General features: G+C 44.1%; 1 protein-coding gene across 1 annotated transcript; it reads left to right on the plus strand.

Annotated features, from left to right (window-relative positions):
- Positions 1 to 855: 855 nt before the first annotated feature.
- NKD1 (NKD inhibitor of WNT signaling pathway 1) lies at positions 856 to 80,556 on the plus strand. The gene is made up of 10 exons (XM_081963267.1): positions 856 to 1,890; positions 2,312 to 2,344; positions 2,665 to 2,819; positions 48,729 to 48,786; positions 67,616 to 67,722; positions 72,548 to 72,643; positions 75,510 to 75,657; positions 76,662 to 76,746; positions 77,134 to 77,264; positions 78,306 to 80,556. Exons 1-10 carry the CDS (start codon positions 1,866 to 1,868, stop codon positions 78,878 to 78,880), a joined length of 1,413 nt encoding a protein of 470 aa, XP_081819393.1. The 5' UTR covers positions 856 to 1,865; the 3' UTR covers positions 78,881 to 80,556.
- The last annotated feature ends 32,331 nt before the right edge of the window (positions 80,557 to 112,887 follow it).

A 112,887-nucleotide genomic window follows, 5' to 3' on the forward strand; every position in this document is an offset into this window, starting at 1 on the left:
AACTGGGCATGGCTAGCCTAGTGAAGAGAAGGACCAGGGGAGACAGGATAGCAGTATTCCAATATTTGAGGGGCTGCCACAGAGAGGAGGGGGTCAAGCTATTTTCCAAACCATCTGAAGGCCAAACAAGGAATAACGGATGGAAACTGACCAGAGAGAAATACAACCTGGAAAAAAGGAGAAATTTCCTGACAATCAGAGCAATCAACCAATGGAACAGAAGTTGCCTTCGGAAGTTGTGGGCGTTTCATTACTGGAGGCTTCCAAGAAGAGACTGGACTGCCATCTATCAGGGTCTCCTGCTTGGGCAGGAGGGTTGGACTAGATGACCTCCAAGGCCCTTTCCAACTCTCTTAATCTATTAAAGTCTGCCAGGGAGGCCCGAGGAGGCGGGCAAAGAGAGCGGAGAAGACGCATTCCCACGACCGCGGGCAGGACTCCTTTGCTTAGCCCTTGCCGGGTGCGCATGGCGAGGGGAATGCGGGCAAGTTTCCAAGCCAGCCCATCGGGCCAAAGAGCAACCTTCGCTCGATCCCCATTCGCAGATGGGGGGGGGGGGAGAAGAAGACGAAAAGGAGGAGAAAACCCCGCTGTCTCCAGCGCAGGCGGGCGGGCGGCGAGCTGGCGCGCCTGCTTCCCTGTCTCCCTCCCTCCTTTACTGCCCGTCTGCTGCCTTCCTCCCTTTCTTCCTCCGTGGCTCTGGGTTCTGCTGCCTGCGCCTGGCTGGAAATGAAATACCTCAAAGCCGCCGCCGCTCCTTTTATTTCAGCAGGGCTGGGTGGCTGCTTTTTTTTTTTTTTTTTGGAGACTCCAAAAGAGCCCTTTCATGTGCCGCCCGCCTCCAATCGGCATCCAGAGGTTGCCTGCAAGTGGTCTAATCTCCATGAGGTGTCAATCACGGCCCCTGGTGGATGCAGGAAAGTCTTTCGTAACCGCCTCTCTCTTTGGGAAGGGAAGGGGGGGGGAAGACCGGGGGGGGGCGAAGGGAGAGAGAGAGAGAGAGAAAGAGAGAGGAAGAAGATATTCGAATAGCAGGAGAGAGGAACAGAAATAAGAGAGAGACTGGAGTGGCGAGAGTAGGAGAAAGAGCAGAGAGGGATAGAAAGACGAGAGAAAGAGACTTGAGTGGTAGGAGAGAGAGAGAGTCGAATACTGTAGCAGGAGGGAGGAATAGAAAGGAGAGAGAGAAAGACGAGTGTTAGTAGAGAGGGGGGGACAAGGGGAAATAAAGAAGAGAGAGAGAGACTCGAGTGGAGGAGAGAGAGAGAGGAAGGAAGAGAGAGTGAGAGAGGAATAGAAAGAAAAGGGAGGGAGGGAGAGACGAGTGTTCGGAGAAAGGGAGGGACAGAAGGAAAGAAAGAAGAGAGAGAGAGACTGGAGTGGCAGAAGAGAGAGAGGGAAGGTACAGAGAGAGTCGAATAGCAGGAGAGAGAGGGAGAGAGGAATAGAAAGAAGAGAGAGAGAGAGATACAGACGCGCAGCTGCTGCTGCTGTGCCACCGCCTGAGCGCTCCGGTCTCCGTGCTGCTCCCGCCACCGCCGCCGGATGGAAGAAGCGGCCGCCGCTTGCCAGCCCTTCGCCTTCTTGCCCCCTCCTCGCGAGTAAGCCCCGGAAGGCGAGCAAGGCAGCACGTGGGTTGCTAAAACGGGGCAAGGAAAAGGAGAAGGAGAAGAAGAAGGAGCCGCCGGCTGCAAACCAGCTTCCCCGCTGCCTGACTTAGGGGGACCCCTCCCCCCTCTCTCTCCCAAATCGCCGGGGCGGAGGGAGCGAGAAGGCGGGACGCCCCCCCCTCCAACCACCACCACCCCCAGCGCCGGCCGTAAACGCTCTCCAATGCCATCGCGGGCGCAGAGCCGGGCAGAGCGATGGGCAAACTTCACTCCAAGCATGGTGAGTGAGAGTTACAAAGTTGAGGCGGGGCAGGGGGGACAGGGTGGGCTGCGTGGGGGGTGTATGTGGAAAAGCGGGGGAGGGGGTGTCCCACAGCCGGACTGGGGGGAGGCTGCCGGGGAAATATGGGGCGGCGGGTGTGTGTGTGTGTGTCTGAACCAGTCCTGGAGAAACTAAGCCGCGGTTGGGATCTAACCATCTTTTTTTTCTCTCCTCTTTTCCTTTTCCTCCTTTTCCTTCTCCTTCTCTCCTCTCCTCCTCCTCCTCTCCTACTTCTCCTCCTTTTATTTCTTCTCTTTCTTCTCCTCCTCCTTCTCTTCTTTTTCTCCTTCTCCTCCTCCTTCTCTTTCCTCTTCTCCTTCCTCTTCTCCTTCCTCTTCTCCTTCTAACCCGACTCTCCCTCTGCTGTTGCCCCCGCTAGCTGCTGCTTGCAAACCTCGAGAGAACCCCGAAGGTAAGAGGGGCGTCCTGGGGAGGGGGTTCCTCTCTCTCTCTTTCTCTCTCGGGTTTCGGACCCTCCCCAACTTTTCCCGGCCAGGGGCTGGGAGCGCGTCCGCCTCACCCCCCAAGCGGTTGCTGGGGAGGGGGATGGAAAAGTTTGCGCGCCGCTTTCCTGAGTGGGTGGCCGGTCCCGGGGCTTCTGCCCGCATTCCCCCCCCCCCGTGGAGGGAGGCTGGGGAGGGGCGGTGGGGAGGGCGCTTGAAGAGGAGGGGGGTCACGGAAGGAAGGGGGCTCCCCCACCCACTCCTCCCTCGCTTTGCTCTGCTCCTCCAGGTGATAGCTTCACCGTGAACGCCTCTCTGGCGCGGAAAGGGTTGGAGGAATGGCCGACGAACCCCAAAGGCTCCGGGGGTGACGGCGACGGCGGCTTGGGGATCCCGCAAGGCTGCCCTCACCGGGCGTTTGGCAAGTGCCCCTCCGGCCCCAGGGTGAGTCTTGCTTTCCCAGCTCCGTCCGGGCTCGGTGGGAGCGGAACGAACCGCGGGCGCCCGCTTGCCAATGGCTCGGCCGGGTGGTCTTTAGGGCGCGTTGGAGAGAAAAGAAGGGAGCGCTTTTTTCTCTTCCCCCTTCCTTCCTCCTCGTGTAGGGGGAGAGGTGTAGGACGCCTCGGGGGGCTTGGGCCAAAGTGCTTTGCCCTGCGGGGCTCTTGGCTCTTTGTGAATGTGGGAGGCAGAGGGAGGGTCCCTGAATTTGGGGAGGGGAGAACACGCCGGAATCCGCCTTACTTTTGCTGGGCTTCCAGACAGTGGGACTTATATATCTTAACTGGTGCCCACCCTGTTTGTACCCTCAACTGCCTCCAGTAATTCTTTCCCGCCTTTCCCCTACTCTGCCAGCCTCCCCTCATGGGAACTACACCTCCAATCATCCTAGACAGGGGAAGATGGTTTCCTATGAGCTGCTGCTCCTTCTTAAAGTTTGGTACCCTCTCATGATGGGAACTACAACTCCCATCATCCTAGAAAAGGGACACTGGTTTCCACTGAGCTGCTGCTCCTTGCTAAAATTCTCAACCCAGGGCTTGCCTAAAGGATGTCCTTCCTAAGCTGTTGAATTCAATCCCTCCAGTCCAGAGGTCAGCAACATGCAGCTCTGGAGCCGCTTGTGGCTCTTTCATCCCTCTGCTGTGGCTCCCTCTCACTGGTCAGATCCACAGTTGATAAGGCTTTCAGTTAGGATAGGTAGAGGAAAAGGGATGCTGTGCTAGGAGGAGACTCTATGGTGGTCGGCTCCAGAGTTGAAGGGGGGGGGGCTTCCGGTTAGGACCTTTGTGGCTCTTTGAGTGTTTAAGGTTGCCGACCCCTCTAGCCCCGGAGAATAAGGTCCCCAGTCCAGGAGATCGGGATAGAAGGCATCTGGAGGGCTTCCAGGTTGCTTTTCCCTGTAATGCCCCCTTGGGTCCCTCCCTTGTGGCTTGGCTGCCGAAAGGCTTTGGAATCTTCCCAGGGTGTTTGGAGGTGGCCAGTTCCGTTGTCTTCTTTGGCCGGGACTTCTGGATGGGCCCCTGCAAAGGGGAATGGAAAGGGAAAAGGTCTCTGATCTTCCAGATGTTGCCCTGAGCCGCGCCTGGATCTGCTTATTCATAATTTGCTGGCTTCGTCTCGGCCTGCATTGCGATTGAAACCATGCTGGCTAGTAAACCGTGTGGAAGGCTGAGTTCCCACGAACAAGGGAAGCCTGTGGTTGAACCCACGATGCTGAATTGAATGTGGCTTGTGAATGCAGCTCCCAGTTGAGGCTACCCTTTCTATTCCAGGAGTCTTTAGCCTCGCCTTTCTGGATTCTGTCCTCGGTTAGGTTCACAAATACAGGCCATCCTCCACTTACGACTGCAATTGAATCCTGCGGCTGAGTGAGGCAGACGTTAAGTGGGTTTTACCCCATTTTACGACTTTTCTTGCAAAAAAGTAGCTTAAGCGAATCCCTGCGGTTGTTAAGTTAGTCCCACCGTCGTTAAGTGAATCTGGCTTCCCCCTTGACTTTGCTGGTCAGAAGGTCGCAAGAAGGGATCATATATGTCTCCGGGATGCTGCGACCGTCATAAGTATGAATCGGTTACCAGGCTGTCTAATCTTTGATCACATGACTAAGGGGATGCTACAATGGTTGTAAGTGTTTAAAATGGTTGTGTCACTTCAATGTCGTAACTTTGAACGGTCACTAAATAAACTGTTGTAAGTTAAGGACTACTTGTATGTTGGATCCAGTTCCCATCATTTCCAGTTACATGCTGGCTGAGGATGAAGAGAGCTTAATCTTGCACAACAGTGGATATCACATTGGAGAAGGCTGGGGTAGAACTATAATCACAAAGTGCCAAAAATTGTTCTTTTATACAAACTCTTGTTAGGCTTGCAATGTTAAGTACCTTGCGTTGATCCTACTAGAAGTTTGCAAAGCGATTTTCAGCTGGGCTACTACATCATGAGTAAATATGCCAAAATGTGCTGTGAAAATGCGACCCCGCGTTTACCAGGCAGGCAGCGGTTTGAATCTCTCCCCAATTTGCAAAAAGGATCAAATGTGTTTTCCCGAACATCTGGAATTTACTTGGCTGCCCCCCCCCCCATGCTTCTAAGAAAGTTAGAAAAGGGGAAAGATTTTAAAAAAATAAAATTTGGAGGCACCCTTGGACTTATGTCAAGATGGGGAAGCGGTTGCCATCCAAATGTTGCCAAACTCGAGTTTCTGTCATCCTTTCTTTTCTTTTTTTTGATCGGCGGTTGCCTGGGACTGTTGGGAATTGAAGTTCATAAACATCTGGAGGGCTACATATTTCCCACCCTTGCTGTAATAAGGTTTTTTGTGCGTATGCTTTTAAGAAAGTCTGCTGGGTTTTGGCATAGTGAAGATAATGTTTTGTTTGTACCCTGATTAATTGAAGGGTTATAATTTGGTCTTCTCCTTTGACTGAGACATGAGGGCTTCATTCCCCGCCCTCCCTAAAATGTGTGCATACATGGCAAACTGGGGCTTTTAAAGCAACTTCAGAGATGTCCCTCAAAGTTTCTGGCTTTATGTCTGTTTTTTTTTAAGCTGGTATTTCTTATTTGCAGCTGATAACCATGCTTCCCCAAGCTTTCTGGTCATCTGGAGACCGCTGGTTCGAACTGAGCACACCCCTGTGGCCGTCCATAAGAGATTCCCCTGGCATTTGAAATTTAAATAAAGCATATGCATGCATGAGTCTCTTATTTTGGGAGGGGGGGAAGTAGTGACATTCCGTGCCTTGTGATGTCATCATGCAAATGAGATGAATTATGCAGCTGGCCTCATTTGCATGCTGCTGATGTCATCAGGCATACAATATGCAGTTGCTTAGCTTAAGTCCATTCCACCTTGTTAAGAGCATAAATACAGGCAGGTGGTTCTCGACTTACAACAGTTCATTTAGTGACTGTTCAGAGTTACAACGGCACTGATAAAGTAACTTAGGACCATTTTTTGCAGATATGGCCTATCTAGCATCCCTGTGATCATGTGATCAAAATCCAGATGCTTGGCAACGGGTTTGTACTTATGACCATTCCTGTGTGCCAAGGTCATATCATTCCCTTTTGCGACCTTTGCAAAATCAATGGGGAAGCCAGATCCACTTAACAGCCATGTGACTAATGTAACAGCTGCAGTGATTCGCTTAACAACTGGGACAAGAAAGATAGCAACTTGGGGGAAAGCTCATGTAACATATCTCACAACGATGGAAATTTGGGGCCCGGTCATGGTCGTAAGTCGAGGACTACTTGGAACTTTGGTGTGGTGGTGATGATGGATTTTGTGTGTGTGTATGTGTGTGTGTGTGTGTAAGTGTGTGTGTGTTGCATTTGTGCTGATAAATAAATAAAGGGAAACTAGTATAGATCTATTTCAAGCTATTTAGCTCTCATCAGCTAGCCATACCCTTACTGGGATTAGAACCTGGGCTGTTTTTACATATTAGGCAATTATATTAACCTCTAAGCCACAAGCTCTCCTCCCTTACCAGCTGAGCCAAGGAAATGATTAAGTGTTATGTCAAAGCACCTGGTGCTTTGAATTCTAGCAGTATGTTCCCTCCCATATTTGGACATACCAGGTGCTTTCACACACACACACACACACACACACACACACACACACACACACACACACTTTAGGGACACTAGGACCTATTCTGCAATATATGCAAAATTGCAGAGCTGTCACTTTCATTCAGACAATGTGGATATTTGGTTCTTTGCCAAACTATTCAGTTGCAGATTGTTTATGGAAGAGGTTTAGTAGTTTTAAGATGTTGCGTTGGATCTGGGGAGACCCAGATAGGGATATAAATGAATATCTGGAAGGATTGTTCTTTCCTAAGAGTCTATGAGCATATCCGAATAATAATCCTTGATTAGGATTTAGCTTTCATAACTTCCAAGGCTTCCTTTTGTTTCTCTTCTCAGGAGCTTCCTCTTGATGGTGGACCATATAGTTGATAGGAGGAGTCAATGACTGGGTTCCATAACTCCCTTAAAATGGTGACTAAATTAATTCAATGTCCCGAAGGTGCTTTTTTCAAGAGGCAACTGGACTTTCTTGGTTTTTCTTTGAAGGCATTTCGCTTCTCATCCAGAAGCTTCTTCAGTTCAGACCTTTCGCTTCGCATCCAAGAAGCTTCTTCAGTTCAGACCTTTCGCTTCGCATCCAAGAAGCTTCTTCAGTTCAGAATGGAAGAAAAAGCTTGGATGAGAAGTGAGACGTCTTCAAAGAGAAACAGGAAAGTCCAGTTGCCTTTTGAAAAAGTACCTTTGGGTCAACCATGACCTGGATGATGGAGAATCCCCTTAGACAATCCAATGATTTCTCTGCGTGTGTCTGTGTGTATTTGCGTATGTGTCAGCGGTGGGATTCAATGTGGCTTGGTGGTCATGGTGTGGCTTGGTGAGCTTGGCAGGGGAAGGATGCTGCAAAATCCCCATTCCCACCCCACCCCACTAACCTGCTTTCCAGCTCCATTCTCCTGTTCAGGGCTACAGAAGAAGATCAGCTGGGAGGCAGCAGGCGGAGCGCCAGCCTGTTTGCCAGTTCTCCCAACTACTCAAAATTTCCGCTACCAGTTCTCCAGAACCTGTCAGAACTGGCTGTTTGGTCACCTTTTTTGGCAAGGTTTTTTTCAGAAATGGTTTGCCATTATCTTAGCTACCTTGAGCTGACACAGAGCGATTGGCTCAAGGTCGCCCAACTGGCTTTGTGCATTAGGCAGGACTAGAATTCACTGTCTCCTGGTTTCTAACCTGGCTGCTTTAACGCTATATCAAACTTGCCCCCAAAGGTGCTTTTTCAAAAGGCAGCTGGCCTTTCTTGATATTTCTCCTTGAAAACATTTTGCCTCTCATCCAAGAACTGAAGAAGCTTCTTGGATGAGAAGCGAAACATTTTCAAGGGGGAAAAAAAAGGACAAAGAAAGGGCTGCATTTTCACGAAGCGATAAGCTTAAAAAGCAAACAAACCCAGAATTAGCCAAGGTTAATTTTAATCAAGCTTAACACAGATGTTAGGATTTTCTGGACTTGCTAAACTTGTTGAGAGAACCCAGCCTTCACGTTGGTAGACATTCCATGGTGGGGGATGTCTAATGTAATTCACTATCTTGAATGTCCCTAAGCAAACCCGGATGAGCAAATAAATCAAGCATTTGATTTTGCAACACGGTTCCTTTGTCATGCTGGGAAGCCAGGCCATTGTGGTGTAGCAGGATGACTGCAGCGATCTCGGGAAAAGGATTGTGGTCATCCCTAACTGAAGTGGTTGATAAATTAGGGATTTGCTGTATCTTGACGAAACAGCATCTCATTTTAAAAAATCCCCTAGTGTTTGAAGATTGCCTTCTCGGCTTTTGCAAAGTTTGTTGCCGTTCTGTGTACAACAGTATCAATCATTTACTAAGACTGCATTACGATTCTTCTTCTCTTCCTATCTAGTATCTATCTCTCCCCGCTTATAACTATAACCATGTTGCTTGTATCTTTCAATTTGTATAGTTTTTATTGGTTTCCTAGTACAATTTGATAGCTTATTAATAACCTTGACTATCGCTAAGTCTTGTATCTTTTTATTCTTGATGAATGTATTTTATTCTCCTTATGTACACTGAGAGCATCTGCACCAAAGACAAATTCTTTGTGTGTCCAATCTCACTTGGTCAATAAATAATTATGTTCTGTTCTGTCCTGTCCTGTCCTGTCCTGTCCTGTCCTGTCCTGTCCTGTCCTGTCTTATCCTATCCTATCCTGTCCTGTCCTGTCTTATCCTAGCCTATCCTATCCCTCATTGAGACAGAGAGAGAAATTTTCTGGTGTTTGAAGTTTCAGTCATACTGCAGGGATGGATTAATTGAATTGCCCAATAATCCAATAGAAAGCTGGATTCTGTGGCAATTATTCTCAGAGGGATAGTTCAGTGTGGCTCCAAACCACACCAGCGTAGAGAGCACTTAGCGTTTCTGTGCAATTTTGCACTGGAGCTTCAATTGTCGCCAGGGAGTGAGCTGTGTTGCAAAATTTGGCAGAGTTGAGTTTGAAGACTCACCTGATGCAGCTGCTTAAGAAGAGATGGGGATCTGCGTATATTTGGGCTGGGTTTTCTGGATGGCTCATATCTGATGGGGCTGCTTGCCTAATTTGGATCTTGGCAAGCCTACGAGAAGGGTTCTTGTGTTTGCTCTCCACTTCTAAAAGAGAATGAAATGCTTGGGAGAACAGACTGTTAAACAGCAATAATGGAGATTGATTATGGGTGAGTCAGAAAGGCAAAATAAAGGGAATGTTCCCTTGGAGTTGGACTGAATTCCTGGTGACTTCACAGTCACATTTATGTAACTTTCCTTGGCAAGTATGTGGAAGTAGGTTAATGCTCCTTTAATTTAGAACCCTATGTCTTAGAACCTTGGTAACTGCAAGATGAATAGTTTTTAACCAGAGGTAGTATTCTGTCGGTTTGAACCGATTCTTCCCAACTGGTAGCAGAAATCACAGGTGGTCCCACCCCAGCTGTACAACCATGATGGCAAAACTATGGCACATGTGCCACAGGTGGCACACGGAGCCATTTCTTAGGGCACATGAGGCGTTGCCCTGTCAGCTCCAGCGCACATGTGCCCGTTGGCCAGCTGACTTTGGTCTTCGTTTTCGGCCGTTTTCCGCCCTCCGGAGGCTTCTCTGAAGCCTCCTGAGGGCAAAAAATGGCCCAACAGGCAACCCAGAAGTTTGGGAATGGCTTGCCTACGGATTGCTTGTAGGGACATTTTTTGCTGGGGGCGGGGGGCAGAGGAGGCCATTTTCGCCCTCCTCAGGCTCCTAGAAAGCTTCTGGAGCCCAGGGATGGCGAAAAACAGGTTCGCAAATACACACAGACAGCTGAAGGCAGCTGATAACTGGCATATGGCTCTGGCCCCCTCTCTGCCTCCAACACAGAGCCCTCTTCTGAGCTTTCCTCAGCCTCCAGGACTGGCCCATGCTCCACTCCAACCTCCTCAATGTCCGAATCTACTGCCAGCTCTGCAGGCCGCTGGCAGGCCACAACAGAGATAGCTGGATGAGCCTCATGCCTACAATTGGGGTTATTTGTCATTTTGATTGTATTGGGTAAATTCTAGCAATAGCAATATAATCAGTAAACCATGGTTTATATAGCCGCGCTCACACATTTAGTTTCTCTTTCCCTCCTCTCCAATTTAAGAGAGTCACATCAAAGGGGGGAAAATAATGTTCCTAATAAACCAAGATAAAAATGATCTTGGACATAAGATCGATGGAGATCAAATATCATAACTCTTCCCCCTTCGAAATCCAAACAGCATCCCCCCCCTCTCTTTCTAAAACAAACAAACAAACAAGCCAACTTTTGGCCCGAGAAGTAAACTGGAATTCTGGAAATCAAAACTATTTTGTCAAGGAGCCCGTACTTAAAAGATCTAAGGCTCCATTTCATGTTTCGAATCTAATCTTCATGCCTGAGAGTATGTCTTGTCGAAAATGGGATTTTCCCATTTCAAGAGGGCCAACGGAGGGAACGGTGACGCTTGCGAGAGCGAAGCACCTCACCTCGGATGGACGGCTTAAAAAGCCTCATCCTAAAATTTGCTTCTTCAGCAACGGAGGGGATGAGAGAGAAAGTTGCTGCGCGGGCCTTTGCTCTCAAGTTGATTCGCGGAAAAGCTTCCTTTGTGTAGCTTCTGGAAAGCTCAGAGCTGCTTAAAGAGGTGGTGTTTTTATAGCCGCCTCCTTTGCCTTCCCAGGGATGTTAGGGTGGCTTTTTATGGCTTTCTTTGAACTTGGCTTCGGAAGGGAGGGGAGGAAGGGGAAGAGGGGGAGAAAGAGAGAAGCCGGGCCCCGCTGGAGTATTGAAACTTTGTAAAGGCTGATGATGGCTTTAGAAGAAGAGAGGTATCCATGCAGAGATGATCTTTTGAAACAAAACAGAGCATTCACCGGGGCCACCTCCTGCTAGTCTAGCCACCGGCCTTTATAGAAATGCTGGAAAAGGGCACGGCTTTAGGTTCCTGCAAGTGTGCTTCAAAACCAGGCTGAAAAGTAAACTGCAGATGTTCGGGGCGGGGAGTGGGGGCTGCTAGAGATTTTTTCTTTCTTTCTTTCTTTCTTTCTTTCTTTCTTTCTTTCTTTCTTTCTTTCTTTCTTTCTTTCTTTCGGTCTGGCTGGTTTATTTTCTTTCTTTCAATGCGCTGGCAACGAGACAGTTCCTGCAGTGGACGCCTGGAGCTCTGCTTTTTCCTGGTTCTCGGGAAGCAGAAGGCTCAAACCGAAGAGGGACTAAGAAGTGAGATCTGGATCGTTCCCTGGCAGGGGTGAGACTTTGTGGCTCAAGTTGCTAGTCCACTGGGTCGCTTTTACTAGTCAGAGTGGTTAAAAGACAGCAAGACTGGAAGACTGGAAAGGATGAGACCGTGACTTCCGGTCCTGCCATAGGCACGAAAACCAGCTCGGTGATTTTGGGCCAGCCACTAGGCAGTGGGGAGTTCTAGTCGCTTTTTGGGCACGAAAGACAGTTGGGTGACTTTGAGCCAGCCACTAGGAGATGGGGAGTTCTAGTCCCTTCTTAGGCATGAAAGCCAGCTGGGTGACTTTCAGCCAATCCCTCTCTCTCAGCCCAGCCTACTTGTTAGGGGCAAATACGAAGGAGTAGTATTGGATGTATTAATTGAATTAGTTCTACTTTTTAAAAATTATTACTCCCCCTCCCTTGCGCCCATTTCATCCCTGCCAGCTGATCAGGAAAAGGGCAGCCTAAACCGTTTTTTAAATAATTTATTTTTATTTTTTATTTCCAAAACAAACACAACACATAAAATCTTCCTTCTTTACATACTGTAGAAAGTGTATCAGTTGGTTACAAAAGTCTTTCGTGCATCTCTTCCACAGTCATCAGGCATAATTCATATGAACTCAAGTATTTTAACTCAGATATTTATACATGTTACCATCATCATACCTCCATTTTCAAAACATATTGAAGACATTGCATCGAGACCGCACGTCCGTATCGTCTTGACGTTGGCTCCTCCTCCCGGCAGCCTAAACTTTTGAGTTCATTCAAGCTGACTAAGTGGCTAGATACTGGTGCCAAAACCTCTGTAAGCTGCTTTCCCTACGATGGGGATGAACCATGCCCCGTGGGCTAAACCTACTGGAGCATGGATGTTCGCTTCCCCTGATCACACGACAGTCAATCCACCTTGACGTCCTGCAGATGTTTGGAATGCCAGTTCTCGCCAGTCCTGCAGCCAGCATTTCCAGGGGCAAAAGATGATGAAAGTTCTCATCCACGCCAGGCTGTCTGTCCCTGACTTAATAGACACTAGTGCTTGCAATTAAAGCGGGATTTAATTTCTCCCCTGCCTGATTACTTTGGCCCCGATTGCGCCAGTGGTGTGCTCTGCTTTTGCCATCACGTTAGGCAGGCCCTTATTTTGCTCAACCACGCTTGCAAAAGTCAAGTAGAAGCATCTGACATCACCCCTAGGAAAGCCTGCCAACTTCCTCCAACTCTGATTGGCCTAAATGTGCTAAAAAGTAGGAAAGCACACTCCAAGGTGTCCTTGGAGTTTTCACAGCCTTGTTCCTCGATGTGATTCCCCCCCCCCCCCCATGTTAAACTTGATGGATGTGCTGTCTTCCTAAAGCTTTCTTTATCCTGGTATGTTTATCACAATGGCTACCTGGAGTTTAAGGGATGCATCCGAGCAGCGTTTTCCACCATTGGCTTGAAGATGTGTGGACTTCAACTCCCAGAATTCCCCAGCGAGCATACAGGCTGAGGAATCCTGGGAATTGCTGTTCACACATATTTAAGCAGCCAAGCTGAAAGGAAACACTGCATTAGAAGAGCCATCGTCCTGTTTGCTCAGAATGAAGCACACGGGATGGGGTGGGGGGGAGCATAGTGTGTTGTGCAGCCACTGGGAAAAATTACTCCGGATTCTGTATACTTTACTTTTAAAACTGAAATAAGGTTCTAGTCCATAGAGTGGCAAATGAAAAAGAATAATCCTTTGGTTTTTGCTTTAATGTTAAGAGGCTAGAAAGCAGACCAGACAAGGTAAGTGGCATGCTAGGATTTAACACTGGCTAAGACGCTGAGCTTGTCGATCAGAAAAGGTCGGCAGTTCGGCGGTTTGAATCCCTATTGCCACGTAAGAAAGTGATTACTTGTCCCAGCTTCTGCCAATCTGGCAGTTCGAAAGCATGTAAAAAAGCAAGTGGAAAAATAGGAACCACTTTTGGTGGGAAGGTGACAGTGCTCTGTGCGCCTTCGGCATTGAGTCATGCTGTCCACATGATCACGGAGACGTCTTCAGACAGCGCTGGCTCTTCGGCTTTGAAACGGAGATGAGCACCGCCCCCTAGAGTTGGGAACGACTAGCACATATGTGCCAGGGGAACCTTTACCTTAAGAGGCTAGAAAGCAGAGCAGAAAAGGGCCTTTTGGTAAGTGGCATGCTCGGCTTTTATTTTGCTTCTGGCTCCATCTCATCCTTTTTAGGAGGTGTGTAGATTTCTCACTGGCTTCTGGGTGATACTAAGCAGGAGTCTTTCCGTGCATGTCTGGAATTTCACCGGGAAATGAAATGTCTGCATCCTTCAATGGTGCATGACCTGCAAAGGCGCCATCCTTAAAAAAGGGTGGGGGGGATGTCTGACCTTACCAATTCTAAGGAGACCCCCCCGTCTGTGGATGAAAACATTTACAGCAAGCCTGGAAAATGAATTCCGTTTGATGCCTTTCGACACCCTGAGATGGTTTAGAACCAATTTAAGAATCTGTTGAAAATCTGAAGTGGGAAACTTTGCGTTCCGCCTTCCTCAAAGTGTGTGTGTGTGGGGGGGAGAGAGTGAGTGAGTGAGTGAATATCTCTTTACTGACGTGCTGGACACTTGGAGTCTTCACACTTGACTGCTGCTCTCATCAGGGGTTGATCCTGGCTTGGAGAAATTAACTTAGATAGACTGTTGCCATCCCGAATAGGAAGCCCTAGAATCAGTGGTTTAAGGTAGTTTTGAAAACTCCTGTTATGTTTTGTTGTTGTTAGTTCATGACGTTATGTCTGACCCATTGCGACCCCATGGACAATGTTTCTCCAGGCCTTCCTGTCCTCTACCATCCTCTGGAGTCCATTTAAGCTCACGCCTACTGCTTTGGTGACTCCATCCAGCCCCCTCCTTCTCTGTCGTCCCCTTCTTCTTTTGCCCTCAGTCTTTCCCAGCATGAGGCTCTTCTCCAGGGAGTCCTTCCTTCTCATTAGGGGGCCAAAGTATTTGAGTTTCCTCTTCAGGATCTGGTCTTCTAAGGACCAGTCAGGGTTGATCGCCTCTAGGATTGACTGGTTTGATTGCCTTGCAGTCTAAGGGACTTGCAGGAGTTTTCTCCAGCACCAGAGTTCAAAGGCCTGTTATGTGTAGCTTCTAGCAATTTAACAGCCGTTTGTCTATCTGTGACAGACTACACTAAATGAACTTTTGTATGTCGAGGACTACCTATATCCCACATGGTTAGGTTTCCTGCCTTGGGCTACCCACATTTTTCCCACATCTGACTCCATATTAGCTCTGAGGATTTTGCCACCAGGCTCTCTCTCTCTCTCTCTCTTTCTGTTTCTCTGTCTCTGTCTCCCTCTCTTCCTCCCTTTCTCTCCCCGCCTCTCTCCATGCGCCTGTGTGTTATCGGTCCAAGAGAGTTTGGGTTTGAGATGCGGTGGCTTTGCCGGAGCATAACGTGTTTCTGAGCATCTCTGCACTGGCTTGGGAGGATTAGGGCGCACGGAGGTTCCATTAAAGCCTAGGATTTCAAGATCTGTGGAAGGAAAACTCATGCTCCAGTGTTTGATCTCTGGGTGACGCTGCACGTGCCGTGAGGTACGGATTGCCGCGATCAGCTCGGGAGGAAAGAGAGAGAACAAAGGACTATCTTGCAGAAGAAATGGGACCGGCAGAGACTCCATGGAGGTGCTTTCATCTGCTGGGTGAGGTGTGTTTGATGGAGGAAACTTGCACACCCTCTTCTGCTTTTCTTATCTGCCGGGTGGGAGGAGGAGGAGGAGGAGGACATAGATAAATGCAGTTTAACAGAGTTGGAAGGGACCTTGTAGGTCATCTAGTCCAACCCCCTCCCAAGGAGACCCTACACCATTTCTGACAGAGGGCAATCCAGTCTCTTCTTAAAAGCCTCCAGGGATGAAGCTCCCACAACTTCTGAAGGCAACTTCTGTTCCATTGGTTGATTGCTCTCACTCACTTCCAGGTTGAATCTCTCCATGATCAGTTTCCATCCATTATTCCTTGTCTGGCTTTCAGGTGCTTTGGAAAATAAGGTTGACCCACTCCACTATGTGGCAGCCTGTCAAATATTGGAAGACTGCTATCATGTCTCCCCTGGTTCTTCTTTCTCTTAAGCTAAACATACCCAGTTCCTGCAACCGTTCTTCATATGTTTTAGCCTCCAGTTCCCTAATCATCTTTGTTGCTCTTCTCTGCACTCTTTCTAGAGTCTCCACATCTTTTTTATAGTGTGGTGACCAACACTGGATGCAGTACTCTAGGTTTGGTCTTACTAAAGCTTTACGGAGTGCTATTAGTACTTAACTTGATCTTGATTGTATCCCTCTGTTAATGCAATTTAGGATTGCATTGGCTTTTTTGGCTGCCGTCGCATACTGCTGGCTCCTATTTAACTGGGTGTCCACTAAGACTCCAACCGTTGTTGAGCGAATCACTGCAGTTGTTAAATTAGTAACCCGGTCGTCTGGCTTCCCCACCGACTTTGCTTGTCAGAAGGTCGCAAAAGGGGATCATCTGATCTGCCCTTCCCCGGGACGTAGGTATGAACCAGTTGTCAAGAGGCTGAATTTGGATCACGTGACCACGGGGAAGCTGCAACGGTCGTAAGTGTGAAAAACGGTCAAAAGTCACGTGGTCCCATGTCATCGTAACTTCCAACGGTCAGTAAACGAATGGTTACCACTCCTTTTTTAAAAAAAAATGGCTTTATATACTGCATTGATTCATATTCCATCATGGTCTGGGTTATATTTTTTGCAAAGCTTTTAGGAAGATTTTTCCGAATGTCTTGTGTCGTTTCAAAATGTTTTACAGGGTCGCCTTTAGCCACAATTGCTGCAAACGAATCCCTTGCCATTTTGAGATCCAGCCTCATGAAAAGCATAGCGTAAACTCAAACATAGGCTTTCCTTAAGTCAGTGTGACTTCGCTATGTCTGGATTTAGGCTTTGATCTTATCTGTTGTCCCATGCATGTGGATTCAGCATGGAGCACTGAAAAACATCATTTTTGTTTTGAGGTGAAATGAGCACAGTGTATCTTTACCAAAGTTTATATCAGCTTGGTTTGTAGAAACAAACAATTCAAGGCTACTTTTAAAAGGCTAAAAGTCTGTAGAGATTCTCAGTCCTCCGTCAGGGTCATGGTTATCCCAAAAGTAGTTTATTTTTTTTTCAGGAGGCAACTGGGCTTTCTTGTTTTTCCTCTTTGAAGATGCTTCACTTCTCATCCAAGAAGGTTCTTCAGCTCTGACTGGATGTTGGGGAATGGAAGGATTTATATTCTTTGCAGACAGCTGGTCCTTTGCATCCTTTTAGAGCAGTGTTTCTCAAACTTGGCGACTTTAAGTCCTGTGGACTTCAACTCCCAGAATCCCCCAGCCAGCATAGCTGGCTGGGGGATTCTGGGAGTTGAAGTCCACAGGACTTAAAGTCGCCAAGTTTGAGAAACACTGTTTTAGAGGGTCGTTGAGGCCACTTGGAAGTTTATCTGGGCCCTCAGTGTCACCTGAGTGGTGCAAATGGTTCCTTTGGCTGCAATTTTCCTCTGGAAATCCATTCCTACTCCCACACCAGTCAAGGGGTCTTCACCCCAAATTGTATAGCTAAAAGTCTGTAGAGATTCTCAGTCATCCAGGTCATGGTTGTCCCAAAGGTGCTTTTTTTTTTCTCAGGAGGCAACTGGACTTTCCTGGTTTTTTTTCCTTTTGAAGACGTTTCACGTCTCATCCAAGAAGCTTCTTCAGCTCTGTCAGGATAGTGGGATAGCCTTTTAATAGGATAGCCTTTTAAAAGGCTACTTTTAAGCTCTTTTGAAGCCCATTCTTTTAATTTGCAAGGGATGGGGTTATTTTTTTTCCCTTTGTTTTGAATAGTCAGATTGCTAGATAGTTGTTTTCCCCCCCTCCTTCTTTGAAGTTGAAGCTGCAGGGCAAACGTCTGGGACTGAATTTGCTTGTCTGTTTTGTTTTAATCTTGCAATTTAGATTTGCAAATTTAAATTTAGATTTAGTCAATGCCTGGAATGCACTACCTGATCTGTTGTTACATCCTCAAACCCCCATAATGTTAATCTTGAACTGTCTACTGTTGACCTCACCCCATTCCTAAGAGGTCCGTAAAGGGGGCTTGCATAAACGCGCCAGCATGCCTAATGTCCCTGTCCTACTGTCCCCATTTATTTATGCCCATTTCCTCTGTTCTTATTCATGTTTATTCTTATTCCTGTTTATTCTTATTCCTGTTCTCTTGTGCATGAGTGACAAAGTGAGTAAATAAGTAAGCAAATAAATAAGCATCGGACTTCTCATCACATCATATGCACTTTGACTTTGCATATGGCTGAAGGGTAGGCAAGGACATTTTTGGGTGTTCATTTCCCTAAAAAATTCAATTTAAAAAGTGGGAGAAACCAAGTGAAAAACACGTCTTTGAATATTACAGCGATATGAGGAGAAGGTAAAATAGGGATAGAAAATAGTGGGGAATAATAGCAATTGCATATTAATATTTTAAGATATACAAAAGGACGGAAAGAAGATTTAGAAATGAAGAGTAATAACAAAAAGCATGTAGAAATAATATGATATAATGGAAATGCAATGTAATATTTAGGAGCAATAAGATTATGTTTATGTGCATTGAAATGTATAATACCCAGCTACCACACCATCCACGCATTGAAATGTATAAAGAATATAAAAAATAAAAATTTCATTGGGAAAAAAAAAGTAGATCACCTGAAAGAAATTCTCAAGCAGAAGAAGAATGAGGCACAAAAAGAAAACCACCCCAAGCCTCTTTTGTGGTGGAAGAAACTTTTTCAAAAACTGCAGGGCCAATTTGGAAGCGGCCTTCCCTCTTTCGTCTCTCTGCAATCTGATAGTGTGTGTGTGTGTGTGTGTGTGGGAGATCTGGGATGGGCGCCAGATCCTGAGCAGATTTATACTGTGGCTTATCCTTTGAACATACAGAAAGCTGGGAGCCTCTTCCCCCAAAATCATGCTGGAGTCCCAGCATGGACAGGTGGTCCATCATCTTTGCAAATGCTTCTTGCGTTCTGGCCCCCCGTTCATGGTGAAGCTTTATCGGTCAGCCGATAAATCTTAAATTAATCCCGCCAGTGTCTTCTGAGACCTGCTAAACAATGTGGCACTCTAAAGGCCACGCCCCCCATCTTCAAGGAAAAGATAATTATTAATGCCAGTAATCTGCTAACAAATGTGTTTAGGGAAAAGCCTTCATTAGATCTCGGACAGACTTTGAAAGGCTTAATAGCAATGGCACTTATACTTATATACCCCTTCACAGTCCTTTCACAGCCCTCTCTAAGCGGTTTACAGAATCAGCCACTTGCCACTCAACAATCTGGGTCCTCATTTTACCCACCTCGGAATGATGGAAGGCTGAGTCAACCTTGAGCTGGTCAGGATCAAACTGCTGGCAATGGGCAAAGCCTGCAATACTGCATTCTAACCATTGTACAAGGAAGGGAGGGAGGGAGGGAGGGAGGGAGGGAAGAAGGAAGGAAGGAATAGCAATAGCACTTAAACTTATAGACTGCTTTGCAGTGCTTTACAGCCCTCTCTAAGTGCTTTACAGAGTCGGCCTATTGCCCCCAACAATCTGGGCTGACCTCATTTTGTCTACCTCGGAAAGATGGAAGGCTGAGTCAACCATGAGCCGGTTAGGATCGACTTGCTGGCTGTGAGCAGTGAGTTAGCAGTACTGCAGTCTCATATCTTCTGACATTAGTGGTGTCATTCCTCTAATCATCTCCTTAATCCAATTTGTATGGACTCCTCTTTGCAACTCATTGCTTATTAAGTCTCTCATGTAATTTTAATGCCCTTCTTCTGTTTCCTTAATCAGTTTATCTTTAATTGTCAGTGGTGTTTTCTCTCTTTAAATCCATAAATTCTTTTATTTTTTCTTCTTCTGTATCTTGCCATCTGGGGTAGAGTTCCCCTCCATTTAATTCCTCTTTCCGTATTCCACTCTTTCCATTTCCAGACACAAACCAATCACCATAGATATCAGCGGATTTAATTTCTTTGTTGTCATTTTTCTCTTCAGTTTTTAGGACTCTAACCTCCACTTTTTCCACTTGATAAACATCTCTAACTTCTTCATCATATTTTACTGTTACATGCTCTAGATTTTCCAACTTCTTCTCCATCCTCTCAAATGTGTTTAATAATTTCTGAATTTCTAACAATATCTTTTGCAAACTTAAAGTTTCTTTCTGCTGTTGAGATTGTGCCATTATCTCCAGCTGACAAACACTGTTGCTCTGGCTTGGAAAGTTTTTACAAAATTAAGCATAAATTCACAATAAGGTCTTATTTTCACTTTTTTCTGGTTAAAGATATACTTCAAAGGAACATCTGCATGCTTTTCTTCTTATCACTCTCTATACACAAAACAGTGAGACCTTGAAGTGCCAAGCCAGAATGATCAGTGAGGAAAATAAAAGTGTTTTGTTTCCAATACACAAACCTCCAGCCTACGAGTAGCAGTGTCGAGTAGCAGTGTCGTCTTTCCCTCTGTTGTTACAATTTTCTTTGTTGCTTTTTGTATCTTTTTTATTCCAAGTTAAAAAAAAAGTCAAATTCTTGAATAAAATAGAGAAGAAAAAGGGAAAAACACACACAGTAATGAAGAAGAATTTTAGTCCATAGGTTGCAAAAAATAATAATGAAAAAAGAAAAAGAAGAAAACTTAATCCATTCGTTTTAAAAGGCTTGCATAAATTCCATCCATAAAAATAACATTTAAAAAGTAAGATAACCCACTGTCCAAAACCATTCAAAGCTTAATTCCGCCGCTTATTTCTTCTGTTCTCAAATGTAAATTAACTTGAAGTTTTTTATAGCCAGTCTCTTTTAAAACAGTAAAAATTCCTCACCAGCTGGAAACACTTTCTCTTTCCATTTCCTTCTGTTTTGGAGCCGCCCTGACTTCATCAGCCTGGTGGCTGGACATTTTGTCACCGTCTTGAAGAACTTCTCTTGGATCGATCAGGGACTTTGCGATGTCCCTGAGATCAGCAAGACATATTCTTCCTGTTCACCGTCTCTGTGGGATGGTTTAGGTCCAATTGGACCACCCAGCGGCAAAAGTATCAGCTGTGGTCTCAGAGCATCGAGACCGCATGTCTGTATCGTTGCGACGTTGGCTCCTCCCTCCCCAGGAAGAGGGATATTGTTGAAGTTACTCAATGGACCGGCCACAGGTGATGTCGGGGCAAATGTGGTTCAAACGCCCTATCCCACACTTTCAGGAGTGTGTCCTGCCTGGACAATGTTTTGCTAACTTCAAAGGGCTGTCGAGGCTGGCTCTGAGCTTTTTTTGTTCAGCTGGTGAACCGTGTGTGATGTGGTGGAGGTATGTGATGTTTTTCTTTAAGCAGCCCTTTGCCGACATCGAGATGAACTTGATTTCTCTCACGCTCCAAGTTTCTAACCACAAAGGTATAATGTAAGGTCAGGCTTTGTCCATCTTAAACTTTTTAAGGGAAAGGTTTATGATGTACTTCAAACAGAGGAACAGTTTATAAAGGGTAGAAATGGGAAGAAGGAAGGATCTTTTCCCCCTTTCTCCAAGCCTCTCTTTTAATGCCCGCCATGCTTAGAGAATTCTTAAGTTGGAAGAGCAAATGGACTTTTCTTTGCCAGCTATTCACAGATGAAACGGTTCATGTTTTGATTTAGTTTCTTTCATCAGGGTTTAAACTCCAGCTACACTTTTGTTTGGAGAAAATTATGGTCAGAGAAGGGAGGAAACTGGGAAAGGGGTGTGGCTTCTATTCTTCCCTTGGATTTGAACCGTTGAAGTAGTGTCAGAATGAAACTCTAGTCTATGTTCAGATTGGGTTATCCAAAGGAAAAATGGAATGGATTGGATTGGATTGGATAACCATTTGTCTGCAATGGTACAGGGTTTAGGATTTCCTGCCTAAGCACAGGGTTGGACTAGAAGATCTCTAAGGTTCCTTCCAACTCTGTACTGTACTGTATTTATTCTATTCTATTTCCTATTCTATTTCCTATTCCTTGAAATAACCAAATGACCTTCTCTCCGGAAAGTTATTCTTGGCAGCTGGGAGTTTTTAACTTGTTGACTTGCCTTAAGTGAAATGTGTGTCAAAATGTTTACAAGAGAATTCAAATGGGAGGCTTTGTGTGTGTGTGTGTGTGTGTGTGTAGCTTTGGGGTTTAAGCTGGGGTTTAGAATGGGAGAGGCTTTATCATCAGAAGAACTGGGATGGGGTGGGATCCATGGGGGTCTTTTTGTGTTGTCTGGATAAGAGCCTCTCCAGAGGTTGCAAAGAATCACCAGGGTGGGGTGAGACTGAAAAGGTCTTCTTTCCTGGTTGCTGTTAGTTATGAAGTCATTTCTGACCCATTGCGACTCCATGGACAACATTCCTCCAGGCCTTCCTGTCCTCTACTATCCTCTGGAGTCTATTTAAGCTCACGCCTACTGCTTTGGTGACTACATCCAGCCACCTCATTCTCTGCCGCCCCCTTCTTTTTTGCCCTGAATCGTTCCCAGCATGAAGCTCTTCTCCAGGGAGTCCTTCTTCCTTCTCATTAGGTGGCCAAAGCATTTGAGTTTCCTCTTCAGGATCTGGCCTTCTAAAGAGCAGTCAAGGTTGATCTCCTCTAGGACTGACCGATTGGATCGCCTTGCAGTCCAAGGAACTAGCAGGAGTCTTCTCCAGCACCAGAGTTCAAAGGCCTCCATTTTTTGGTGCTCAGCCTTCCTTATGGTTCAACCTTCATAGCCATACATTGCAACTGGGAAAACGGTAGCCTTGACTATAGGCACTTTTGTTGGCAGGGTAATGTCTCTGCTTTTTAGTATGCTGTCTAGGTTTGCCATAGCTTTGGAAACCAGTTTAAATTCTTCATGGTCCCTTATTTGTTTCCTGAATTTATGCAATGTATTTTTGTGCTGCTGCTTCTAACCTTAGTTGCAAGCGGAGTAGGGCGCTTTGGGGCAGCCTTAGTCATCACTGTCTCCCAGGGAAATTTATGGGAATTGTTTAGTAGCGATGGGCTCATTTTTGAATAGGTTTAACAAGGTTCTTTTGGAGTAGCTTAATTAGGATACGGACCCATAATGCAGAGGGCCTGTTAACTTACAATACACAGGATCTAAAAACAAACAGATTCAATTTGTAACTTTTCCCCTATTATTTTAAAAACAGAATCATTTCCTTTAAATTGTGAAAACTAACTTGACCTGGTTTGGAAAGTTTTAACACTCAGAATAATAATTAAAAAATCTCCATGATTCCTTCCTTCCTTTCTCCCTCCCTCCCTCCCTCCTCCCTTCTTTCTTTCTTTCTTTCTTTCTTCCTCTTTCTTTCTTTCTTTCTTTCTTTCTTTCTTTCTTTCTTTCTTTCTTTCTTTCTTTCTTTCTTTCTTTCTTTCCCTCCCTTCCCTTCCCCCTCCCTTCCCTTCTCTTCCCTTTCCCTGTCCCTTTTTAAATCTTCCTTTCCTTTCCCTTTTCTTCCCTTCAATTTCTTTTCTTTCCCTTCCCTTTCTTTTCCTTTCCCTCCCTTCCCTTCCCTTCCTTTCTTTTCCTTTCCCTTCCCTCCTTCTTTTTTCTCTTCTTTCTTTTCTCTCCTTTCTTTTCTTTCATTATTCAAAGCTTAAGAGAATTAAGGCAGTTTCCTTCTTTCTGAAAAGGAGTTAATAGCATCGTTAAGCCCTTTAAATACATAAATAAAGACAACTTCTCTGATGAATATTGGATTATAGAGATGAAGTTTATATTCCAAGCGTTGGGTGGTAGCAATTTCTCACCCCCCTCCCCAAAACAAGGCCCAAAGAATCTGACTGCAGTAATCATGAGCTGCTTCTACTGCTCCTCCCTTCGCGGAGATTAAGCCAGATCTCTTTGCTTATTAAGCCCTGCCAAGGGATTCATTTTTCTTAGCTTCTTAGATGGTGCCAGATTTTTTTTTCTTTTTGTATTTTTTCCCCTTTCCTTTTGGACAGTTCCCTCTTTAAGTACAAGTATCTTGGAATAAAGTCCTGTCTTTTGCTTCTCGTCACATCCCGTAGCCTCGCTTGTCCCAGAACTGATGTCTTTCCAATTGGTCAATGTTCAACCCTTCTAATCTTTAGCCAACAAGGCCAGTGCTGGCTAAGGATTACCAAAACTCAAGATGTGCACATCCTGAAGGCATTAGATGGGTGTGTATGTGTGAGTTCACTCAGCCTTTATAATCCTGGGTGGGAAGGTAGCAGATTCGTTGTCTAAGATTTGGAGGGTTTCATTATGCAAATGCTGGCTGCCTTTTTCCAAGGACATTCCAGCAATGTCCTTGGAAAAAGCCATCAAGTCAAGATAGTGATGGTCTCTAAAACAGAGTAACAGAGTTGGAAGGGACTTTGGAGGTCTTCTAGTCCAACCCCCTGCAAAAGCAGGACGCATTATACTCTTCTGGACAAATCCAATCTCTTCTTAAAAACCTCACCCACAACTTCTGGAGGCAAGTCATTCTACGGGTTAATTGTTCTGACTGTTAGGAAGTTCCTCCTTAATTCCTGGTTGCTTCTCTCCTTGATTAGTTCCCACCCATTGTTTCTTGTCCTGCCTTCTGGTGCTTTGGAAAATAACTTGACCCCCTCCACTTTGTGGCAGCCCCTCAAAAATACTGGAAGACTGCTATCATGTCCTCCCTAGTCCTTCTTTTCTCTAGAGTAGCCAAACCCAAATCCTGCAAGCATTCTTTATAGGTTTTAGTCTCCAGGCCTTTCATCCTCTTAGTTGCTCTTCTCTGCACTTTTTCCTCTGCACCTTTTAGTTCTAGAATCGCTTTGCATTTGGAGGTGTGTTGGGCTTAAGTTCCTGTAATCACAAAGGCCAAGGTACCTGGGGATAATGAATGTCAGGATTCAAAAGAGGTTGTAGGTATTCCTGTTGGGGAAAGGCTCTTTCTGAAGATCGTTATAAGAGGAGAAGATTGATACCAACTTCCGATGTAGCCAGGAAAAAAAGGGTGGATGGCATGCAATTTGTTGCAAAGTCTTCTTCATCCTAAATTTGTTGGCTTGGACTTAAAAGCCTCAGAGGTGTTCCTTAAATTACAAGTGTCCTTGGCTCTTGCAGTTGTAAGGAAGGACTTCTACAAACACTGTCATCTCAGGGGTGGGGTTTTATTTTTGGTACAAGAGACAATCCTGCTATTACACAGAGGTCACCTATATTTACACATCCACAGAGAAATAATTTCCATCAAACACTTTTCAGACTGCAGGCTGAGATCATATGTCTTAGTAAGAAGAAAATCCTGTCCATTTGTTTTAGCAAGGGCTTATTTTTGAGATTCCTATTCATTGATGAATAATTTTCTGAATGGGGAAGGGAAAAATGGCCTTGGGTGTATGCAGGTCTCCATTCTCCTCTGAGGATATGCAATGAAGAAAACATGTGGTAGCACCCAGTAACATCCCAATTCCTACATGTATTTTCCTGAACCCATATTAGTACAGTGTGGCCCCCAGGGGGGGATCTTTTAAGGAGCAGTTGTGAGGTACACCATGAATATCACATGAGAGACACTTTTTCAACTCAGGATCCAACTACTGAATGTCTCTCATATAGAGTTAATTCAGTGTAGTGGTTAAAGTATTGACCTAGAAACCAGGAGATAATGAGTTCTAGTCCAATCTGGGTGACTTGAGGCCAATCACCAGGAGATGAGGCGTTCTAGTCCCACCTGAGCCATGAAAACTGGCTGGATGACTTTGGAGCAACGACTAGGAGACTGTGAGTTCTAGTCCCACCTTGGCATGAAAGCTATCTGGGTGACTTTAAGACAATCACCAGGAGATGAGGAGTTCTAGTCCTGCCTAAATCATGAAAGCTGGCTGGGTGACTTTGGGATAATCACCAGGAGATGAGGAGTTCTAGTCTCACCTGAGCCATGAAAGCTGGCTGGGTGACTTTGGTCCAATCTCTCTTTTTCTCCCTGAGCCCAACCCACCTTAGGGTTATTTGGGGGGGAATAGGAAGAGAAAAGAGCATTATCTATGTTCACCGCCTTTAGTTACCTATAAACTAATACAGGCGGTATAAAAAATCTAATAAATAAAAAATGTTGCCTGAATTCTTTCGACGAAGTCAGAAGAACGTCCAGGGAGAAAACCTTTTTCCTATTGGACAACAGCCTCCTAACAGCCTCCTCCTCATCTAGTCATAAATCAAATCACCCCATCACTTCCCAAAGATAATTAAATGTTCAAGCTCTCCGGATATAAGGGAGAAATAGAACAGATTTTTTTAGACACTGCAAGGGTAATTTTGGACTAACGTTAAGTTGGAAATAGAGCGAGAACGTAGCTCCTCCTTTGAGCGTCCTGAAATATTCGTAGCACGCACATGGCGAAGCTTGGGATATTTTGAGCCAGGCCTTGTGAAAGATTTCTTCGGTTTCCATTTCTGCCAAGCGTGTGCATTTAAAGACGACTTTAAACAAAGCCACGGAAATGAGAGATGACACAGAAGGGAGTGGGTGGGGGGAGGGTTGCATTGTCCAGCCTCTTTGTTCTTGCAGAAATTTGGCAAAAAGTTATTTTTGTCCAGTGGAACAAGCCATTGCTTTGACTCCGAGAGAGTGACCCTTCCTTCCCCCAACTCTCTCTCTCTCTCTCTCTTTCACAACTCACAAAGGGCCAGAAAAACAGCTGCACAAATGCTTTGTGTGATACTCATTAGTGGAATTCTCTCTCTCTCTCTCTCTCTCTCTCTCTCTCTCTCTCTCTCTCTCTCTCTCTCTCTCTCTCTCTCTCTCTCTCTCTCTCTCTCTCTCTCTCTCTCTTTCTCTCTCTCTTTCTTGGTTGTTTGCTGCTGTTGGAAAATAAGATACTTTGCCCTGGTTTTCCTTTGGTCACTGAATTAGATGTTTGGAATGGCTCTACGCTTTATAAAATGATAAGAGGTTGTCCTTGACAGCTTGTTTAATCATCTTCTTTTAACGACCCCATAATCTCTTGCCGGATGGAGTCTGGACAACTGAATGGAGCTAGTAGAGTGTGCATTGGCCGGATGCCTTTCCTGTTGCCAATGAGGAGTTTTGTTCAGCAGATCGGTTCTCATTGTGCCCAGAGAGAGAGAGAAATACCTGCCTTTCCCTAGGATCGAACTCACAGCCTCCTGATTGCAAGATGAGAGCTCCACCTCTAGGCCACCGCACCATTCCTACAACACTTCGTTTAATGACCGTTCGAAATTACAACGGCACTGGAAAAAAGTCATTTTTTCATACTTACAACCCTTGCAGCAACCTTGTAGTCACACGGTTAAAGTTTGGCTAATCGGCCGCTGTCTCAGATTTATGACGGTCGCAGTGTCCCTGGGTCACGTGATCCCCTTTGGCGACCTTCTGACCAGCAAAGTCAACGGGGAAGCCAAATTCGCTTAACAACCGTGTCGCTAACTTAACAACTGCAATGATTCGCTTAGCAACAGCAGCAAGAAAGGCCGCAGAATAGGGTAAATCTCACTAGACAACTGCCTTGCTTAGTCACTGAAATTTGGGGCTCGATTGTGGTCGTAAGTCGAGGGCTACCTATATCTCCAAAGCACGCTATCCACTTCGTCTCGGTTGGTTCTAGTCTTTGCGGTTATTATTATCCTTTGTTAGCATTCTTATTATTAAATTGGTTTGTTGCCCATCGAGGCGTCTCTGAGGGAGGATGATCATGCGTGATCATTGTGGTTCTATGCATTTTTTAAAAGGTAAAGATGAAAAAAAAACCCCGCCTTCCTTTGAAACTTTTATGTGTTTTTGTTTTATTTGGGTTTCTACCCCCACTTTGGTCTCCTTCTAATTGAAGTCTGCGTAAAGGGCTTGAAGTAAATGAAGCACTGATCAAGTCTATCCTGCAAGCTATGGTTTTCTAGTTGCAATGGATGGCTGTGAAGGTTGGACCGTAAGAGAGGCTGAGCGCCAAAGAATGGAGGCCTTTGAACTCTGGTGCTGAAGAAGACTCCTGCGAGTCCCTTGGACTGCAAGGCGATCTAACCGGTCAGTCCTAGAGGAGATCCACCCTGACTGCTCTTTAGAAGGCCAGATCCTGGAGAGGAAACTCAAATACTTTGACCACCTAATGAGAAGGACTGACTCCCTGGAGAAGAGCCTCATGCTGGGAACGATGGAGGGCAAAAGAAGAAAGGGACGACAGAGAAGGAGGTGGCTGGATGGAGTCACCGTAGCAGTCGGCAAGAGCTTAAATGGACTCTGTAGGATGGTAGAGGACAGGAAGGCTGGAGGAATGTTGGGTCGGACATGGCTTCACAACTAACAACAACAACACATCCTGCAAGCTCATTTTTCATTTTTGTTCTTAGAAAGGCACGAATTTTACACCGGTGTCCCCTGCGTCCCTTCCCACATTTCAGTAACCTAGAAATACACCAGCACTTTAAAACTGCCCTTTATGTGAGGGGAACAAGCCGACATTGAGTGTTTGTGAGTCATGAAGCCGAGGCTTTGATATTTACAATTTTGCTCCAACTTTGCTTTGGGAGGTTGAAGCCGTGGGGGACCTTGTTAAAAATGATAGATAATGGATAAATTTCATATTCAAAGGGAAAGAGCTGAGCCAAAGAGGGATTGTGAACGTCTCTCCCTCTCGCCTTCCTAACTAGTTTTTCCTTTTTTAAAAAAAGGTGAAGGTTCCCCTTGCACATATGTGTTAGTTGTCCCCAACTATAGGGGGCGGTGCTCATCTCTATTTCAAAGCCAAAGAGCCAGCGCTGTCTGAAGATGTCTCTGTGGTCATGTGGCCGGCATGACTAAATGCCGAAGGTGCATGGAGCGCTGTTACCTTCCCACCAAAGGTGGTTCCTATTTTTCTACTTGCATTTCTTACGTGCTTTCGAACTGCTAAGTTGGCGGAAGCTGGGACAAGTAACGGGAGCTCATGCCGTTACGCGGCGCTAGGGATTCGAACCGCCAACCTTTCTGATCGACAAGGTCAGAAGTGTTTTTACACGTCGTAAACCGTCCTTTCAAAAGCCATTGTAACTCTTCAACGGTCATTAAACAGCCAATCTTAAGTTGAGAACGACCTGTGATCAAGATTTGCGCCTTGTGTCTTTGATGCAGGTTATGTAGAGTCCGTAAGATACACATCTCACTCTAGGAAAACAGTTTCCCCCTTTTCAGAACTGCATTAAGGATTTTTCTGCATTTAAGCTTTTTTTTTTTTAACTCTTGAAACAAATGGCCTCCATGTGGAGCGTAACTTAAGAACACCCAAGTTTTAAACTTCCTTTTTCTCAGAATTTATGGAAGCCAGAGTAATTCTACACTTTTGCTTTGGGGTGGGGTGGGGTTGGCAGATGGGGGGAACAGGACATGCTAAGATCTGCTTCGAGATATTTTAAGGAAAACAGCAAAGCAAATTTAAAAGCATAAATCCTGAATTTTTCACAGCTTGATTTAATGTAGCTACCATATGTCTGAAATGCAGCACTAACTTCTCAACTCGGTATTTCTTTAGAGAGCAGTTAACGTGTTTCTTCATGACACCAAGTAGTAGTTTCCTTGCCAAGAGGCATAGTCAAAGATTTATTACGTTCTCTCTTCCCACCCCCCCTTCCGATTTCTCCAGCCCCACAAAATAATTTTAGTTTCAAGGCCTGCATACATGATTTGAAAATGCTTTTAGGCAGGTGGACTCAATGTAAAATCTACTGAGGCTTTACAAGATCCTGTAGGTCCTTATTTGAGTCCAAAATTTTGCTTCTGGAGTTGGTGCTTCAGATCATTCCCGAAAAACAAATCGTTCTTGACTTGCACCAGTTTATTTAATGACTGTTCAAAGTTACAACCATTGAAAAAAAGTGACTTATGATCAGTGGTGGGTTGCAGTCGGTATGCCCTGGTAAGGTCGTACCGGTACCTGCCTGGAGCACCGGGCACCATTCCGGTATGGTGCTCCGGGGGGCTCACCCACCCGCCTGAGGTCCTTACCTGTATTTGAGCTCTTCTGCGCTTCTGCGCACAGAGCGCACGGAGCACATGGAGCACATGGAGCGCACGTAGCACACGGCGCCTGTGCGACACTCCGCCGAGCAGCTGGAGCATCGCAGAGGCGTTGCAAGAGGTATGTACGCATGCACACACTGTGCGCATTCATGTGGTACACACCGGGCCCCTTTGTAACAGTACCGGTTGCAACGGGATCCGGAACCCACCACTGCTTATGACAGTTTCTCTCACTTGCTGTAAGCAACTCCGGAGATTAGGTGATCAAAATTCAGACGCTTGGCTGCTGACTCTTGGCTGCAGCATCCAGGAGTCATGTGATCTCCTTTTTGCCACCACCTGACAAGCAAAGTCAATGGGGAAGCCAGATTCACTTAAGATCCAAGTTATTCACTGAAGGAGAGCGCTCGCTCACTCACTCAAGGTGAGCAAGGGCATAAAATGGGGGGCAATTTGCAAGAACTGTGGTAGCAAAAAGCTTGTCAAATGGAGCAAAACTGACTTAACAACTGTCTCTCTTAGCAGCAGAAATTTTGGGCTTAATTGTTGTAAATTGAGGACTACCTGTATAGTAGTTTTGCTTTGGAAGTCAAATCTCTGAACCATCATTTGATGATAGCTAATTCGATAGTCGGGGGCGGGATACTGAACTTTGAATAATCAGTATTCCACTGGCATCTAGACCCCAACTGGACTTCTGGAATTAAACTCGGCATCTAGAACCCAACCGGATTTCTGGAACCCAACTGGGCATCTAGAACCCAACTGGACTTCTGGAACCCAATTGGGCATCTAGAACCCAACCTGACATATAGAACCCAACCGGACTTCTGGAACCCAGCTGGGCATCTAGAACCCAACTGGGCATCTAGAACCCAACTGGGCATCTAGAACCAGCCAGAAGGAGGATCTTATAGGCGTTTCACTTCTTCTAATGTCTGAGACTCCGTCTTAACAAATGAGGAGTTCCTACCACCCAATTCAAATACTTTCTCCTTTTTAAAAAAAGAAGTTTGAAGGTGCTGAAAAGCAGATTTCCAAAAGATAATATAAGCTCTTTTGAGATGTCTGTTGAGATGAGATTTTGTTGGCTTGAGTGTTTTGTAGGACTGAGGATTCAGGAAAGCACTCGGGGGGTTTTTTGAACAATGTTCACACGGGTCATTTGCTGTAGAATGCCTGTCTTTCTTGATCTTTCAAGCAAACATTGAATAAATAGTGAAAGCCACGAAGCTCCGATACTGCCAGTCTCTTTATTCAGAAGCTTCTACTGGGAACCTCTAATATTTGCATGTTTGCAGTGTTGCCGAAACCTTAATATAGCTGTTCAAGCAGTGATCAAATTCCCAGCAAGCTGCCTCCATTCGTTACCCTTTCGGCTGGGCCATTCAGACATGCATTTTATTTAATGTAAAGAAGAAAGTGGTTTTTTTTCTTTTTTTGCTTCCAAGAAAACAGCTCACACAGATTTGGGAAACCTGCCAGCTCTAAAACTGTGTTTATGTATGCCTTTGCTTGTAACGTTTAACATCTGAGCCAAATTGCTGGTTCAGAAAGCTGTTTCATGCTTCTTCTGTTACATTTACATTTTGCTTTTCTCTCCCCCCTTAAATGAATCTTTTATTTAACAATCCCCTCTTCTTGTACTGTCGGAGGGTTTGGGAAGGCCCTGTTATATACAAAGCCTCTTGATTTTTTTATTTGAAGGCTTAAATGGTAGTTTGGAAAAAAAAACCATCTGGAATAATCTGGGAAAATACATGGTAAGGTTGGACCGACAGACGAGAAGGTGAAGTTGATACCAAACCAGTGGTGGGTTCCTACCGGTTCGGACTGGTTCAGCCGAACCGGTAGTGGTTTGGCGGCATGGGTTACTGGAACCGGCAGTGCCCCAGGCTTGCGATGCCCCCGAACTGGTTCTCTGGGTGTCACCATCTTGTTTTTTGCTTCTGAGCATGCGCAGAGCAATTTTTATTGCACTGTGCATGCTTGCACAGTGCACATCAAGCGTTGGCGCAGTGTGGCCACAAGCAAACCGGTGGTAGTGACTGCTGGAACCCATTCCTGTACCAAACCATTCCCATACTTACCAAAGCAGAGGTGAGCAGAGAGGGCTGGTTGCAACCACGTTCAATCTCTGAATCCCTTGTTTTCTCCTTATGTCTGTTGTCCAAAATCTGTGACTTGGGTTCTTTTTATGTTGAGTTGGAGAACATCTACAAGCTGTTATGGAAGTTCTAAAGTAGGCTTCAAAATTGGTTTTGCTTCCTTGTTGATAAACTCATGTGTCTCCTTAGGAAGGTAGAATTGAGGGAGAATGATTTTTATTACTCTGCTTGGTTCAAAATCTTGACAGTGGTCCATTCAAAGTAGTTTATGGTTGTCCTCAAGTTTCGTATGGTTTCTGGTCACCAACAAGGGTCTTCTACTCAGGGCCGGATTTTCCTATAGGCTAACTAGACTTCAGCCTAGGGCCTCAAGATCAAGAGGGGCCTTTTATTTTTATTTATTATCCGTGCCACATTTTTTATAAAGGTTAGTACCAATTACAACATGTTTCATTTAATATATTGATATATATCACAGTAATGAAGTATTTTATTATCTCTCATGTAATTTACAAACTTAAAAATGGGAGGTGAAAGGGCCCCATAAGTGGAATAGCCTAGGGCCTCTTTTCATCTAAATCCGGCCCTGCTTCTACTGCTCTTGGTCATGATGATCTTCTACTGCTGTGGGTCAACTTTCATCAACCAGCGTACCATCTATATAATATGGATATGAATCTCAGAATTCTCGGCAAAAACTGTGCTGGTTTTGAGTTTGGAGAGTTGATATTATGATGTCTGGAGATTGCACAGATTAGAGAAGGTTGTTTGAAGGTCCTCCCCCCCCCCCAAAAAAAAAACCACATTGGGATAAGTGTTAATTTGTTGTTATGGATGAACAGAATTCTGGGACCTGAAGTCTAGACATCTTAAAGTTTCCAAGATTGGAAAATCCTGATGTAGATGACAATCAACTTTCTTCTTTGGTTGCCGATGGAGTGAGTTAGAACGGTGGAGGAGATATGGTCTTACTGACTTTCAGTTGGAGAAATGGGGGCTCTACAGAATGTCCTATAGAAGCAACTTGTTTACTTAGTGTGGGCCTTAACTTCATTCTCTGCATTGTAACCATTTCTCAAACTTGAAAGAAGAGGGACTCTCAAATTTCAGATGAATGTTCCCTTGAGAAAGCATCTTCTTCTCCTTCTCCTTCTCCTGCTCCTTCTCCTGCTCCTTCTCCTGCTCCTTCGCCTCCTCCTCCTCCTCCTCCTCCTTCCTCCTCCATTGCTTTGCACCACCTCTCAAAGCTTATTCCAAAGAGAGCAAAACTTGTCTCAATTATGGATTCCTTGCTTTTTTCCACTTCGCCGTTGCTTCTATAAAACCTTGACTATGATTCATTAAAGCATGTGGGATTTGGGTCTGTGCCATCTAGGTTGCTATAATTGGTTAATCTAGCTTTCATGCTTGCATTTGTGTGCAGAATTAATATTATGATTAGGCTGTGCTTTTACAAAGCAGAAAATCTCTCCCTTTCATCAGGCCATTTATCTGAGAGGGAGTTATTGTTTTTGGAAAGGCAGCTTGCCTGTTGTACCAGAAGATAATCCATTTAGCTGATCACTTTTTAACTTTGTGATGTGGGTTGTACCGCAACTCCACTTGAAGACAGCACTTCTCTAATATCTGTTCAGATCTTATTACATACACCGGGCTTCTTTTTATGTCAACCTTGGCTTTTTTACTTTTTTTTTTGTGGGTGTCTGTGTGTCTTAGATTCATTTCTGGAGGTGGAACTTATAAAAACATCTCTGTTGGTAACTTAATTCTCCCCTACTCTTTTTTAATGAACTAGAGAAGCTTTTCCCCAGTGGGTGTTCTCCAGATGTTTGTGGAATCTTTTGGGACCTACGGAAGTTTCATCCCAGCGCCTCCGAGAAACACCAGATTGGAGAAAATACAGATTAGGTTCTTGGGTATTTTGATGTGATTCAATATCTTTTTTAACAAAAACATTTGGCTTCTGCGTTTCTACTGCTTGATTTAGGTCATATCAGTAAGGTAAAGCAAGCAGTAATATATATATATATATATATATATATATATATATATATATATATATATATATATATATATATATATATATATATATATATATATATATATATATATATATTTGTTTTCGTAGATTTTCACGGGTGTAGGTATGCTGGTTTTGTTGTATTCGGGTCTTTTCCCGTGTAAGGTAACCTTACACGGGAAAAGACCCGAATACAACAAAACCAGCATATATATATATATATATATATATATTTAAAAAACACATAGATAATAGCTAATGTTAAAAAAAGTGGTTCTGTTCTATGTTCTAAGGCAGAATAAGAAGCAACGGGTGGAAATTAACCAAGGAGAGAAGCAACCTAGAACTAAGGAGACATTTCTTGACAGTGAGAACAATTAATCAGTGGAACTACTTGTCTCTGGAAGCTGTAAATGCTCCAACGCTGGAAGTTTTTAAGAAGAGATTGGACAACCATTTGTCTGAAATGATATGGGGTTTGCTGCCTGAGCTTGGGGTTGGACTAGAAGACCTCTAAGGTCCCTTCAAACTCTGTTATTCTATATTCTAGATCAGGGGTGTAAAACCCAAGGCCTGGGGACCAGATCTGGCCAACAGGGTGCTTAGATCTGCCCTGGAAGCAGCAAAGGACTGGCCACACTCGGCCCTCCCGAGCTCCGTTTTTGCTGGCAGAAGGTTGCAGGAAGCCGTCACATCTGAAAACGGAGCTCGGGAGCCTGTTTTCGCTGGCAGAGCTCTCGGGCCACCACAGGTCTGTAAGAAGAGTAGAAGCACGTGATTCTCCAGAGGTTCTGGACAATAATCAGCATGGCTGTGACTAAGGGATGCCTGGTGCAGGATTTCAGCAATCTTTCGGACCACAGATGTGTCGCGTCAGTCAGGCGATCTGCAACCCTAGAGACACTGGATATGGCCACTTCCATCAATCCTGCGTGAGGGCCACGTGCCTTATCCTTCCCCGGGTTTATCGCCCTTTGGGTCTAATTTATCTTTCGACTACCACCCTCCGCTGAGCTACAAGGAGATTGACGTGCTCCTTGCCCGGCATGAGGCATGGCAGACGTGTTGGTTATGCATTGGCAGCAGGGAACATTGCAGGACGGACCCATCTGGAGGAGATCAGTGGAAAGAAAAGGTTGCTGCGAGGAGCTTAGAAGGATTCCAGGGATGTCTCCTCTTTGCAAGAATCTACGTCTCCCATTGGTTTGTTTCTCCCAGGCTTAGACTTTTCCTTCGTCCGGATATTCGACACTGGAATGTAGCATAAGACACAACAAATGCATTTGTTTTGAGAGTACAAGCATTTCTGTTTTAAGGCAAGCTAGCCTGCCTGCCTGCCTGTCTATCTTCTATCTGTCTACTTATGACTGTTGCTATGTCCCAAGGTCATGTGATCCCCTTTTGCAACCTTCTGACAAGCCAAGTCCATGGGAGAACCAGATTCACTCAACAACCGTGTTACTAACTGAACAATTGCAGCGATTCACTTCTGTCAAGAGAGGTCGTAAAAGGAGGCACAATTCACTGAACAACCGTCTCACAGAAATTTTGGACTCCACTGTGGTCACAAATCAAGGACTACATCTATACGGTAGATAGTAGATACTATACGGACTACTCCTTGGTAGTCCCTTAACTGAATGACCAAAGAACCTCCTCTCCAGCCGCCAACTCCCAGATAAGCAGGGATTAACACCAGACAAACAAAAACAGAAAGCAATATCTTAATAAAAATAAGCCATGGTGTTGGCTTAAAAACTGCAGTTTTTTTTTCACTTAATAATAATAATAATAATAAATTTGAATTTATTAGCCGCTCCCTTTCCAGGCAGGACTCGGGGCGGCGTACAATGGGCATATAGAACATAGAAACATGTGTACAAATACATAAACATACAAAAATACAGAGACACACATGCACGGAGGAGGTAACCAATTACAACATTTAGACAGTTAAAATCCCCATTAAAATACCCCAATTGTAAAAACCCAATGTACAATTAAAATTTAAAATTTAAAAAGACAGTCAGGAGGAGTGAGAAAAAATTACGGTTGAGCCAGGCCAGATAATTGAAAGAGGTGGGTCTTCAGCTGTACACGGAAGGAGCGGAGATCAGAAGTGATCTTAACAAGTGTGGCCAGAAAGGTTGCACAATAGGGCAATTGTGGCCATAAGTTGAGGACTACCTGTATACCCTGCATTCCCGTCCCTAGAAATTGCAAAATTTCAAAGTTGTTTTTTTTAAAAAAAGTTTACAATATACAAAAGAAAACAATAGGAAAAATAGAGGAGGGGAAAGGGAAAGGAAAAAGCATAGAAAAGAGCGGGAAAAGAAAGGAAAGCCCTTGACTTCTGATTCCGGTTGGAAAATTTCAAAGTTTTAATACCAGTCCTATGCACAAATAGGTCTTAGAAATCTCTGAGAAGTGAGAAATCAGGACTGGCTCATTTGCAAACATTGGTGCCTTACATTTAGCATGCCACTTGTGCTCATGCACAGGTTTAAAAGTGCAAGGAGCTTTCCTGTTGGTTGTCAGAAGATAGCGATTGTGCAACCTCTTAGATACCTACCTGGGGCTGTGTAAACCATGAGGAATCTCACTCATCAGGAGAGCTCTGAGTTGCCCTGCTCCACTCCAAAGGTTCTCTTATTGAACGAGAGGGTTAGAATAGGGCAGGTTGCCTCTTGCAGTTTCAAAGCTTTGGCTAATTATGTGTTGAATGTAATTTTAGTTAAAATGTTCAGTCTTTGCCCCGGGGAGATTCTCATGGAAGGAAATCCTTGCTTCCCTGTCTGTGTGTATCAAGTGGGAGTAAGGAGTGGATTTCCATGCATAGAGCAAGGAGTAGATCTGACTCTAGGCAGTTGAACCTTCTCAGTGTTGTGAAGCCCTTTGTGTCAAAAGGCGATTATATTGTTACTAGCTGGATACCTGTACTTCGCGATGGTGATTGAAACACATAAGGGAATATCGCTCCCACTGTCTTGAGTCCAGAAGCAGTTCCATAGGTGGAAGGTGCGGTACCGACGTTTAATACTGTAAGAAATTTTGGTGAGGTACCGACGCTTAGTACTGTAAGGAGCCCCAGACTGCTCCTGAGTGAAAGAGTAGAATGCCTGCCAGTTTGAACTGAGGTAACAGAATGTGAGGCAACTGGCAGTTGGAACAGCGTTCTTTTCAAGTGAGGAGGGGGAGTAGAATTTGTTAGCATCAGAGTATATTAATTACTGTATAAGACATACTACGGATCTGATAGTCATTTCAAAAAATCCTTTCTTAGCGAGCACTAGAAGCCAAGATATGTGCCAAATTACAAATTTGTAGGCTTTATGGTTCTATATATATCAGGGGTGGGTTGCTCCCAGCGTTACTGCCGGTTCGTTGCACACAAAAATGATGATTAATTTCATTCGTTCTATTTGTATCAGAATGTGTGAAACCCAGGTGCCACACTGTTCACGCATTGATGTGATATTTTTTTTCAAAAAATAAAAACTTGAAAAAAAAGAGAGAGATTGAGCCAAGAGTTTGCGCAATTTGGAAACACGCAATTTGTTGCTTCATTTTCCTTGTTAGAACAGAACACTTCAAGAGTTGGGAAAGTGGCACCTATGGTGCCAAGGTGCCCACAGGTCCTTTTTTTTGTCTCTGCTTCCCTTTTTTTTAATGAAAGAAAATGAGAAGTTGGCAGGCTGTAGACAAGGAAATTTACATTGTCAGTAAACTGGGGTGGGGGACACACACACAAGAGGTCCATTTGTCTGATGAGTTTGCTTCTTCCTCCCCCACAGTGCTGTTTATTATCATAATTGATCCTAATCTTTTTAAAACTTATTTTATTTTTTAGAGCAAGAGGGCTCGTAAATTCAGTTTAATTACAGCCATGCCTTTGGGGATTAGATTAAGATTTGCATTTTGGAAAACAAAAACCTGTGAGTTGCTTCAAACGGCTTTTTGCTTTAATAAACTTCCTCTATCTTGCGTCTCAAAATCTGCTTACAAATTACCATAGTTTTTGGAGTATAAGATGCACTTCCCCCCCCTAAAGAGTCTGCAAATTTGGGCGCGTCTTATACACCGAATATAGCCCCACCCACCTGCCAGCCCCCACCCTTTGGCCTCTGCTTCCCAGCAATTTGCCTCCTTCCAACAAACAGCAAACAGCCTGCTTCACTTTTAGCTTCAGCACAGCCTGATTAGCACAAGTAGCTGATTGTCAGTTGGATCCTCCTTCAGCTGTTTCAGGCTGCAGAGATTGCCATTGCCTATTGCCGCCTCCGGGCATCCCATTTTCGGCCTCTACACACCCCGTGTTTGGCCAATTTTCTTACACGCCATTTTCGCCCATTCCAATCCCCACCGCCCAGAAAATGGGATAGACGGAGGCCAAAAACGGGGTGTGCAGAGGTGGCAATAGGCTGGGAACCGCTGATGGGGGCCCTGACAATCAGCTGCTTGTGCTAATCAGGTTGTGCTGAAACTGAAACTGGCTGCACATAAAGAAAAATATAATAGAATACATTCATCAAGAACCATAAGATGCAACAGTTAGCGATAGTCATAGGTTACTAATAAGCAATCAAATTACACTAGGAAACAAAACATTATTAAATTTAAAGAGATGAGCAACATGGTTATGGTCATAAGTGGGAAGAGATAGATACTAGGAAGGAAGAAAAGAATAATAGTAATACAGCCTTAGTAGATAATTTGACAGTGTTGTGGGGATTAGTTGTTTAGAAGAATGATGGCATTTGGGGAAAAAATTGTCCTTGTATCTAGTTGTTCTGGTGTGCAGTTTTTTGTTTCTGGTTTTGCTTAAAAAATAGCAAATCCATCCAGTATTTTTGCCACAAGAGGTGTGTGAACGGCGAGGGAGGGACTCTCTCAGGAGTTCGGAAGGGTGTTAAATTTTGCATTTGTTCCTAACGTTGCTAAAGACAGAAGGGAAGCAACTTCAAATTCTCCACAGCCGGCATAAGTACCAGGGGCCCTGCTGGCACACTTCCTTTTCACATCCTCCAGGGACGGCAGACTTCAAACGCTTTTGCAAGGGGTTTAAAGACTGTGTTTTGTTTTTCTCCTGTAGGTATCCAAGCCAAACCCCAGCTCTACAATTGGTCTTTTCTCCTAAAGCTTGAGAGGCCTTTTTATTTTTTCTTCTGGCCTCCCTCCTGCTCCCTTCAACCACTTTGCTCCGCTTCTCATGGTTTCCTTAAAAACAAAACAAAACAAAAAAACGCAGAAACCATCCACGCTAGACTCGCAAACAAGGTTGGCTTGGCCCAAACACCTGCCAGATTTGCATATCCATCTTTTCTTGCCTCCATCCATCCTGCGGGGCAGAGTTGGCACTGAAACGGCAGAGAAGAAAAACAGAACGGGGTTTTTTTTGATAGCAAGCCAAAGCGAGATACCAAAATAGGCTGTGGGATGCGATCCAGTAGTTGTTGGCACGGGATCAATGAACGGTGTCTTTTGGCTAGTGAACCGCGCGGTATGCGGGGCTAAAGTTCTATATATCTTCTCCGGGATGGTGTCACCCTGACTCCAGGATGAGAACATTATCAACTTCTCCTGGAGTCTTCCAGGAGCTCTTTTATATTCCCCCCCTTTTGGGGGCTGCTTTGATTTACATCTGTTCTCTCCTTAAATTTCACACAGGTCAGATGCAAAGGTTCCAGCCCCAGGGGTGGGGTGTTTGCCAGGAGCAATTCTGTGTGTGTTTGTGTGCGAGTGTGCAATTATAAAAAAAAAAGATGTTGAAACTTTGGAAAGAATGCCGGGAAGAGCAACTAAGAGGATTAAAGGCCTGGAGACTAAAACCTACAAAGAACGGTTGCAGGATTTGAGTCTGGCTAGTCTAGAGAAAAGAAGGAGATGAGGGGACATGATAGCAGTATTCCAGTATTTGAGGGGATGCCCCAAAGAAGAGGGGGTCAACTTATTCTCCAAAGCGGCAGAAAGCAGGACAAGAAACAATGGATGGAAAATAATCAAGGAGAGAAGTAACCTGGAATTAAGGACAAACTTCCTGACAGTGAGGACAGTTAACCAGGAACAGCTTGCCTCCAGAAGTTGTGGGTGCTTCATCACTGGAGCTTTGTAGGAGATTAGATAATCTGAAGTGGCATAAGGGCCTCTCGGTTGAGCAGGGAGTTGGACTAGAAGCCTCCAAGGTCCCTTCCAGCTCTGTTCTGATTAAGATTGATTGGGGTACATATTGGGGGAGCCAGCAGGCTGCATCTTCTCCTTTGGAGCTAAAATAGACCTCGCTGACATCTAGCTGGGAAAGAGAAGACTTAAGTTTAGCACTCATGGGCCAAATGGGAAGCCAAGGAACCAAATTGTATCTGGCCACTTCGGGAGGAGGCGGAGGGGAGGGCTGGGTTGAATATATGATCTCAGTCATAAACTTGTTTTTACAGGGGTGGGAAAAATCAAGACAGTTTGGCTGAAACCAACTTTGAAGGAGTTTTTGGGGAAACAACAACAACCAAGTTATATACTCTCCCCTCTCGAGTTTGTTCAAGGAACACTCTCTCTCTCTCTCTCTCTCTCTCTCTCTCTCTCTCTCTCTCTCTCTCTCTCTCTCTCTCTCTCTCTCTCTCTCTCTCTCTCCCTCCCTCCCTCCCTCCCTCCCTCCCTCCCTCCCTCCCTCCCTCCCTCCCTATCTATCTTATCTATCTATCCATCTTTCTTAATTTATTAGCAAAACCACCTAAAAGGATAGGTTAAACTGAGAACGGATGGTTGGGCCAAGATCATTTCAGAGAGTGTAATGACTCCCGAGAGATTTGCTAACCTTCTTGGCTAAAATTTTGCTTCTGTAGCTAACAAGATAAACAAGATCTTCTAAGGAACGAGAGAATATTTCAGGATTTTCTGGTATGAATGTCAGAAATCAAAGCCCCAGGTTTGCAGCTACCTGGACGAACCTCTCCCTGCCTCGCCTCTGAAATGTCAAACGGTCATTCAATTAACTGTTATAAGTCGAGGACTACCTGTACTGAAGGACTTTGACGATGAGCTGGCGAATGACGCCCGAGATATGCAACCTTTGCTGGCTGAATCTCAAAAAGGGAGACGGAAGATTTTCCAAAATAAATTGGCTTCCGTAGAATCCCCGCCTTTGCCAAATCCTGTGTTTTAACTAAAAGCTTACATTAGAGTTACATGACCAAGGAGAAGTGTTTCAAACCCCAAAACCGCTCTAGATGCTCGGAGGCATTTCTTTTTTTTAAAAAAGAGAAACTGACGTAATGTGCAGCACGCTTATTGACTCTTATTGCTAAGTAGATTTTTGTATACGGATATTTCCTAAAATTCTAGCCTGGTCCCTTGATTCACCTGGGGAAAACTACTCAATCCTGTGAGATGTTAATATTCTACCTAGTATTGTCATACCACTGGTGGGTTACAGATCCCGGTGCAACCGATATGGTGCAACAGGGCTGGGCATCCACATGAATGCGCGCAGCACGCACTTAATGCCTGCGACGCTCCACGATGCCTCCGTGACGCTCCAGTTGCTTGGCATGCATGCTGCGTGAAATCACGTGGCAAACACCGGGCCCCATTGCAGTGTACCAGTTTCAATGGGATCCAGAACTCACCTCTGGCATGCGCGCAGCTACACCTATAAGGCAACCCCTCACGCTCCATGCCCTTGTGCAGGTACACGCCCCTGTGCTCCCCTGCCCCGTGCATGCACACGTGACCCTTCCCACACTCCCCCTGCCCCCACACATGCATGTGCGACCCCCCGTACCCCGTTTTAGGCCTCGTAAGCCTCCCTGCAGCCTCGTGGGAGCAAAAGCAGGCTGAAGGGGGGCCCCACACCACACCCTCCATGCTCCTCCCACGTATATGCATGTGACCCCATACATGCATGGGCAACGCACGCACACATCTGCCACATGCGCCTCGCCCCTCACGCCTGCTTGGCAGAGACTCGAAAAGAGACTTAGCTGAACGACGGGAGGCGCGCAGCCATGCAGGGTGAAGCTGAGCTCAGGCGATGGCCTGTGTGCCTGCAGAGAGGCCTCTGCATGCCACTTGTGGCATGTGTGCCATAGATTCGCCATCATGAATCTATGTTATCCTTCCCTCTCCAAATGTAAGAGATCATCAAGCTGAGCCTGGAGGTGGGATCAAACGAGTCATTAGTTTGGAGCCGTTGTATTCCCACAGGAGAACCGAGTCCAGCCCTCTGCCACCCCATGAATTCCCTTGACTTGTCATCTAGCGCCAATTTGCCTTGACCACCAGTAGATCAAATTCTTGTCTGTAGATAGCGGGAAATAAACTCGTCATACTTTTGAACGCTATGCCGGCGCTTGGTTTCCTGACACCATAGCATCGATTGATCCGATCCCCTTCCCCTTCGATCCACCCAGTCTTAACTTCCGTGGAGAGAAACTCCGCTGCTCTCCACATCCCCCGATGACAGCTTCTGCAACAGCAAACATTTCCAAAGAGCCGAAAATTTTGAACCAGTCAGCAGAACTTGGTAAAGAAACTCCATTTGGGTTTTAAAACAGCTTTGCTTTACCGCTGCAAGCTCCCTGCTGGGTAGCCAAGCAATCCAGTTATAGCAAATCCTTAAGAGCAAAGCCATTAGGGTAAAAGGAGAAAAAGAAAAAAAAAAAAAAACCAAAAGCTGGTTTATACAAACCGATTGAAGTTAGGGGTCCTTCTCTCCCCCACCACCTTTTCAAACCCATTGGAAAAAAAAACGGGGGAGGGGGAAGCGTTGTTGAAGGCGCCAGCTTTCCTTCCTTCAGTAATTTTTTTTAAAAAAAGAGAGATTGCTTTCTTTCATCTTTTTTTTAAGGGGAGGGGCTGTTGATGCTGTGTTTGTACAAGATCTGGAAGACGTTTTCAAGTGAAGTGAGATGTTTGCCCCTTTGATGTCAGAAGACTTGGTGCTCTATTTAGCACACAGTGGGTGTTTAGAGAAGCAGCACTGGAGATGCTCCCAATTAGGTGGATTTGCGTCCTCGCCTCTAAATCCTCATTCTCTCGGTCTGTATAAGTAATGTGCGCGTCAGCAGATGGAAATAAAGACGACTTCATTTGATCGTGGAAGAGAAGTACGGTTCAGACCTGTTTGGCATTCTGATGGGAGAACCAGAAAACCTTAATCAATGGATTGGATGTTTGGACAATTGGACCATTTGAAGAAGACTAAAACCTCCTTAGGGACACGGTGGCTCAGTGGCTAAGATGCTGAGCTTGTCGATCGAAAGGTCGGCAGTTCGGCGGTTCGAATCCCTAGCGCTGCGTAACAGAGTGAGCTCCTGTTACCTGTCCCAGCTTCTGCCAATCTAGCAATTTGAAAGCATGTAGAAATGCAAGTAGAAGAATAGGGACCACCTTTGGTGGGAAGGGAACAGCATTCCGCGTGCCTTTGGCATTGAGTCATGCCGGCCACATGACCATGGAGACGTCTTTGGAAAGCACTGGCTCTTCGGCTTTGAAACTGAGATGAGCACCACCCCCTAGAGTCAGGAACGACTAGCACGTATGTGCGAGAGGAACCTTTACCTTTACCTAAAACCTCCTTAGGGATTTACTCCTATCCATGTGAGTAGGAAGTCTAGCAAACAGCCCAGGGCCATCAAAGGTAGCTGATGTGATGCCCTTCAATTGTTGAATTATGGCTTCCACAAACCCACAATTATGGCTAGACATCAGTCCATGCTTCAGGGAATCTTAATCCTAAACAGAGATGTCTGGTCCTCAGCTACACATAATAGAACATCTCATTTACCAAAGGTTTCAAATTCAATGTCTTAAACCAGGGGTGTCAAACTCAATTTCATTGAGGACCACATCAGGGTTGTATCTGACCTTGCAAGGCTGGATGGACATGGCCAAACTGGTAGCGGCGGCGCTGCTGGTGTCATCACCGGTTCAGCTGAACAGGTAGTGGCGGCCAAGCTGATGTCATCACACATGCGCAGAAGGTCCCGCGCATGACCAGAAGGGCGCGCACACTCCTGCTACCGAACCGGTAGCGAAGAAAATAGGATTTCATGCCTGGTCACAGCCCAAAAGAGAGTCCAGGAGGGCTGTGTGTAGCCTCCCAAGCTTTCTTTTCGCTGGCAGAGGCGCTGCTGTTTTCACTGTTTCCAGGGTGGACCTGCAGGCCAGATCTAAGCATCCTGTGGGCTGGATCTTGCCCCGCCCTGTGCCTTCAATTTGACACCCCTGTCTTAGATCTTCAGACAATGGGGTTTTCTGTGATCCAAAATTCTAGTGCTGTCTTGATCATCAGTTTTGACCATGAAGAACCCACCATGAAGAACTAGATTGACCAATGGGTTGCCTTGCTGTAAAGAAGTTTTCATGCTCTCTTACGTCAAGATGTACCACTCTGTTTTGATCCGAGGGCCACATTCAGGACAACTTGTGAAGGTTGCCGCAAATCTCTATAAAGGGTTTTGCAAGGTAGAGTTGGTCACTCTGGGGACCCCAAAGGACGCTGTTGGGAATGTGACAATGTCAATCTTGTTGCCAGTTTGGAGGATGAGTTCCATCTAAATGTCTATACCTCCTAAGAGATCTTTCCTCCAAAGCATTAGTTCATGGCATTGCTTTCACCTAGTAGGAAACCGATGAAGGAGCAGCAAGGGCCTGCTAGGAGAAAGCAAAAGAATGCTGCAATTTAGCCAGTTTGGGATTGATTGACCCGTAGGTGCCTTTCAACGGTCTGGATCTTTGATCAGGGCTTGTGGTTGCCCTCAAATGCAAGGTAGAGATTCTGAGGTTCAAAGAGAGAGAGAGAGAGGTTTTAGTTGAACAGTGCTGGCATTGTAGCTGGCTTCATCCTTTTCCTTCCTCACCTCCCTCTCCACAACAGTTATTTGGGAAGGGGAGGGTGGAGAGGAGCCTTTTATATGTCCCCAAATGTAGGGCAGGCGCCAAGCCGAACGGATGATGTTGATTGAGGTCACGGGTGATTCTGAACCTTGCTGTTTGAAGGTCCCTCGTGAGAAATGGCTTGATCCTAGAGCTTTCGTGTAGGCAATTCCCACCGATTTCAAGGGGAGATTGAGCCACCTCAGGACAGGAGACAAGAAAGTCTCTGCAGTTTGATAACCCTCCTACTGGGATACTGATGTAATCTAATTGCTATTTTTCTCCCCTTATTTTTTCCCCCTCTAAAGCACCATCAAAGTTCCTGCTGGTCGGTCTTGGGAACTTTGAGCCCAACCAGAGAGGGTGGGGGGGATGCTTTCATGGCACATCTGAAAAATATGACCCTAACCCTTTGCACATCTTAGTCTTTTGATTAAAGAATTGGGTCTATGGAGATTCTCAGTCCTCCAGGTCATGGTTGTCCTAAAGGTGCTTTTTCAAGAGACAACTTGGATTTTGTTTGTTCATGAAGACATTGCACTTCTCATCCAAGAAGCTTCTTCAGCTCTGACTGGATGGTGGGGAATGGGAGGGTTTGTATTCCTTGCAGACAGCTGGTCCTTTGCATCCTTTCAGAGGGCGGTTAAAGGACTTGGAGGTTTATCTGTGTCTTCAGGGTCACTTGAGTAGTGCAAATGGTTCCTGTAGTCTGCAGTCCCGTCCCATCCCGTCCCCCCCGGAAATCCATTCTTATTCCCACACCATTCAAAGGGCGTTCATCCCAAATTGTATTGCTAAAAGCCTAAAATGCTTTTCATGAAAAATAGGAAGGCTTTTTGCACGTCTTAGTCTTTCAATTAAAGAATTTAGAACTGAATTTAGAACAGCAACTTAGAACGGAGGAGAAATTTCCTGACAGTTAGAACAATTAGTCAGTGGAACAGAAGTTGCCTCCAGAAGTTGTGAATGCCCCAACACTGGAAGCCTTTAAGAAGATGTTGGATAGCCACTTGTCTGAAATGGTATAGGGGGTTGGACTAGAAGACCTCCAAGGTCCCTTCCAACTCTGCTATTGTATTGTATTGTAATTAGGTCTATGGAGATTCTCAGTCCTCCAGGTTAGGGGTCCCCAACCTTTTGGACCTCAGAGACCACCTAATTCACAATTTTAAATCCCGTGGACCACTAATATGATCTGCCGAATGACCAGCTGGGTGGGCGTGGTTAGGTGGTCATGTGACTGGGTGGGCATGGCCAACTTGATGTCCCTCACATTGAGGGGCGTCTCACCAGTCTCTACTTGCCCTTCCCCTGCCAGCTGTTCCTCACCTGCCTGCCCGGGCCCTTTAGGGCCCCAACAGGAAGCAGTTGTTGGAGCTAAGCAGCTACCAGAGAAAGAGTTGGCAAAAGAGCTCAGTTCAAATTGGACCTGGCCGAGAAGGAGGCTCAGCAAAAGCACCTCACCGAGGACTAGGAGCACAGGCTTTCCAAGCAGAGGGAGGACTTGTGGCATGCTAAGCTATGATTTATTGTTTCCTCACTGTGATAGCCGTAGGTTCATGAAACTTAGAGAAGGATAAACATTTTTGTCAAAGGAAATGTATAATGTCATAAACCCTACCTAGGTTTAGAAGTAAAAGCAAGGAATACAAAGCTTTGCTTAAAATAAAACATGTCCCTGTAAGTTCCTGTAAGTTCCTAAGGGCAACTGACTCACACTTATGATGGTCGCAGGGTCCCAGAGTCACGTGATCCTCCTTTGGTGACCTTCTGACCAGCAAAATCAATGGGGAAGCCAGATTCACTTAACAACGGTGTGAGTCATTGAACAACTGCAGCGATTCCCTTGGCAACTGTGACAAGAAAGGTCGTAAAATGAGGCAAAGCTCACTTTAACCATGGTCTCGCTTAGCGACAGGAATTTGGGGGTTACCTGTGGTTGTAGGCTGAGGACTTTACCTGAATTACATGCTGTAGTTGGAAGGAAACTGCAAAACCTGGTTGAAGAATTATTAGTCGTTCTCCTCCGGCATATATGTTACTCCGAGCAAATGCTTCCAGACTGTATTTTGGGGCCTTTTTCTCTCTAGGTCTCTCTCCTTTCTCTCCCCTCCCTTCCACCCTCATCAGACCTCCAGTGATTCCTGAATTACAAGAATTCTTGGAATATATAAGCTTTAATGAGTTATGCAGGGACGTTTTTTTTTCTCCCCCCTCTTCGTGGCATTAACATCTGTTAGCTTTTAAGAGAACAGAGTTTCAAGACACACAAAAAAGAGGCTGTTGAGGGAAAATACACAGAGTGGGAGACTGTGCAAAGATATTAAATTTTCTAGTAGGAAGCCTTGGTTTTAAAAGTGGGAGAATAGGGGAATTGGGGTTGGCAAAATCCTGGAGCTTTGATGTGGTTGCTTTTAAGGAAATTCACAAAGAAGACTGGTCCCTGGTAGCATTTCTGAATATGGGTGTGCTCCTCTTTGGTGTGTGTGTGTGTGTGTGTGTGTGTGTGTGTGTTTTGGATTTTTGTGGAGGTCTTGTCTGACATACAATGGTGGGATTCAATTTTTTTTTACTATCGGTTCTGTGGCATGGCATGGTGGGTGTGGCTTGGTGGGCCTGGCAGGGGAAGGGTACTGTAAAATCTCCATTCCCTCTCCACTCCAGGGGAAGGGGACTGCTTTTCTTTCTTTTTCTTTTTCTTTCTTTCCCTTTTCTCTTTCTTTCCTTCCTTCCTTCCTTCCGTCCTTCCCTCCCTCCCTCATCCTCATTTTAAATTTCCAAATTGAGATCCAAGAAAGGAAAGGAAAAGAGAAGGAAAGGAAAGGGGGAAGGGAAGGGAGAAAGAGAAGGGACAGAGGAAGGAAGGAACGAAGGAAGGAAGGAAAGAAAGAGAAAGAAAGAAGAAAGAGGAAAAAAAGAAGGAATAAAAAGAAAGAATGGAGGGAGGGAGGGATGACATACTTGTAATTCTTGGTGGGAAAGGAGACCCAGAGAAGTTCAGGTCCAGTCTTTGAGCCAATGCAAACTGTCTGTTCTTCCCACACCTTCTGCTGACAGATTTATAGAGTTGTATTAGTTCCCTAGTAAAAGTCCTACACCTGTGTTTGGGTTATGGGACAAACAGGATTTCTCATTTCTCCAGGGAAGGTTTATTTATTTGCAGTGACAATTGACCAGGATAAAACCACGGCAGCGTACCTGTTGGGAGGCAGGCTGGATTAGGACTGGCAGGGCTGGAATAGGGTGGGGTCCGGGATCTTGAAGGTGCCAAGGAAAGGCTTAAAACAGTTGTGATCTTCTCTCAAGCTTCCTGGTGCTTTTCCCATCAGAACATCCCATCTGTTCTTCACCGGAGCACTTAGTTGTAAAAAAGGACACCGTCTTGTTTCCCCAGAGAGCAGCTACATTTCTAGTCATTTCTCTCTGATGCTAAGCCCAGATCAAGACAACCCTTGTTGTTGTTGTTGTTGTTAGTTACGAAGTCGTGTCTGACCCATCGCGACTCCATGGACAATGTTCCTCCAGGCCTTCCTGTCCTCTACCATCCTCATTTAAGCTCACCCCGACTGCTTCGGTGACTCCATCCAGCCACCTCATTCTCTGTCATCCCCTACTTCTTCTGCCCTCCAGGAAAGGAAAAGAAGAAGAAAAGCAGTAGAAAGATAAGAGGAGGAGGAGGGGGAGAAGAGGAAAGAGGAGGAGGAAGAGAAGAGCAAGAGCAGAAGCAAAAGAGGAGGAGGAGGAGGAGGAGAAGGAAGAAGGAGGAAGAAGAAATTCTGTCTGTCTGCACACACACAGTTCTGTGAAATAAATGTCAGCCTGTCTGAGATGATGCTTGGCATAATCAGACAGGCACCACAGAGAGCAAAATTTTAATTGACAGCTGATGCACTCCAGTTACCCAGCGGTGGCTCTGAAAGGCACAAAGATTAACATGCTCAGTTTTAGAAAAGAACATTCGGTTAATAGGCTATTAATGAGCGTATTGATGCTCTTGCAGAAATCAACAAAACAGCTATTTGGAAGTTCTCGTTATAATAACCACCCCGAGGAGAGAAAAATTAAGAAGCGAAGCCTGAATTGTCAATAATTATCAGCTCAGTTAAACAAATAACTAACGAGTACAGAAATGGGGAACGATAAACATAAACCGATGCTCGGAGGGCTGAGGAGAGCATGTGCATATTTTTTTTTTTAAAAAGGGAAAGAAATTGGAAAAAAAAATTCATTCCCCTCTAGAAGCTCTTTTATTTTTATCCAAATTACCATGCTACCATACTCTATATTATTACCATACATTACCAATGCGGTAGTGATTCTAAAAGGATTTTAAATGAATTGTTTGCATTTTTTTTAAAAGGTCACGGTCTTATCAAAATGTACAGTAAAGGTGTACTTTAAAAACTGGGTGCTGGTTTTGTGCTCGATTCATGTAAGTGCCAAATTAAAAATATTATTTTTTTATATGAAATAAACTAAAGAAGTCTTTTTTCTTTCTTTCTTTCCGTACAGGAGGCAGCTGGTGAAATTTTCAGGGAGGCGCTTGAGAACGAACATTTTCATCTCGAAGGTGATTTTTTTATACATACATAAAAAAGCAAACAATGTTTCTCTTAATTTGCTTTCTCTCTCCCCCCCCCCCCAACCACAAGTTGATCAGCATGCATTGGGGAGAGGCGCAAAGACATATCCTGCTTGACATCTGGCCCACCTTCTAATATTTTTGATTCCAACTCTTAGTCATTTTTTTTTAAAAAAATAATGTATTTGTATTTCTTTGTTTATTTTGCCCTTTCTATCTCCCCACTGTCCATGGGCTTCCTTTTTAAAAATTGAATTCTTGTTTGAATCCTATGGGCGGTTTGTATAAAACGAACAAGATCTTCTTGATTAAGGATTAAGCTACCGTATTTATCGGCGTATAACACGCACAGGCGTATAACACGCACCTTCATTTTAAGAGGGAAATTTCAGAAAAAAAATTTAAATTTCAAATAAAGAACTTTGAAGCAAAATAAGGGTAGCTCAGAACTTTTTTTTTATTAATATTATTACCACTTATAAGGTAAATAATGTAAAAGGACAGTAAAAGCAACTATGAACACTGCTGCTTTCACTGCTACTATCTTCCACCCTCCCTTCCTCCTTCCCTTCCTTCCTGCCTCCCTTCCAGTTCCCTCCTTCCTCTTTCCTCCTGCCTGCCTGCCTTCTTTCCCTCCTGCTTATCTATGCTTCCTTCCTTCCTTGCACCTCCCTCCCTTCTGCCTGCCTGCCTTCTTTCCTCTTTCCCTATCCTCCTATCCTTCCTTTCTCCCTCCCTCCTTCCCTGCCTCCCTTCCAGTTCCATCCTTCCCTCCTTCCTTTTTTTTATTAACTTTTAGTCAAGAGTCCGGGGAGAGGAGAGACGGCTCATCCATTCTCTCCTCCTCTCACCCACACCCCGCTGTCTAAAGCGCTTCCTTTCGCCCGCCCGAGCTCTTCCGCGGGCGAAAGAAAGTGTTTTAGTCAGGTGTCTGGGAGAGGAGAGACGGCTCATCCATTCTCTCCTCCTCTCGCCCACACCCCGCTGAGTAGCGCTCCGTGATCCTTTTCTGTGCGCCTGGTGTTTAGATAGATAGCCGGATGTTTAAAACGCCAGGCGCACAGAAAAGCAGCTGCTTTTGGGGCGAAGCGCTCCGCGATCCTTTTCTGTGCGCCTGGCGTTTAAAACATCCGGCTATCTATCTAAACGCCAGGCGCACAGAAAAGGATTGCGGAGCGCTTCGCCCCAAAAGCAGCTGCTTTTCTGTGCGCCTGGCGTTTAAAACATCCGGCTATCTATCTAAACGCCAGGCGCACAGAAAAGGATCGTGGAGCGCTTCGCCCCAAAAGCAGCTGCTTTTCTGTGCGCCTGGCGTTTAAAACATCCGGCTATCTATCTAAACGGCTGCTGTTGGGGCGAAGCGCTCCGTGATCCTTTTCTGTGCGCCTGGCGTTTAGATAGATAGCCGGATGTTTTAAACGCCAGGCGCACAGAAAAGCAGCTGCTTTTGGGGCGAAGCGCTCCGTGATCCTTTTCTGTGCACCTGGCGTATATCGCCTGGCGTATATCGGCGTATAACACGCATACATCATTTGCCCCCTATTTTTCGGGGGGAAAAGTGTGTGTTATACGCCGATAAATACGGTACCTGCAGAAATGCTACAAGGATTATCTGTATGGGTAAACCTCAATTTATGACCACCATTGAGCCCAACATTTATGCCGCTAAGTGAAAAATTCGTTAAGTGAGCTTTAACCCCATTCTACCACTTGTCTTGCCGCTGTCCTTAAGCGAATCACTGCAGTTATTAAGTTAGCAATGCCGTTGTTAAGTGAATCTGGCTTCCCCGTTGACTTTGCTTGTCAGAATGTCACAAAAGGGACACCGAAACCGTCATAAATATAAACCAGTTGTCAAGCACCCGAATGTAAATCAAGTGACGGTCATAAGTGTGAAAACCGGTCACACGTCACTTTTTCCAGTGCCGTGGTAACTTCGGATGGTCACTAAATAACTGTCGTAAGTTGAGGACTACCTGTAGAGGAATCCTTCCATCTCTTGTTCCGCTCTTTCTTCTCTCTCTTCTCATTTCTTTCCCCAGTCTGCTGCATTGAGTATAATCATTGCTCGCCGTTGTTTTGGGGTGGGGAAGCAAGGAAACAGGAAGATTCCTAGCTTTTCTGTTCCTTTTATTTTATTTTATTTTATTCATTTGCCAAGTTCAGTTTCTCCTCCGCAGGCATCCTGACAACCCCTTGGTTTTCAGGAGGCCCATTTTATATGCAATCCCCTGCCTCATTATCGGAGTTTGCTCATTACAGAGTTTCTCTCTGCCATCCTGTCTTTTGTCTTCCTAATCTTTAAGAAGTGTCTGTTTTCATAACTTTCAGGCACCTTCCTAAAAACACACACACACATCATTTCTTTGCTTAGGCTGTTACTGTGCGAATGTGATAGAGGGAAGCATGCCCCCCCCCCTCAACCCCCTTTGAGTTTTCAAGTATATGTTTTAAGAAATAGAAAGGTGTATAATTTACTTGCATTTTAATCATTTGTTTTTCTTTTGCATTTCACCTCATTTTGCCTCCATGAACTCCTTGGAGATGCTCCGGTTGGGTTGGGGTGTAGAATCCATTGTCAATATACTGTATATATGTGGACATCACTTTAAAAAGTTGGAAGAATGTTTCAAGAGTGGATCCTTTTTCCTTTCCTTTCCTTTCCTTTCCTTTCCTTTCCTTTCCTTTCCTTTCCCTTCCCTTCCCTTCCCTATCTTTCCTCCCCTCCCCTCCCCACCCCTTCCCTTCCCCCCTTCCCTTCCCCCTTGCTTCTCTCTTGTCTGGTCCTATTTTTGCATTTCAACATTCACCCCCCCCCCCAATTTTCCCTGCAGTTCAATGTTTTAACACTAAATCTATAACGAAAAGAAAAATATTGTGACCTGAAACCGAGCCAACAAAGCTCCCATTAAGACAGGCATAACATTCGGAACATATCTGCAGCCGCTGTAGAGCTGCTTCTTATGCATTAGAAATCTCTTTGTTTGATATCTTTTCTTTCTGCACACAGAAGATCGGTTCTCACTGTTGCTTGCTCTGAGATAGCAGATTCAGATTTTACCTTGGAAGAGGGTTTTTTTTAAACTTCCTTAGTTTCTCCTATAGTTGTGAGATAGGTTGATAATTGCGTTCTCATGTTCTACTTTTCTTTTCTTCTTGTTGTATGGATGGATACCTTGTTCAACACTATCCATGGAATGGAATGGAATAGAGAAGATTAGAATAGAATGGAAAGGAATAGAGTAAAAATAAAAATAGAAATAGAGTAGAGAATAGAATAGAATAGAATAGAATAGAATAGAATAGAATAGAGATAGGACAGGAGAGGAGAGGAGAGGACAGGAGCAGAAGAGAATATAAAAGAGAATTAGAAAGAGCAGAATAGACTAGAATGGAGAGGAATATAATAGAAATAGAATAGAAATAGGAATAGACTAGAACAGAACAGAACAGAACAGAACAGAACAGAATAGCATTAGAGCAGAATAGAATTAGAGCAGAATAGAATAGAATGGGGCCTCCTCCTCCGCCATAGGCAGGGGATTGGACTAAAAGACCTCCAAGGTCCCTTCAACCCTATCAATCTTATGTTTTAGTGGACAATGTAGCTGCTCTTGATGGACCTGTGATTTCTTGCCTTTATGGTCAGCCCCCAAAGTATTTTTGGATATTTTGCTTCCCAAACATTTAGACCATCTGGTGTCCTACGGATGCTTCGTCTGAGAAGATATAGAAGAGCTACAGGGACCAGACAAAGCCCCCATTAGATAAGCTGTAAAATTCAGTTATTTTGTTCCAAATTGGATCTGTTACTTCCCACACGTTATGGAGTTACCCACAGTAAGCGCCAGCAGCCAAAATACTAATGAAAAACAACCCTCTCTACTTAGTCCAAAAAAAAAAAAAAAGATACTGGATTTAATTTCCAAGGTTGCATTGCAAGGCTTAATCAAATCCTTTTCTTCTTCACTGGCTTAACCAGTCAACAGCGAAAGGCTCTGGATTCTGGGATTAAGATTGTCTTTGGTAAAAGGATTGTTGCACGAGTCCTTTAAAAAAAATTGTGGAAAGAACAAAAATCAACATCAAAGCTCTAAGCCACAAGAACAGGTTGTTGACTCAGTTTTGAGATTTTGACAAGAGGCTCAGCTACAGCTGAGTTATTTTGTTTATCCTGCAGCAGGAAGATAGAAATACTCTGACTATCATTGCCTAATTTAACTTCTGTCTGGTTTGATTATTATTTTTTAGCCTTGGAAGTCCTAATACTTTTGGGACAACTGGTTTTATTTTTTAAAGGGGGTGTCGTCTTTTATCCTACATACTTGTCCTGACCTGAAGCACACCCCTTGTCCCGATAAAAACCCCTTTTATTCATTTACTGTGAATTATGCTCGTTCATATCCAGCAAAGTCTTTCAAGGGAGGATTTACAGTCACAGACTTTATCTGACTTGGGGAGCTGCCAGGCCGATATCTGCAAAACTTGGCAAGGAGTCTTGGAGAGTCACGAACCAATTACGTGAACTAATTGTCTCCTGCAAACTCCACTCCCCTTCACTCCTCTTTCATTTCCTCTGGGAGGGGCCATTCATTGTCCACCTTTGGCCTTCCTCCCAAGTCGACCCCTGTTCTTTAGCTATTCCCTTCGTCTGGCAATTCTGTGTATACACACACTGGGAAGAGGCTCCAGCAGTTCTTCTGCCTCCCTGATGTCTGACTCTGAAGGCAGCTGATAACTGGCCTACGGCTCTGGCCCCCTCTCTGCCTCCGACACAGAGCTCTCATCAGAGCTTTCCGCAGATTACAGGACTGGCCCAGTCCTGATTTTTGTGGTGCTGCTTTTGATAGGTTGGACTGTTTTATCCCTTTGTGTAAAGACAGATGCAAAACATGAATTAAATAGTTCTGCTTTCTCCCTGTTGCTTGTCACCTTCTTGCCACTTTCTCCCAGCAATGGACCAATTGTTTCCTTAACCTTTTTCTTGTTTTTAACATGTTGGAAGAAGCTTTTTTTTATTTTTTACTTTTGTGGCAAGCCTTTCTTCATTGTGAGCCTTAGCTTTCCTCACTTCATCTTTACATGCTCGGGCTATTTGCTGATATTCTGCCTTAGTTATGTCCCCCCCCCTTTCCACTTTTTATACTTATCTTTTTTTTTGTCTTTCAATTTGTCAGAGAGTTCTTTATGCAGTCACGCTGGTTTCTTTTGGGAGCTTTATTTTTCTTCTTCATTGGTATTGTGGTAGACTGGGCTTTTGTAATCTCATTTTTTCAAAATTTCCCAAGCTTCTTGAGTTGTTTTCCCCTTGAGGATTCTCATCCATGGAATTTTTTCCAAGCTCTCTCTAAGTTTATTGAAATTAGCTCTCTCAAAGTCCAAGACTCTAGTTTCACTTTGTTCTACTACTTGTGTTGCATAATGTTGAATTCCAATATTGCATGGTCACTTGCCCCCAGGGTTCCTGTGGCTTCAACACCTTCTATCATTTCCTCTCTGTTAGTGAGAATTAAGTCCAATATGGCTGATCCCCTTGTTCCCTTCTCTACTTTTTGGGAAACAAAGTTGTCTGCTAGGTTCGTTAGGAACCTGTTGGATCTTCCACTTGGTGCAGAGTTTGTTTCCCAGTTGATGTCAGGGTAGTTAAAATCCCCCACTACTATTGTGGTGTGCTTCCTATTATTTATTATTTATTTATTTATTTATTTATTTGCACTTCTAGACCGCCCCCTCTCCCAAAAGGGACTCGGGGCGGTGTACAGTCCACACAGCAAATACATCATCCACAGTAAAATTCATTAAATAGATAAACAGATAAATAAGTGAATAAATATAAATATAAATATGGAGGAGGTTAAACGAATTAAAAGAACTGTACAGCAAGAATATAAATATGGCTTTAAAACCCTAAAATCAATTAAATTTAAAACAATACCCTTAAAATACCAGTTAGAAGTATATTTCCAGGTGGTAACAGTTATAACAATTATAATTATGCCAGGCCAGCTAATCGGAACAGGTGAGTCTTCAATTTTTGTCGGAAGGAGCGGAAGTCCGTGGTGATTCATTCCAGAGGGTTGGGCCCATCACAGAGAAGGCCCTATTCCTTGGCGCCGCCCGCTGGCATTGCCTAGTGGACGGCACCTGGAGAAGCCCCTCCCTGTGAGAGCGAATTGGCCGCAGGGATGTATGTGGGAGGATGCGATCCCGCAAGTAACTAGGTCCTGTGCCATGGAGCGCTTTAAAGATGGTGATCAGAACCTTGAAACACACCCTACATACCTTAGTTAGCTGACTAGCAAAAAGTTAATCTATTTCCTCTGCTTGGTTGGGTGGCCTGTAGTATAGACCTATGGCAATGTCATCCCCCCCCCCACTTTTAATATTGACCCAAATGCATCTTCTTCCATCCCTATGTATTTCTGAGAAGGACAACAAAAACCAATCAGTTTCTCTAATCTGGGGTGGTGGTGGAGGGTAGCAGTGAGTTTGTAAAAACTAAGTCAAGAATCTACTAAAAGGGGGGAGTCTACGTGCACGCAGGAGCGCATTTATGGAGCCCTCTTTTCTGCCTCCAATGGGGGGGGGGGAAGCAAGAATTAATTGGAGAAGAGAACTTGCAAGCTGTCTTTTCATAACGTTCATATGGCTTGGTAAAATTCTGGAAGCCCCTGGGGGGCTGAATGTTTTCAGACACAACAACCCCATTGTTCTTGAGGGAAACTGTAACAAATAATGCTAACAGCAAGCGTGGGGCAGAAAAGAGCCAAAGAGGGAGGGGGGAAGAAAGAACTCCCGCCAGCTTGGGGTCCTAGCTTGAACAGCATTGAAAACCGTCAGGGACCTTATTGTGTGTTCAACCTTATTTTTCTCCGGGTAGCTGCGAAACCCACCCACCCCCTTCAGTTTTACTCAACAAGCAGAGAATAAGGTAGCCTTTGTTACCTAGACAGATTATAGCTTTCCACCCCCTCCATCCTCTTAAAATCTGCTCTTCATAAAAACTCAGCAGGAATAGTGGAATTTCTCTGACTTGCTTCAGATACTGAAGTGACTTTTATAGTTCTGAAGTCGCTTCGGGGATTTCATCACATGTTTTAAGTTTGAGAAGAAGGGATGGAAAATAGAGATGTATTTTTAGTGGGGTGGGGGAGGAGGAGGGTTTTTTTTCCATTCTCCTTGAACAGATGTTTCATCTCAATCATATCCAGACCTCATAGTCATTGTACAAATTAGCTTTATTTTCCTATGAAGAGGGGGGGAAATGACAATCTAGCATTTATTTGGAGTCAAACTTCCTTTCCCCCCCCTTATGTTCCCCTCCCCCCTAAATTTTAATGGAACAGCTATTAGTCTGTGAGTGAAAAGAAGATAGTAAATTTAAAGCCAATGGGTTAAACGTCTATGGAGATGCTCAGTCATCCAGCTCTTGGTTGTCCCAAAGGTGTTTTTTCAAGAGGCAACTGGACTTCCTTGGCTTTTCCTTGAAGACTGAAGAAGCTTCTTGGATGAGAAGCAAAACGTTTTCAAGGAAAAACAAAGAAAGTCCAGTTGCCTCTTCAAAAAAGCACTTTTGGGACAATCAGGAAACATTAATCATTTTGATAGTCACCCTGGTAACCAGCTGGCCTGTTTTAGGTGAACGATCTGATGACTTGGACTTCACAGTGCTGGTTAAGGATTCTGGAATTTGGTCCCTCACATTTAGACAGATCCTGACTGCGGAAAACTGATTCAGAGCAAATCTTTCCTAACAATCTCAACAGATTCTTGTGGGGGAATAAGGATGGTGCTGGAGAACTTTGAACTCTGGTGCTGGAGAAGACTCCTGGGAGTCCCTTGGACTGCAAGGCGATCTAACTGGTCAGTCCTAGAGGAGATCAACCCTGACTGCTCTTTAGAAGGCCAGATCCTGAAGAGGAAACACAAATACTTTGGCCACCTAATGAGAAGGAAGGACTCACTGGAGAAGAGTCTAATGCTGGGAAAGATGGAGGGCAAAAGAAGAAAGGGACAACAGAGAATGAGGTGGCTGGATGGAGTCACTGAAACAGTGGGCGTCAGCTTAAATGGACTCCAGAGGATGGTAGAGGACAGGAAGGCATGGAGGAATGTTGTCCATGGGGTTGCGATAGGCTGGACACGACTTCGCAATTAACAACAACAACAAGGATATTGCTGAAATCCGGAACACAATCGGGATTTCACTCCCTTGTTTAGTAAGGAAGATCTAGAATGCTAAATCTAGACCTTGCAGTCTAGGAAAATGTGGTAGCATAAAGTACGTACACTGAAATTTAGCTTGCTCCAGAAGCTGGGTTTTTTAAAATGAATATGAAAGGAGATCATGGATGGGTCATTGTTGGGGAAGACTTTTTAAGGTATCTAAACAGCCTTCATATCTTCCCCTTTGGCGTGAGCAATGAGTCTTCACTACAATGGAAACACACCGTAATGATGATATAAAAATAAATGATAATATTTTTCAGGTTGTGTGGAAAGAGAGACAGCATATCAATGTATTTTGTTTTCATAATTAAAATACCGATATGATAACCCACAAAAAAATAAGGTGGCTTTTGTAGTCAGCACATATATTGAATGAGTGAAGAGTGAAGGACACCATATAGTCCCGCTGAATATGATGATGAGATTTTATACAATATATGTGAACTTTGGGCTGCATTTTTAAAGAAGAGATGGAGATGTTTAGAGCACCAGTCCAGGACGATATATTATTTTTACATATTTAAACACAATATGTTTAAATTCGTTTGCAGGACCATGGGTTGTATGGTTGGTTCACAGCAACCAGAAGGACACTCAAAATTGATCTCCACAGCATTATTTCTTTACGATGAGCTACGTGAAGATCACAGTGACAGCTTTCCCCATGGGAAGCAATTTTGATGAAAAGGGTGATATGATTATTCCATCATCTTGGCGTTTTCAGAGCTCTTGTTATCACAGCAAATGTGGGAGGGTGGCGGGTTCTTTTTTTTTTTTTTTTTTTTTTGTGGCACATCTAAGTTAGCCAAGAGACTGGTTGGGATCAAAGTCTGCATTATTAATGATATTACCTACGCACAACCTTCATTTAAATTAGTGTTGTGTAGATTTTCCTTGGGAACTTCAAAATAAAACAACCCTAAAGGGATCACCAGACAACCTCCCTCTAAAAATCAAAATGAAATAAAAAAAACATGATGATGGCAACAGAAATATGCAAAAAAAAATTGGAGGGGTTGAGGAAGAAAAAGAACTTGAATCTGGAAACTGCAAACCCATATAAGCATTGAGCAACTCTGGGGACAAAGCAGCAATTTGTGTTATTCTGAGTGTGTGGCTGAATTTCCTCTCCCTATTGCACTTTTCTTGATCCTGTTGTGGCCCGCCAGTGGCCTGCGGAGCTGGCAGCAGAGTCGGACAGTGAGGAGGTTGGGGAGGAACATGGGCTAGTCCTGGAGTTTGAGGAAGGCTTGGATGAGGGCTCTGTGTCGGAGGCAAAGAAGGGGCCAATGCTATCTAGTAGTTATTAGCTACCTCCGGAGCCTCCTGAGTCTGACATCAGTGAGGCAGAAGAACAGCGGGAGCCTGTTCCCAGTGTGTCCATGCGCAGAGCTGCCAGAAGGCAAGAATGATTAAGAAAACAGGGTCAACTCAGGAGTAAGGCTTGGAGATGATTGGCCCCTCCCATAAGACATAAAAGAGGAGCGAACGAGGTATGAGCTTTTGCAGAAAGCAATTAGTTCATCTGGTCGGTTCAAGCTTTGAGAAGTTCTGTTTGACTTTGTGCTAAGTTTGGCCTTGCTCTGCATTTGGCAGTTAGGTCTCTGGCAGCATTCTCAGGGAGATAAAGGTGGGTGTTTATCAACATTTCCCTGAAAGACTGTGGCAACTCGAGCAGACATCTGTCAGAATCTTCACAAACTGTTTGTGAAGCCATGCGACTTCTGAATGACCATAATTCACAGCCGTATAAATAAAAGAGGATTTTTGGGACTAAGATTGTGATTTATGGTTTCTCAGGAAGCCTAGGTTAGAACAGATCCCTTTTTGTTAGCAGTAGGAGTTAACAAAATCCTGAGCCACTGGACAAGGCCAGGCAAAGGTGGGACAGATCAGGAAATCCATTATATATCTCCTGATAGGCTATCACAATCACACATAGCTGAATATGGACTCTATTGTGTTTCTTTGGTTCGCTGGTGTGAGCCATTTCTCTATTGGGGTTCTTGATGCTCTCTGAGCTTGGCGGTTTTCTTGTAGACGTTTCATTACCCAACTAGGTAAAAACAACAGTGCAAAACCCCACTCCCTTTTAGCACTGATGATCTTACCGAGTTGGGTCATGAAACGTCTGCAAGAAAACCACCCAGCTCAGAGAGCACCAAGGACCCCACAGTTCTACTCTGAATGACAAATATTCTCTTCTATCGGTGCCATTTCTCTATTGGTGAATGAACTGCTTAAATGAGGAGCTCTGCTGTCGGAGATCTTCATAAACAGATATCTGAAACCAAAAATTTCACCCAAGGACCACCTGTCTGTATGGACCACACCCCAAATCTTTGAGTGCCACTTGTATGTTTGGATAGCAAGGAAAGATTACCCAGTACTTGACAAGTAACTATGCTACCTATCATTAATTTAAGCTTAAATGCCAGCAGAACTAAATTAAATGTGGGTTTTGTCCCATTCCACCTGTTTCTTCAAGCTGTCTATATTTGGGGACGTTTTTCTGGGACGGTTCTCCAAAGTCTACCAGTCTCCAGGCGTTTTACCATCTGCTGCTTGAGCTAATGTTCCATAACCTATTTCTGGGTTTGTGCCTCATTTCCATGAGCGATAAAAACTGCCTTCACCTCGCCCCCATCTGCTGATCTCCCAGAGGTGGGGTCTTTTGCACCCTTGGTAGTCATCTGGAGCCCAAGTCATGAGACCCAACGGAAGCTGTGTGTCTTCTTTTATGAGGCAGTAATTTGGAACCGTGTGGGTTTTTTTTTAATTTTAAAAAAGGCTACTCTGTGCATATTGCTACAGCATTTCTAATCTTCTGTTCCTTCTAAACTGAACTTGCTAACTTTCGAAGGAGAAGGATGAGCAGGGAGGGTTAGGATAGAGGGAAATACATATTCTTTGATCTTAGCAGAGATGGGAAAAGCCTGTTCTGTTGAGGCTTTTGGCTAACAGAACAAACAGTGTTTAGAATTTAACTTTGCTTAATTAATTAGTAATTCTGTTTAATGCTGTCTGATCTCCATCCAAAAGGTATTCTGAAGCTTGGAAAAGTGAACATCAAAGTAGGTTAGGTGAAGATGGTTAAGTATGGCATTTAATCTAGCTGCTGCTGTTGATGAAATATTACCAGCCAGGCCACTAATTAGAAAGAGAAACGATTGTCTGCTATATAAATTCATCAAGCTATTTAGTGCAAAGCATTAAGCTAGGTGCCTGAGCTGGTATTGAAGTGATATAATTGCGAACTAATAGCAGTTTAGAGCTGCCATATGGTTTGGCAATATCTGTCAATTTTTCTTTTCTTTTTTTCCTGAGCGTGTTTGAAGGAAGGGGAAAAAAGAGATTAGGGGCTCTAAAAGTTAAAACGTGGGTTACTTTGGTTGAATTAATGATCAGTGCAAACAGAGAGAACGTTATTAATTCTTCATGTCTTGTCTTGTATGATTCCGTTTGTCATCTTCTGACCGTCCAGTCAAATCAATTATTCCGATTGAGAAAGTTGAGGGTCAGAAATCAGTTAGTTAGGATGGTCAGCTGACAGAATGGTCAAACAGACAGAGTTGAAGGCTAGTGTGCTATCCGTCATGCAGACAGTTGCCATGGGAGATGGAGGCCATATTGGTCTGGGTAGCACGGAGATGAATAAAGAAGCAGTTTTGTGGAGGCATAATGCTTAATCGCGGTGTGTTTTCCAAAGTTCAACTTTGGCAGTGTTCGCCTAGCACACCAAGCCACAGTGCACCAGTGTAGCAATCTTGCACAAAGCCACTGACGGTTGAGTTCGTACCACATGCCAAGGCCCTACAAAGAAAATCATGTTTTAGTTTTGGATGCTCTGAGGGGGGAAAATCTTGCTTCCTCAACTTCCTAGATTCCCAATAATTCCCAAAGGTCATTTCCCTCTAAAGGACAGAAGGAATGAGACCGTCATCTTGAAGGAGACATCCTATCCTTGGGAAATGATTGGAGATTCCCCCCCCCCTCTTCCTTGGAGAAATTGAAGCAAACTGTACAATTGAAGAATTTTAGAAGACTGTTTGTGCCCAGGTGTAACAAGACAAAATCACGAAGAGCTGATTTGTCAAGGTTGCTCTTTTTTTTTTTTTTTTTTTTTTTGCAATATGCCACCATAGGAATAAACCTGAGGTAATTATTTTTCCTCAGTTTGTCCTGCTCGGAATAATTTGCTGGATTAAAAAATTCAGCTCCATTGAATTAACGTCGTTCTCAACCAAACGGCCAAAAAGTGGGATCAAAATTCCCACTGCTAAGAAGGACCTGTGCCTGATCTTATGACCTTTTTTATGCCATGGTTCTTAAGTGAATCACTGGGGTTCTAAAGAGAATGATACGGTCATTAAGTGAAATTGGCTTTCATTCATTGACTTTGCTGGTTAGAAGCCGGTTGGGAAGACAGTGATTCCATGATCAAAGGATGCTGCAATTTTGTGATCAATTTTGATCCCATGACTGGGAGGAGAATGCAATAGTCCTAACTATAAGGACCATTTTTTCAGAAGTGGTTGGCCATACCACTTAGAGAGAGAGACTGGCCCAAGTCCAACCCAGCTGTCTTTGTTTTTAAGGTTGGACTAGAACTCATGACTTCCTCGTTTCTAGCACGATGCCTGAGCCTCTACACCATTGGTATCCAAACAAGAGGTTGTAAATCAAGAACGGCCTGCAATCCTGCCCGTAACAGTCTACAAAAGTTGGTGTTGTTACAACTTCAGACGCAACTCAAAAATACAGAATGCAGATGGAGAAGACAGTCGTGGAACTGTCTCTTCTCTGCTCACACCCTGGTTCTCTACTTACAAATAGATGTTATTAATTAACCGATCTCAGCAACAGATATCTGGAAGTATTCTTGTACCAATTAGTTTCTTTTTAATGGAAGAGTACGGTTTCACGGCGTTTGAAATGTAATATTTCTCAGCCCCGTTCCCTTTGTTGCCTTTCCAGTTTCAGACAGAAAAGGAACAGTGTGCTGTGGCGTTGGTGGCACACACTTTCTAATTACCAGCAGAGAAAAGAGGCCCTGTGAAGAAGCAAATGAGATGTATTTTCAAAGATGTAATCCTCCTTCAATTGAAAAGGAGAACAAAAAGGCTTAGTTTTAGATGGTATGATAGTTCCTTTCTCCCCCCCCCCCTCTGCCTTTCTGGACTCAGGAGTAAAAACTGTCCACTGATTGGGTTTGTTTAGGCTGGTTTTAGTAAATCCCCCCCCCCACCAAAAAGCAAGATTCTTAAACAAGAATTTAATACATCGACCTAACTATGCCCCAAATTAAGTGTCTCAAGCAAGCCAGTATTTGTTTTCCAAAATTTTCCTTTGAGGACAAAAAAACTTGGTGGAACAAGCTAATTCATCTTCAGTTTTTCTTTATCTTCAAACTTACCTTCAAGCAAGTAAAAGAAAGGTCCAGAATCTGATTATAGATAGCATGGACCTCCTTCTCCTCACATTCTCTGCCTTTATTAAAGTTCTGGATATACAGGTAGTCCTCAACTTCTGACAGTTCACTTAGTGACCATTTGAAGTTACAAAGGTGTCAGAGGCAGAGAGGGAGCCAGAGCGGTATGCCAGTTATCAGCTGCCTTCAGAGTCAGACATCAGTGAGGCAGAGGAATCAGCTGGAGCCTGTTCCCAGCGTGCACATGCGCAGAGTTGCCAGACAAAGGGAAGAGCTAAAGAACAGGGGTCGACTTGGGAGTAAGGCCACAGGTGGACGATGAATGGCCCCTCCCATAGGGAACAAAAGAGAAGCGAAAGGGGAGTGGAGTTTGCAGGAGACAATTAGTTCGCTTAATTGGTTCATGACTCTCCGAGACTCCTTGCCAAGTTTTGCAGATATCGTCCTGGCAGCTCTCCAAGCCAGAGAAGGTCTGTGACTGTAAATCCTCCCTTGAAAGACTTTGCTGGATGTGAATGAGCAGAATTCACAGTCAATTAATAAAAGGGTTTTTTGTCGGGACGAGGAGTTTGCTTTATGCTCTTGGGAAGCCTCGGTCAGAACACATACCTGTTGAGTAAATAGGCTGTGCAGGGATGTGCATATGGACATAGAAAGACTAGAAGTGAATTCCAAAGAGTGAAGAAAAGATGCCGCTGTTTGAATCATCTAGAAAGAGTTGATTTGAGGGCATCGTTAAAGTGTTGTGAAACAGCACACGCAAAGGATTTTATCAAGGATTTCGGGCATATTGAAAGCAACGTAGTCTAATGGCGCTTTGTGCTCTCTGGGCTTGATGGTTTGCTTGCAGATGTTTGATGACCTGACTACATAAATGATGATGATCTGTACAGCACTGATGATAATGCCTAGTTGGGTGTCAAAACATCTGCAAGCAAACCACAAAGCTCAGAGAGCACCAAGTATCCCACAGTTCAATTTTGAGTAGGGACACCCTCCTGTTGCATTTAATGCATAGCTACCCCTATAAGAATAAAGTTAATGTCATTTTGCAATGGCATACCTGGCGTTTTGGTCTCCCAAATGCATTTGCGTTCATTATGTGCACATGTCTGGAAATAAGATATCTCTTTCCCCCGCCCCCCCAGAAGTGATCATCTTGCCCACGGATCTGTTTTGAAGTGCTCTGAGATGAAAACTAGGATCCTTGATGATCTCCCGTTCATTTAAGATAGCAATCTCGCCTAGACAAATGTAATATTGTTGGCAAGGATTTGGGGTGGAAGGTCACACGGTGCGCGGCTGAACCCTGAGCATTTTGCCTCGTGGTTTTTCTTGGCTTGTCGCACTGCCAGTTTTAACTCTTCCCCACCATTGTTTACATTTTATTTTAAAGACTTTTCTTTCAGCGTCTTGCTTTTCTATTGTGCGTGTGAAAGATGCGAACCGATCTCTTTAATTGTCCTATACTGCTTCTTATGCACAGAGACAGACAGCTGAAGGGCATATAGCCTAAAAGCACTTAAATTTTCTGTATTTCAGTTAAACGCGTGTTAAAACAAAATTTGTTAGCCCCGGGCCCAGAATGCAATCCTTTGATATTTTTTTCTCCCTCTACTATCTACACCAATGACAGAGCAGTTTGACTGATGCAATGATCTTTTATCCTAGACAGCTTTGTTTATTTACATATGCATGTATTTATTTAAAAGATTCATATAGCTGTCCATCTGAAGTTGCTTTTGAAGGGGGCTTTAAAGAAATAGATCTGCTTTACACAAACGGTGATTCCTTTCCCATTTATGGAAAAGTTTGTATCTGTAGTTGAGACCAGCCAGGGCAATTAATAAAGAGAGGCCAGGGAATTTCTAGAAACCTGGCACTCTGACAAATCACCAATACACACACAATCAACCAGACCCAAGCACCTTCCCCCCCACTGCAATCGGCACCCAGATCAGCATAGATTAGCTCCAAGGTTAACATCAGACCAACAAGAAACAAACAATATCCCAATCAAGAAACTTTCAAAGAAGCCGACAGCAAACAGCCCCATCAAAGAAACTGTAAGATCACCAAAACTGACAGGCAAGGCACTAGACCTGTGAAGGCAAACCTATGGCATGCGTGCCAGAGGTGGCAGGCAGCACCCTCTCTGATGGCATGAGAGCCATCGCCCCAGTTCAGCTCCACTACACATGGGTACACTCCTTCCACCAGCCAGTTGGTCTTCATCTCTCTGCCATACATGTGGTGGGACATGTGCGGGGGGATGCGCATACAGGTGCAGGAGGTGCGGCATGTGTGAGAATGCATGCAAGGGGCGCGTGCATGGGGGCACACACATGCATTATATTTGGGGGGGGTCCGGGCGCGTGCATGCTTTGGGCACTCGGTCTGAAAAAAGGTTAGCCATCACTGCACTAGAATATAAACTGACAGCCAGCTACGCTCCTTACTAGTACTGATGATGTTACCTAGTTGGGCAATGAAACGTCTGTAAGAAAACAAGCAAGCTCCGAGAGCACCAAGGAGCCCTCAATGAATAAAGATGATATAATGCAGAAACGTAGCAATCCTATGTACAGGTAGTCCTCAATGTACGAATGGAGCTCCAAATTGCTGTTGCTAAGCGAGGCTATTTGTTAAGTGAGTTTTGTCCCCTTTTACGACCTTCCGTGCCACAGCTGTTAAGTGAATGGCTGCAGTTGTTAAAGTTAGTAACCTGGTTGTTAAGGGAATTGACTTTGTGTGTTGGAAGCCAGCTGGGAAGAGGTAACCAATGACGATCACAATGACACTGGGAGACAATGCAACTGTCATAAATACATGTCAGTTTCCAAGCATTTGAATGTTGATCACATGACCAGGGGGATGTTGCAAGTGTGAGAACTGGTCATAAGTCACTTTTCTCAGTGCCATTGTAACTTCAAATGAATGGTTGTAAGCTGAGGACTTCCTATAAGTCATCCTTGGCTTCATTTCTTGTAAAGGAGTCATTATTTATTTGGGATCATAGATGCTTCTGCAGGCAACTAACGGAATAAGAGAATAACAGACTTGGAAGGGGCCTTGGAGGTCTTCTAGTCCAAACCCCCTGCTCCAGCAGGAAACCCTATATCATTTCAAGCAAATTGTTGTGCAACCTCTTCTTAAGAACCTCCAGCAATGGGGCACCTACAACTTCTGGTGGCAAGCTGTTCCGTTGGTTAATTGTCCTCACAGTTAGGAAGTTTTCTCCTTCATTCCCGGTTGCTTCTCTCTTGGATTAGTTTCCATCTGTTGCTTCTTGTCCTGCCTTCAGCTGCTTTGGAGAATAGATTTTTTACCAGAACATTTGACTAGATACGGGCCTGCCGCTTTCCAACTCTTGATTTGCAAGCACCTGAGAGAGACAGAAAGGGGATCATCGTTGGAAAAATTGACCTTGCTCTGCTTCTTCAAATACGGATGTTAAAAGTAGCTCCAGTAACAAAACTGCAGCCCAAATGAAGAAACTTTGACTGCATACCATATTAAAACATATGTCCAAGGCGTTTATTATGGCAAGCTTTCCCTTCTCCGTCAATCTTTCTGATAGGCTTTACTTTCATATTTGAAGGATCTAATTTGTCACAGCACAGTTTTTACCTGCCAGAATGTGTCACTTTAATGTTTTATTTATCTTTCTGAATGTGGAGAAAGATTAAGCTGCAGAGCTTCAAGCCAAGAGTGTCTATTCTCTTTTCTACTTCTTTTCTGGTGGCCCTTACTTTGCCTGCATGTAGGAACTTTTAATTTAAGGCTGATGAAGGATAATAAAATAGAACTTGCATGGATGCAGAACGCTAACCGTTAAAGCAGCTTGTTTGTTTGGGGTTTTTTTTTCACTGCAATGTGTGAAGCTAGCCATTGTGGCTTTTAGTTCTATATACAAACCAAATCATTGTGGCATTTTTTGTAAAAAAAAAATCTGATTTAGTTTTATGGGTAGAATGGTTGATGATTTCTGTTGGCTTTGAGCGAATGTGTGCCTGCAAGTTGTAACAAGCCCAATCTCTTAGTAGAAATCTTCCGGGTTTTCATCCTTCTTTTTTTTTCTTCTGAAAAAAAGCACTTTTTTATTTCCTTTGAGTGTGTGTGTATGTGTGTGTTTTAAAAAAGCTTGTTTTTCCTAATTCAAAGAGCATTTCAGTAGAGGGCAGAGTCCTTTATCAATTGTACCCTGTTCAGTCGAATTATATTTTGGATGTCAAAGTTAGGATCCTGGAAACTACTCTTTTTGGGGGGGGGGGAAAAACCATGTAAAATTCATGGTTGTACCAAATTGTTGAAAATGAAGCCAACATTTCACATGATTGTTTTGCAATGAGATCCCTGGCATATCAAATAATTAATTTTCTGTGCAGCTATTTTGAATGTTTTGAGGTACAAATGGTTTTGCCCTGGAAAGTGCATCTCTCAATACAGCTAAACTGGGTTTAATGCTGAGAAAATGTGCTCTGTCAAGCCTAGAACAAAACTCTAAAAATGGAATCGAATAGAATTCTTTATTGGCCAAGTGTGATTGGACACACAAGGAATTTGTCTTTGGTGCATAAGCTCTCATGAGGTGTACATAAAGAAAAATAAAATCGAATGCATTCATCAAGAATGCATAAGATACAACAGTTAGTGATAGTCAAGTTTACTAATAAGCATTTAAATTATACTAGGAAACAAACAATATAAATTTTAAGATACAAGCAACATGGTCACAGTCGTAAGTGGAAAGACATAGGTACTAGGAAGGAAGAGAAGAATAATAGTAATACTGTCTTAGTAGATAATTTGACAGTGTTATGGGGATTAGTTGTTTAGCAGAGTGATGGCATTCAGGAAAAAAAACCATCCTTGTGTCTAGTTGTCTTGGTGTGCAGTGCCCTATAGCATCATTTGGAGGGTAGGAGTTGAAACAGTTTATCTCCAGGATGTGAGGGGTCTGTAAATATTTTCACAGCCCTCTTTTTGACTCCTGCGGTATAGATCAAACGAGAGGTTTGTTTCATGCTTAAGATGCCCGAATGTCTCTTTTAAACTCGGAACAAGGTTAGAAATATCCTGCGCATCCCTGCAGCTAGAACTCAGTGCAACTTCTAGAACATTCTCCTTAACTCCGCCTCTCTCTTTCGCACCCAGTTGCCCTGCCCCCAGAAAAGACAGAGGGAGCTTGCAGTGGTGATGAAAAGAAAGCCGAAAAAGAAACCGATGGCCGGGCAAATGCCAAGAAACAACTAAAATTTGAGGTAAGCATGTTGCCTTTTGTGAGGGCAGCCAGTTGCTCTTAGATCTCGAAAGACGTCCGTTTCCATCCAATTTGACTCCTAATCAGCTCCATATTAGTGGTTTTGCGAATGCAAGTGTCGTTCAAAATAGCAATGCTGGTTTGGTTCCAAACATTTGGGGAGTGTTCTGAGGTCAGGACAGCTCTGGTTTGCGCTTGGGCCCCTTCCAGGAGAGTTGGAACAACATCAGAACGCTTCCAGAAACGATGAAATAACCCATTTTTGAACTTGAAACGGCATTTTGGAGTCTTGAAAATGTTTTGTCTTTTGAAACATTTCACAAGCCTGCTTCAATGCGTGCCCTGTTTTCCTGGAAGATAGAAGAAGCTTCAAGAGTTCAGAGAACTGCTAGCTGCATGCCTTATTTGGGGAGTGCATAATAAATATTGGAGGGATGTGGTGGCTCAGTGGCTAAGACGCTGAGCTTGTTGATCAGAAAGGACGGCAGTTTGGCGGTTCGAATCCCTAGCACCGCGTAACAGAGTGAGCTCCAGTTACTTGTCCCAGCTTCTGCCAACCTAGCAGTTCGAAAGCAGGTAAAAATTGCAAGTAGAAAAATAGGAACCACCTTTGGTGGGAAGGGAACAGTGTTCCATGCGCCTTCGGCGTTTAGTCATGCCGGCCACATGACCATGGAGATGTCTTTGGACAGCGCTGGCTCTTCGGCTTTGAAACGGAGATGAGCACCACCCGATAGAGTCAGGAACGACTAGCACATATGTGCGAGGGGAACCTTTACCTTTAATAAATATTGGAGAGGATGATCTTGTGTATATGTGGTTGCAAAGTGGTTGCCTAGATTTGTATCCTAGAAAAGGACAGTTTTGGAAAGAACTGGAATGCAACTGAAGCTGAAGAGCCAGCACTGTCCAAAGACGTCTCCATGGTCATGTGGCCAGCATGACTAAATGCCGAAGGCACACGGAACGCTGTTACCTTCCCACCAAAGGTGGTTCCTATTTTTCAACGTGCATTTTTACATGCTATCGAACTGCTAGATTGGCAGAAGCTGCGACAAGGAACGAGAGCTCACTCTGTTACATGGCGCTAGGGATTCGAACCACTGAACTGCTGACCTGTTTGATCAACAAGCTCAGCGTCTTAGCCACTGAGTCACTGCATCCCTTTTTTCATCAAACTTTTTTCATCAAAATAGACCTACCCAATTCCTGCAACTGTTGTTCATGTGTTTTAGCCTCCAGTCCCCTCATCATCTTTGTCGCTCTTCTATGCACTCTTTCTAGAGTCTCAACATCTTTAGTATTTAAACACTTTTAACTCCAGTGGGGCATGTGTGTGTTTTGTGTGACGTCTCCTCAGTGATGTCCCACGGAATAAATTACAGTTGTGACTTCAGCTCTAGATTCATGCCCAATTGGCCTGCAGCACTAGCTGATCTTAGCTGATCTGGAAAAGCTAAGCAGGACCAGGCTCAATCAGGACCACCAGGAGTGTAGACTAGACTGGGAAACTGGGAAAAAACAACACATTGGCGGGGGGGGGGGGGGAACCAAACCCAGATGGCTCATTCCAAGAAATCACTAGGAACCGAACTTGGCTGAAGGGAGACCTTTTATTTGGTGTGTTTTTGTCTGTGTGCAGTAGTTCCTTGAATGCCAGCCAAGCGCCACGGGTCCTAACTCTGGCAAAATTTAAATATATTATTATATATATGATTCTTATGTCTCGTGAATTGGCATTAATGAAATGCTCTCTGCTGGCTGCTATGACGCTTCTTTCTCCCGAGTTTCTGTTTTCTTACTTTCTTGCCAAAGGTGATCAGTATATTGTTGCTGTAAAAGATACAGATAATGCTGGGAGTAAACAGAGCCAATTACAAGTACGTAAGTGATCTAATTCTCCTCCCTGAGTATAAATTCAGCTAAGTAGACAGATTAAGAGCCTTCAGAGGTTGGCTGTGATCTTGCCAAAATTGTTCCAGGACTGTTCCAGGACTGATAACTGAAGTTGGAAAAGAATAGGCTTTCATCTTTTCTTTTCTTTTCTTTTCCCCCTACGCCTCCTGGATTGCTCTTTCAAAATATAATTAGTGAATCAAACAGAGAGAGATCCTTGGAAAAAAATAGGGATTTTTCATGTCGCTTCATTGATATCTAACACAGTCAATGATGTTTCTATGATTTTAGTGGCTTTATCCTTCCTTCCTTCCTCTCTCTCTCTTCCCTGTACTCTTCTATCTCCTTCCTTCCCTCTCTCCCTCTCTTCCTTTTCTGTACTCTTCTCTCTCCTTCTTTCCTTGTCCTTCCTTCCTTTCTTCCTTCCATGTCCTTCCTTTCTTCCTCTAATTTCCTTCCTTATTCTTCCTTCCTCCCTCTTTTCTCTCCTTCCTTCCTTGTCCTTCCTTCCTTTCCACATAACACCTCATATCAACAATTGTTGATAAGAAAGGCAAAAACTCTGGAGAGTGGACTCGGCAGTACTTGGAGACAGCAAAACAGAAGAGAAACAACTGGAGAAAACCTCAAAATATAAAGTCTTGCAAATGGAAGTATAATGAACATGGCAAAAGAAAGTAAAGATAGCGCCAAAAATAATAAATGGTGCCTTGGTTCAATCCCAAAACATCTGGAACACCACTTGAACTTCCATCAGCATTGACACACACACACACCCACCCCCCCCGTCAATTGCAAAAGGCAGTTTGACTTGGAACAGCTTACATCCTGCAACAATATCTTTTCACGCTATCAAAGAATAGCAGCTGCCTATCCAAGGTCCTTGGGGAAGGACTCAAGAGGTGGATAAAATGCCAAATCAAGTCTGAGCATCTGTCTGACTGCGCGACCAACCGTCATGATACCCAGTGCTGATTTCTGTCTCCCGGCTGTGCAAGACAGAAGCGTCAAGTGTGGAGATGGGCACCTGCCTGTGCCCGCTTACCTTTCAGATCACAGCTTCTCAGTGGCGCAAGCGAGGGGCAAAGCACCCAAGAGACCCTTTCATTTTATGACAGGGCACCCAGGAGTCTGACACACGACAGCCAAGAGGCCTAAATCGGAGGCAAGAAGCTGAGAATGTTTGTGTAATCTGAACCTCCACTTCCACAACTGTGTAGGGGTCTTTTGGCAGCTTTCAAGCAGGGGCCTGTAACAAGCAAGAGACGGCTGCCTTTAAACTCAGTGGGAAACTGGGGGCTTTACCGTTAACTGCTGTAGGGAATTGGTTTCAAGTCAGCAGATCAAGGAGGTATTTCAGGCCTTCCATCCTGCCAGAGCGATTTGGAAGTGTTTATTTTCCTTGAGTGCAACAGCTTTTCTTTTAATTGCCCCCATGCCTTCCTTTGCTCCCCGTGACTCCGATTCACGCGAGTTCCACAGAAGGAAGGTGAAGGTCCTGTAAAGTTTGAGGTGAGGCCTCTGGATTGAGACGAGCCAGTTGTGCAAACAGTTTTTCCTTCTTGGAAAATTCAAGGCTGAACTGGAGTGTCTTTAGTTTAATTTTTACCTGAGCCAGGTAAGAAAGCCAGGTGTCCTTTCAGGAAATACAACTAAGTCCTCAATCTAAGGTAAAGATTCCCCTTGCACATATGTGCTAGTTTTCCTCATTCTAGAGGGCAGTGCTCATATCCGTTTCAAAGCCGAAGAGCCAGCGCTGTCTGAAGATGTCTCCATGGTCATGTGGCCAGCATGACTGAATGCCAAAGTCGCATGGAACACTGTTACCTCCCCACCAAAGGTGGTTCCTATTTTTCTACTTGCATTTCTTTACCTGCTTTTGAACTGCTAAGTTGGCAGAAGCCAGGACAAGGAACGGGAGCTCACTCTGTTACTCGGTGCTAGGGATTCGGACCACCAAACTGCTGACCTTTCTGATCGACAAGCTCAGCATCTTAGCCACTGAGCCACCTTACAGCAGCTCATTTAGTGACCATTCAAAGTTACCATGGCGGTGGAAAAAGTGACTTATTTCACTCTTACCACTTACGTTGCAGGTCACGTGGTCAAAATCCAGATGCTTGGCAATCATATGATCTGTCCCCATCTGTCAACACATAACTTTCTGCCACATAGAAAGGAGGAGAACCACCACTACTTAGCACGTCCACCTCCTCTTCATCTCTATACGTAGTCCAGAAGGACACCAAAGTTGATGGTGTCAAAGACTCTGAGGGACTTAAGGGAAAGAAGGATTGTCACACCGTACCATTCTTGGCTCCACCAATAGTCATCAACATGCATGGCCAAGGTTGTCTCAGGATTACACCTTGAATAGTCTTCAAGGACAGCTCTAATGAAAGGCTCTAGATCAGGGGTTCTCAGCCTGTGGTCAGATGAACAGATGAACAGAGTTGGAAGAGACCTTGTAGGTCATCTAGTCCAACCCCCCTCCCACCCAAGCTGGAGACCATATGCCATTTCTGACAGGTGGCAGTCCAGTCTCCTCTTGAAAGCTTCCAGTGATGAAGCTCCCAAGGTCATGGATCTCCGAGAGACATAATATCACAGGGAGTCTGTGAATCGTTGGTTAAGTCGAGTGTTTTAAATCTTGAGTTACGTCTTGGGGGGGTGGGGTGGCCATGGCCATGGCCCATGGCCACAAAAGCTATTCCATGATGGGAAAAAAGGTTGAGAACTACTGATCTAAATTATCTGTTCCTTGGAGAGTCTTTTGAAGCCACAGCCTAACCACTTTCTCAACAATGTCTGCTAATAAAAGGAACGTTAGAGATTTTTCCCTTGGGAAAAGCATCCTCAAACATAAAAGTACGTTTTACACAACAACTAGCATTTTGTTAATCTGACACACATGTTTGTGTGTTCCTTAGGAATTGCAGTGTGATGTGTCTGTTGAGGAAGACAATAGGCAAGAATGGACCTTCACTCTCTACGATTTCGACAACAATGGCAGAGTCACCCGTGAGGTAAGTCAAGTTACACCCCTAAACAGCACCGGATAAAAACAAGGGCAAAGAAAATTGAGAAAAGCTAAATTATACATGTCATAAATCAATATAGTTCTGGGTCAGGAGAGCATGAATGTTACATGTTGATTATCTCTTAGAGCTACTGAGTCATTTTCTGGGGGGAGGGGGGTTTGAGATAAATCAGTGCAGTTTATGGCAGCGGTCTCCAAACTTGGCAATTTTAAGACTGGTGGACTTCAATTCCCAGAATTCCTCCTCCACAAGTTTGGAAATCTGGGTCCTCCTTTTACCCACCTCAGAAGGATGAAAGGCTAAATCAATCTTCAGCATGGTGAGATTCAAACTGCCAAATTGCAAGCAGCTGGCAGTCAGCAGAAGTAGCCTGCAGTACTGCACTCTAACCACTGGGCCACCGTGGCTCATTATTATCTTCTTTATTCCCCCCTTTTATTGGTGTTATGATTATTACTCTGTTGCTTTGCACGTACAGTGGGAGCTTCTGCACCAGAGACAAATTCCTTGTGCTTCTAATCATACTTGGCCATATAAAGTATTCAGTTCAGTTCAAGATATGCCGTCTTTTTAATGGTTCTGCTTTTAGAATGCCAGAATTTCTTTTCTTTTGCACTTGGCATTGTTTGATGTCAAGGATATGTCTGCATGTTTAAGGGACATTTTAAAAGTGTGAATTTGGAAAGCGATAACCATCTGAGACAAATGATTCTTTAAACAGAGTGTCGAGAGAATGCCCTTTGCAAATATGAAATGCTTTCTGGCTATTCCAATTGCTGTCAGAACAGAGTCAATAAAACAGCAAAAGACTTTTCAGCTGGACCGATAATCATTTATCACAAGGAGAAGGGATCTAAGATGCAAAGAGCAATAAGACTTTGCAAAGCATTAAGATTTTGCTGAAACTCATGTGCTATTATAGATTTAGAAGTGATACCTCCGCCACCTGTAAAAGGCATTAATTTTTCAGGCTAAGATTTTGAGCGTTGCTTAGTATTTCCAGGTTCTTCCATCAGCCTGGACTTAACCTCGCATGTGAAGTAACAAATACACAAAGTCTATTCCTGGAGTTGTCTCTCGTGTACCTCCTTGTCCGTAGGGTGTTCCATTTGCGTAGTGTGTTATACCGGCAATTTGTGTGTCTAGATTCACACGGTGACAAGGTGAGAAACACAGAATTCCTGTGGATTCAGCAGGGCCCCGGGACGAAGGGAAATTTTTCCTTCGCTAGAAAAAAGCAGCAAAGCTTAGGCAAGTGTGAAGTGTTGGTTATTTCTGATGTGGTGAATTAGAGAACAAATTGGCATTTCAGAGGGAACCGTGTTGCCCATGGGTTGTTACAGAGGCTGAGTGTTGTTCTTTGTGAATAACTTAGTGGATGCCCTATAGCTTTAAGGCCTTTCTTGAGGAGATTTGTGTTAATCGAGCTTCTGAAAGGTGAACAGAGATAGCAAGAGGATGTAAAAGAAAGGGGGAAAAAAGAATATCGAAAGAGAATTCCTGCTCCAAACACTACTAGCCTCATTTCTGCTTTCTCCCCCCAAAATATATTCAGAATTTTTTTTCATTTTATTTTTATGGGTTTAAGCTATCAAAATGCTTTGGATAAGAAAAAAAAAAGAGAGAGAGAGAATCCAGCTGTTGTGTTTGAAGTGAAGATGGCAAGAAAGATGTTTCTGGCATAGATGAATGCAGAACGTCGGTGCAAAACTGTAATTACACTGGAAGGGAATTCATGGATATCTGGAATTACTTCTCACTGCACTTACCAGCCACAGTAGTTTTCAAACACAGGGAGGCTTTTCATTACCCTGCCTTATTAAGCTCGGAGGGGACGTGGTGGCTCAGTGGCTAAGATGCTGAGCTTGTCAATCAGAAAGACCAGCAGTTCGGTGGTTCGAATCCCTAGCGCCGTGTAACAGAGTGAGCTCCCATTACTTGTCCCAGCTTCTGCCAACCTACAGTTTGAAAGCACATAAAAATACAAGCAGAAAAATAGGGACCACCTTTGGTGGGAAGGTAACAGCATTCCATGCGCCTTTGGCATTTAGTCATGCCAGCCACATGACTACGGAGACATCTTCAGGCTGTGCTGGCTCTTCAGCTTTGAAACTGAGATGAGCACCACCCCCTAGAGGCGGAAACGACGAGCACATATGTGCGAGGGGAACCTTACCACCTTCTAAACCACAATTGTTGTGTGATCCCAACCAAACAGACGTGTGGTGGGAATGTGTCTATTTGGAAATGGGAGATCCAGCCACCAGGAAAAGGCTTGTGTTGAGACATTAGTCTCTCCGTCTGTAAATTGGTTAGCTATTTAGCTGATGCAGACTTAAGTGAATTCGACTAGAGTGGAATTTTTGAAAACAGTTGACATAAACTCACAGAGGACTGATATTTGTAATAATAATAATAATAGTTCTTGATGGTTAATTGTTCCATCATTTAGTAAAATGAGTTTCCATGAGTGCACGAATATGTATGATGGATGCTTTTAGGGAAGTGGATATATATTGGGGACATAAATATTTCCGTTACTTGAAAAGTGTTCTTAGATCCTGATGGCTGAAAGAGTTTGGGTGCAAAATTAACTGACCCAGAAACTTTACACAATTGCTCTGCAATTGTAATTTTATGATCATTGTCTATCCCCTGCTTTTCTAGAAATCCACCTTGGTTTGAGTTGCGGTAATATTATCAAATATGCATAGCTCTTTGAAATGCAAGTGTGGGATTTCAGTCTGTTGGTAAGACTTACTGTTTCTGTGAAGGAAATAAGTAAGTGTGACCACTGGCAGAGTAAACACTATCACTGGGAGTTTACACATGTATTTTCTTCTGTCTCTAGGATATTACAAGCCTGCTTCATACCATCTATGAAGTTGTGGATGCTTCGGTCAATCATTCACCCAACTCGAGTAAGACTTTGAGGGTTAAGCTCACCGTTGCTCCAGATGGGAGCCAAAAGAAGAGAAGCATCATGTTGAACCACACTGGTAAGATTTGATTTGGGCCTTTCTTCCTTCTCCAGACAAAGTATCATAAGATATTCCCTTACACCGAGAGAGACTCTAAAGCTGTGTTTGCACGTTTACACCAAGCCATAGTAAGATTTGTTCATTTCGGATTTAGATCAACATGTTTTTGTTTACAAGTTAAGATATAATGGTTCATTGAAGAAACCATAGGTTAATCAATGCTGGCTTAATGTGATGTGGAATGGCAACCTTTCAAGGAATTTAGTAATTGAAATAGTGCGTGGCAAAGTTTCCTTAGTGAAATGGACTGAGAAATATGAAATGGAATACTGCATTCAGTTTTGGTCACCAAAATGTAAAAAGGATGTGAAGACTCTAGAAAGAGTGCAGAGAAGAGCAACAAAGATGATTGGGGGACTGGAGGCTAAAACATATGAAGAACAATTGCAGGAACTGGGTATGTCTAGTTTAATGAAAAGAAGGACTAGGGTTGCCTTCAGAGCAGTGTTCCAAAATCTCAGGAGCTGCCACAAAGAAGAGGGAGTCAAGCTATTCTCAAAAGCAGCTGAAGGCAAGACAAAAAGCAATGGGTGGAAAGTAATCAAGGAGAGAAGCAACTTAGAACTAAGGAAGACCTCCAAGGTCCCTTCCAATTCTGTTATTCTATTCTATTCTCCATTCCAGTCAGTCTGGTTGAAAATATTAGTTTTGCTTTCCTTCCTTTGTCTGGCCAACATTTCTTTGAATGTCTCTTTCCTGCTTGCACTTGCTTGCATTTTTTCCTCCTCTGAAACTGGAAAACATTTCTAAGAGGTAAGCTAAATCTGAATCTTCAAGGCTGGAAATACATCTGTCTACCTATTTTTCACCAAGAATAGATGTACCCTGTTTAGTTGGGTTGTGCCAGAAAATCAATAAGAAAAGAAGAAATAACCATCTCTCTCTCTCTCTCCCCCTCTCCCTCTCTCTCTCTCTCTCTCTCTCTCTCTCTCTCTCTCTCTCTCTCTCTCTCGTGAAAGCAGATCTTCAAAGCTCAAGGCATCGAGCAGAGAGCAAAGCTGGTGAAGAAGCAAGAAGTTGTGACAAGAAGCCACGGGGTTCCCTCAGGTAAACTGGAGCAAAATGTTTTATCTTTCTCTGGGGAGATGCCATGCTAGGTAGCCTTGGATTTAAGCATTCAGTTTAGCACTTCTGGAAACAATGCTGCGCCCAAGATATATTTCTCCTATAGTTCTTCTAATTTTCTAGATTAAAATTCTGTGTCACCAAGGTGAATCTAGATTGTCATGTCAAGTTATCTCCCAGCCCTTCCTCCACCAATACTTTCAGTTGGAGATGTCAGAAGTTGAAAGTAAAGTTTTCTGCCCAGAAAGCATACAACCTGCCAATAAATAGAGAATCATGTCAACATTTCAGCATGAGGCTTAGTTTTTAAAGGCATTCGCTAGCATGGTACACAATGAAACTAATAGGCATCCTATAATTTGGGAATAGGTACCATCATGGAGAATCCAAGCCTGAACCGAATGGATGCTACCATCACTGCGTTGATGAAAACATTGAAAGGAGGAACCACTATTTAGATCTCGCAGGAATAGAAAACTACACCTCGAAGTTCGGGCCAGGTATGTTGCACCCATGCCTTGCAATCCTGTTATCTTTTGAAAGGGGACCGTCTTGTTTACTTGGATAGTGGGGCATGTTGAGTATCCAGAGATCAGACACCTGCTACAAGAGGTGTAAGTGTGAGGAACCATGGTAAGTCGAGGACAACCTGTGGTGTGGTGTTCTAAGCAAAATTTGTTTAAATGAGGTTAGTTAATCCAAGCACTTTTTAACTTGCCCTGGATCAAAATGTTTATATTTTATGTAATAGACATGTCTATTTCTTTTCTGTTAAACTACCCTGTGACTCAGTGTAGAAGTGATTGTTAGACGTCTAGTGTTTTGCCTCCCCATACCTCTTCCTGTCTACATCTTCCATCTTCAGTCCACAACAAGGACTAAATGAACACAATTTATCTCTCTTTAATAATGGTAAAATTGTTATATATTAAGAGCCGAGGTGACACAGTGGTTAGAATGTAGTACTGCAGGCTATTTCTGCTGACTGCCAGTGGACTGCAATTTGGCAGTTCAAATCTCACCAGGCTTAAGGTTGACTCAGCCTTTCATCGTTCCAAGGTGGGTAAAATGAGGGCCCAGATTGTTGGGGGCAAGAGGCTGACTCTGTAAACCGCTTAGAGAGGGCTGTAAAAGCACTGTGAAGCGGTATATACGTCTAAGAGCTATTGCTATTCCTCCGTTCCTCCTCCTTCCTCTCCTCCCTCCCTCCCTCCCTTCATGGAACAATGGTTAGAATGCAGTATTTGCAGGCTAGCTCTGCCCACAGCCAGGAGTTTAATCCTGAGCAGCTCAAGGTGGAACTCAGCCTTCCATCCTTCTGAGGTTGTTAAAACGAGGACCCAGGTTTTGGGGGGCAAGAGGCTGACTCTGTAACCGCTTAGAGAGGGTTGTAAAGCACTGTAAAGCGGTACATAAGTCTAAGTGCTATTGCTATTGCTACTTGCAGCAGGAGTCATTAAGGCAGCCGCCAATGTCCGTTAAATCAGAGGAGGCATTTGCTCAGGTTGCTCTGCAATTTTTAAATGATTGTTGTTTCTTAGGCTCTCCACCGATCGCTCAGAAGCACAATCCAACCGTTCGGGTTGCCAATCAAGCAAGGTCCCGTTCCCATGAGCCAGAGGTCTTCCACGCCCACCAGCGGAGGTCCCCTGTGGTGGATCCTGCCCATGTCAATTTGGTGGAAGCTTCGTATGCCAAGCTGGCAGAAATCCAGCAGAGGCTGCGAAGCCAAGAGGCCAGCAGGCATTTCGTGAAGTCTCCCAAGACTCAAAGCAAAAACGCGGCTTCCGCTCACGCCGGAAGGGCGGTGAGAGGGAAACCCATCCAAGGAGTACCTCTTCCCATGGCTTCCCCTACTGCGCGGATAGGCCAGAACCTACCTTACCACCCCATGCAGCCCCAGCAGACTTACAAGAAACACAAGCAGAGGGGAAAAGAGACTCACCAGTTGTGCAAGAGCTTCCCAGCTCCTGGGACAGTGGTGGAAAAAGAGCACGTCAGAGATCTTCCCGCGGTCGTCTTGTACGAAGGCCAAGTTGGGCAGATGATCCAGAGACATGAGCATCACCATCATCACGAACATCATCATCACTATCACCACTTCTACCAGACATGAAATGGACTTCCTCCTCCTTCTCCGCCTCTTGGGAAGTTCTCCCACACTATGAAGGAAGGCATGTGGTGGCCTCTTGGGGGTTGAAAAGATTGGTGTTGTCCTTATTCATGTTAGTATTGTTGCTATCCCATTTAATATTCCGCTAAAGCTATTTTAGAACTTCTATGAAAAACACTAAAAAAAAACAATACTGGTGGTGATGATAATAATAATAATAATAACCTAACATTATTTATATTATGTGGAACTGTATCGCTTGCTTTAATAACTTGTGGTTTTTTATTATTTTGGAAAGAATTGGCTTGTTCAACACACGCACACATACAAGAAAACCTTATGGGAACTTTCGCATGAATGCTTTGTGTATTCAGAAAACACAGGAACTAGTCCACCCCCAGAAATGTGCACCTCAAGTGTCCTCAGAGGTTTGTGAGAAGTTCTCTGTGGTCATGCGTGAAGACCTCTTACATTCAAGGAGAACTTCATGGTGCCTCCGTGAGCGTAGATGTTCTCTCAAGCAAAACTCTGGAGAACTTCCTACTGATGGGTGTTAAGAGGGGAATGGGATTCTGATGGTGGAAAGCTGTAGTTGAACATACACCTTGGCTCAGGCAAAGACCTCTGCGATGAGCTCTGTTTAAAATCTTAAACATTGAAGCAAGCATCCCTTTGTGATGTTGGAAAAGGGGCTTTGAATGAATGGTTAGATATCCTGTTTTCCCGAAAATAAAGACCTCCCCGGATAATAAGCCCAATTGGGCTTTTGAGCGCATGTGCTGAAATAAGCTGTCCCCCCAAAATATTGCAACACAGCAGCAGCCATGAGGTGACCACGCTCACCGCCTCCTGCACCTCAAAAGTAATGAGACCTCCCCAAAAATAAGGCCAGGCGCTTATTTCGGGGGTCAAAAGAAAATAAGACCCTCTCTTATTTTCGGGAAAACACGGTACCTAGTTTATTGCACAGGTTGGCTTACGTCATGCAAACCTGTCAGCAATTTCAAAAATGCAAAATAGTTGCTACCTCTTGGATAATTCAAAACTTCTTATTTGATTGAATGTGCTGCCAGAAAAGGAAGGAAGGAGTGATGGAACCAGGGAAGGAATATTTTTTTTTACTTGATTGCATTCATGTAGCCTGCTACTCTTTTTACTACTCATCACTTTGTTAGCTATGTCTTCATACTAGTGATGAGGAAATGGTTCATGTTGCTCGTCAAAAAAAGCTACGATGTCCACACTTTTTTATTTCCATTCTTTTTTTTAATGGCCGCCTTTATAAGTTAGGTCATTTTAAAACATCTTTTTTTTGTTTTTTGCCGCATTGGAAAACTGTGAGAACAAATGTACTCTGTTATTTTTAGATTAGAAGGTCTGTAAGAATTCCTGGTGTTCAGGCAACAGAAAAGCATGGTCAATCTTGGATTATCACAGGAGACCATCTCTACTGCTTGTCAGTACTAATAATAGCTAGTAAGGGGGTTCTGGCATCTTACGGTACTTATGGTTTAGGAGAGCATATACCGTATTTTTCAGACTATAAGACGCACCTTTTTGTCTCCCAAAAGGCAGTGAAAATGTCTTATGGACCGAATATTGCTGAAGCCCTGCCCACTCGTCGACCATTTTTTGGTCTCTGCCTATTTTCGAGCCTTTTTTGGCCCGTTTCCAAGACTTTTTTCAGGCCATTTTTAGGCTTTTGGGGCCATTTTTGAGGCTTTTTTCAGCCCATTTTTGAGGCTTTTTGAAGGCCTTTTTTGGAAAAGCCTCAAAAACGGCCCCAAAAAGCCTAAAAACAGCCCAAAATTGGCTCCAAAAGGCCTCAAAATGGCCAGAAAAAAGCCTCAAAAATGGCTTGAAAAAAGCCTAGAAAATGGGTAGAAATAGAGCTGAAAAAAGGCCCCCAAAAGGGCTGAAAATGCAGTGTGCCAAAAACATTTTGTTGTTGTTGTTTTCCTCTTCTAAGTTTAGGTGCGTCTTATAGTCAGGTGTGTCTTGTAATCCGAAAAATACAGTATGTAGCTCAAGATTGAACAGTGGGGTCCTTGGTGGTCTCTGAGCTCAGTCATCTCCAAGGATTTCATAATTCTTATGGTACTAGAAGGCAAGTGGCCTTCCTTTTCAGATAATATTCTGAGATGACATCAACAAGTGACTTGCTCTTAGTTTCAGAGAACTTATGCTGGTCTTTTCAAAGTTTCCCCAACTACCATATTCTCAGATGAGACTGAAGATCAGAGTCAAAATGACCAGAGGACTTTCTTGAGGTTTGTTATAAAGATTAATAGTGTATTTATAGTCAACAAATGACCAGATTCACAAGCATCCTGCTTTAGGCCATAATCCAACAGATCATGATTTAGGATTCTTCTCCACCCAACTACTATTCTATGTTCTACTGTTCTTATTCCACTTGTGATACAAAGTAAGGCTGTGGGACAAAGCACCTACTATACATTCCTTTCTCACAACTATTCTTTTGAGAGCATAAGGCCCCATGGTGGTCCTAAAGGAAGAGCCACCATCACCTCTTCTTCTCCCACTATAAATTAAGAGTAGAAGCAGAGTAGCTGAAAGGGAAATGGAATTAAGCCTGACCCCCAAATTACACAAGGGCCTTTTTGTTTTGTGTTGTTTTGTTTGGGGTTTTACAAGACAGTTGAAAGGGGGCATTGGATTCCTCTCCTTCTCCTCCATCCCCTCTATTTCCTCTGGCTATAATCTTGGTTTTTATTTCCCACTCCCCAACAAGAAATCCAAAGAAGATTCTCTTGTTGCTGATGAAACAATCGAGGAGGTTCTGACCACTTGTGTGTAATTATTTTGAAAACTGTATGCAATTCGGGGTTGTTGTTGTTTTAGGTTGTGGTTTTATGTTTACAAAACGCTGAAGTGTTATTAGATTATATTTTTGTTTTTAACAACAACAACAACAACAAAATTGTTAAAGCTGGGATTTTACCATCCCGGCCTCCGATTTTGGTCGACTCCAAATGTCACATTACTCTTTGCAAGACAGAGTGTAACGTTGGCAGAAGTGTTGAATAGATGAAGCTGACACCATGCAAGATTGGATGGTTTTGAGGGCCGAGACCAGAAGTATTGGTTAATTAGCATTGATCTCAAAAATGCTTTCGGGGTTTTTCCCCCACTTCTTCCCACCCCTGGTGAACTTTTTCAAAAGTTCACAAAACGTCAAAAAGGGATGTTCTTGTAGTTTATTTTCTTTCTTTTGCCATCGGCTGGCGAGATATTCCACAGTGTGTTGTTCCCTACGACGACTAGCCTATTCGATTTATTCTCCTGTTTTTCTAAACTCCTCCCCCCCCCAAAAAAAATTTATACACTATTTCTGTTGTTTAGATAATCAATTTACCACTGGCTGACTTGTTTTTGGTCCAGCTTTATCTTGCTGTTTGCGTTATTGGTCCTTTGTTTTTCTCCCATATGTGTGTGTATGTATGTATGTGTGTGTGTGTGTGTATATATATGTATGTATGTATGTATGTATGTATACGTGTATACGTGTATGTATGTATGTTTGTGTGTATGTGTGTGTGTATACATACATACATACATACACACACACACACCTACATATATTATAATTATGGACTGCAGGAAATACTCTCACACACACACATACACACACACACACACACATAATTATGGACTGCAGGAAATAAAAAAGCAATTTACTTGCCTGGTATAGAAGGAATAAGCTTATTTATATGAGAATGTTAAATGAAGTCTGATGTATTCAAGTGATGTTTGTTATATTGCATGCAAACCCATGAAAGGAAGACATTCCATTGGGGGGAGGGGTGTGCGGGGGAGGGGCAGTTGAGAAAAAGTTTCTTTACTCCTTCGGAGTGTTTTAAAATTGCTGAATGTTTTCTACTTCCCTTAGCAACTTGAACAAAAAAAACCCATATCTGATCTCCTAATGAAGAGTCATGAATAGGAAATATTCAAAATGCTTAACTGGGGTACAGATAAGCAATGGATTGAGGTGTCCTGTCCCCTCTCCCCAAAGAATTAAACCAGAGGGAAATTCAATAAGGGATAAAAAATCAGAAGGAAAGAGCCTAGAAGTAACTTTCACATTCAGTCTAGTGTTGTCCCAAGAAGCCATCCATATCAGAAATGATCCAAGTATCAAATTATGTCCTCTACTCTGGTATCAACAAGATCTGGGGTCTCTAAACTTAGCAACTTGTAAGATGTGAGGACTTCAAAATCAGGAATCCCCCAGCCAGGTCTGATGCCTGAGGAATTCTGGGAGTTGAAGTCCATATGTCTTAAAAGTTGCCGAGTTTGGACCGAGTAGAATAACCTGCCTTGGCCAACTGATCCTGGCCCATCTTGCCACAGCTGACTCGCCCTGGATAAACTTCAACACAAAACAGTTCAACACAGGATAATTCAAGAGAGGGACAAGTGATTTGCAGTGGGCCTCATCTTGCTTCAGGTATGAACCTTCTCAAGTTAGAAGCCCTCAAGGCTGGGGCGAGCTGCCATTCTGCTTGTCCCGCTCGTCAACTATCCCGCAGCGAGTTGTCCCTCTGCAAATTGGCTGGGACAAGTCAGCCGCGACAAGTTGTCCTAGATGAGGGGTGTCAAACTCGATTTCATGGAGGGCCGCATCAGGGTAGTGTTTGACCTCGGGAGGCGGGGGACTAGGGTGGGTGTGACTAGCTCGACGTCACTCGTATCAGGGGCGCCTGTGGGGGCCTGAGCACTCTGCCAGCAAAAACGGGTCCCTGAGCTCTGTTTTCAGCTGCGATGGCCTCCTGCAACCTCTGCCAGCGGAAATGGAGCTCAGGAGGCCTGCACGCAGCCCTCGCAAGCTCTGTTTCCACTGGCAGAGGCACCACAGACCGGTTCTTCACTGGTTCCAGGGCAGCCCCGCATACCATATCTAAGCATCCCGCTGGCCGGATCCAGCACCTGGGCCTTGATTTTGACACCCCTGTCCTAGACTTAAGTTTGGAAACTTTTGCCCTAGAAATGCCAGGCTTCAGCTAACTTCCAACTCTGTTATTCTGTTATCCTAAACTTGTAGGAAGAAAGGTAGCTCGGCGAACATCCTGAATATAGTTGGTTGGCCCAACTATATTCTATTCTAAGATATTGAAAATACCCTTTAATTCCTTCTTCGGATTTGTCCCCACCCGTTTCGTTTTATGCCACCTGTTTTGCTTCTCCTTCTAGTTTCCTTCTGGGTTTAGGAGACTTTGACCTACATCGGTTCCTAATCCTCTTGCACTGAGCATTAGAATAACATCTCCTATTTGATGAAAATGTGGAAGTCTTAGCTACTAGAATTCTTCAGGTAATCCAAATATTGGCTAAGCATTTTCAGGTGGCATTGATTTAACACTCTTCTAAGACTTTGGGCTTTTCTTTTTGCTGCGATACGCACCTTTACTAAGGATAGTTTTCAAGTATAAAATGTACTGGAATAAATAAAGAATTCTTCGGCGTGTCAGAAATAAAACTCCACTTTAGATTGTCTAAAGAAAGCACAAAGAGAAAGACTTTTTCTAGAGATTCAGAATAATGATGATGGTTGCATTGGCTCATGTCTAAGGGTGATCAAGAAACGTGTTTTTCCCCCTCTCATTAAGATAAGAAACTCATTTTCAGTGTATGCTGCTTCAAATTGAAATTGGGGGTTTACATGACTCAATGTCTTACGTACAGAAGAAACAATTGGAACATTTGGAGTGTGCTGAGAGAGGTTATGCTTGAAAGAAGGGGACATGAAAGCATGCCTGTGTTGCTTTGGTAAAGGGGAAAAAACAGCTGGGTAGAAATCTGTGCTAAAAAAAAGGCAGCATTCAGGACAATTGTGCTTCAATAAAGTCAGAAAAACATTCACAAAAAGAAGAAGAGACTTAAGAAATGCTGAATTGTACAGGCTGCCTAACACTATTAAAAAGAAACCCCGTCAAAAACTGCATCTTTATTAACCTGATTATACAGATTGTAACGCAGATCAGATCTATAAGAATACACAGGTCCTTAGTTAGAAACGTGAGAATATCAGTTGTCCTGCATCTGTTACCCTAACACAATTCATTTTACACTGTGGCCATTCAGCTGTGCAGTAGTGGTTAAGACATAAAATACGAAGGTAATGGCTGTATGAGATTCTTTTGTCAGATACATTCAGTGGTGGCTGATCAGGAAGCCGATCTTAGCAGATCTTCCTTCTGTCAAGTAGATAGATTGATCATATCTCCTTCCTGGTGATAGCCTGGAGGCCAATGTCCGCCATGTTTTATGGCTGGAATTTCTATCAATCAGTGCAATGACCTACAGATCTCTTCTGAATCTCCAGACAACTTGCTTGATTAACTAGGAGTTTGGGGTATATGAAAGAAGAAACACCTGTGGAATGGGACAACTTGCCAAGGCGACGAATATTGGCCCTGCCAAGTTGGCCATGGTGAGTTGGCCTTAATGAATTGGCCATGGAGAGTTGGCTGTGGTGAGGTAGCCATGGTGAGCTAGCCACGGTGAGTTGGCCATGGCAAGTTAACTATGGTAAATTGACCATGGTGATTTGACCATGCTGAATTGGCTATGACAAATTGGCCATGATGAGTTGGCCATAGTGAGTTGACCATAGCAAGTTAACTATAGTAAATTGACCATGGTGAGTTACCCATGATGAGTTGACCATGGCAAGATGGCCAGGGTGAGCTGTCCTAGACTCAGCACCTGCATATCAGTGCACTACATTCCATATGGTCTTTGTCATCTTGCGCTGCCTCACCTTTCTGTCCTAAAGAAGCCTCAAAGGGTTTGACTCATCTTTACAAGTATCTTTTCCAGGATCAATTTCTCTGATTTTCGAAAAGATGGACATTTTATTCTCCCCCTCCCCACCCTATGGCATTCCATGAGCATTTGGTCCTGGATCACTCCTGAGCTAAGTTTTCAAAACATCTAAAATGAATGTTGAAGGAAATGAGGAAAGATGGATGCACAAAATTATCAGTATTGACTGAGCATTCTTATTTCGGTTCATTTTCACAGCTCCAAAATATACCCAGCTTCTGTTTTGTGGAATGCAAGTAACTATTGACGATACACTTTTCTTTAAAAAAAAACAGTTATGTAAAAATATGCAGTATTTAAATACTCTGGCATTTGTATTACGTGTGTTTCAATGTGAATAGTGGATCATGTCATGTAACACAGGTTTTTTTTTTTTGTTCTCGATTAATTTTTATCTAAAGTCTCTATACCATTTTTGTAAAAAAAAAGCAAGGAAAAAGAAACAAAAAGTTTGCTTTTCGATATTTTGTATAGTTAATATAGATGGTTTTGACTAAATGCTTTATTTATTTAATAGCAAAACTGTGCCAAGAGATACCCCTGTTAATTAAAAAATAATACTAGTTCAGATGTAAAGACATCTCATTTCTTTTTTGAAGTTTGGCTCACTGTGTCTTTGTCTCTTGTTTCTCCGCTCTCCTGAATTCCTTCTTTACAAAAACAAAAGAATTTCTTCTGTTCCCATTTCCTGAGAAACACTATTGGCACAATTCGGGGTAAGGGGTAGTCTTGGGACATTGGAATGGTAGTTGAAAACAACACAAATTTGCTTCAGATAAATTAACCCAAGGATCTAATCTAACACTTCAAAGAATCCAGCCTTAATGGCTTTCAAAGTCAAGTGTTTCAAATCTCTTGAAACAATCTTCTTCTTCTTCTTCTTCTTCTTCTTCTTCTTCTTCTTCTTCTTCTTCTTCTTCTTCTTCTTCTTTCTCTCCTCCTCCTCCTCCTCCTCCTCCTCCTCCTCCTCCTCCTCCTCCTCCCCCTCCCCTTTCTCCTCCTTTTCCCCTTTCTCGTTCTCCTCCTCCTCCTTTTCTTTCTCCTCCTTTTTTCCTTTCTCCTCCTCCTTCTCCTCCTTCCCTTTCTCCTCCTCCTTCTCCCCTCCTCCTCCTCCTTTCCTTTCTCCTCCTTTTTCCCTTTCTCCTCCTCCTCCTCTTTCCCTTTCTCCTTCTCCTCTTTCTCCTCCCCTTTCTCCTCCTCCTCCTCCCCTCCTCTCTATTCTCCTTCTCCTCTCCTTCCCTTTCTCCTCCTCCTTCTTCCCTTTCTCCTCCTTCTCTTTTTCCTCCTCCTTCCCTTTCTCCTCCTTCTCCTTCTCCTTCTCCACCCTTGCCCCTCCTCCCTTTTTTACAGTATTGCTTTGAGGTGTTGTGATGTTTCAACTCCCCCCCCCTTTTTTTTTCTTATTTCTTTGTCTTATTCTAGAGAGGAGCATTCATCAAGGATTGTGAGCCTCCAAGTGGCATGGTATCATCATCAGGAGGATCAAGAGCAATTTTCATTGATGGGGCAATGACACCCTTTCTAATTCAGCAACTTCTTTGTACAAACCACAAAAGCTCCACACAACCCTATAAATGAATTTCGAGCAGCCACAGCATTGCTTACTGTGATGTGTGTACCGATGACAAAGCCCATCCACCATTAACTTTCAAAACCCACTTCCACTGGAGATTCGAAGAATGTCTTCTCTTCTCTTTACGCCATCCATGAAAACCATCTACTTCTTCCGTGGTAGCCCAAACCCCATTTATAATTTCAAAAATACCACTTCATAATGCCTGAGTAATGCCACACTTGGAATACTGCAGTCAGTTGTGGTCGCTACAATATAAAAAAGATGTGGAGACTCTAGAAAGAGTGCAGAGAAGAGCAACAAAGATGATTAAGGGACTGGAGACTAAAATATATAAGGAACAGTTGCAGGAACTGGGTATGCCTAGTTTTGATGGAAATAAGGACTACGGGTGAAATGATAGCAGTGTTCCAATATCTCAGGGGCTGCCACAAAGAAGAGGGAGTCAAGCTATTCTCCAAAGCACCTGAGGGCAAGAAGCAATGGGTGGAAACTACCATAATCAAGGAGAGAAGCACCTTAGAACTAAGGAGAAATTTCCTGACAGAACAATTAATCAGTGGAACAACTTGCCTCCAGAAGTTGTGAATGCTCCCACACTGAAAGTTTTTAAGAAGATGCTGGATAACCATTTGTCTGAAGTGGTGTAGGGTTTCCTACCTAGGCAAGAGGTTGGACTAGAAGACCTCCAAGGTCCCTTCCAACTCTGTTATTCTATTTTTTTTTTCTTTTTTAAAAAAGCAACTGTGTTTTTTCTGCTTATATTTATGGGTGTTTCCCTCCCACCCTCTCCCCTCTGTGCCTTGTGCTGCTGACTCTGATGTGACACACATATTTGTAGAGCAATTGGCAAGAGCAATTTAAAGGAGTAACAGATTTTGGGAAGGGGGAGGGAGGGAAGGAGAGGGAGAGAGGGAGAGAAGAAGAGAGAAAGAGACAATGTGGGGAGGGTGTCGGAGATAAACCTTATTAGGTTTCTTTTGCCAAAGGAGAAAAGAAACGATATTGACTTAAATGTGAGGAATTTAAAAGGGTCCATATGTTCTCACTTTGTGCTTTGTTTCTAATAGATAGGCAGAAATCTTTGAAGTGTGGATTGGCTCAGTGGGGGGCATGCTTCTATAGAGAAAAAGATGCTAGGAGAGAGGAGAGAAGGCCATGTGAAAGTCTATTAACCATGCAACAGCAGAGAGAGAGAGGCAAATCTAGTGATAATGTACATCTGTTTCAGCGACTTTATAAGCTTTGAACATTTTTTATGTGCTGATAAGTGGATCCTTTTCTTACCATAACTTAGAACTTCAAAGGAGATTGGGTGGATAATGCAAATTGCTGAAATATGAGATTTTCTTACAAAGGCAGGGTTTTTTTTTCACACACACACACACACACACACACACACACAGAAAATTTGGAAAGAGCCGGGGAGCAGGGGGTGGGGGGAGTTGGATAGCAAAAGAGGACAGAATTAAGGCTAATTGATGCCACAGTCTTTCTGGAGCAGTGCAGAAACTTGACAAAAATTGATTTTAGGGGGGTCAGAAATGTAACGGCAGCGATGCAGCGGGGGAAAGAGACTACATTAAAATGTCTCCCCCCCTTTCTTTTTTTTTGCATGTGAAGATTTTAGTTGGATCAGGAATGTTTGAGGCAGAAGTTAGGTGGCAGAAATGAACCATCGTGGCAAAGCTGTTGGTGCTAATAGAGGCCTCCAGGACGCTAAAAGAAATGTGACAGGAAGCACGGAGTAATTTGTCCAGCTTCAATGGATTATTCATTTCATCCTTATGATCAGCTGAAAAGTTGACGGAGATAGTACTTTGACTTATATTATCAAATGGCGATAACTAACTTGGTGCCCTGTTTAATGAAATGAAGGACTTGGGGAGACATGATAGCAGTGTTCCAATATTTGAGGGGCTGCCACAAAGAAGAGGGAGTCAAGCTATTCTCCAAAGCACCTCAGGGTAGAACAAGAAGCAATGGGTGGAAATGAATCAAGGAGAGAAGCAACCTAGAACTAAGGAGAAATTTCCTGACCAGTCAGAACAATTAATCAGCGGAACGGCTTGCCCTCCAGAAGCTGTATGGTGCTCCATCATTGGAGGGTTTTAAGAAGAGATTGGACAACCCTTTAGGACTAGCAGTGGCACTTAAATGTATATACTGCTTTACCATGCTTAACAATCCTTTACAGAGTCACTATATTGTCCTCAACAATCTGGGTCCTCATTTTACTGACCTCGAACGGCTGAGCCAGTCAGGATTGAACTGCTGGCAGTCAGCAGAATTAGTCTGCAGTACTGCATTCTAACCACTGTGCCACCATGGCTACCATCTGTCTGAATTGTCTTGAGCAGGGAGTTGGAGTAGAAGACCTCCAAGGTCCCTTCCAGCTCTTGTTATTCTGACCATTGGCCTCTCTGCAGTTAAGCTAAAACCAACGACTGAAGAAACCGTACAATTCTAAGATACCATCAGAAGGTCAGGAAAGAGGAGAACTGCCCTCCAACCCCTTAGTAGGCCTTTGACATTGACTCGAGGCTGGTTGAACGTGGGGAAGCCTTCTAAGGACAGTTACGCAATCTAAGTCAACCCGTGGCAACTGAACCACTCTAGTCTAGAATTTAACTAGGTCTCGTAGGGCAAAGATGACAGACGGAAAATGGGTGATGAGTTGGTATACAAAATAGTTTGGCTGTCAAAGGCCAAGGAAACCATACAAGCATAGAATCACGGGACTGGAAGAGACCTTGTGTTTTGACCTAGGCTTCCCAAGATCATGAAGCAGACTCCTCATCCTGATAAAACCTCTTTTATTTGGCTTAAAGGGAATTCCTCTCCAGCAAAGTCCCGGCCAACAGACTTTCATGAGATTTCACAACTACAGACCTTTATCAGGCTTGGAGAGCTGCCAGGCCGATATCTTCCAAACGCCATTCTGTAGCAGCAATTACTTGGCAAGAAGTCAGGAACTGATCTTTACTCTAGTGAATTGAACTATTGTCTCCTGCAAACTCCATTCCCCTTTCGCTCCTCTTTATTCCAAATGGGAGGGGCCATTCACCGTCCACCTGTGGCCTTACTCCCAAGTCAGCCTTTGGTCCTTATCTGGCAGCTCTGCATATGCACACACTAGGAACAGGCTCCAGCTGTTCTTCTGCCTCACTGATGTCTGACTCTGAAGGCAGCTGACAACTGGCATACAGCTCTGGCCCCCTCTCTGCCTCCAACACAGAGCCCTCATCAGAGCCTTCCCCAGACTCCAGGACTGGCCCACGTTCCTCCCCAACCTCCTCACTGTCCGAATCTGCCACCAGCTCTGCTGGCAGGCCCCAACACCTTGGAGGTCTTCTAATCGAACACGCTGCACAAGGTAGGAGACCTTATAACATCTGTGAAAAAAGGCTGTCCTATCTTGTCTTGAAAAAGTCCAGTATTCATCTGATTCTGGCATATATTGTGGAGCCAAGAAGATGCAGCTTCCAGACACACACACCCCACCTCCCACCCAAGGAACAACGAGGATAAATAAAAGATCAATAAGCACGAAAGACTGTCGCAGCTCATTCTCCCACCACCCCAAAGTGCCTGGATCAAGAAAGTGGTGAAGTTACAGGAAACCAGGGTCCGACCGAAAATTAGGGAACTGCCCCATCAAAACAAGAACATTTCAACGAAGGACCAATTACCCAGAAAACCGTTAATGTGGATTTCTGCACGGAAAAAGGAGCTTGGACTCAAAGCCCCCTTCCAGCGCTGAGTTTCCATAAAGCCAAAAAGATCCTTTGAAGATTATTTAGAGCCCGAATGAGGTGGGAGGGGGGAGGGTGTGTGGAAGCTGTCTCTGCACAGGGATCATCAAACTCCCTGCAGCAAATCTCTCAAACTCAGCCGAACGATGCCCCTTCTTATTTACATTCGGAGTGCTATATAAAACTTGTTTAAAAAAAAAACCAAAAACACCGTGCAAATCCTTCCAGCCCTGCACGGAACGAAGACGTTTTGGAACGGCGTTGATTACATGGCAGGAGACAGGAATTCTGCCTGGAACTGGGACAAGCGTCCCTTTGGAACGGGGAGTGGGGGGCGCCTAGAGAAAGGCCTCCAAGCCTGTGTCACGAGTTATAAACACTGCTGGATGGAGCGCTGTAATTGATTTTTGTTCTGTGTTTGTCAAGCTGGCCAGACTTAGGTTGCAGAGATCAAAGCGGTCGGCTCACAAAGGAGGGCCCCCATCCCCCTCTGCTGCCACCTTCATCTTTCCGCTGGCTGTAATGATGATAGCATTGCTTCTGCTTCCCAGTTGTAAGTCCAAATTCCGATGGGCTCCAAGTTTCCAAGTGCAATCCCAGTGTTATTTTTTCCGAGAAGGAGGCAGTTCACTCTGTCCTCCTCCTCCTCCTCCTCCTCCTCCTCTATCCCTTTGGCAATTAGTCTTGGATGTGGAACATCTGGGCTGCAATCTGGCCACATCTGTTTGCAGCTAAGGCCCGTTGACCTCAGCAGGGCTTCACCAAGTTGCAAATCTAATGCGGTACCGTTGAACAGGATAACAGAGTTGGAAGGGACCTTTGAGGTCTTCTAGTCCAACCCCCTGCTCAAGCAGGAAACCCTCTAGCATTTCAGACCAAGAAAGAGTTGTCCAATCTCCAACCCCACAATGTTAGAGCATCCACCCAATTCATTCCACTGATTAATTGTTCTCACTGTCAGGAAATTCCTCCTTAGTTCTAGGTTGCTTCTCTCTTTGGGGTGGTAGGAGAATGAGCTGCGACAGTTTCCATCAGTTACTTCTTTTCTTGCCTTCAAGTACTTTCGAGAATAGCTTGACTCCCTCTTCTTTGTGGCAGCCCCTTAGATATCAGAACACTGCTATCATGTCTCCCCTAGCTCGGACATCTCCTTCCTGTTGGGGCCCTAAGGAGCCTGGTGGGCAGGCGAGGAGGGGCTGGGAGGGGAGGGGTGAGTAGAGGCCGGCGAGGTGCCTCTTGACATGAGTGACATCGAGTTGGCCATGCCCATCCAGTCACATGACACACACACACCCAGCCACGCCCACCCAGCCAGTAATTAGGCAGATCATATTAGTGCTCGGCAGGATTTAAAATTATGAGTTTAGAGGTCTCTGAGGTCCAAAAGATTGGGGACCCCTAGTCCAAAGCACCTGAGGGCAGGACAAGAAGCATTGGGTGGAAACTTATCAAAGAGGGAAGCAACCTAGAACTAAGAAGAAATTTCCTGACAGTGAGAGCCATTGACCAGTGGAACGACTTGCCTCCAGAAGTTGTGAATGCTCCAACACTGGAAGTTTTTAAGAAGAGATTGGATAACCATTGGTCTGAAATGGTGTAGGGTTTCCTGCCTAAGCAGGGGGTTGGACTAGAAGACCTCCAAGGTCCCTTCCAACTCTGTTATTCTATATTCTATGCTGAGTCCAATTGATCTTTGGCCTGTTCCAGGAAAATTCTTCTGTTCTTTTGAATGTTCTTGTCACATTGCCATTGTGGGTCTTTACTAGATTCCTGGATGTCCTCCTAACATTATTGGAACAATTATATATTTCATTGTCATTTAGGGTTGGTGGGGGGGAAAAACCAGTATTTCATCTGGAACTTGGTTACATGCCATTTTTCCAATTTTTGCAGTGTAAAATATTTAAATGGTGACCAAAAAACAACAACAATGCATGCTCAAACACGGGAAATCTATGTACAAAAATGAACATATCAGCAAAACTCATGAATAACGGCAGGGAAGGCTTTCCCCTATCTGTCGAAAACATGCATTCACCTTAGGCATGCTAGGAAAAATATATACAAAATGTCTAACAATTCTATATAGATTTTTCTTGGGGGGCAGGGGATACCAAAGTAAATTCCAACAAGAAGAAAACCTCATTTGAACAGAAACAAAAACCAAGAAGACGACGGAGTGAAATCGTGTTAGAAAATTGATCTGCTCCTGGTCCTGTTCCATTGCTTTCGGTTGGATTTAGTTACTGCAAGGCTTTGATGGATGCTGCCCTTTGATTCTGATTTTGTAAACTCTCCCTTTTTTTATTTAAAAAAAAGAGAACAACCCTAAAGTATTTGGCTCCCAGGGTACACACAGTTTGTGAAAAAGACAGTGCCAGAACTCATCTTTTTGAAATGGATTCTGGAGCCCTCATTGCAGTCCTTTCGTAAGCTCTCCTCTCCACCCTGGCCTAATACAAATGTCTGGCATGGACTTCAAAATGGCATCAGACATCTTCCATCCCGGAGGATTTTTCTTGGAGAGAGAAAAGAAAAATATTCTGTTCATGAGAACAAGCCAAACTAATCAGAACAGGACAGAAGTAACAAGTTCATAGAATGTGTGACAAATTAACCTTTTTTTCCCCCTCCTGAAATGAAGCCCTGAATAAGAGATAGATTTATTTCTTCTTGTTCTTTTTTATGAAAGTGACTTGGCCACATATTCAATGGTGAAAAAAGTAAGATTCTACATTTCGGCAAGAAAAACCAAATGCACAGGTACAATATAGGTGGTGCCTTGCTCAATAGTAGTGACTGTGAGAGGGATCTTGGAGTCCTAGTGGACAACCATTTAAATAGGAGCCAACCGTGTGCTGCAGCTGTCAAAAAAGCCAACACAGTTCTAGGTTGCATCTACAGAGGGATAGAATCAAGATCACATGAAGTGTTAATACCACTTTATAATGCCTTTGGTAAGGCCACACCTGGAATACTGCATTCAGTTTTGGTTGCCACAATCTAAAAAAGATGTGGAGACTCTAGAAAGAGCCCAGGGAAGGGCAACAAAGATGATTAGGGGACTGGAGGCTAAAACATATGAAGAACGGTTGCAGGAACTGGGTATGTCTAGTTTAATGAAAAGAAGGATTAGGGGTGACATGATAGCAGTCTTCCAATATCTCAGGGGTTGCTACAAAGAAGAGGGAGTCAAGCTATTCTCCAAAGCACCAGAAGTCAGGACAAGAAGCAATGTGTGAAAACTAATGAAGAAGAGAAGCAACTTAGAACTAAGGAGAAATTCTCTGACAGTGAAAACAATGAACTAACGGAATGGGTTACCTTTAGAAGTTATAGGTGCTTCATCACACGGCAAGGCCTTACCGCATACCAATTACTTAATTACTGCTCTGCACCAATTCTCAAAACTAGCATGTGAGAGAGAGAAAGCAAGTCTAATACAATGAAGTAAACCTCAAGTATTTGTGACCTCCACACAATTTTTGAGTTATTCTCCATCCCAGAAAAAAACTGAGTAGAATCAGCACTTTACTCCACCACTTGAAAACTCCTTATGGGATGTCAGGAACGAAAACCCTGTCAAAGGTTTGAATGCAAAAAGCCTGGGAGATCTAGGAAACCGGAATTGCGAGAGGCAAAAAGAAGGAAGCGGCTGAGTCACCCGTGCATATCTCCTCAGAATAAAAAGTCACAGCGAACAAGCTGCCAAACCTGTCAGAGACACCTGAACTTCAACGACCGTCTTTCCCAACCGCTGTCATCCTTTTTAAAAAAAAAAAAAAATCCATCAGAATAAAGAGGGAGAGGGAGAAAAAGACATGGCATTTTTTCACGGTGCGCGAAATACCTGCCAAAACTCCAAACTTGTTAAAATGAGACTGATTCTCATCAGAGGGAAAGAGAAGTGACATCCCAGCCTTTGTCTTTAAAGACATGTTTTATTCATAGATTGGGGAGGAGAGAATGGGGTAGGTGGATAGGAGAAAACGGTTGCCCAGGACACAGTTTGGGACAGTGGTGAAATTCTTTTTTTTTTTACTACCGCTTCTGTGGGCGTGGCTTGGTGGGCATGGCAGGGGAAAGATACTGCAAAATCCCCACTCCAGGGGCAGGATACTGCAAAGTCTCCATTCCCTCCCCACTCCAGGGGAAGGATACTGCAAAATCTCCACTCCTACCACACTCTGGGACCAGCCAGAGGTGGTATTTGCTGGTTCTCTGAACTACTCAAAATTTCTGCTACCAGTTCTCCAGAACCTGCTGAATTTCAACCCTGATTTGGAGTCATTTCCATGAGACAACACCAACACGACGGGTGGCTGTTGAGAGCGGGCAATAGCTTAACTAGAATTCAAATTTCTGACAAAATGCAGTGATCCTTCAAAGGAGAGAGCTGGGTCGACCCATAATCAGATTACAGATTAAGAGAGTTGGATGGGACCTTGTAGGTCATCTAGTCCAATGCCACCCCTTACCCCCACCCAAGTAGGAGGCCCTACACCAACATCCTTGGCCCCAAATCTTCATCAAGTCATAAAAGAACTGATCACCTTGAAGGACTGATGGTAGCCACAGTAGACAATATTTTGAGTCAGCTCCCCTGTTATAAAGCAGTTCCTTATTCAGGGAGTCCTCGACTTACAACAGTTTGTTTAGTGACCTTTCGAAGTTATTGTGGCACTGAAAAAAGTGGCTTACGATCGTTTTTAACCTTTGCGACTCTTGCAGCATCCCCTTGGGTACATGATCGAAATTTGGACGCTGGGCATGGACTTATGATGATTGCCATGCCCCCAGGATCATGTGACCTCCTTTTGCAAACATCTGACACCAGATTCACTTAACAACCGTGATACTAACTTAAGAACTGAAGTGATTCACTTAAGAACTATGGCAAACAAGGTCATAAAATGGGGCAAAGCTTATTTAACAAATCTCTTGCTTAGCAGAAGAAAGTTTCTATTATAACTGTGATTTTAAATCAAGGACGGTGACTGTAGTCACACTCCAACAGGCTGATCTTTAATCCATAGGCATTGAGCCAGGTGGATGTTTTGTTACAGTTTCAAACTCCTCCCGAAATTTAGTTTTTTGGTTTTTTTAAGATGCATTCAGTTTTGGTCGCCACGATGTAAAAATGATGTGGAGACTCTAGAAAGAGTGCAGAGAAGAACGACAAAAATGATTAGGGGACTGGAGACTAAAACATGTGAAGAACAGTTTCAGGAACTGGGTATGTCTAGTTTGATGAAAAGAAGGAGTAGGGGAGACATGACAGCAGTCTTCCAATATCTCAGGGGCTGCCCGAAAGAAGAGGGAGTCAAACTATTCTCCAAAGCACCTGAGGGTAGGACAAGAAGCAATGGGTGGAAACTAATCAAGGAGAGAAGCAACTTAGAACTGAGGAGAAACTTCCTGAGAGTTAGAACAATTAATCAATGGAACTACTTCCCTCCAGAAGTTGTGAATGCCCCAACACTGGAAGTCTTTAAGAAGATGTTGGATAGCCATTTGTCTGAAACGGTATAGGGTTTCCTGCCTAGGCAGGGGGTTGGACTAGAAGACCTCCAAGGTCCCTTCCAACTCTACTATTGTATTGTATTGTATTGTATTATAAAGATCGTCTTTTGTTTCCTTTGGCCTTTGAAAGAAGCATGGAGCTGGAAGGAGGCCTATCCAAGTCTGCTTTTTGTCCTCTTTTCGGTGGGGGTTGAATAGGATTTCCCTGGACAGACATTGTCCCTGGTAGATGTTTATCTGAACTTTCCCTCCCTGACTGCTTCCAGTGTTCAGATTTTGCATTCCTGGGATAACTCTGAGAACGAGTCCTTTAGATCCTCAGACATAAATATTTGGGCACATCCCCTCTTGTTTCCCAGGGGGCATATAGATTTAGTGCCTGTAATCAACTTCGAATGCGTTTCCAGATGATGCCCCTGGGATGGTCGGAAGGAGCACAGCCAGCTCGGCTTCAAAACCTCGTCAGGTACGAGTCTCCTGGGTGCCTAAGCTCTCCTTTTAAATTAAGCAAGGGCTCATGCTGCGCAGTCATTCAACTTCAGTTGTGGCTGGGAGGTTTTCAAGAAGAGATTGTCCTTTGTCAATGGCCATGATGGTGAAACCTACGGCATGCAGACGTGGCATTCAGAGCCCTCTCTGTGGGCACGCGTGCCTTTGCCAGCTGCTCTTCTGGTTTCCAGCACGCACATGCGCACCAGCCAGCTGGTCTTTGTGCGTGCCAAAATGCCAGGCCAGTGCGCATGAGTGCGCCAGTCTCCTGGCTTTTGGGTTTTCAGTGCATGCATGCACGCTGGCCAGCTGGTCTTTGCACACACTGGAGCGCTGGAAATACAAAGACCAGATGGCCAGCGCGCATGCCAGTGGTGGGTTCCTACCAGTTCAGACCGCTTTGGCCACAGTGGTAGTGGTTTGGCGGCCTGGGTTGCTGGAACCAGCAGCAACCAAGGCCTGACACACACATACACGAACCAGTTCTCCTGGCAGCACCGTAGGCACTGCCATCTTATTTTGGGCTTCTGTGCATGCGCAGAACAATTTTTATTGTACTGCGCATGTACGCACCCATGAACAAACGGGCAGTAGTGGCTGCTGGAACCCACCCCCGTTGCATGCAAACACTGGACACTTGGTCTTCGAGTTGCCGGCACTCCAGCGCATGTGAAGGCCAGCTGGCCAGTGCGCATGCATGCCCTGTGCGCATGTGCGTGCCGGCCACCTGATCTTTGGGTTTCCAGTGTGCACATTTTGGCCACTCGGTGCCGAAAAGGTTTGCCATCACTGGTATAGGGTCTCCAGCTTGAGCAAGAGGTTGGACTAGAAGACCTCCAAGGTCCCTTCCACCTCTGTTATGTTACACCTCTCCACGCCCATCATGACAATCGCCTGAGAACAGACACACCTTCTTCACAAGAAGCCCTTTTGGGACCAGATGACAATATGTTTCCAGAACAGCCCTCGACGTACGACCACAACTGAGCCCCAAAATATCTGTTGTTAAGCGAGACATTGGTTTTGGAGTTTTGCCCCGTTTTACCACCTTTCCTGCCACAACTTCTGAAGGCAACTTTTGTTCCACTGGGTTAATTGTCCTCCCTGTTAGGAAGTTTATCCTTTTCACACGTCTGTAAGGTTTTTTTTCTCTCTCTCTCTCTCTCCCATTTCTAGACTTTGAGAGAAGAGAGAGGGAAAGAGAGCAAAGGCAGAAGTTCCCCTAGTCTTTGCAAATCATGAGCCGGGGTTTTTTCCCCCCTGGTTTTTTTTTTTTTTTTTCATTTTGTAACATCAAAGCCAGCTCTGCTTCTTTGATGTCCCTGCATGCTGTTTAAGGTAAAGCATGAATGAAGAAATGTCAATCTGCAAGGTGTCCGTGTAGTTTATGCTGAACACTGAAGAGGACTTATAGATAAAAGACGAACACGAGGACTGATAATGAATGTCCAACAAGGAGGTGTGCATATCTAAAAGACGCACTCAGCTGGAGAATCGCTCGGCAAACCTTAAAAACTCTACTTAGCTCAAGTTTAAGAGATTAAAAAGTTTGCTTTTTTTTTTTTTAATGTGAGGAAAGTCGGTAGAAAAGTATGGCGTGCAGTTTCTTGTTTTCTATATATATAGAGAGCCCAGGTTTAAATCCCAGTAAGGGTATGGCTAGCTGATGAGAGCTAAATAGCTTGAAATAGATCTATCCTAGTCTCCCTTTATTTATTTATCAGCACAAATACAACACAAACATAGCAAAGGCAACATTAAAAAATAAAAATATGGTTTTCTGCCTGGATGGTCTTCTGTAATGAGCCGAAGGACAGAAAGGGGGAGTAGTGAGCTCCCTCCCATATTAGGGCATACCAGGGCTCGTAACACAAAGACACAAATATCTATCTATCTATCTATCTATCTATCTATCTATCTATCTATCTATCTATCTATCTATCTATCTATCTATCTATCTATCATCTATCTATATATCTAAACTTTTGCAACCTTCCGACAAACAACATCAATGAGGACGCTGGATCCACTTAATGACTGTGTTACTAACTGGGGCAATTCACTCAATAACTGTGGCAAGAAAGGACGTAAATTGGGATCAAACTCACTTAACAGCCATCTGGCTGACCGATGGAAATTTTTGTGGCTCAATTGTGGCCGTATGTCAATGACCTCTGTAGAGGTAGTCCTCGGCTTACAGCAGTTTGCTTAGTGACCATCCGAAGTTACAGCAGCAGTGAAAAAAGTGACTAATGAGCATTTTTCACACTTATGACTGTTGCATGTTGGTCACGTGCTTTACTTTGGGATGCTTGACGACTGACTCAACATTTATGACGGTTGCAGTGTCCCGAGGTCATGTGATCTCCTTTTGCGACCTTCTGACAAGCAATGGGGAAACCAGATTCACTTAACAACGGTATTATTACATTTAACAACTGCAGTGATACAAAACGTGGCAAGAAAATTTGTAAAATGGGGCAACTTGTGGTGGACAGTAAGGAGGTTGGAGAGGAACATGGCCCTATCCTGGAGTCTGTGGAAGGCTCTGTGTCGGAGGCAGAGGGGGGGGGGGGTAGAACAGCAATATGCCAGTTATCAGCTGCCTTCAGAATCGGACATCAATGGGGCAGAAGAACAATTGGAGCCTGTTCCCAGTGTGCACATGCGCAGAGCTCCCAGGGGAAGGGAACAGCTAAGGAACAAGGGTCGACTCAGGAGTAAAGCCACAGGTGAACAGTGAATGGCCCCTCCCATAGGGAATGAAGAGGACCAAAAGGGGAGAGGAGTTTGCAGGAGACAATTAGTTCAATTCATTAGGGTGAAAATCTGTTCCTGACTTTTTGCCAAGTAATTGCTGCTACAGCTTGGCGTTTGGAAGATATCGCCTGGCAGCTCTCCAAGCCCCTTAAACTAAATAAAAGGGTTTTTTATCAGGACAAGGAGTTGGCTTCGTGCTTTTGGGAAGCCTAGGTCAGAACACAAACTTTTCACTGAGCAACATAAATTTTGGGCTTAATTGTGGCCATACGTTGAGGACCGCTGTACTGTGTTTCATCCATGCTGCCCAGGGAATTCTGGGAGTTGAAGTCCAGCCGTCTTCAAGTTGCTAAGGTTGAGAAACATTGCTGTCATTCTTATAGCAACTTCCTTTTAACTTCTGTTTCCTTCAATGCTTCATTCGCCCTGCCCCGTCCCTGCTTGGATTCCACTAAACTCTCTCTTCGTCTGATCACGCTCTCTAATTCTGCAAGCATTCATCCAGATTCCAACTCCTGATATTTCTTCGGCTCACCGGATAGCCGGATGACTCTAAATGGAATTTCAGCTGGATGACTCTGAATGGAATTTCAATCGCTCCCTGCCCTGAAACCAGAGTCGAACCAGCAGCCCTTGGCATTCTTGAAGCTGTGCCAGTTTTCTGATAAATTATCATCCCTCCCGAGAGAGATTTCACCTATCTTTTAATAACTTGGAATAATGGGGGAGTGTGCTTTATTTTTCGTCCCCCAGGGTACATTTGTTCAATGGCCTAATTATTCGGATGGTTAAGGGAAATTCTTCCTGATGTTTAACCTTAATCAAGTCTTTCTGCCTTCAAAGGGATCTTAAGGTAGATAAGAGCAAAGATGAAGGTGGAACTGTTTTTTTTGGGGGGGGGGGTTGTTTAGCTGGCCCGAGAGAGGATTCTGCCTGCCAGAGAAGAAAGCTCTTTCAAGAATCCCAACTTGAGACGCTGAGTCATCGAAGGAAGATGAGTAACTCTAATAGAAAGGAACAGGGGTATCGTTTCTTCTTTGACTTTTTCTACTTTTAAGATGTGAGGCTTAGCCCATGAAAAGATGAAAATAAAACTGAAGAGGATGCCCGGAAAGCCATTCAAGACTTTGAACATTCGTTCTTGCATTTTATCTTTTTTATCTTTTATTTCATTTTGATCCTTCATTCAGGAGGGCCCAATTGAGGTACAGGTTCCCCTCGCACATATGTGTGCTAGTCATTCCCGACTCTAGGGGGCGGTGTTCATCTCCATTTCAAAGCCGAAGAGCCAGCGCTGTCCAAAGACGTCTCCATAGTCATGTGACCGGCATGACTAAACGCCGAAGGTGCATGGAACGGTTCCTATTTTTCTACTTGCATTTTTTATGTGCTTTCAAACTGCTAGGTTGGCAGAAGCTGGGACAAGTAACAGGAGCTCACTCCGTTATGCAGCACTAGGGATTCGAACCGCTGAACTGCCGACCTTTTGGATCGACAAGCTCAGCGTCTTAGCCACTGAGCCACCGCGTCCCAACTGAAGGGCGAGGGAAATGCCAAACTTACATGACCTGTGATGTCATATTTTATTTCTTTGGATTCAGAAGGGGAAGCGGGAAGAAGAGTTGTATCCAGATTAAAGGTAAATGAAGGCATTCAGACCCCATTTGGGATAATGATGAGCTAGATGGTTTAGGAAGCAGAGGATTATTATAGGAGGCAGTAAGGATCAACCAGCATTTAAAGGAGGTTGAATATGGTCTCCGAATCTCTGGGAAGATCAGAATACAGGTAGTTCTAACTTTTAACCATTTGTTTAGTGACAATTCAAAGGGCACTGAAAATGTGCCCCTTTTCACACATGACTGTTGCAATATAGCAATAGGACTTAGACTAAAAACAGCCCGAAAAAGCCTCAAAACGGCCTGAAAAAATCCTCAAAACAGCCTGAAAAAAGCCTCAAAAATGCCCCCCCCAAAAGCCTCAGAAACAATCCCCAAAAGTCTCAAAAGCAATCTGAAGAAAGCCTCAAAAACACACCAAGAAAAGCCTCGAAAATGGGCTGAAAAAAGTCTCAGGAATGGCCTGAAAAAAGCCGCAAAAATGCCCTGAAAAAAGCCTAACAAAGCCAAAAAAGCATCAAAAACAGCCTTTAAAAAGCCTCAAAAACATGCAAAGAAAAGCCTCCAAAACGGGCCGAAAAAAGGCTCAAAAATCGCCGAAAAATGGCCTGAAAAAGAGGTGTACGGAGGCCAAAAAAAATGCCCAGTGGGTAAGGTGGGGTTTCGGCAATATTCGGTCTATAAGACGCACAAACATTTTTATCCCCTTTTGGGAGATAAAAAGATTCGTCTTATAGTCCGAAAAATACGGTTACTATGACAGGAAAATTACTTTTTCTATTCCAAACAATACCGATAAAATTAGAACCAAGGGAAATATTCTTGGACACCTCATTGGTTATGGATACCACAAAGGAGATTTTCAATGCAGCTCAAGGATTGATTCTGAACAGATATTTTATCTTTGGATCTTGACTCTTCCCAAGAAAGGCCAAACCATAAAACTTCCTTTACATCAACAACTCTTCTTCTCTGGACCGGATCAAAGGAAGTTTTTTTTTCCCCAGAAGTGGAATTTTTCTCTTTCTTTTCTCTCTCTCCCTCTCTTCAAAACTGGACCTTTTGTTTCTTCCCTGCTTTTTCTGACACAAAAGAAAGACAGTCCTTCCTTCCTTCCTTCCTTCCTTCCTGCATGCCAACCCTGATTCAATTCCTTTTTCTGAAATGCTATTGCTGGGTCTAATTAGTCACTCTTATATATTTTTTTTTAATCATCCATCACATTGTTGCTGAGGAGTTGAGAGAGAAAGAGAGAGAAAAGCCATGGGTTGCCTTGCTTATCTAATAGGGCTCCAAATATTTGTAGGGAAATATAACTATTGAATAAGATCTGCTTTCAAGTGTCAAGTCCTTAGCATGTCAGCTAAGGGAAAACTCCTGACAGGTATTAGGTAAAGAATAAGCATTGCCTGACAAGGGTGTTTGCAGCAAAAAGAAAAAGAAAAGAAAAAACCACATCAAAATGTAACACCGAAGAAGAAGAAGAAGATGGAAGTGAAAAGGGGAGGGGAGAATGAGAGGGGAGGAAATTCATCTCTCTCTCTCTTTTTTCTTTTTCTTTTCTTTTCTTAAAATAGGAAACTTTTACTTCTTGGTGCTAGGTTTTTGGAAGCATTTCAGCTTTGCCATTTGACTAAGTTCTATTCAGGGGTGGGCTTCAAAATTTTCAGCAGGGGGTTCTCTGCCCAGTTGCTGGGTGGGCTGTGCCATGGCAGGCGTGGCCTTGTGGGTCTCCTGCACCACAGGGGGGGGGGCGTTTTTGTCCTCCCCAGGTACAAAGGCTTTCCTCGAGCCCCAGGAGTGCAAAAACGGCCTCTCCAGGTTCCAGAGGCCCTCTGGAAGCTGGAAATGGACCCTTCCCAAACTTCTGGTAGACCCATTTTTCACCCTCCCCAAGTCTCCCTCCGTGCCCTGCACTTATCTGCATTCAAAACGGGCTGCATGAGCTCTCCTGGGAGGTACGGGGTGGGTGGGCAAGGCCAGCCAGGAGTGGGATTTGGGGGTTCTCTGAACGGCACAGAATCTTAGCTAGAGGTTCTCCCGACCCCCTGCGAACCCCCAGCAGTGTTGTTGTTGTTGTTGTTGTTGTTGTTGGAGTGTTGTTACCTTTCAACCAAAGTGGTACCTATTCATCTACTCGCATTAGCATGCTTTCAGCTTGCTAGATTGGCAGGAACCCTAGTCATCATTTCGTTTGGGGGATCTTGGAGTCCTAGTGGACAGTCGCTTAAATATAAGGCAGCCATGTGCTGCAGCTGCCAAACAAGCCTACACAATCCTAGGCTGCATTAACAGAGGGATAGAATCAAGATCACGTCAAGTGTTAATACTGCTTTATAATGAGTTTGCAAGGCTACACTTGGAATCCGGTATTCACTTTTGGTCACCGCAATGTAAAAAAAAATTGTTGAGACTCTAGAAAGAGTGCAGAGAAGAGCAACAAAGCTGATTAGAGTCCTGGGGGCTAAAACATATGAAGAACGGATGCTGGAATTGGGTATGTTTAATGAAAAGAAGGACCAGGGGCGACATGATAGCAGTCTTCCAATATCTCAGGGGTTGCCACAAAGAAGAGGGAGTCAAGCTATTCTCCAAGGCACCTGAAGGCAGGACAAGAAGCAACAGGTGGAAACTAATCAAGGAGAGAAGTAACCTAGAACAAAGGAGAAACGTCCTCACAGTTAGAACAATTAATCAGTGGAATGACTTGCCTCCAGAAGTTGTGGGTACTCCAACTATGGAAGTTTTTAAGAAGAGATTGGACAACCATTTGTCTGAAGTGGTGTAGGGTTTCCTGCCTCACCAGGGGATTGGATTAGAAGACCTCCAAGGTCCCTGGTTATCCCAGTTGCAATGTATGGCTGTGAAAGCTGGACCATAAGAAAGGCTGAGCGCCAAAGAATGGAAGCCTTTGAACTTTGGTGCTGGAGAAGACTTCTGCAAGTCCCTTGGACTGTAAGGTGATCAAAGTGGGTCATACTCTGGTGCATCTTATAGTCTGAAAAATACGGTACATAGAGATGGAAGAAGATGTTTTGTTCAGGATCCCAAATAAAAGCATCCTGCAAGTCACTTGGACTGCAAGGCGATCCAACCGGTCAGTCCTAGAGGAGATCAACCCTGACTGCTCTTTAGAAGGCCAGATCCCAAAGAGGAAACTCAAATACTTTGGCCACTTAATGAGAAGGAAGGACTCACTGGAGAAGAGCCTCATGCTGGGAAAGATGGAGGGCAAGAGAAAAGGGGGACGACAGAGAATGAGGTGGCTGGAGGGAATCACTGAAGTAGTAGGCATGAGCTTAAATGAACTCTAGAGGATGGTAGAGGACAAGAAGGCCTGGAAGAACGTTGTCCATGGGGTCAGGATGGATCGGACACAACTTTGCAACTAACAACAACAACAAGACTCCTTCCAACTCTGTTCTGTTCTGTTCTGTTTTTTAATGCATGATGAAGAGGAGAGGGCCATCTACTGATCAAAGACTGATAGCCTGAGCAGGTATGGTTGAAATAAATCTGTCGGAAGGGTTGCTGGTCAGGATAAGCCATCATGGATCAAATGGACCGAAAAATTGCTTCCCTGCCTTGCTAAGAAGCCCGTGGTCTGACATTCTTAAAAAGGGTAGAATTCAACATGCTGGCAATCTATAGATCCTGATAAGGTATGCATAGGGATACAATTCCTTTGAAGTTTAGCTTAGCTAAAAACAAACAAGTTTGAATTGTGTTGCCCTTTTGAAAATGGGGAGGGGGTGGGGAAGAAAAAAAAGAGAGAGTTGGTGGGAGATGCAGGGTGATTCGTCTCTGCAGTTCGGGAGGAAAATAAGAAATGGCTGCTTTAGAAAATAAAATCAAAATCAAAGTGTTTGCTGCAAACAGCATGTCTACATCAGAAAAAAAGCCTGGCACAGGGAGAGTGGGAGGGGGAAGGTCTTTAGATGTAAGGGATTATGAAAGAGTGAATATAATTTGCAGATAAAATGCAAGTGATTAAGTTAATGAAGGATAATTTTGCCAGTTTGAAAACTATAATTAATAGGAATTAATTGTTTATTTAGAAACTTAGCCGAGCTCTGCTAATACTAATAATAACAGAGGGAAAACATCAAACGTGATGCCATTGGAAGCTTGTATAATGAAGAAATGATCCAGATGTTCATAAAAGCTTATAAAGCACTTTTTTTTAGAAAAAAGAAAAAAAAAGAGAGAGATGGAGCATGTATCAAGAACTCGGATGATAAAAAGATGCTACTTGCTGTTCTGCTCTTCTTTTAAACACATCCTTTCTGAAATAATGATTATCATTTATACTTTCATCTTAAGTTAAATAGCATATGGCTTTGGCTGATTAAAACCCCCTCCTGATATTTAATCAGCATCTTAGTATCATGTTTCTAATGGCTCTGCTGTTGCCCTGCTGATAATAGAAGCTTTTTAAGCAACATCTAAAGTCTCTGGATCAGAGCTTCTGGCTAGAGTGAGCCTTTGAGCCTCTCCTTATGGAGGGACTGCAGAAATATCTCTTGCTGGTTTGTGGGTTTTTATGGCCAACTTCAGTAGAGTTGAAAAACACGTTCGCTTCAAACTTTCCGCTCAGACAAAGACTCCCGTTTCTCCACCCCCTTCCTTTATAGCACAGATTTCAAATAGGGGCCCAGGACATACTGGGCCACCAGCTGGCCACACCCATTTTAAACTAGCTGGCTGTGGAAGCCCATCTGGGTGAGCTAGGATGAACCTTGAAAATCAGATTACGTTTGTGTTGCTGCAGAGAGTCTCCCCCTTAGGGGTCCTTTTGTGGGGGGCAGAAATTCCAACTTGGGGTCTGCTTCAGTCTCCTGGTGTGGAGCTTTGGGTTAAGGCTGGAGGGAAGGGCCTCTGGTGGTGAAGAACTGGAGGGCTTCATTCCAGTGGGACTGCATCATAGCCTGGAACTGGCTGACCATCTCAGCCTGCTGAGCCTCCAGGCGCCGGCACCTGGCCTTGCACTCCCACAGGTCTCCCCTCTACTTGGAAAGCCTATGCTCATAGTCCTCAGGGAGGTGCTTCTGTTGAGCCTACTTCTCGGTCAGATCCAATTTGAACTGAGCTGTTTTGCCAACTCTTTCTCATGGTGGCTGCTTAGCTCCAGGAAATGCTTCCTGTTGGGGCCCTATGGAACACGGGCGGGCAGGAGAGGAGTGGCCAGCGAGGTGCCCTTCGATGTGAGTGACATCGAGTTGGCCATGCCCACCCAGTCACATGACCACCTAGCCACGGCCTCCCCAACCAGTCATTAGGCAGATCATATTAATGGTCCGTGGGATTTAAGATTATGAATCTCATGGTCCCTGAGGTCCAAAAGGTTGGGGAGCCTTGGATTAGAAGACACCCCCCCCCAGAGTCCCTTCCAACTTCTGTTATTCTATGTTCTGTGTTACCTAGTTGTGGTAATGAATGATCCACAAGAAAACAACTAAGCTCAGAGAGCGCCAAGGATGCCGCCGCTGAACCCTGAGTTAGAAATATTATTCTCTACTAATCGTTACCGTTTCTTGCCATGGGTCACGTTTGCCAGGAAGAGAAAGCTAAAACATCTGACATGCTATCTTAGCCCTCTTGCAAGGGTATAACAAAGACTTTTGACTCTTCCAGGGTCTCGCAGCCTTTCTCGCTCATTGTTCTATTTCGCTTGCTTTTCTTTTTCTTTTTATAGCAAGCAAATGTGTAAAATCACACCCCCCCTTCAGATCAGCAGCAGAAAAGGGATAGCAAGCCACAGTATCCTCAAGGTATTTCCTGACAGCTGCCCAAACAAAATGCAACACATTTCTCTCTCTCTCTTTTCCCTTTCTTTTCTTTGCCTTCCTATCTGCTCCCCCCCCCCCCCCCCATCCCCTTTTCTGTTGCAAACACCAGAGGAAAAAAGTTGCAGATAAAACCGATGAAACGTTTGGGATTTCTTTCTGAGCCTTCACCGTTTGATTCTTTCCTAAGCGGAAAGCATTAAAATATCAGTTAACCTGTTTTGGATGGCCTTCTTTCCCAGGAAGGGTGATAATAATAAAAAATAGCAGTAATAGAAAGCTTGCGGAGGTCTCCAGTTAACCCAAATATGTTTTTGGCAGGGTGAAGAATGGTGGCGGGGTGAAGTACTGTTACTAAACAAAGCAGGGACCTTTTAGCACAAAAGCAAAGCAGTTGTGGTTGTTTTAGTTCTAACACGTTAAGCATTTTTAAAGGTAAAACTTGGGTGCCTTAAGAAATTCTGGTGAATATTTTTAAAAAAACTGATAACAATCTAATCACCCTAGTAGTACCATCCATGTGCAATTCCCTGAAAAATACTGATGCGTGAGATTTAATAATAAATGGCTTTTTAAGACGTAAAACCTCCAAGCTTCATAGGTAAAGGTTCCCCTCTCTCATCTGTGCTAGTCGTTCTCGACTCTAGGGGGCGGTCCTCATCTCCGTTTCAAAGCCGAAGAGCCAGCGCTGTCCGAAGACGTCTCTGTGGCCATGTGGCCAGCATGACTAAACGCCGAAGGCGTACGGAGCGCTGTTACCTTCCCACCTTTTTACTTTAAACAGCGATAATAGAAGCTTCTTACTGGCTGATCCACCCTCTTTTGTATGACTTCAGGATAAAAGCAAGGGTAGGATTTCCCAGTTGCAATAGATGGCTGTGAAAGTTGGACCATAAGAAAGGCTGAGAGCCAAAGAATGGAGGCCTTTGAAGTCTGGTGCTGGAGAAGACTCCTGCGAATCCCTTGGACTGCAAGGCCATCCAACTGGTCAGTCCTAGAGGAGATCAACCCTGACTGCTCTTTAGCAGGTCAGAGCCTGAAGAGGAAACTCAAATACTTTTGCCACCTAATGAGAAGGAAGAAAGACTCCCTGGAAAAGAGCCGAATGCTGGGAACAATGGAGGACAAAAGAAGAGGAGGACAACAGAGAATGAGGTGGCTGGATGGAGTCACCGAAGCAGTCGGAGTGAGCTTAAGTGGACTCCAAAGGATGGTAAAGGACAGGAAGGCCTGGAGGAACATTGTCCATGGGATTGCGATGGGTCGGACACGACTTTACAACTAACAACAACAAAGGATTATTTATGAATTGCCTTGTGTATTAAATTGAAAAGAAAGGCAGGATACAAATTAAATTAGGGAACTAAACATACTACCAAACTCCATCTGTTGCACTAGCTGTAGTCTTTCTTAGAGAAAAGAGATCCCTCACAGCCATTGCCTTATAACCTTCCAGATAGGAATATCATAATTTACACTGTGTGGTTTTCTCTGGAGAAGATATTTGGCAGGGTCATTTGTTTTAAACAATGTTTTCAAAGTATGGTTCAGATCACATTTGGATGGAGTAAGAATTCTCAGGGTACAAATTGGTTTAAAAACCTCTGGAGCAGTCACAGAATGCCAGATGTTCTAGAGAAGAAGTCATCAGAAAATTTGATTTTAATTTAACCCTACATGCACCCCAAGTTATTAAATAGCTACAGTTCAGTTAAACTAAGTATAAAGGTAAAGGTTCCCCTCGCACATATGTGCTAGTCGTTCCCAACTCTAGGGGGCAGTGCTCCTCTCCATTTCAAAGCCGAAGAGCTAGTGCTGTCCGAGGATGTCTCCGTGGTCATGTGGCCGGCATGACCAAATGCCAAAAGCGCACGGAACGCTGTTACCTTCCCACCTTCCTACTTTAAATAGCAATAATAGAAGCTTCTTGCTGGCTGATTCACCCTCTTCTGTATGATCTCAGGATAAAAACAAGTGGAGGATTTCCCAGTTGCAATGTATGGCTGTGAAAGTTAGACCATAAGGAAGGCTGAACACCAAAGAATGGAGGCCTTTGAACGATGGTGGTGGAGAAGACTCCTGCGAGTCCCTTGGACTGCAAGGCCATCCAACCGGTCAGTCCTAGAGGAGATCAACCCTGACTGCTCTTTAGAGGCCAGACACTGAGCCACCACATCCCTCAAATTAAGTATACTTATGACTTTTAATTACGACAACTTCACAACGTGGTGCAGAACTTTACCTAGATTCTTATATTCCAGATACAGTTCCATGGAGATCTACTTTAAACAGCCATGGCATTTTTTTCCCATTGAAACCTGGATTCTGATATATAAGTAGATATAGAGCCTAGACTAAAGACTATAGAATAATAGGGTTGAAAGAGACCTTTTGGGTCATCTAATCCAGCCTCCTCCTCAAGCAGGAAACCCCCTATGATTCCAGACAAATGGTCATCTAATATTTTCTTGAAAGCCTCCAGTGATGGAGGACCCATGACTTCTGGAGGCAAGCCATTCCATTGATTACTTGTTCTAACTGTCAGGACATTTCTCCTTAGTTCTAGGTTGGATCTCTCTTGAATGTTCTTCCATCTATTGCTTCTTGTCTTGCCCTCAGGTGCTTTGAAGAACATGTAGACCTCTTCTTCTCTGTGATCGCGCCTCAAGTACTAGGGGGGACTCTAGAAAGAGTGCAGAGAAGAGCAACAAAGATGATTAGGGGACTGGAGGCTAAAACATACAAAGAACGGTTGCAGGAACTGGGTATGTCTAGTTTAATGAAAAGAAGGACTAGGGGAGACATGATAGCAGTCTTCCAATATCTCAGGGGTTGCTACAAAGAAGAGGGTGACAAGCTATTCTCCAAAGCACCTGAGGGCAGGACAAGAAGCAATGGGTGGAAACTAATCAAGAAGAGAAGCAACCTAGAACTAAGGAGAAATTTCCTGACAATTAGAACAATTAGTCAGTGGAACAACTTGCCTCCAGAAGTTGTGAATGCTCCAACACTGGAAGTCTTTAAGAAGATGTTGGATAGCCATATGTCTGAAGTGGTGTAGGGTTTCCTGCCTAGACATGGGGTTGGACTAGAAGACCTCCAAGGTCTTTTCCAATTCTGTTATTCTATTCTATTCTATTCTATTCTATTCTAAGACAGCCATCATATCACCCCTAGTCCTTCTCTTTGTTAAAGTACACATACCTAGTTCTCTCAATTGTTCTTCATATAGTTTAGCTTCCAGACCCTTTATTATCATCTTTTTTGCTCTTTTCTGCTCTCTTTATATGTATATTTATATATACATAACATAAATATATATTTTATGCATGTCCCAGGCAATGTCTGGTGTTGGGTCTGGTTCATGCTTGCCGACAACAATTGTGATGTTTTATTTCTATCCAACATCAAGTGAAGAAGCTCTGGAGTTCTACAACAAAGGTATCTGTAGATCCCCCAAGCCTTGTCCCACCAGCCCAGAAAAAACATTTTCCTTTTACTTGGTTGTTATTGTCTTATCAACTTCAATAAAATCTGGAAAGGGATTGTAGCTTGCAGTTGAAAAAAAACCAATACGTCCCAGAGCTGAAATAGGAAAATAATAACCTTTGCAGAAAAGAATTCTTGAATTTTCTAGAACCTCATGGGGACATAAACTGTTGAAAAGAATTATTTTAAATTCCCCTTCCCTCCCTCCCTCCTTCCTTCCTTCCTTCCTTCCTCCCTTCCTTCCTTCCTTTTGTTTTATTTCCTTCCTACCTCCATCTCTTCTTCACTATTTCCTTCCTTCCTTCCTTCCTTCCTTCCTTCCTCCCTTTTGCTTTATTCCACCCTCCCTCCCTCTCTTTTCATTATTTCATTCCTCCCTCCCTCCTTCTCTCTCATCTCCCTCCTTCTGCTTTATTTCCTTCCTTCCTCCCTCCCTCTCTTTTTCACTATTTCCTTTTTTCTTCCTTCCTCCCTTCCTCCTTCCTTCCTTTTGTTTTATTTCTTTCCTGCCTCCATCTCTTCTTGACTATTTGCTTGCTTGCTTGCTTGCTTGCTTCCTTCCTTCCTTCCTTCCTTCCTTCCTTCCTTCCTTCTTTCCTTCCTTCCTTCCTTCCTTCCCTTTGCTTTATTTCCTCCCTCCCTCTTTTCTTCACTATTTCCTTCCTTCCTTCTTTCCTTTATTTTGCTTTATTTCCACTCTCCCTCCCTCTCACTATTTCCTCCCTCCCTCCCTCCCTCTTTCTCATCCCCCTTCCTCCTTCCTTCCTTCTGCTTTATTTCCTCTCTCCCTCCCTCTCTTTTTCACTATTTCCTTCCTTCCTTCCTTCCTTCCTTCCTTCCTTCCTTCCTTCCTTCCTTCCTTCCTTCCTTCCTTCCTTCCTTCCCTTTGTGCAGAATAAGACTTCACACTGTGCTGTAAGGTTGTGGGTTTTTTTTGGTCACCTGGAAAGGAAACCTGTGAAGTTGATCAGTGTTGTTCTTACAACAGATGGAAATTTGTTTTCGAAGAAATGCGGTTTGGGGAAATAGTTGCTCAGAACTGGCAGGCTTGGGGATGAAAACAGATCTTTCTAAAAAAGCTTTTTCCTTTTTTAAAAAAAGAACGCTGGAACACTAGCCCAGATTTTTATGCCTTTGTGAAAGGAGTGACAAGGGCAAAAAAACATTCAGTGGAGATGCTTTTCTTTTTTCTTTTTTACTAACATACTTAATGAAGGGAAATCCCATCCAGCATTTATTGGTAGTGCTTCAGAAGATTAAATAGACAGGCGAGCTATGGAAAGACACCAGAGTGGAAATCAAAGATTCATTTGCAATGGAGTGAGGGCCCACTCATGGCTCGCTGCTTGCTTCAACCCGTATCTCTTGCAGAAAGAACAAGTCGTGGTTTAAAGAGGAGGACTGGTTGGTGCCAGCGTTTCATTGTGGTTAGAGTTCATTTCTAGGGCTTGGAGATTAAATATCCACCTAACCATCAAGCCCACCCAAGAGACTTTGGACTAGTCCCTCCCCAATTGAGTTCACAAGTTGCACTCGTTATAATGTGGATTCTTTTGGGCTTAGGGCACTGTTTATCTACACCCCTGGGTCTCAAGCCATCGATAAACCCCAACAGTTACGATGCTCAACCTCCCACTTGGCTTTTCTCTTATATTCCTTATTGCGTACTATTTTTATATACAAATCTATTGTATATTTTTCCCCTCTGGTTAATTCTGCGCTTTTGTATTTATTTTCATTCTTTCCCGTTTAAGTTAAGGGCATTATGGGTAGGGCTAGTAAACCAGGGCTAAAATCTAGCAACCACTAGATGTCAATAAGAAGTTTGTCAACGCCTGGAATGCTCTACCCGACTCCGTTGTTACATCCTCTAACCCCCACAGCTTCAACCTTAAACTGTCTACCATGGACCTCTCCCCATTCCTAAGAGGTCCATAAAGGAGGCGTGCATAAGCGCACCAATGTCCCTACCGTCCCTGTCCTACTCTCCCCTTTTAATTTGTGCTCATTTCCTTTGTTCATGTCCAGGTTTATACTTATACCTGTTATCTCGTACCTGTTCGACAAAATAATAAATAAATAAATAAATGATCATGACAAGAAAGTTTAGTTAATTAGATTTCTTTTTGTAATTTTTAAAAATTTCTCGGTTCTTTTTCTGCAT

The sequence above is a fragment of the Natrix helvetica genome, assembly GCF_964273705.1.
Source record: "Natrix helvetica genome assembly, chromosome: 10".
Classification (NCBI taxonomy): domain Eukaryota; kingdom Metazoa; phylum Chordata; class Lepidosauria; order Squamata; family Natricidae; genus Natrix; species Natrix helvetica.

Bases quoted from the DNA above. Each gene is read 5' to 3' on its own strand.
- NKD1 (XM_081963267.1), top strand. From the start codon at position 1,866: ATGGGCAAACTTCACTCCAAGCATG. The intron at 2,820-48,728 runs GTGAGTCTTGCT...CTTTCCGTACAG, and splicing joins AGTGCCCCTCCGGCCCCAGG to GAGGCAGCTGGTGAAATTTT. The intron at 77,265-78,305 runs GTATGTTGCACC...GTTGTTTCTTAG, and splicing joins CACCTCGAAGTTCGGGCCAG to GCTCTCCACCGATCGCTCAG.